General features: G+C 25.5%; 14 non-coding genes across 14 annotated transcripts; all 14 read right to left on the bottom strand.

Moving 5' to 3' along the window:
- Nucleotides 1–5,103: 5,103 nt before the first annotated feature.
- LOC123303522 lies at nucleotides 5,104–5,222 on the bottom strand. Its single transcript, XR_006535638.1, has one exon. It is a non-coding gene; the product is annotated as a 5S ribosomal RNA (ribosomal RNA).
- A 6,364-nt stretch (nucleotides 5,223–11,586) lies between these two features.
- Nucleotides 11,587–11,705, bottom strand: LOC123303521. Its single transcript, XR_006535637.1, has one exon. It is a non-coding gene; the product is annotated as a 5S ribosomal RNA (ribosomal RNA).
- Nucleotides 11,706–18,060: 6,355 nt separating this feature from the next.
- LOC123303519 lies at nucleotides 18,061–18,179 on the bottom strand. Its single transcript, XR_006535635.1, has one exon. It is a non-coding gene; the product is annotated as a 5S ribosomal RNA (ribosomal RNA).
- A 37,733-nt stretch (nucleotides 18,180–55,912) lies between these two features.
- On the bottom strand, nucleotides 55,913–56,031 carry LOC123303518. The gene has a single exon (XR_006535634.1). It is a non-coding gene; the product is annotated as a 5S ribosomal RNA (ribosomal RNA).
- Nucleotides 56,032–62,383: 6,352 nt separating this feature from the next.
- LOC123303517 lies at nucleotides 62,384–62,502 on the bottom strand. The gene has a single exon (XR_006535633.1). It is a non-coding gene; the product is annotated as a 5S ribosomal RNA (ribosomal RNA).
- Nucleotides 62,503–68,855: 6,353 nt separating this feature from the next.
- Nucleotides 68,856–68,974, bottom strand: LOC123303516. The gene has a single exon (XR_006535632.1). It is a non-coding gene; the product is annotated as a 5S ribosomal RNA (ribosomal RNA).
- Nucleotides 68,975–75,333: 6,359 nt separating this feature from the next.
- LOC123303528 lies at nucleotides 75,334–75,452 on the bottom strand. The gene has a single exon (XR_006535643.1). It is a non-coding gene; the product is annotated as a 5S ribosomal RNA (ribosomal RNA).
- Nucleotides 75,453–81,113: 5,661 nt separating this feature from the next.
- On the bottom strand, nucleotides 81,114–81,232 carry LOC123303515. Its single transcript, XR_006535631.1, has one exon. It is a non-coding gene; the product is annotated as a 5S ribosomal RNA (ribosomal RNA).
- A 6,355-nt stretch (nucleotides 81,233–87,587) lies between these two features.
- On the bottom strand, nucleotides 87,588–87,706 carry LOC123303527. The gene has a single exon (XR_006535642.1). It is a non-coding gene; the product is annotated as a 5S ribosomal RNA (ribosomal RNA).
- A 6,355-nt stretch (nucleotides 87,707–94,061) lies between these two features.
- LOC123303514 lies at nucleotides 94,062–94,180 on the bottom strand. Its single transcript, XR_006535630.1, has one exon. It is a non-coding gene; the product is annotated as a 5S ribosomal RNA (ribosomal RNA).
- Nucleotides 94,181–100,538: 6,358 nt separating this feature from the next.
- On the bottom strand, nucleotides 100,539–100,657 carry LOC123303513. The gene has a single exon (XR_006535629.1). It is a non-coding gene; the product is annotated as a 5S ribosomal RNA (ribosomal RNA).
- A 6,359-nt stretch (nucleotides 100,658–107,016) lies between these two features.
- On the bottom strand, nucleotides 107,017–107,135 carry LOC123303512. The gene has a single exon (XR_006535628.1). It is a non-coding gene; the product is annotated as a 5S ribosomal RNA (ribosomal RNA).
- Nucleotides 107,136–113,480: 6,345 nt separating this feature from the next.
- LOC123303511 lies at nucleotides 113,481–113,599 on the bottom strand. Its single transcript, XR_006535627.1, has one exon. It is a non-coding gene; the product is annotated as a 5S ribosomal RNA (ribosomal RNA).
- A 6,367-nt stretch (nucleotides 113,600–119,966) lies between these two features.
- LOC123303509 lies at nucleotides 119,967–120,085 on the bottom strand. Its single transcript, XR_006535626.1, has one exon. It is a non-coding gene; the product is annotated as a 5S ribosomal RNA (ribosomal RNA).
- Between the last annotated feature and the right edge of the window lie 24,094 nt (nucleotides 120,086–144,179).

Below are 144,179 nucleotides of genomic sequence, written 5' to 3'. Positions count from 1 at the left end.
TGATTTATTTTTTCAATTTCTATAATATATAAAATAATAAATTATAAATTTAATAATAATATTTATTTTATAAATTAAAATATATTTAATTTTTTTATTAACAATTATTAATAAACATAGTTTAATATTAATTATTTCAATCATACAAAACAATAATATTTTTAAGGTAAACTTAAAAAGTATATATTTTTATTTTTTATTTAATATCGATTTATTATAAATTATTAGTATATAAATAATTAAAAAATTTAATATATAAATATATATATTATAGTATAAGATTTCATTTTTAGAAAAACTTTTTTTGTCAATAATGAAAACGTATTATTATGAAATGTGTTAATCGAACATTGACAAAATATATTTCATTAGAAAATACTTTTATTTATGCATTAATATCAATAATTAACTATTAAATTAATTTTTTCATAATTATATAAAGAAATTTTATACTGATATAAGTATTTATATATTATAATATTTATTTTAAATATAAAAAAATTTATGACAAAATATATTATTAGAGTATTTGTTGAGATTAATATAAGATTATTTTAAATAAGAATTAATTTATATAATTATTAAAATATTATTAATTTTATGTTATGTAATTTTAATAAAAATAAATAATAATAATAATAAATATACAAATTTTTTAACAATTTAAATTTTATATGATCTAAATAATTTTGTTAAGTACGATATGAGAAATCATTGTAAGCTTCGTTAAGAAACTTTGTAATATAAAATAATAATAATAATATTAAATATATAAATAAATAAAATAAATTTGATATATATTTTTAGTTCATTCTGTGTATAAATCAAAGGATACCGAATAATTGGTAACGGATGCGATATATTATAGTATCGAGTATTAAAACATAATATATAAATTTATCTTGTTATTCAAATTTTTTGTTACTTAACTTATGTATTTAGAAAATTTATAATATTATTTATATAATTGACATAAAATCTTATAAATTGAAATTTTATTAATATGTATCAAAAGAAGAGAGTAACGTATTGATATAATATCAAAGGATACTGATTATTTAAATAACGAATACGTCATATATTGTTTGTGTAACGAAGTTCACTTGGCCATCTAGTTTAAAATAACATTTTCAATAGAAAGTTTATATGCTTTTTTTTTTTTTTTTCTTTAATTATTAAAAAAATAAATTGAAATTTAATTCAATCAAATTTTATAATAATTTTAAAAAAATTTTTCCTTTTAAAAAATATTTTGTGATATTGTGATAATATGTATTAATACAAGTGCATCCTGATACTTTTATCTCTAGTAAAGGTATGAGTATCATGAACAGTTTTGTTATCTAATGATATTATTTTGATAATATTTTGTGTATATTCTTATAATATTTTGTCTAAATATCATCATAATACAATATTATTTTGATAATATTTTATGAATATTCTTATAATATGTTACCTAAATGTCATCATAATATGATGAATTATTTCCATAATAACATATAAAAAAAGAAAAAAAAAAAAAGAATCATTAATTTATAATTATTTAAATTGATTCTTTAAAAAAATATTATAATATATTATTTATAAAAATAATTTTTACTCTTATTTTAAATAAATTTGTGGCCTTTTATTAAAAGGCCTATGATCGATGTATTATTATTATAAAAATTAATGCAATGTTTTTAATTTATGCTTTCTTTTCAGTTTTCTTTGGTAATAACACTGCTTGAATGTTTGGTAATACACCACCTTGAGCAATTGTTACACCAGATAATAATTTATTTAATTCTTCATCATTACGAATTGCCAATTGTAAATGACGTGGAATGATACGTGTTTTTTTGTTATCACGGGCAGCATTACCAGCTAACTCGAGAACTTCTGCAGCCAAATATTCCATAACAGCAGCCAAATATACTGGGGCACCAGCACCTACTCGTTCAGCATAATTTCCTTTTCGTAATAATCTGTGAATTCTTCCAACAGGAAATTGTAATCCTGCTCGGCTTGATCTTGACTTTGCCTTTCCCTTTACTTTACCACCTTTACCTCGTCCAGACATAGCGAATAAATTTATTTAATTAATATTTTTTTTTGTAAATATAATCACACAGATGTGTACGTTACGGGGATTGTAACATAAATGTTTAAAATGTTATTTGGGTATTTTAATTTATAATATTTATAAAATATAAAACTTTAAAAATAAACCAATCACCTTATAGTATTATTTTTAGCCAATCAGAGAGTAGTATTCATTTTTATTGTTATATCCATCTTCGCGTATATAATACGCTAGTTGTATACACGACACGCTCATACATATACTGACTGGTGTTCTGTAACTATCTGTGTATATTAATTGTTTGTAACAATGCCACCAAAAACAAGTGGAAAAGCAGCAAAAAAAGCTGGCAAAGCTCAAAAAAATATATCAAAGAGTGATAAGAAAAAGAAGAGGAAGCGCAAGGAATCATATGCAATTTACATTTACAAAGTATTAAAACAAGTGCATCCTGATACTGGTATCTCTAGTAATGCTATGAGTATCATGAACAGTTTTGTTAATGATATTTTTGAACGTATTGCTGCTGAAGCATCACGTTTAGCACATTATAATAAACGTTCAACAATCACAAGTCGGGAAATTCAAACCGCAGTTCGATTATTATTACCTGGTGAATTGGCAAAGCACGCTGTTAGTGAAGGTACTAAAGCTGTTACAAAATATACAAGTTCAAAATAAATAAATCGAAAATATTATTTAATTGATAACATAAAAATACATCAACATATAAAAACGGCTCTCTTTTTAAGAGAGCCATCAAATTTTTTAAATAAGAGTAAATTATTTTTATATATACAAAAAAATAAAATAAACAATTATTAGTATCATATTTAATATAAAATTTTATATATTAATAGCTTGAATATATCTATTATTAGTATATCAATATTATTAATTTTAAATATAATAAAGGATATCGCGGAATATATATCGTAAATCAGTGTAATGCAAATGCATTACATTACCTTTATTATTTTCATTTTACATTTACTACTTGTTTATGTACGCTTATAATTATTAGAAAAATATTTTTAATAATTTTAAAAAATAAATGAAATAATAAAAATTTAATAATAAATTATTTATTGAAAGTATAAAAAATGGTATAGCAAAATCTTTATTTTCTTTGATTAAGGCGAAATGTTTTATTAGTTATAAATTCGATAATCTCCTATCGATACTTGTTACTCTTAACTTGTATATATAAAAAATATAATAGTATATTAATTTATAATAAAATTTTTTCAAAAATTCAATAAGTTATTGTAAAATAAAATAGATAATATACAAATTATAATTTATTATTGCAGATATATTACAATAAAAAAAAAAAAATAAATAAAAATATTTGGTAATGTATGTTATAGACAAAATAATTTGTTGTAAACAAATTATATAATATGTTATATTTATTAACAAATTTATTTACTCTTATATAAATAAAATTAGTGGCTTCCCAAAAAGGAAAGCCTGTTTAAATTTATCGGATGTATTAAATATTCTTTAATAAATTTACTAAATATTTTAAGTAAATTATTATATTTTCTTAACCTCCAAAACCATACAAAGTACGACCTTGTCGTTTTAATGCATATACAACATCCATAGCTGTAACTGTTTTACGTTTTGCGTGTTCAGTATATGTAACAGCATCCCGAATAACATTTTCAAGGAATACTTTAAGTACACCACGTGTTTCTTCATAAATTAAACCAGAGATACGTTTTACTCCACCTCGTCGTGCTAACCGACGAATTGCAGGTTTTGTAATACCTTGGATATTATCACGCAAAACTTTTCTATGACGTTTTGCACCCCCTTTTCCAAGACCCTTTCCACCTTTTCCTCTGCCAGTCATTTTAATAAAAAATTATTTACAATATTTTAACGAACGGATAACACGTGTGTTAACCTCACAAGTATTGTAATGTATGTGAGCGCCGGTACAATTGTGCCTTTTTATATAAAGCATTAAAGATTTTTTAAGCCACGCCTATACAATTTGATTAGTCCATACTCTGATAGCTATCCAATAGGATATGACAACAAAAATTTTGAAATTTCATATAAATATAAATACAACACATTTATTTCGCATTTAAACATTTGACTTTGTAGTATCAAATTGTCGAATATAATTTTTAAAATTGTGTGTTTTTTTGTAAAAACATTATTATTTGAAAATGGCTAGAACCAAGCAAACTGCACGTAAATCAACTGGTGGTAAAGCACCAAGAAAACAATTAGCAACGAAAGCTGCACGTAAAAGTGCACCAGCAACTGGTGGAGTAAAAAAACCACACAGATATCGTCCTGGTACAGTAGCTTTACGAGAAATTCGTCGTTATCAAAAAAGTACTGAATTGTTAATTCGTAAATTACCATTCCAACGTTTAGTACGTGAAATTGCACAAGATTTTAAAACCGATTTACGTTTCCAAAGTTCAGCTGTTATGGCATTACAAGAAGCTAGTGAAGCCTATTTAGTAGGTTTATTTGAAGATACCAATTTATGCGCAATTCATGCAAAGCGTGTTACAATTATGCCTAAGGATATACAATTGGCAAGACGTATTCGTGGAGAACGTGCATAAGCGTTTTAAATGACAATTTAAAAAAAAAAAAAACAAATAAGAAATATTTTCGGTCCTATATATAGGACCAACATATATTATTAAATAAGAGTATATTATTTTTATTAAAAAATATATATATATATATATATATAAATTATTGAAATAAAATTAAACATTATTAAAATTTTGTTATAATTATAAGCGATTGCTATTTCTAAAAATAAATAAATTTCATAAAATTTATATTATTTTATATTCATTTGAAATATTAAAAAAACTTCTCGCTTTAAAGTAACCATGATATGAGTTATAAATGCAATAAAATTTTATACAAAAAATAATATTTATTTGTTGACGAATAATATAAAAGGTTTACATTTCTAAATAACATATATTTATATATGGTGTGTAAAAAAAAAGAAAAGAAGAAAAATAATTTATATTTTTAATATAAAAAGGCAACCGCACACAGTGTTCCCAAGCGGTCACCCATCCAAGTACTGACTGTGCCCAATGTTGCTTAACTTCGGTGATCGGACGAGAACCGGTGTTTTCAACGTGGTATGGCTGTTGCCAGTAATAAATGAAAATTTTTACAAATATATATTTTTCATAAATATCATTAATATTAAAGTATATTATTAAAATTTTCAATGAAGTAATCAATTTAAATATATACTTATTTATTATACCATATATTTTAAATAAAAATGCAACCGCACACAGTATTCTCAAGTGGCCACCCATCCGTGGTACTGACTGTGGCAAATGTTTCTTAACTATTATTTTATAAAATATTTATACAAAAAATAATTTACTCTTATCAAATATTAATTTGTGGCCTGTATTAAGGCCTATGTTATTTTCATTTTTTAGCAAAAATAATGAAATATTTCAATATATTATTAAAGTAACAGATCATTTCTTTTTTGGTGCTGCTTTTTTAATTTTTGTAGGAGATGATTTGGCAACAGAAGCTTTCTTAGCTTTTGGTGCTTTCGGTTTACGAGCAGGGCTACTTTTGGCAGCGGATTTTGTACTTTTTGCTGGTTTTGCTTTAACTGGTGCTTTTTTTGATGCCGCTGATGATTTTGCAGTAACTTTTTTAGCAGCAGTTGATGATGATGGAGTCGCTTTTTTTGCTTTAGGCTTTTTGGCTGCCAATGATGTAGTTGTGGCTTTCTTTTCTTTTGGTGCCCGTTTACTTTTAGCACTCTTTGCTGAACCTTTTGCTCCACTTTCTTTTTTGGATACTTTTGATTTAGCTGAAGAATTAGATGAAGCGGAAGCAGCCAATTTGAATGAACCAGATGCACCTTTACCTTTAGTTTGTACCAAGGCTCCCTCAGTTACAGCAGCTTTTAAATATTTTTTAATAAATGGTGAAATTTTATCAGAATCCACTTTATAATTTGCAGCTAAATATTTTTTAATTGCTTGTAATGATGAACCACCACGTTCTTTTAAATTTTTAATTGCGTTAACAACCATTTCTGATGTACGTGGATGTGTTGGTTTTGAATGTTGTTTTGTACGTTTAGCACCAGAAGCTGTTGCTTTTTTTGTTGGTGTTGTAGAAGCAGCAGTAACCGCAGTTGCTGCAACAGCTGTAGAATTTTCTTCGGCCATATTTTTTTACTTTATAAAAATAATGTATTTATTATAAATATTTAAATGATAAAATATAATAATTCTATCAAATAAAAAATAAAGGTTTTCAATTATATCATTATTCACAATAATATAAGTCCCTATGTAAGTCAAAGTACCATGTAGAAAACACATAAAAATTAAATAGTATTTCTAATTTACTGTCGTAGTAAACATGATTTATTTTTTCAATTTCTATAATATATAAAATAATAAATTATAAATTTAATAATAATATTTATTTTATAAATTAAAATATATTTAATTTTTTTATTAACAATTATTAATAAACATAGTTTAATATTAATTATTTCAATCATACAAAACAATAATATTTTTAAGGTAAACTTAAAAAGTATATATTTTTATTTTTTATTTAATATCGATTTATTATAAATTATTAGTATATAAATAATTAAAAAATTTAATATATAAATATATATATTATAGTATAAGATTTCATTTTTAGAAAAACTTTTTTTGTCAATAATGAAAACGTATTATTATGAAATGTGTTAATCGAACATTGACAAAATATATTTCATTAGAAAATACTTTTATTTATGCATTAATATCAATAATTAACTATTAAATTAATTTTTTCATAATTATATAAAGAAATTTTATACTGATATAAGTATTTATATATTATAATATTTATTTTAAATATAAAAAAATTTATGACAAAATATATTATTAGAGTATTTGTTGAGATTAATATAAGATTATTTTAAATAAGAATTAATTTATATAATTATTAAAATATTATTAATTTTATGTTATGTAATTTTAATAAAAATAAATAATAATAATAATAAATATACAAATTTTTTAACAATTTAAATTTTATATGATCTAAATAATTTTGTTAAGTACGATATGAGAAATCATTGTAAGCTTCGTTAAGAAACTTTGTAATATAAAATAATAATAATAATATTAAATATATAAATAAATAAAATAAATTTGATATATATTTTTAGTTCATTCTGTGTATAAATCAAAGGATACCGAATAATTGGTAACGGATGCGATATATTATAGTATCGAGTATTAAAACATAATATATAAATTTATCTTGTTATTCAAATTTTTTGTTACTTAACTTATGTATTTAGAAAATTTATAATATTATTTATATAATTGACATAAAATCTTATAAATTGAAATTTTATTAATATGTATCAAAAGAAGAGAGTAACGTATTGATATAATATCAAAGGATACTGATTATTTAAATAACGAATACGTCATATATTGTTTGTGTAACGAAGTTCACTTGGCCATCTAGTTTAAAATAACATTTTCAATAGAAAGTTTATATGCTTTTTTTTTTTTTTTTCTTTAATTATTAAAAAAATAAATTGAAATTTAATTCAATCAAATTTTATAATAATTTTAAAAAAATTTTTCCTTTTAAAAAATATTTTGTGATGTTGTGATAATATGTATTAATACAAGTGCATCCTGATACTTTTATCTCTAGTAAAGGTATGAGTATCATGAACAGTTTTGTTATCTAATGATATTATTTTGATAATATTTTGTGTATATTCTTATAATATTTTGTCTAAATATCATCATAATACAATATTATTTTGATAATATTTTATGAATATTCTTATAATATGTTACCTAAATGTCATCATAATATGATGAATTATTTCCATAATAACATATAAAAAAAGAAAAAAAAAAAAAGAATCATTAATTTATAATTATTTAAATTGATTCTTTAAAAAAATATTATAATATATTATTTATAAAAATAATTTTTACTCTTATTTTAAATAAATTTGTGGCCTTTTATTAAAAGGCCTATGATCGATGTATTATTATTATAAAAATTAATGCAATGTTTTTAATTTATGCTTTCTTTTCAGTTTTCTTTGGTAATAACACTGCTTGAATGTTTGGTAATACACCACCTTGAGCAATTGTTACACCAGATAATAATTTATTTAATTCTTCATCATTACGAATTGCCAATTGTAAATGACGTGGAATGATACGTGTTTTTTTGTTATCACGGGCAGCATTACCAGCTAACTCGAGAACTTCTGCAGCCAAATATTCCATAACAGCAGCCAAATATACTGGGGCACCAGCACCTACTCGTTCAGCATAATTTCCTTTTCGTAATAATCTGTGAATTCTTCCAACAGGAAATTGTAATCCTGCTCGGCTTGATCTTGACTTTGCCTTTCCCTTTACTTTACCACCTTTACCTCGTCCAGACATAGCGAATAAATTTATTTAATTAATATTTTTTTTTGTAAATATAATCACACAGATGTGTACGTTACGGGGATTGTAACATAAATGTTTAAAATGTTATTTGGGTATTTTAATTTATAATATTTATAAAATATAAAACTTTAAAAATAAACCAATCACCTTATAGTATTATTTTCAGCCAATCAGAGAGTAGTATTCATTTTTATTGTTATATCCATCTTCGCGTATATAATACGCTAGTTGTATACACGACACGCTCATACATATACTGACTGGTGTTCTGTAACTATCTGTGTATATTAATTGTTTGTAACAATGCCACCAAAAACAAGTGGAAAAGCAGCAAAAAAAGCTGGCAAAGCTCAAAAAAATATATCAAAGAGTGATAAGAAAAAGAAGAGGAAGCGCAAGGAATCATATGCAATTTACATTTACAAAGTATTAAAACAAGTGCATCCTGATACTGGTATCTCTAGTAAAGCTATGAGTATCATGAACAGTTTTGTTAATGATATTTTTGAACGTATTGCTGCTGAAGCATCACGTTTAGCACATTATAATAAACGTTCAACAATCACAAGTCGGGAAATTCAAACCGCAGTTCGATTATTATTACCTGGTGAATTGGCAAAGCACGCTGTTAGTGAAGGTACTAAAGCTGTTACAAAATATACAAGTTCAAAATAAATAAATCGAAAATATTATTTAATTGATAACATAAAAATACATCAACATATAAAAACGGCTCTCTTTTTAAGAGAGCCATCAAATTTTTTAAATAAGAGTAAATTATTATATACAAAAAATATATATACAAAAAAATAAAATAAACAATTATTAATATCATATTTAATATAAAATTTTATATATTAATAGCTTGAATATATCTATTATTAGTATATCAATATTATTAATTTTAAATATAATAAAGGATATCGCGGAATATATATCGTAAATCAGTGTAATGCAAATGCATTACATTACCTTTATTATTTTCATTTTACATTTACTACTTGTTTATGTACGCTTATAATTATTAGAAAAATATTTTTAATAATTTTAAAAAATAAATGAAATAATAAAAATTTAATAATAAATTATTTATTGAAAGTATAAAAAATGGTATAGCAAAATCTTTATTTTCTTTGATTAAGGCGAAATGTTTTATTAGTTATAAATTCGATAATCTCCTATCGATACTTGTTACTCTTAACTTGTATATATAAAAAATATAATAGTATATTAATTTATAATAAAATTTTTTCAAAAATTCAATAAGTTATTGTAAAATAAAATAGATAATATACAAATTATAATTTATTATTGCAGATATATTACAATAAAAAAAAAAAAAATAAATAAAAATATTTGGTAATGTATGTTATAAACAAAATAATTTGTTGTAAACAAATTATATAATATGTTATATTTATTAACAAATTTATTTACTCTTATATAAATAAAATTAGTGGCTTCCCAAAAAGGAAAGCCTGTTTAAATTTATCGGATGTATTAAATATTCTTTAATAAATTTACTAAATATTTTAAGTAAATTATTATATTTTCTTAACCTCCAAAACCATACAAAGTACGACCTTGTCGTTTTAATGCATATACAACATCCATAGCTGTAACTGTTTTACGTTTTGCGTGTTCAGTATATGTAACAGCATCCCGAATAACATTTTCAAGGAATACTTTAAGTACACCACGTGTTTCTTCATAAATTAAACCAGAGATACGTTTTACTCCACCTCGTCGTGCTAAACGACGAATTGCAGGTTTTGTAATACCTTGGATATTATCACGCAAAACTTTTCTATGACGTTTTGCACCCCCTTTTCCAAGACCCTTTCCACCTTTTCCTCTGCCAGTCATTTTAATAAAAAATTATTTACAATATTTTAACGAACGGATAACACGTGTGTTAACCTCACAAGTATTGTAATGTATGTGAGCGCCGGTACAATTGTGCCTTTTTATATAAAGCATTAAAGATTTTTTAAGCCACGCCTATACAATTTGATTAGTCCATACTCTGATAGCTATCCAATAGGATATGACAACAAAAATTTTGAAATTTCATATAAATATAAATACAACACATTTATTTCGCATTTAAACATTTGACTTTGTAGTATCAAATTGTCGAATATAATTTTTAAAATTGTGTGTTTTTTTGTAAAAACATTATTATTTGAAAATGGCTAGAACCAAGCAAACTGCACGTAAATCAACTGGTGGTAAAGCACCAAGAAAACAATTAGCAACGAAAGCTGCACGTAAAAGTGCACCAGCAACTGGTGGAGTAAAAAAACCACACAGATATCGTCCTGGTACAGTAGCTTTACGAGAAATTCGTCGTTATCAAAAAAGTACTGAATTGTTAATTCGTAAATTACCATTCCAACGTTTAGTACGTGAAATTGCACAAGATTTTAAAACCGATTTACGTTTCCAAAGTTCAGCTGTTATGGCATTACAAGAAGCTAGTGAAGCCTATTTAGTAGGTTTATTTGAAGATACCAATTTATGCGCAATTCATGCAAAGCGTGTTACAATTATGCCTAAGGATATACAATTGGCAAGACGTATTCGTGGAGAACGTGCATAAGCGTTTTAAATGACAATTTAAAAAAAAAAAAACAAATAAGAAATATTTTCGGTCCTATATATAGGACCAACATATATTATTAAATAAGAGTATATTATTTTTATTAAAAAATATATATATATATATATATATAAATTATTGAAATAAAATTAAACATTATTAAAATTTTGTTATAATTATAAGCGATTGCTATTTCTAAAAATAAATAAATTTCATAAAATTTATATTATTTTATATTCATTTGAAATATTAAAAAAACTTCTCGCTTTAAAGTAACCATGATATGAGTTATAAATGCAATAAAATTTTATACAAAAAATAATATTTATTTGTTGACGAATAATATAAAAGGTTTACATTTCTAAATAACATATATTTATATATGGTGTGTAAAAAAAAAGAAAAGAAGAAAAATAATTTATATTTTTAATATAAAAAGGCAACCGCACACAGTGTTCCCAAGCGGTCACCCATCCAAGTACTGACTGTGCCCAATGTTGCTTAACTTCGGTGATCGGACGAGAACCGGTGTTTTCAACGTGGTATGGCTGTTGCCAGTAATAAATGAAAATTTTTACAAATATATATTTTTCATAAATATCATTAATATTAAAGTATATTATTAAAATTTTCAATGAAGTAATCAATTTAAATATATACTTATTTATTATACCATATATTTTAAATAAAAATGCAACCGCACACAGTATTCTCAAGTGGCCACCCATCCGTGGTACTGACTGTGGCAAATGTTTCTTAACTATTATTTTATAAAATATTTATACAAAAAATAATTTACTCTTATCAAATATTAATTTGTGGCCTGTATTAAGGCCTATGTTATTTTCATTTTTTAGCAAAAATAATGAAATATTTCAATATATTATTAAAGTAACAGATCATTTCTTTTTTGGTGCTGCTTTTTTAATTTTTGTAGGAGATGATTTGGCAACAGAAGCTTTCTTAGCTTTTGGTGCTTTCGGTTTACGAGCAGGGCTACTTTTGGCAGCGGATTTTGTACTTTTTGCTGGTTTTGCTTTAACTGGTGCTTTTTTTGATGCCGCTGATGATTTTGCAGTAACTTTTTTAGCAGCAGTTGATGATGATGGAGTCGCTTTTTTTGCTTTAGGCTTTTTGGCTGCCAATGATGTAGTTGTGGCTTTCTTTTCTTTTGGTGCCCGTTTACTTTTAGCACTCTTTGCTGAACCTTTTGCTCCACTTTCTTTTTTGGATACTTTTGATTTAGCTGAAGAATTAGATGAAGCGGAAGCAGCCAATTTGAATGAACCAGATGCACCTTTACCTTTAGTTTATACCAAGGCTCCCTCAGTTACAGCAGCTTTTAAATATTTTTTAATAAATGGTGAAATTTTATCAGAATCCACTTTATAATTTGCAGCTAAATATTTTTTAATTGCTTGTAATGATGAACCACCACGTTCTTTTACATTTTTAATTGCGTTAACAACCATTTCTGATGTACGTGGATGTGTTGGTTTTGAATGTTGTTTTGTACGTTTAGCACCAGAAGCTGTTGCTTTTTTTGTTGGTGTTGTAGAAGCAGCAGTAACCGCAGTTGCTGCAACAGCTGTAGAATTTTCTTCGGCCATATTTTTTTACTTTATAAAAATAATGTATTTATTATAAATATTTAAATGATAAAATATAATAATTCTATCAAATAAAAAATAAAGGTTTTCAATTATATCATTATTCACAATAATATAAGTCCCTATGTAAGTCAAAGTACCATGTAGAAAACACATAAAAATTAAATAGTATTTCTAATTTACTGTCGTAGTAAACATGATTTATTTTTTCAATTTCTATAATATATAAAATAATAAATTATAAATTTAATAATAATATTTATTTTATAAATTAAAATATATTTAATTTTTTTATTAACAATTATTAATAAACATAGTTTAATATTAATTATTTCAATCATACAAAACAATAATATTTTTAAGGTAAACTTAAAAAGTATATATTTTTATTTTTTATTTAATATCGATTTATTATAAATTATTAGTATATAAATAATTAAAAAATTTAATATATAAATATATATATTATAGTATAAGATTTCATTTTTAGAAAAACTTTTTTTGTCAATAATGAAAACGTATTATTATGAAATGTGTTAATCGAACATTGACAAAATATATTTCATTAGAAAATACTTTTATTTATGCATTAATATCAATAATTAACTATTAAATTAATTTTTTCATAATTATATAAAGAAATTTTATACTGATATAAGTATTTATATATTATAATATTTATTTTAAATATAAAAAAATTTATGACAAAATATATTATTAGAGTATTTGTTGAGATTAATATAAGATTATTTTAAATAAGAATTAATTTATATAATTATTAAAATATTATTAATTTTATGTTATGTAATTTTAATAAAAATAAATAATAATAATAATAAATATACAAATTTTTTAACAATTTAAATTTTATATGATCTAAATAATTTTGTTAAGTACGATATGAGAAATCATTGTAAGCTTCGTTAAGAAACTTTGTAATATAAAATAATAATAATAATATTAAATATATAAATAAATAAAATAAATTTGATATATATTTTTAGTTCATTCTGTGTATAAATCAAAGGATACCGAATAATTGGTAACGGATGCGATATATTATAGTATCGAGTATTAAAACATAATATATAAATTTATCTTGTTATTCAAATTTTTTGTTACTTAACTTATGTATTTAGAAAATTTATAATATTATTTATATAATTGACATAAAATCTTATAAATTGAAATTTTATTAATATGTATCAAAAGAAGAGAGTAACGTATTGATATAATATCAAAGGATACTGATTATTTAAATAACGAATACGTCATATATTGTTTGTGTAACGAAGTTCACTTGGCCATCTAGTTTAAAATAACATTTTCAATAGAAAGTTTATATGCTTTTTTTTTTTTTTTTCTTTAATTATTAAAAAAATAAATTGAAATTTAATTCAATCAAATTTTATAATAATTTTAAAAAAATTTTTCCTTTTAAAAAATATTTTGTGATGTTGTGATAATATGTATTAATACAAGTGCATCCTGATACTTTTATCTCTAGTAAAGGTATGAGTATCATGAACAGTTTTGTTATCTAATGATATTATTTTGATAATATTTTGTGTATATTCTTATAATATTTTGTCTAAATATCATCATAATACAATATTATTTTGATAATATTTTATGAATATTCTTATAATATGTTACCTAAATGTCATCATAATATGATGAATTATTTCCATAATAACATATAAAAAAAGAAAAAAAAAAAAAGAATCATTAATTTATAATTATTTAAATTGATTCTTTAAAAAAATATTATAATATATTATTTATAAAAATAATTTTTACTCTTATTTTAAATAAATTTGTGGCCTTTTATTAAAAGGCCTATGATCGATGTATTATTATTATAAAAATTAATGCAATGTTTTTAATTTATGCTTTCTTTTCAGTTTTCTTTGGTAATAACACTGCTTGAATGTTTGGTAATACACCACCTTGAGCAATTGTTACACCAGATAATAATTTATTTAATTCTTCATCATTACGAATTGCCAATTGTAAATGACGTGGAATGATACGTGTTTTTTTGTTATCACGGGCAGCATTACCAGCTAACTCGAGAACTTCTGCAGCCAAATATTCCATAACAGCAGCCAAATATACTGGGGCACCAGCACCTACTCGTTCAGCATAATTTCCTTTTCGTAATAATCTGTGAATTCTTCCAACAGGAAATTGTAATCCTGCTCGGCTTGATCTTGACTTTGCCTTTCCCTTTACTTTACCACCTTTACCTCGTCCAGACATAGCGAATAAATTTATTTAATTAATATTTTTTTTTGTAAATATAATCACACAGATGTGTACGTTACGGGGATTGTAACATAAATGTTTAAAATGTTATTTGGGTATTTTAATTTATAATATTTATAAAATATAAAACTTTAAAAATAAACCAATCACCTTATAGTATTATTTTTAGCCAATCAGAGAGTAGTATTCATTTTTATTGTTATATCCATCTTCGCGTATATAATACGCTAGTTGTATACACGACACGCTCATACATATACTGACTGGTGTTCTGTAACTATCTGTGTATATTAATTGTTTGTAACAATGCCACCAAAAACAAGTGGAAAAGCAGCAAAAAAAGCTGGCAAAGCTCAAAAAAATATATCAAAGAGTGATAAGAAAAAGAAGAGGAAGCGCAAGGAATCATATGCAATTTACATTTACAAAGTATTAAAACAAGTGCATCCTGATACTGGTATCTCTAGTAAAGCTATGAGTATCATGAACAGTTTTGTTAATGATATTTTTGAACGTATTGCTGCTGAAGCATCACGTTTAGCACATTATAATAAACGTTCAACAATCACAAGTCGGGAAATTCAAACCGCAGTTCGATTATTATTACCTGGTGAATTGGCAAAGCACGCTGTTAGTGAAGGTACTAAAGCTGTTACAAAATATACAAGTTCAAAATAAATAAATCGAAAATATTATTTAATTGATAACATAAAAATACATCAACATATAAAAACGGCTCTCTTTTTAAGAGAGCCATCAAATTTTTTAAATAAGAGTAAATTATTTTTATATATACAAAAAAATAAAATAAACAATTATTAATATCATATTTAATATAAAATTTTATATATTAATAGCTTGAATATATCTATTATTAGTATATCAATATTATTAATTTTAAATATAATAAAGGATATCGCGGAATATATATCGTAAATCAGTGTAATGCAAATGCATTACATTACCTTTATTATTTTCATTTTACATTTACTACTTGTTTATGTACGCTTATAATTATTAGAAAAATATTTTTAATAATTTTAAAAAATAAATGAAATAATAAAAATTTAATAATAAATTATTTATTGAAAGTATAAAAAATGGTATAGCAAAATCTTTATTTTCTTTGATTAAGGCGAAATGTTTTATTAGTTATAAATTCGATAATCTCCTATCGATACTTGTTACTCTTAACTTGTATATATAAAAAATATAATAGTATATTAATTTATAATAAAATTTTTTCAAAAATTCAATAAGTTATTGTAAAATAAAATAGATAATATACAAATTATAATTTATTATTGCAGATATATTACAATAAAAAAAAAAAAAAAAATAAAAATATTTGGTAATGTATGTTATAAACAAAATAATTTGTTGTAAACAAATTATATAATATGTTATATTTATTAACAAATTTATTTACTCTTATATAAATAAAATTAGTGGCTTCCCAAAAAGGAAAGCCTGTTTAAATTTATCGGATGTATTAAATATTCTTTAATAAATTTACTAAATATTTTAAGTAAATTATTATATTTTCTTAACCTCCAAAACCATACAAAGTACGACCTTGTCGTTTTAATGCATATACAACATCCATAGCTGTAACTGTTTTACGTTTTGCGTGTTCAGTATATGTAACAGCATCCCGAATAACATTTTCAAGGAATACTTTAAGTACACCACGTGTTTCTTCATAAATTAAACCAGAGATACGTTTTACTCCACCTCGTCGTGCTAAACGACGAATTGCAGGTTTTGTAATACCTTGGATATTATCACGCAAAACTTTTCTATGACGTTTTGCACCCCCTTTTCCAAGACCCTTTCCACCTTTTCCTCTGCCAGTCATTTTAATAAAAAATTATTTACAATATTTTAACGAACGGATAACACGTGTGTTAACCTCACAAGTATTGTAATGTATGTGAGCGCCGGTACAATTGTGCCTTTTTATATAAAGCATTAAAGATTTTTTAAGCCACGCCTATACAATTTGATTAGTCCATACTCTGATAGCTATCCAATAGGATATGACAACAAAAATTTTGAAATTTCATATAAATATAAATACAACACATTTATTTCGCATTTAAACATTTGACTTTGTAGTATCAAATTGTCGAATATAATTTTTAAAATTGTGTGTTTTTTTGTAAAAACATTATTATTTGAAAATGGCTAGAACCAAGCAAACTGCACGTAAATCAACTGGTGGTAAAGCACCAAGAAAACAATTAGCAACGAAAGCTGCACGTAAAAGTGCACCAGCAACTGGTGGAGTAAAAAAACCACACAGATATCGTCCTGGTACAGTAGCTTTACGAGAAATTCGTCGTTATCAAAAAAGTACTGAATTGTTAATTCGTAAATTACCATTCCAACGTTTAGTACGTGAAATTGCACAAGATTTTAAAACCGATTTACGTTTCCAAAGTTCAGCTGTTATGGCATTACAAGAAGCTAGTGAAGCCTATTTAGTAGGTTTATTTGAAGATACCAATTTATGCGCAATTCATGCAAAGCGTGTTACAATTATGCCTAAGGATATACAATTGGCAAGACGTATTCGTGGAGAACGTGCATAAGCGTTTTAAATGACAATTTAAAAAAAAAAAAACAAATAAGAAATATTTTCGGTCCTATATATAGGACCAACATATATTATTAAATAAGAGTATATTATTTTTATTAAAAAATATATATATATATATATATATATAAATTATTGAAATAAAATTAAACATTATTAAAATTTTGTTATAATTATAAGCGATTGCTATTTCTAAAAATAAATAAATTTCATAAAATTTATATTATTTTATATTCATTTGAAATATTAAAAAAACTTCTCGCTTTAAAGTAACCATGATATGAGTTATAAATGCAATAAAATTTTATACAAAAAATAATATTTATTTGTTGACGAATAATATAAAAGGTTTACATTTCTAAATAACATATATTTATATATGGTGTGTAAAAAAAAAGAAAAGAAGAAAAATAATTTATATTTTTAATATAAAAAGGCAACCGCACACAGTGTTCCCAAGCGGTCACCCATCCAAGTACTGACTGTGCCCAATGTTGCTTAACTTCGGTGATCGGACGAGAACCGGTGTTTTCAACGTGGTATGGCTGTTGCCAGTAATAAATGAAAATTTTTACAAATATATATTTTTCATAAATATCATTAATATTAAAGTATATTATTAAAATTTTCAATGAAGTAATCAATTTAAATATATACTTATTTATTATACCATATATTTTAATTAAAAATGCAACCGCACACAGTATTCTCAAGTGGCCACCCATCCGTGGTACTGACTGTGGCAAATGTTTCTTAACTATTATTTTATAAAATATTTATACAAAAAATAATTTACTCTTATCAAATATTAATTTGTGGCCTGTATTAAGGCCTATGTTATTTTCATTTTTTAGCAAAAATAATGAAATATTTCAATATATTATTAAAGTAACAGATCATTTCTTTTTTGGTGCTGCTTTTTTAATTTTTGTAGGAGATGATTTGGCAACAGAAGCTTTCTTAGCTTTTGGTGCTTTCGGTTTACGAGCAGGGCTACTTTTGGCAGCGGATTTTGTACTTTTTGCTGGTTTTGCTTTAACTGGTGCTTTTTTTGATGCCGCTGATGATTTTGCAGTAACTTTTTTAGCAGCAGTTGATGATGATGGAGTCGCTTTTTTTGCTTTAGGCTTTTTGGCTGCCAATGATGTAGTTGTGGCTTTCTTTTCTTTTGGTGCCCGTTTACTTTTAGCACTCTTTGCTGAACCTTTTGCTCCACTTTCTTTTTTGGATACTTTTGATTTAGCTGAAGAATTAGATGAAGCGGAAGCAGCCAATTTGAATGAACCAGATGCACCTTTACCTTTAGTTTGTACCAAGGCTCCCTCAGTTACAGCAGCTTTTAAATATTTTTTAATAAATGGTGAAATTTTATCAGAATCCACTTTATAATTTGCAGCTAAATATTTTTTAATTGCTTGTAATGATGAACCACCACGTTCTTTTAAATTTTTAATTGCGTTAACAACCATTTCTGATGTACGTGGATGTGTTGGTTTTGAATGTTGTTTTGTACGTTTAGCACCAGAAGCTGTTGCTTTTTTTGTTGGTGTTGTAGAAGCAGCAGTAACCGCAGTTGCTGCAACAGCTGTAGAATTTTCTTCGGCCATATTTTTTTACTTTATAAAAATAATGTATTTATTATAAATATTTAAATGATAAAATATAATAATTCTATCAAATAAAAAATAAAGGTTTTCAATTATATCATTATTCACAATAATATAAGTCCCTATGTAAGTCAAAGTACCATGTAGAAAACACATAAAAATTAAATAGTATTTCTAATTTACTGTCGTAGTAAACATGATTTATTTTTTCAATTTCTATAATATATAAAATAATAAATTATAAATTTAATAATAATATTTATTTTATAAATTAAAATATATTTAATTTTTTTATTAACAATTATTAATAAACATAGTTTAATATTAATTATTTCAATCATACAAAACAATAATATTTTTAAGGTAAACTTAAAAAGTATATCCCACCAAAAACATAAATGTGTAAAAAGGCGTAGATGTCACAGAATTCCAATAAACTCAATTACGTCAGCCCAAAAAAGTTGTGAAATCCCGTAGAGAAAAAAATTCTTCGAAAAAAAATTATAAAAATGCCATAAATTTATTGAGTAACTTTTCCGTAAAGAAACATTAAAGTATTACATTAGCAACTTTTCGGTGACGTCATACCTACACGCACCTGTATAGGAGAACAAAAGAAAATCGTTAACCCCCTACTACCTCCCTCCTCCCATCTAATGTTATGACGTTATAATTTTTTCACAACTTTTTTTAAACATCAAAATTTAAATTTAAACAATCGAAAGTATTCTTCAGATAAAAGTCAAGCACTTACTTAACAAAAGCCTAATTTTTTTTTACTAAAGTACGAAAATTATTGGTTTAAATTTCTTGTGTAGGTTTCTCCTTAGTACGTATTTATTTTATATTTTACTTCGCAAGTTTTCGGAATATAAAAACGAATCTAAAAATAAAAAACTTGCGAAGTAAAATATAAAATAAATACGTACTAAGGAGAAACCTACACAAGAAATTTAAACCAATAATTTTCGTACTTTAGTAAAAAAAAATTAGGCTTTTGTTAAGTAAGTGCTTGACTTTTATCTGAAGAATACTTTCGATTGTTTAAATTTAAATTTTGATGTTTAAAAAAAGTTGTGAAAAAATTATAACGTCATAACATTAGATGGGAGGAGGGAGGTAGTAGGGGGTTAACGATTTTCTTTTGTTCTCCTATACAGGTGCGTGTAGGTATGACGTCACCGAAAAGTTGCTAATGTAATACTTTAATGTTTCTTTACGGAAAAGTTACTCAATAAATTTATGGCATTTTTATAATTTTTTTTCGAAGAATTTTTTTCTCTACGGGATTTCACAACTTTTTTGGGCTGACGTAATTGAGTTTATTGGAATTCTGTGACATCTACGCCTTTTTACACATTTATGTTTTTGGTGGGATATCACTTCTTTTTGCCAGGCAATAGTATTTAAGTTGAAAGTGTCTGTAATAATTTTAACTCACCATTATGCATACATTGAATTACTGTTGAATACTGAGCCTCGTACGTCAAGAAATATGCCGAACAAGATGTCATCAAAATAGTGTTATTTATAAATATTATAATGAAAATTTCATTTCCATATAACTGATATTGATTATTATATAATACATTCTATATAATTTACGCCTAATTTGCGTCCGCATGGGTAAACAGTCATGTTTTCAAAAAAATGTTTTATGCAAAAGTTTGTTATTTCTTTATAAGGAATATTTTTTACATTAAAATTTTTGTTATATCTCTAACGGTTTACAAGATGGGTTCCACAGACCCAGAAATCAATTGACGTATAATGATCATTTACGAACTTCACCTCACTTTTTACATCCTGAGTACGCTATAAAAATTTCATCTTAATATCTCTTTTCGTTTTTGAGTTATCGTGTTGGCAGACAGATGTGCATACGGACAGACAGATATTATGTAACTGCAAATATTTAGGCCTTATTTATGGGTAATACGCACAGCTTGATTTCATAAAATAGTTCTGCACATGGATTGATCCTGAATATAACAACGGCTCATACAGGGGCCTTATATTTTGTAAGTGCGCATATTTGGGTCTTATATATTGTTATTGCGCACACTTTGATCCCATATAATTGTTCTGCGCATGGGATAATCTGGAATATAACAACTGCGCACACATTGACCTTAAATTTTGTAAGTGTGCATATTTGGGTCTTATATATTGGAAGTACGTACATATTAATCACAAATTATAGTTCGGCCCATGCATTTATCCTAAATCTTACAACTACGCATACGCTGAATTTATATTTTGTTACTGCGCGTAAGTAGGCCTAATACATTGCTAGTGCACGCATGTGGATTACATGAAATATTACTGCGCATGGGTTGATTCTAAATATTACAACTGCGCAAACAGGGACCTTATATTTTGTAAATGGGCATATTTGGTCCTTAAATATTGAAAATGCGCATAAATTAATCTCAAATTATAGTTCTGCGCATGCATTTTACCTGAATCTTAGAACTGCGCATTAGCTTCATTAATATTTTGCTACTGCGCATATGTTGGCCTTATATATTGCTAGTGCGCACATGTGGATTACATGTAATAGTACTGCGCATGGGTTGATCCTGAATATTACAACTGCGCATACAGGGACTTTATATTTTGTTAGTGCGCATATTTGAGTATTATATCCGGCAAGTGCGCACAGATTAATCAATAATTATAGTTGTGCGTATGCATTTATCCTGAATCTTACAACTACGCATACGCTGAATTTATATTTTGTTACTGCGCGTATATAGGCCTTATATATTGCTAGTACACGCATGTGGATTACATGATGTAGTACTGCGCATGGGTTGATTCTAAATATTACAACTGCGCAAACGGGAACCCTATATTTTGTAAATGGGCATATTTGGTCCTTAAATATTGAAAATGCGCATAAATTAATCACAAATGATAGTTCTGCGCATGCATTTTACCTGAATCTTAGAACTGCGCATTAGCTTGGTTAATATTTTGCTACTGCGCATATGTAGGCCTTATATATTGCATGTGCGCACATGTGGATTACATGTAATAATACTGCGCATGGGTTGATCCTGAATATTACAACTGCACATACAGGGACTTTATATTTTGTTAGTGCGCATATTTGGGTATTATATCCGGGAAGTGCCCACAGATTAATCAATAATTATAGTTGTGCGCATGCATTTATCCTGAATCTTGCAACTGCGCATACGCTAAATTTATATTTTGTTACTGCGCACATGTAGGCCTTAAAAATTGCTTGTGCGCACACGAGGATTACATGTAATAGTACTGCGCATAGGTTCACCCTCAATTCAAGCAAGTCTCTGTCGAATGTCCAAAATCGCATCTTTCTATAATTTAGAAGTCCCTTAGAATCGATATAGCTGAATCATTTATAGATAAATCAATTATAGTGGAAGTGATGGAAAAATAATAACGCCACTAACCTTACCATGTTTTGTTATCAAATCTAAACGTGTATACAAAATTTCAACTCAATCGGTTGAAGATATCTGCTTTAAAATTGAGTAATAACATCCCTCCCCCCCATTTAACAAAATATGGCGGAAGCGAAGAGAAAATTTGATCAAGTCAACCATAAAAATTCAATGTCATTCAAAGTCAGAGTGCTTACAAAATTTCAACGTAATCGATTGAGGGTGTCGGCTTCAAAATTGGGTTGCAAGATTATTTATTGTTGAACATAACAATACCATTGTTTTAAAGAAAATAAAATTCGTTGTCATAGCAACCGTTAGTAGTGAACACTACAAGACAAACAAGCAAAATGGTTTAAAACTTCTTGTGAAATTATATTTATACTTTTTTTAAATTTAAGGACAAAAATAGTTGGATTTTGCATTAACGAAAAAAACAGGACTGGTTATTTACTTTCTCGAGGGAAAATGATTGTTTTTTCGAAAAAATTTTTCAAACGAAAGTTGTTTATTTTTATGTAAGGAACATTTTTTACATTTAAACTTTTGTTCTATCTCTTACCGTTTTTCCGAAAATTGCAATTTAATTTTTTACTTTATTTGCTTTTCACGGGAAAACAATTAACTTTACAGCAAAATTTTTCATACAGAATTGTTTAATTTTATGCAAGGAACATTTTTTGCATTTAAACTTTTGTTCTATCTCTTACAGTTTTCGCTAAAAAAGCAAATTAAAATTTTCCTAATTAATGTAACATAATAATTTTAATATGTTTTCTACATGGTACTTTGAATTTCATAGGGTCTTAGTAATAAGATATATTTTATTTAATTTTTATAATATTTTAAGTTGGAAATATTGAAATACACAATTAATTTTTGAATATTTATTTAATATTTATTCAAATTTAATCAATATTTAATTAAAATTATATAAATAACAAATTTTTAAGCGTATTTAAGTTTTACCATACAATTTGTATAGGAAAAAAAACTAGCCTTCTGATTGGTTCATATTTTACCATGTATTTTTAAATAGGGAAAAAATGCACCTTTAATTAGCGAAATTTCCCATTTCCCGTTAAAAATTTTGATATTTGGAAGTTTTTCTGGGGTATGATTTTTCTCTAATTTATTTTAATGAAAACCGCATCTTTATACCATTTCTCAGTTTTGCTGTGAATTTATGTCAGTGAGTGACAAAATTTCGGGGCGTGGCCGTTTTTTGACGCGTTATTGCTCGGAAACGATGAGAGCCGTGAACGTGAGCTTTGATTTACGGCGTCCCAGGGTAAATATCTACTTAAGTTGAAAGTTTCAACATTATAGCTCCAGTAGTTTCTGAGATATAAGGGTGTGAAAAAGGGCTATTTGACGTCCTGTATATATAGTCACAGCAAAAGCATATACACATTTCACATATACAGCATACATTACACTTTCAATTTTCGATTTTCCATTTTTTTTAAATTAATCTACGATTCGCACTGCTGTGCTATATGATATTTTTATTTTTTATTTAATATCGATTTATTATAAATTATTAGTATATAAATAATTAAAAAATTTAATATATAAATATATATATTATAGTATAAGATTTCATTTTTAGAAAAACTTTTTTTGTCAATAATGAAAACGTATTATTATGAAATGTGTTAATCGAACATTGACAAAATATATTTCATTAGAAAATACTTTTATTTATGCATTAATATCAATAATTAACTATTAAATTAATTTTTTCATAATTATATAAAGAAATTTTATACTGATATAAGTATTTATATATTATAATATTTATTTTAAATATAAAAAAATTTATGACAAAATATATTATTAGAGTATTTGTTGAGATTAATATAAGATTATTTTAAATAAGAATTAATTTATATAATTATTAAAATATTATTAATTGTATGTTATGTAATTTTAATAAAAATAAATAATAATAATAATAAATATACAAATTTTTTAACAATTTAAATTTTATATGATCTAAATAATTTTGTTAAGTACGATATGAGAAATCATTGTAAGCTTCGTTAAGAAACTTTGTAATATAAAATAATAATAATAATATTAAATATATAAATAAATAAAATAAATTTGATATATATTTTTAGTTCATTCTGTGTATAAATCAAAGGATACCGAATAATTGGTAACGGATGCGATATATTATAGTATCGAGTATTAAAACATAATATATAAATTTATCTTGTTATTCAAATTTTTTGTTACTTAACTTATGTATTTAGAAAATTTATAATATTATTTATATAATTGACATAAAATCTTATAAATTGAAATTTTATTAATATGTATCAAAAGAAGAGAGTAACGTATTGATATAATATCAAAGGATACTGATTATTTAAATAACGAATACGTCATATATTGTTTGTGTAACGAAGTTCACTTGGCCATCTAGTTTAAAATAACATTTTCAATAGAAAGTTTATATGCTTTTTTTTTTTTTTTCTTTAATTATTAAAAAAATAAATTGAAATTTAATTCAATCAAATTTTATAATAATTTTAAAAAAATTTTTCCTTTTAAAAAATATTTTGTGATGTTGTGATAATATGTATTAATACAAGTGCATCCTGATACTTTTATCTCTAGTAAAGGTATGAGTATCATGAACAGTTTTGTTATCTAATGATATTATTTTGATAATATTTTGTGTATATTCTTATAATATTTTGTCTAAATATCATCATAATACAATATTATTTTGATAATATTTTATGAATATTCTTATAATATGTTACCTAAATGTCATCATAATATGATGAATTATTTCCATAATAACATATAAAAAAAGAAAAAAAAAAAAGAATCATTAATTTATAATTATTTAAATTGATTCTTTAAAAAAATATTATAATATATTATTTATAAAAATAATTTTTACTCTTATTTTAAATAAATTTGTGGCCTTTTATTAAAAGGCCTATGATCGATGTATTATTATTATAAAAATTAATGCAATGTTTTTAATTTATGCTTTCTTTTCAGTTTTCTTTGGTAATAACACTGCTTGAATGTTTGGTAATACACCACCTTGAGCAATTGTTACACCAGATAATAATTTATTTAATTCTTCATCATTACGAATTGCCAATTGTAAATGACGTGGAATGATACGTGTTTTTTTGTTATCACGGGCAGCATTACCAGCTAACTCGAGAACTTCTGCAGCCAAATATTCCATAACAGCAGCCAAATATACTGGGGCACCAGCACCTACTCGTTCAGCATAATTTCCTTTTCGTAATAATCTGTGAATTCTTCCAACAGGAAATTGTAATCCTGCTCGGCTTGATCTTGACTTTGCCTTTCCCTTTACTTTACCACCTTTACCTCGTCCAGACATAGCGAATAAATTTATTTAATTAATATTTTTTTTTGTAAATATAATCACACAGATGTGTACGTTACGGGGATTGTAACATAAATGTTTAAAATGTTATTTGGGTATTTTAATTTATAATATTTATAAAATATAAAACTTTAAAAATAAACCAATCACCTTATAGTATTATTTTCAGCCAATCAGAGAGTAGTATTCATTTTTATTGTTATATCCATCTTCGCGTATATAATACGCTAGTTGTATACACGACACGCTCATACATATACTGACTGGTGTTCTGTAACTATCTGTGTATATTAATTGTTTGTAACAATGCCACCAAAAACAAGTGGAAAAGCAGCAAAAAAAGCTGGCAAAGCTCAAAAAAATATATCAAAGAGTGATAAGAAAAAGAAGAGGAAGCGCAAGGAATCATATGCAATTTACATTTACAAAGTATTAAAACAAGTGCATCCTGATACTGGTATCTCTAGTAAAGCTATGAGTATCATGAACAGTTTTGTTAATGATATTTTTGAACGTATTGCTGCTGAAGCATCACGTTTAGCACATTATAATAAACGTTCAACAATCACAAGTCGGGAAATTCAAACCGCAGTTCGATTATTATTACCTGGTGAATTGGCAAAGCACGCTGTTAGTGAAGGTACTAAAGCTGTTACAAAATATACAAGATCAAAATAAATAAATCGAAAATATTATTTAATTGATAACATAAAAATACATCAACATATAAAAACGGCTCTCTTTTTAAGAGAGCCATCAAATTTTTTAAATAAGAGTAAATTATTTTTATATATACAAAAAAATAAAATAAACAATTATTAATATCATATTTAATATAAAATTTTATATATTAATAGCTTGAATATATCTATTATTAGTATATCAATATTATTAATTTTAAATATAATAAAGGATATCGCGGAATATATATCGTAAATCAGTGTAATGCAAATGCATTACATTACCTTTATTATTTTCATTTTACATTTACTACTTGTTTATGTACGCTTATAATTATTAGAAAAATATTTTTAATAATTTTAAAAAATAAATGAAATAATAAAAATTTAATAATAAATTATTTATTGAAAGTATAAAAAATGGTATAGCAAAATCTTTATTTTCTTTGATTAAGGCGAAATGTTTTATTAGTTATAAATTCGATAATCTCCTATCGATACTTGTTACTCTTAACTTGTATATATAAAAAATATAATAGTATATTAATTTATAATAAAATTTTTTCAAAAATTCAATAAGTTATTGTAAAATAAAATAGATAATATACAAATTATAATTTATTATTGCAGATATATTACAATAAAAAAAAAAAAATAAATAAAAATATTTGGTAATGTATGTTATAAACAAAATAATTTGTTGTAAACAAATTATATAATATGTTATATTTATTAACAAATTTATTTACTCTTATATAAATAAAATTAGTGGCTTCCCAAAAAGGAAAGCCTGTTTAAATTTATCGGATGTATTAAATATTCTTTAATAAATTTACTAAATATTTTAAGTAAATTATTATATTTTCTTAACCTCCAAAACCATACAAAGTACGACCTTGTCGTTTTAATGCATATACAACATCCATAGCTGTAACTGTTTTACGTTTTGCGTGTTCAGTATATGTAACAGCATCCCGAATAACATTTTCAAGGAATACTTTAAGTACACCACGTGTTTCTTCATAAATTAAACCAGAGATCATATAGCACAACAGTGCGTTAGCGTAGATAAGTAAAATGGAAAATTGAAAGGGTAATGTATGATGATGTATGATGATGTATATGTGAAATGTGAATGTTTTTGTTGTGACTATATATACAGGACGTCAAATAGCCCCTTTTCACACCCTTATATCTCAGAAACTACTTGAGCTATAATGTTGCGCTTTTCAACTTAAGTAGATATATACCCTGGGACGCCGTAAATCAAAGCTCACGTTCACGGCTCTCATCGTTTCCGAGCAATAACGCGTCAAAAAACGGCCACGCCCCGAAATTTTGTCACTCACTGACATAAATTCACAGCAAAACTGAGAAATGGTATAAAGATGCGGTTTTCATTAAAATAAATTAGAGAAAAATCATACCCCAGAAAAACTTCCAAATATCAAAATTTTTAACGGGAAATGGGAAATTTCGCTAATTAAAAGTGCATTTTTAGCCCTATTAAAAATACATGGGAAAATATGAACCAATCAGAAGGCTAGTTTTTTTTCCTATACAATTTGTATGGGAAAACTAAAATACGCTTAAAAATTTGTTATTTATATAATTTTAATTAAATATTGATTAAATTTGAATAAATATTAAATAAATATTCAAAAATTAATTGTGTATTTCAATATTTCCAACTTAAAATATTATAAAAATTAAATAAAATATATCTTATTACTAAGACCCTATGAAATTCAAAGTACCATGTAGAAAACATATTAAAATTATTATGTTACATTAATTAGGAAAATTTTAATTTGCTTTTATAGCGAAAACTGTAAGAGATAGAACAAAAGTTTAAATGCAAAAAATGTTCCTTGCATAAAATTAAACAATTCTGTATGAAAAATTTTGTTGTAAAGGTAATTGTTTTCCCGTGAAAAGCAAATAAAGTAAAAAATTAAATTGCAATTTTCGGAAAAACGGTAAGAGATAGAACAAAAGTTTAAATGTAAAAAATGTTCCTTACATAAAAATAAACAACTTTTGTTTGAAACATTTTTTCGAAAAAACAATCATTTTCCCTCGAGAAAGTAAATAACCAGTCCTGTTTTTTTCGTTAATGCAAAATCCAACTTTTTTTGTCCTTAAATTTAAAAAAAGTATAAATATAATTTCACAAGAAGTTTTAAGCCATTTTGCTTGTATGTCTTGTAGTGTTCACTACTAACGGTTGCTATGACAACGAATTTTATTTTCTTTAAAACAATGGTATTGTTATGTTCAACAATAAATAATCTTGCAACCCAATTTTGAAGCCGACACCCTCAATCGATTACGTTGAAATTTTGTAAGCACGCTGACTTTGAATGACATTGAATTTTTATGGTTGACTTGATCAAATTTTCTCTTCGCTTCCGCCATATTTTGTTAAATGGGGGGGGGGGGATGTTATTACTCAATTTTAAAGCAGATATCTTCAACCGATTGAGTCGAAATTTTGTATACACGTTTAGATTTGATAACAAAACATGGTAAGGTTAGTGGCGTTATTATTTTTCCATCACTTCCACTATAATTGATTTATCTATAAATGATTCAGCTATACCGATTCTAAGGGACTTCTAAATTATAGAAAGATGCGATTTTGGACATTCGACAGAGACTTGCTTGAATTGAGGGTCAACCTATGCGCAGTACTATTACATGTAATCCTCGTGTGCGCACAAGCAATTTTTAAGGCCTACATGTGCGCAGTAACAAAATATAAATTTAGCGTATGCGCAGTTGCAAGATTCAGGATAAATGCATGCGCACAACTATAATTATTGATTAATCTGTGGGCACTTCCCGGATATAATACCCAAATATGCGCACTAACAAAATATAAAGTCCCTGTATGTGCAGTTGTAATATTCAGGATCAACCCATGCGCAGTATTATTACATGTAATCCACATGTGCGCACATGCAATATATAAGGCCTACATATGCGCAGTAGCAAAATATTAACCAAGCTAATGCGCAGTTCTAAGATTCAGGTAAAATGCATGCGCAGAACTATCATTTGTGATTAATTTATGCGCATTTTCAATATTTAAGGACCAAATATGCCCATTTACAAAATATAGGGTTCCCGTTTGCGCAGTTGTAATATTTAGAATCAACCCATGCGCAGTACTACATCATGTAATCCACATGCGTGTACTAGCAATATATAAGGCCTATATACGCGCAGTAACAAAATATAAATTCAGCGTATGCGTAGTTGTAAGATTCAGGATAAATGCATACGCACAACTATAATTATTGATTAATCTGTGCGCACTTGCCGGATATAATACTCAAATATGCGCACTAACAATATATAAAGTCCCTGTATGCGCAGTTGTAATATTCAGGATCAACCCATGCGCAGTACTATTACATGTAATCCACATGTGCGCACTAGCAATATATAAGGCCAACATATGCGCAGTAGCAAAATATTAATGAAGCTAATGCGCAGTTCTAAGATTCAGGTAAAATGCATGCGCAGAACTATAATTTGAGATTAATTTATGCGCATTTTCAATATTTAAGGACCAAATATGCCCATTTACAAAATATAAGGTCCCTGTTTGCGCAGTTGTAATATTTAGAATCAACCCATGCGCAGTAATATTTCATGTAATCCACATGCGTGCACTAGCAATGTATTAGGCCTACATACGCGCAGTAACAAAATATAAATTCAGCGTATGCGTAGTTGTAAGATTTAGGATAAATGCATGGGCCGAACTATAATTTGTGATTAATCTGTACGTACTTCCAATATATAAGACCCAAATATGCACACTTACAAAATTTAAGGTCAATGTGTGCGCAGTTGTTGTATTCCAGATTATCCCATGCGCAGAACAATTATATGGGATCAAAGTGTGCGCAATACCAATATATAAGACCCAAATATGCGCACTTACAAAATATAAGGCCCCTGTATGAGCCGTTGTAATATTCAGGATCAATCCATGTGCAGAACTATTTTATGAAATCAAGCTGTGCGTATTACCCATAAACAAGGCCTAAATATTTGCAGTTACATAATATCTGTCTGTCCATATGCACATCTGTCTGCCAACACGATAACTCAAAAACGAAAAGAGATATTAAGATGAAATTTTTATAGCGTACTCAGGACGTAAAAAGTGAGGTCAAGTTCGTAAATGATCATTATACGTCAATTGATTTCTGGGTCTGTGGAACCCATCTTGTAAACCGTTAGAGATATAACAAAAATTTTAATGTAAAAAATATTCCTTATAAAGAAATAACCAACTTTTGCATAAAACATTTTTTCGAAAACATGACTGTTTACCCATGCGGACGCAAATTAGGCGTAAATTATATAGAATGCATTATATAATAATCAATATCAGTTATATGAAAAGGAAATTTTCATTATAATATTTATAAATAACACTATTTTGATGACATCTTGTTCGGCATATTTCTTGACGTACGAGGCTCAGTATTCAACAGTAATTCAATGTATGCATAATGGTGAGTTAAAATTGTTACAAACACTTTCAACTTAAATACTATTGCCTGGCAAAAAGAAGTGATATCCCACCAAAAACATAAATGTGTAAAAAGGCGTAGATGAATTCCAATAAACTCAATTACGTCAGCCCAAAAAAGTTGTGAAATCCCGTAGAGAAAAAAATTATTCGAAAAAAAATTATAAAAATGGCATAAATTTATTGAGTAACTTTTCCGTAAAGAAACATTAAAGTATTACATTAGCAACTTTTCGGTGACTTCATACCTACACGCACCTGTATAGGAGAACAAAAGATAATCGTTAACCCCCTACTATCTCCCTCCTCCCCTCTAATGTTATGACGTTATAATTTTTTCACAACTTTTATTAAACATCAAAATTTAAATTTAAACAATCAAAGTATTCTTTAGATTAAAGTCAAGCACCTACTTAACAAAGGCCTAATTTTTTTACTAAAGTACGAAAATTGTTGGTTTAAATTTCTTGTGTAAGTTTCTCCTTAGTACGTATTTATTTAATATTTTACTTCGCAAGTTTTTTATTTTTAGATTCGTTTTTTGTATTCCGAAAACTTGCGAAGTAAAATATTAAAAAAATACGTACTAAGGAGAAACTTACACAAGAAATTTAAACCAACAATTTTCGTACTTTAGTAAAAAAATTAGGCCTTTGTTAAGTAGGTGCTTGACTTTAATCTAAAGAATACTTTGATTGTTTAAATTTAAATTTTGATGTTTAATAAAAGTTGTGAAAAAATTATAACGTCATAACATTAGAGGGGAGGAGGGAGATAGTAGGGGGTTAACGATTATCTTTTGTTCTCCTATACAGGTGCGTGTAGGTATGAAGTCACCGAAAAGTTGCTAATGTAATACTTTAATGTTTCTTTACGGAAAAGTTACTCAATAAATTTATGCCATTTTTATAATTTTTTTTCGAATAATTTTTTTCTCTACGGGATTTCACAACTTTTTTGGGCTGACGTAATTGAGTTTATTGGAATTCATCTACGCCTTTTTACACATTTATGTTTTTGGTGGGATACGTTTTACTCCACCTCGTCGTGCTAAACGACGAATTGCAGGTTTTGTAATACCTTGGATATTATCACGCAAAACTTTTCTATGACGTTTTGCACCCCCTTTTCCAAGACCCTTTCCACCTTTTCCTCTGCCAGTCATTTTAATAAAAAATTATTTACAATATTTTAACGAACGGATAACACGTGTGTTAACCTCACAAGTATTGTAATGTATGTGAGCGCCGGTACAATTGTGCCTTTTTATATAAAGCATTAAAGATTTTTTAAGCCACGCCTATACAATTTGATTAGTCCATACTCTGATAGCTATCCAATAGGATATGACAACAAAAATTTTGAAATTTCATATAAATATAAATACAACACATTTATTTCGCATTTAAACATTTGACTTTGTAGTATCAAATTGTCGAATATAATTTTTAAAATTGTGTGTTTTTTTGTAAAAACATTATTATTTGAAAATGGCTAGAACCAAGCAAACTGCACGTAAATCAACTGGTGGTAAAGCACCAAGAAAACAATTAGCAACGAAAGCTGCACGTAAAAGTGCACCAGCAACTGGTGGAGTAAAAAAACCACACAGATATCGTCCTGGTACAGTAGCTTTACGAGAAATTCGTCGTTATCAAAAAAGTACTGAATTGTTAATTCGTAAATTACCATTCCAACGTTTAGTACGTGAAATTGCACAAGATTTTAAAACCGATTTACGTTTCCAAAGTTCAGCTGTTATGGCATTACAAGAAGCTAGTGAAGCCTATTTAGTAGGTTTATTTGAAGATACCAATTTATGCGCAATTCATGCAAAGCGTGTTACAATTATGCCTAAGGATATACAATTGGCAAGACGTATTCGTGGAGAACGTGCATAAGCGTTTTAAATGACAATTTAAAAAAAAAAAAACAAATAAGAAATATTTTCGGTCCTATATATAGGACCAACATATATTATTAAATAAGAGTATATTATTTTTATTAAAAAATATATATATATATATATATATATATATAAATTATTGAAATAAAATTAAACATTATTAAAATTTTGTTATAATTATAAGCGATTGCTATTTCTAAAAATAAATAAATTTCATAAAATTTATATTATTTTATATTCATTTGAAATATTAAAAAAACTTCTCGCTTTAAAGTAACCATGATATGAGTTATAAATGCAATAAAATTTTATACAAAAAATAATATTTATTTGTTGACGAATAATATAAAAGGTTTACATTTCTAAATAACATATATTTATATATGGTGTGTAAAAAAAAAGAAAAGAAGAAAAATAATTTATATTTTTAATATAAAAAGGCAACCGCACACAGTGTTCCCAAGCGGTCACCCATCCAAGTACTGACTGTGCCCAATGTTGCTTAACTTCGGTGATCGGACGAGAACCAATTCAAATTCAAAAACAGTTTATTAATCAACATTTAAAAATACAATACATTACATACATAACATATATTACAAAACTTTTATTTACTATTATAGGTTATTAGCCTTAAAAGGCTTTCATCCTAACTTATTTTTCTTTCATGCAGATTGCTGTGTCGCAATTATGCTTATGATATTTAATTTATTTGTTTGAGCAGGTATATGTTAAGTTAATTTTTGTTGATATGCTCTTTACAGGAAAATTTTTAAAAACCTGTTTTATGTTTTAGGCAATAGCTGTGGCAAACTTATATTGCCCATTGCCTATGTGTTTTTGCATGTAAAATTAGATTTAAAAAGAAAAGAAAAAAAGAAAAAATTTAATGCCTTGCGTGGGACTTGAACGCCTGCTTTCGGAGTGCCAGTCGGGAACGCTGGCACGACGCCACAGGCTCTTGTAAGGAATGGGTATTTTATCTTTATTATTTACTGTAAAATATTTTGTTATACATTATTTAAATATTTTGTATATATTTGTTTGTGTTTTTTGGTTAGTGAGTTTGACTTCACCATATTTTTGGTTAAGTAGCTGTTTTTAATCAACTTAGTGTAGAAAGAATGCGTTACATGTTTGGTATAGTCTTTGATTGTCGGTATGTCTGTCTCTCTATGTATGTCTTGTATTCTAGCGTATCTATCTTTGTTTAGTGTAAGTCGGAGGCATTTGTTCTGTATACGTTGCAGTCTTAGATATGTCGTGTCTGAAACGCTGTTCCACACAGGGGCTCCGTAGGTTATAGTTGGTCTTATTATTGCAGTGTATATCATTTTTTTATTTTTGGTGCTGAGTTTGCTGTATTTGTTCAGGAGTGGGTATAGTTGTCGTATGCACCCATTTCCCCTACTGATCAGGTGGTTGATATGTGGGACAAACGATAATGTCCTATCGAGGTACACACCTAGGTACTTTACTTTGTGCTTGGCAGGGACTATGGCTACGCCGTCTACCTTAAGTGGATCGTAGATTTTGACATTTGTAAATTTTTTGCTAAAAATTATATGTTCAGTTTTGCTGTTATTTATTTTGATTTTCCAGTCCCTGGCAAACTTAAGTATCATATCCAGGTGTATTTGTAGTTGTTTTGTTGCCACCTGAGCACTAAAGGAGTGGGCGTACACGGCAGTGTCATCCGCGTATATCGCAGTTTTTGTTTTGGCAAATTTTGGGATATCATTAATAAAGTAGGTGAACAATATGGGCCCAAGTACCGATCCTTGTGGCACACCTGCTTTTGGGTGTCGGAGTTCCGATGTGCTGTTGTTTATTTTTACATAGAATCCCCTTCCTCTGAGGTAACTGTCCAGTAGTGCTATTAGCCATCTTGGGAAGTCATAATTTATTAGTTTGTAAATCAGTCCATCAATATATACCGTGTCAAAGGCTTTCTCAATATCCAGAAGGGCCATGGCCGTGACGTTACTTTTGTTAAAATTTTGTATTATGTCACTTGCTATTCTGGCAACTTGCATGCAAGTGCCATGACCACTTCTGAATCCGAATTGTTCGTGTATTATTATATTTTTGGACTGACTTATCTTGTTTATTCTTTCCAAAATGACTTTTTCCGCTATCTTGGACAGCGGGCTCAGGAGGCTTATTGGTCTGTAATTTTTGGGATTACTATGATCCTTGTTAGGTTTCGGTACTGGGATCACTATTGCCGTTCTCCAGGACTCAGGGAAGTATCCTATCCTCAGGATTGCATTTATTATGTACTGAAGTTGTACTATAGCTTTGGTGGTAAAGTTTTTGATTATTTTGGTGTCTATCCCGTCTTGTCCTGGGGCTTTGTTATTTGGGAGGGTTTTAATTATGTTTTTAATTTCTTGGGGGGTTGTGAGCTTTATTTTGGTGTTGTTTTGTGGTGTTTGTGTGGTATGAAAGAATTCATGTATTCTTCGTTTTATGTCCTCTTCTAGTGGAGTATTCTGTTCGTTAGTCTGGATCTCCTCTAAAGTTTCACTTATTATGTCAGCTTTGTCTTTGTCCGTCATGTAATTATTATCGTTCGTGGTGATTGTGGGGATTTGTTGTCTCGGTTTTTTAAACGTCTTCGTTATTCGCCACATTGTTCTGTCACCGGGTCGTAAGTCCGTTAGTGTTTTTTCCCACTGTTCATTGATCTTGTTTTTAATGTTCCTCCTGATCATTTTCGTGATTTTGTTTATATCTGCTTTGAGGCCTGGTATAAATCTTTTTTGGTACAGTTTCCTCATCGCATTTTTATATTTGATTAAGTTTTTTGTGTTATCATCAGGGAGATACCTGTTATCAACTATCACGACCCGTCGGCTGTGAGCTTTTTGGACTTGTTGCACCCCTTTTGTGAAGTTATCTATTTCCTGATCAACTTCTTGGGCATTGTTTATTTTATTATTGATTTTTATTGTTGAATTTAATTTTTTTCTAAACTCTGCCCAATCGGTTGATTTATAGGAAGTGACAATGTGTTTGGTGTTGTCTTTATTTAAGTTTGTAATATTAAATATTACCGGGTTGTGGTCTGATGATAACTCTGGTATTGAGGTTGGGTGCGTGATGTTGTTAACATTTTTATTAATCACAAGATCAATGAAGGTGGGTGTCATTCCGTTAGTTGGAAAATGTGTGGGGTTGTCTGTGTGTTGGATGACGATGTTATTGTCGTTAGTGAATTTATGTAATGTTCGTCCGTTTGTGTTTGATACATGATTCTTCCATGCCGTATGGCGAGCATTAAGATCACCTATTACTAATATTTTGTTACCCATCCTGAACAATTTTGCTAGATCCTCCATGGGGAACTTGTTAGCGGGAGTGTTATACACTGCAATAATTTTTATATTATTTAATAGTTCGATTCCGACGCATTCTATGGATACGGAACCATTGATTTCAAATGTGCGAAACGGAATGCTATTTTTTATTATTATTGCTACACCTCCGCCTTGTGTTGTTCTATCTTTCCTAATTATATTAAAATTTCTAATTTTTATTTTATGTTCTCCTGATAATTTGGTTTCATTTATCATCATAATGTCCACCTTTTGTTCTCTGATGAACGATCTAAGTTCACCAAGGTTTTGGCGTAGCCCATTAGCATTCCATGTCGCACATTTTACGGCGGACATTGGCTAAAATTTTTTGTGCAAAAGTTGTTGAAAACCATGAATTTCTCTAATTCGTTTTTGCATTTCATAAGGTCATGGTTTAGGTCTTTTACATATTTTAGCATTCTTTCTACATCTATTAATTTGTTTAATGTGTCAAACTCACTTACCAAATTGTTTATGTTAGTAGTAGTAGATATGGATGTTGTTTGTGTTGGTGCTTGGCTGTGTACATGTGCGTACACTTGGGTGGGTCTATCATTTTGAGTGAATGGGTTTGCCATTGCCCAGACATTTGTTGGAGGTAGTGGTGCTGGCACGAATTTTTGTTGATTTCTTACAGGGACCGTGTTTGTTTTTCTTCTCCTTTCTATCTGCTCGATTTTGTTGATATAAATTCGGCATTCTGTAGAGTTTGCCGGGTGGTTATTTTCACAGTTTGCACATTTTAAAAGTTTTTTATTTTCTTCCGTGTTTTCTTTTATTGTACAGTCACGGCTCCAGTGAGGTCCTGCGCATTTTAGGCACTTTGGGTTCATTCTACAGTTCGTAGTGGCATGTGACCAGGCCTGACATCTGTGACACTGGATAATTAGTTTGGCGTTCCTGTGCCTTTCCCAGGTAATTTTTACGTTGTACACATATTTAACTTCTTGGGTTAGTTGTTTTAGGGACGTGCTTTGTCCGGTGATCACAAGATATAGAGATCTGTAGGAGGATCTCATTGGATATACTTTAATAATGTTTGTTTTGAGGCATTTCTCTATGTCTTGCTTAATTTCCTCTTCGTCGATTCCTCTTGGTAGCCCGACCAATACGAAGGCGTGGTGTTTTTCTGTCCTTTCCGTGTATGTATGGAACTCCATGTTTTCGTTGTCTAGCATTTTGACGTAGTTTTTATATTCATTTGAGTCATGGATGAATAGATTCGTTTTTTTGAACGTGTATTTCACATGGAATCCCTTTTTCACATGTTCCTTTATTTGCTCCATGAACTCCTTATGGTTATTTGGAGTGCTGTGTATAACAATTGGAGGTGGTTTATTCTTACCTCCTTGTGTCCTTTCTGTGTTTTTGTCATTTTCATTAATTTCTTTTGGGTCTGTGTCTTTTTGTTCCACATCTTCCTCTATTTGACCTTCTTCAGTGGTTAGGGGATTAAATCTGTTTTTTGTGGGCACTTGCACTTGCACTTCTGTTTGTTTTTTGAAAATGTTTTGTATATTGTTTTTGTTTTGGTTTTCCATTCTTGGAGGCACTGCACTTGTGTTCTCGCTATTTTCACTAACTATTTTTTCTATTTTGTTGGCTTCTTCTTCGGTGCTTTGTTGTATTCCGACGTCATCGGGTTGCACTTTTAAAATTTTAGTGATAGCAGGGGAGCGACTAGGTCGCCCCCTTTTTTTTGTTTGGCTACGCCCGTCACTTATTTTATAGTTTGTTTTTATACTTTTTTATATTTGATTTAACTTGTTCTGTAGGTGTGTGTATGAAATTGTTTTCGCTTTGAATGTAATTATACAATAATTTGCTTCAACAATTCACTGTACTGTACGGTATGAACGCTGTACAGATAATGGACGAGAACCGGTGTTTTCAACGTGGTATGGCTGTTGCCAGTAATAAATGAAAATTTTTACAAATATATATTTTTCATAAATATCATTAATATTAAAGTATATTATTAAAATTTTCAATGAAGTAATCAATTTAAATATATACTTATTTATTATACCATATATTTTAAATAAAAATGCAACCGCACACAGTATTCTCAAGTGGCCACCCATCCGTGGTACTGACTGTGGCAAATGTTTCTTAACTATTATTTTATAAAATATTTATACAAAAAATAATTTACTCTTATCAAATATTAATTTGTGGCCTGTATTAAGGCCTATGTTATTTTCATTTTTTAGCAAAAATAATGAAATATTTCAATATATTATTAAAGTAACAGATCATTTCTTTTTTGGTGCTGCTTTTTTAATTTTTGTAGGAGATGATTTGGCAACAGAAGCTTTCTTAGCTTTTGGTGCTTTCGGTTTACGAGCAGGGCTACTTTTGGCAGCGGATTTTGTACTTTTTGCTGGTTTTGCTTTAACTGGTGCTTTTTTTGATGCCGCTGATGATTTTGCAGTAACTTTTTTAGCAGCAGTTGATGATGGTGGAGTCGCTTTTTTTGCTTTAGGCTTTTTGGCTGCCAATGATGTAGTTGTGGCTTTCTTTTCTTTTGGTGCCCGTTTACTTTTAGCACTCTTTGCTGAACCTTTTGCTCCACTTTCTTTTTTGGATACTTTTGATTTAGCTGAAGAATTAGATGAAGCGGAAGCAGCCAATTTGAATGAACCAGATGCACCTTTACCTTTAGTTTGTACCAAGGCTCCCTCAGTTACAGCAGCTTTTAAATATTTTTTAATAAATGGTGAAATTTTATCAGAATCCACTTTATAATTTGCAGCTAAATATTTTTTAATTGCTTGTAATGATGAACCACCACGTTCTTTTAAATTTTTAATTGCGTTAACAACCATTTCTGATGTACGTGGATGTGTTGGTTTTGAATGTTGTTTTGTACGTTTAGCACCAGAAGCTGTTGCTTTTTTTGTTGGTGTTGTAGAAGCAGCAGTAACCGCAGTTGCTGCAACAGCTGTAGAATTTTCTTCGGCCATATTTTTTTACTTTATAAAAATAATGTATTTATTATAAATATTTAAATGATAAAATATAATAATTCTATCAAATAAAAAATAAAGGTTTTCAATTATATCATTATTCACAATAATATAAGTCCCTATGTAAGTCAAAGTACCATGTAGAAAACACATAAAAATTAAATAGTATTTCTAATTTACTGTCGTAGTAAACATGATTTATTTTTTCAATTTCTATAATATATAAAATAATAAATTATAAATTTAATAATAATATTTATTTTATAAATTAAAATATATTTAATTTTTTTATTAACAATTATTAATAAACATAGTTTAATATTAATTATTTCAATCATACAAAACAATAATATTTTTAAGGTAAACTTAAAAAGTATATATTTTTATTTTTTATTTAATATCGATTTATTATAAATTATTAGTATATAAATAATTAAAAAATTTAATATATAAATATATATATTATAGTATAAGATTTCATTTTTAGAAAAACTTTTTTTGTCAATAATGAAAACGTATTATTATGAAATGTGTTAATCGAACATTGACAAAATATATTTCATTAGAAAATACTTTTATTTATGCATTAATATCAATAATTAACTATTAAATTAATTTTTTCATAATTATATAAAGAAATTTTATACTGATATAAGTATTTATATATTATAATATTTATTTTAAATATAAAAAAATTTATGACAAAATATATTATTAGAGTATTTGTTGAGATTAATATAAGATTATTTTAAATAAGAATTAATTTATATAATTATTAAAATATTATTAATTTTATGTTATGTAATTTTAATAAAAATAAATAATAATAATAATAAATATACAAATTTTTTAACAATTTAAATTTTATATGATCTAAATAATTTTGTTAAGTACGATATGAGAAATCATTGTAAGCTTCGTTAAGAAACTTTGTAATATAAAATAATAATAATAATATTAAATATATAAATAAATAAAATAAATTTGATATATATTTTTAGTTCATTCTGTGTATAAATCAAAGGATACCGAATAATTGGTAACGGATGCGATATATTATAGTATCGAGTATTAAAACATAATATATAAATTTATCTTGTTATTCAAATTTTTTGTTACTTAACTTATGTATTTAGAAAATTTATAATATTATTTATATAATTGACATAAAATCTTATAAATTGAAATTTTATTAATATGTATCAAAAGAAGAGAGTAACGTATTGATATAATATCAAAGGATACTGATTATTTAAATAACGAATACGTCATATATTGTTTGTGTAACGAAGTTCACTTGGCCATCTAGTTTAAAATAACATTTTCAATAGAAAGTTTATATGCTTTTTTTTTTTTTTTTCTTTAATTATTAAAAAAATAAATTGAAATTTAATTCAATCAAATTTTATAATAATTTTAAAAAAATTTTTCCTTTTAAAAAATATTTTGTGATGTTGTGATAATATGTATTAATACAAGTGCATCCTGATACTTTTATCTCTAGTAAAGGTATGAGTATCATGAACAGTTTTGTTATCTAATGATATTATTTTGATAATATTTTGTGTATATTCTTATAATATTTTGTCTAAATATCATCATAATACAATATTATTTTGATAATATTTTATGAATATTCTTATAATATGTTACCTAAATGTCATCATAATATGATGAATTATTTCCATAATAACATATAAAAAAAGAAAAAAAAAAAAAGAATCATTAATTTATAATTATTTAAATTGATTCTTTAAAAAAATATTATAATATATTATTTATAAAAATAATTTTTACTCTTATTTTAAATAAATTTGTGGCCTTTTATTAAAAGGCCTATGATCGATGTATTATTATTATAAAAATTAATGCAATGTTTTTAATTTATGCTTTCTTTTCAGTTTTCTTTGGTAATAACACTGCTTGAATGTTTGGTAATACACCACCTTGAGCAATTGTTACACCAGATAATAATTTATTTAATTCTTCATCATTACGAATTGCCAATTGTAAATGACGTGGAATGATACGTGTTTTTTTGTTATCACGGGCAGCATTACCAGCTAACTCGAGAACTTCTGCAGCCAAATATTCCATAACAGCAGCCAAATATACTGGGGCACCAGCACCTACTCGTTCAGCATAATTTCCTTTTCGTAATAATCTGTGAATTCTTCCAACAGGAAATTGTAATCCTGCTCGGCTTGATCTTGACTTTGCCTTTCCCTTTACTTTACCACCTTTACCTCGTCCAGACATAGCGCATAAATTTATTTAATTAATATTTTTTTTTGTAAATATAATCACACAGATGTGTACGTTACGGGGATTGTAACATAAATGTTTAAAATGTTATTTGGGTATTTTAATTTATAATATTTATAAAATATAAAACTTTAAAAATAAACCAATCACCTTATAGTATTATTTTCAGCCAATCAGAGAGTAGTATTCATTTTTATTGTTATATCCATCTTCGCGTATATAATACGCTAGTTGTATACACGACACGCTCATACATATACTGACTGGTGTTCTGTAACTATCTGTGTATATTAATTGTTTGTAACAATGCCACCAAAAACAAGTGGAAAAGCAGCAAAAAAAGCTGGCAAAGCTCAAAAAAATATATCAAAGAGTGATAAGAAAAAGAAGAGGAAGCGCAAGGAATCATATGCAATTTACATTTACAAAGTATTAAAACAAGTGCATCCTGATACTGGTATCTCTAGTAAAGCTATGAGTATCATGAACACAAGTCGGGAAATTCAAACCGCAGTTCGATTATTATTACCTGGTGAATTGGCAAAGCACGCTGTTAGTGAAGGTACTAAAGCTGTTACAAAATATACAAGTTCAAAATAAATAAATCGAAAATATTATTTAATTGATAACATAAAAATACATCAACATATAAAAACGGCTCTCTTTTTAAGAGAGCCATCAAATTTTTTAAATAAGAGTAAATTATTTTTATATATACAAAAAAATAAAATAAACAATTATTAATATCATATTTAATATAAAATTTTATATATTAATAGCTTGAATATATCTATTATTAGTATATCAATATTATTAATTTTAAATATAATAAAGGATATCGCGGAATATATATCGTAAATCAGTGTAATGCAAATGCATTACATTACCTTTATTATTTTCATTTTACATTTACTACTTGTTTATGTACGCTTATAATTATTAGAAAAATATTTTTAATAATTTTAAAAAATAAATGAAATAATAAAAATTTAATAATAAATTATTTATTGAAAGTATAAAAAATGGTATAGCAAAATCTTTATTTTCTTTGATTAAGGCGAAATGTTTTATTAGTTATAAATTCGATAATCTCCTATCGATACTTGTTACTCTTAACTTGTATATATAAAAAATATAATAGTATATTAATTTATAATAAAATTTTTTCAAAAATTCAATAAGTTATTGTAAAATAAAATAGATAATATACAAATTATAATTTATTATTGCAGATATATTACAATAAAAAAAAAAAAATAAATAAAAATATTTGGTAATGTATGTTATAAACAAAATAATTTGTTGTAAACAAATTATATAATATGTTATATTTATTAACAAATTTATTTACTCTTATATAAATAAAATTAGTGGCTTCCCAAAAAGGAAAGCCTGTTTAAATTTATCGGATGTATTAAATATTCTTTAATAAATTTACTAAATATTTTAAGTAAATTATTATATTTTCTTAACCTCCAAAACCATACAAAGTACGACCTTGTCGTTTTAATGCATATACAACATCCATAGCTGTAACTGTTTTACGTTTTGCGTGTTCAGTATATGTAACAGCATCCCGAATAACATTTTCAAGGAATACTTTAAGTACACCACGTGTTTCTTCATAAATTAAACCAGAGATACGTTTTACTCCACCTCGTCGTGCTAAACGACGAATTGCAGGTTTTGTAATACCTTGGATATTATCACGCAAAACTTTTCTATGACGTTTTGCACCCCCTTTTCCAAGACCCTTTCCACCTTTTCCTCTGCCAGTCATTTTAATAAAAAATTATTTACAATATTTTAACGAACGGATAACACGTGTGTTAACCTCACAAGTATTGTAATGTATGTGAGCGCCGGTACAATTGTGCCTTTTTATATAAAGCATTAAAGATTTTTTAAGCCACGCCTATACAATTTGATTAGTCCATACTCTGATAGCTATCCACTAGGATATGACAACAAAAATTTTGAAATTTCATATAAATATAAATACAACACATTTATTTCGCATTTAAACATTTGACTTTGTAGTATCAAATTGTCGAATATAATTTTTAAAATTGTGTGTTTTTTTGTAAAAACATTATTATTTGAAAATGGCTAGAACCAAGCAAACTGCACGTAAATCAACTGGTGGTAAAGCACCAAGAAAACAATTAGCAACGAAAGCTGCACGTAAAAGTGCACCAGCAACTGGTGGAGTAAAAAAACCACACAGATATCGTCCTGGTACAGTAGCTTTACGAGAAATTCGTCGTTATCAAAAAAGTACTGAATTGTTAATTCGTAAATTACCATTCCAACGTTTAGTACGTGAAATTGCACAAGATTTTAAAACCGATTTACGTTTCCAAAGTTCAGCTGTTATGGCATTACAAGAAGCTAGTGAAGCCTATTTAGTAGGTTTATTTGAAGATACCAATTTATGCGCAATTCATGCAAAGCGTGTTACAATTATGCCTAAGGATATACAATTGGCAAGACGTATTCGTGGAGAACGTGCATAAGCGTTTTAAATGACAATTTAAAAAAAAAAAAACAAATAAGAAATATTTTCGGTCCTATATATAGGACCAACATATATTATTAAATAAGAGTATATTATTTTTATTAAAAAATATATATATATATATATATATATAAATTATTGAAATAAAATTAAACATTATTAAAATTTTGTTATAATTATAAGCGATTGCTATTTCTAAAAATAAATAAATTTCATAAAATTTATATTATTTTATATTCATTTGAAATATTAAAAAAACTTCTCGCTTTAAAGTAACCATGATATGAGTTATAAATGCAATAAAATTTTATACAAAAAATAATATTTATTTGTTGACGAATAATATAAAAGGTTTACATTTCTAAATAACATATATTTATATATGGTGTGTAAAAAAAAAGAAAAGAAGAAAAATAATTTATATTTTTAATATAAAAAGGCAACCGCACACAGTGTTCCCAAGCGGTCACCCATCCAAGTACTGACTGTGCCCAATGTTGCTTAACTTCGGTGATCGGACGAGAACCTTTAAACTTTAAAATAAATCTTTATTGTCACAAAATTAACAAACGTTATACAATTAATATACAATGCAAAATTATATATAATGTACATTTTAAATATTTTATTTTGTTTTCTAGGTTATTAGCTTGCGCTTTCATCCTAAATTTGTTTTTGGATTTGCATGGCTTTTATTAGTTTGGAGGATTTGGGGGTGGTTAGGTTTTGAGTTACTTTATTTTTATTTATTGTTTGTTTGCTACAGAAAAAGTTGGTAAAAAAACTGTTTATATATTAAACTGACTTGTCAGTATAGGCTGTTGTTGTAATTTATTGCTATGTTGTGGTAGGTCGTGTTGTTTTTATTTTATTTTTATATTTTATTGCAGTCCGGGTTCCAGCGTGTGATATATTAATTTATGTTTTGCTGGTGCTGGCAGGTCTATTATCATATTTTTTGTCAGATTGCTTTTGTGTATTTGATGTTTGTAAAATTTTTCTGACATAGTTTTGATTACTTCTTTTATTGTTTTTGCGTCGGTTGTGCTGTGTAATTTTTTGATTGTGATGAGTCTGTCTGCGTTTGCTACTAGTCTAAGGCATTTATTTTGAATTCGTTGTAGTTTAATAAATTGCGTTTTGGATGCACTGCACCAGACCGGTGCTGCGTTTGTTATAACTGGTTTTATTATTGCATCGTACAACAACTTTTTTGTTTTTAGCGTTAGTGCACTGTACCTGTTAAGCAATGGATACAGTGTACGCACTACCCCGTGACCCTTGGCCACCAGGTGGTTTATTTGAGGCACAAACGACATGCCCTTATCCAGATATACACCCAGATATTTCACCTTGTTGCTGGTTGAGATACTCATCCCGTTCACCTTAAGGGGGCTTGTGATTTTGATGTTAGTGAATTTTTTGGTGAACAGGATGTGTTCGGTTTTTGAGTCGTTTATTTTAATTTTCCAGTCATTGGCGAATTTTAGGATCATATCCAGGTGTATCTGGACTTGTTTTGTCGCCACCTGGGCGTTAAATGAGTGCGCGTATATGGCGGTGTCGTCCGCATATACGGCCAGGTTTGTTTTGGCGAATTTGGGCATGTCGTTTATGTAGATATTGAAGATGATTGGTCCCAAAACTGATCCCTGTGGGACTCCTGCCCTTATTTCCCTTACAGTTGATTTTTTGGTTTTTATTTTCAGCCGAAAGTTTCGATTTTGGAGATAGCAGGCCATCAGCCTGCTGAGTTGGGTTGGAATACCAGTTTTGTAGATTTTGTGAATAGCCCCTTCTATCCAGACCGTGTCGAATGCTTTTTCGACATCCAGGAGGACCATGGAAGTGACGTTTCCTTTGTTGAAGTTTTTAGTTATTGAATCCGCGATTCTTGCCACTTGCATGGTGGTTCCGTGACCCTCCCGGAAGCCGAATTGCTCGTCGATTAGTATATTTTTTTGTGTAATGACTTTGTTCAGTCTAGATAGAATGAGCTTTTCGACCACTTTGGATAGTGAGCTCAGCAGACTAATTGGCCTGTAGCTTGCTGGGTCTGTTGGGTTTTTGTTGGGCTTCAGTATTGGGACCACCAACGCTGTTTTCCAGGCCTCGGGATAGTACCCCAATGTAAACATTGCGTTAACAATGTATGTAAGTTGCACTAACGCTTTTGTTGAGAGGTTTTTGACGTCTTTGTTTTGTATATTGTCTTGTCCGGGGGCTTTGTTGTTAGGTAATTTTCTGATTGTTTGTTTTATTTCCTGTGGTGACGTCAGTTTGATTCGTTTCTTTGGGCGATCGTTTTTGTTTTGTAGTTCTATTACGGACTGACGGACTGTGTTGTCAAGGGGTGATATGTTGTTGTTTTGTTGTACGGCTTCAATTGAGTCAGCAATGAGATCCGCCTTTTGTTTGTCACTCATGTAGTTAGTGTTGTCTTTTATCAATGTGGGAATATTTTCCTTTTTGTGCCTAAATGATTTCGTTATTCTCCACAATGATTTGTCCCCTGGCTTGAGGGATTTAAGGGTGTCTTCCCATTGCTGATTCAACTGTTGCCTTATTTTTTGTCTTATCACCTTGTTTAGTTTGTTGATGTCGGGTTTGATTGTTTGTATTACTCGTCTGTGGTCCAGTCTACGTAGAGCGTTACGCGCTTTAATAAGGTTTTTAATTTCTTGACTAAGGTCAAGTTTAGAAAAATTTATTTTAATTTGCTTTGTGTGTTTGTTTTTGGTGTTTATTAATGCACTTGTTAATTCGGCTAGCGCCATGTCAACATCACTGTTTGTTTTTATTTTTTTATTTATGTTTATGTTATTGTTTAGTGTTTTTCTAAACTTGACCCAGTCAGTTGTTTTATATGATGTACACTTTGTTGTTGTGTTGTCTGTGTGTTGATCGTTTAATGTAAACATGATTGGGTTATGGTCTGATGTCAGTTCTGTGTGTGTTGTGAGTTTAGTTATTTTGTTTACGTTTTTGTTTATGACGATGTCAATGTACGTTGGTGTTGCGTTGTTGTGTGGGAAGTGTGTAGGCTCTTCTGTGTGTAGTACGATCATGTTTTTGTCTGTTATGTGTTTGTATAAAGTACGTCCGTTTGTGTTTGTTATGTGGTTTTTCCAGGTGTGATGTCGAGCGTTCAAGTCTCCTATTATCAATGTTTTTGTTCCTATGTCGGTCAGTGTCTTTAGGTCAAGGTCCGTGAATATGTTGCGTGGGTTGTTGTACGCTGCAACAATAAAAATGTTATTAATTAGCTTGATGGCAAGATGTTCAATAGATGTTCTATTTTGAACGTCAACTGTTATGTACGGGATGTTGTTTTTTATTAGAATAGCCACACCACCTCCGTGTGCAGTGCGATCCCTTCTCAAAATGCTAAAATTTTTTATTTTTATTTTTATGTCCGGTGTCAGTTTTGTCTCGTTTATTGTCATTATATGTATATTGTGTTTTTCAACGTAATGTCTAAGTTCTTGGACGTTATGCCTTAGACCGCACGCGTTCCATGATCCAATGTTTATGGACATTGGGCAAACTTAGCACGAAGAAAATTATTGAAAGTGATGAACTTTTCCAGTTCGCTCTTGCAGTTTCTTAGGGCTGAGTTTAGTTGCCTTACGAGTTCCAGCATTTGTTCTATGTTTATCAAGTTATTGAGGTTTTGTATTTCCGCTGTTAATTCATTTAGGTTGCCCATAGGGCCTTGTAAGTTTTGACGCGGTTGTTGTGGTTGAATGCTTTGTTGTACCGGTGGAGCTTGTGCCGGTTGTGTTGGTTGGAGGTGTATGTTTCTGTTCCAGGGATTTGTTGTTGGGGGAGGAGCTGGGACGTATTTTACTTTTTTCAATTCCAGTTTTTTGATGAATACTGGGCATTCTTTGTGGAATGCTAGGTGTTTACCCTGGCAGTTAACACATTTGATGTTTTTGGCGGTTGTCGGGTCCTCTTTGCGCACTTTGTCGCATTCTCTGGTCCAATGTCCTTCTGCGCATTTGAGGCAGTGTGGAGCCGCGCGGCAGTGGGTAGTACTATGGCCCCAGGACTGGCACCGCCTACATTGAATGATTTCGGGCGTGTTGTGCCGCATTTCCCAGGATATTTTTGTCCTGTTCACGTATTGTATGTTTTTGTTGAGATATTTAAGGTTTATTGTGCTATCACAGATTACCAGAAAGAGTCCTTTTTTGGTATTTTTCAGTTTGAATACCTTTTCGACGTTTAATTTATATTTTTCTTCTAGGTCTTCTATGATTTCTTCGGTGTCAGTGCTGTTGTCTAGCCCTCTTAGGATAAAGGCGTGTTTTCTTTCCGCTTTTGGGGTGTATGTGTGGTATTCCACTTTGCCTTCATTTAGAATTTCTTTGTACTTTTTGTATTCTTCATGATCATAAATGTACAAGTTTGTGTTGTTTGCGGTGTATTTAATGTGGAATCCTTTGTTTATTTCGTTCTCGAGTGATTTTACATATGTTTTGTGGTCGGTAGTTTTGGCGTGTATAACAAGTGGTGGTGGCTTTTTTGGTTTGTTATGACCCAGTTCAATTGAGTCGTTGTCGTCGTCTTCTTCATTTTCATCGTTTTCTAAAGGCGCAAATCGGTTTTTTAGCGGTATTGTTGGGGGTTTTGGTGTGGTCTTGCCGGTTCCCCTTGAGGTCGATGGCTTGACGAACATTGAGCTTAAATCCATATTTTTGGTTGTGTTGTCATCAACGATCATATCGGTTGTCGTTGTTGTGTTATTGTTTTCAACGTTCACTTGATTTAGTTTAATGTTTACTGTACCTTTATTATTTGTGTCTATTTCACTGTCGTTAATTTTCGTTTCACACTTTTTTGCGTTCAGTTCACTATTTGTTGTGTCTTTTTCACTATTTAATATGTTCACTTCACTATTTTTTGTGTCCGTATCACTGTTTAATGTGTCTTTTCTCACTATTTTTCCTACATTTTCCTGGTTTATTTCACTGGCATCTTGTATATTGAGTACAAGCACTTTATTTTTTATTTCGGATGGGCTTTGCCCATCTTTATTGAGGCGTTTTAAGCCACGAGGCTTAGGCTTCATGCACTGACTTGATATTGTTTTTTTGTTTGTTAAAAATTTGCATATAACAAAAAAATAAAATTGTGTTATGTAAGTCTGTAATTAAGTTGTAGTCACAACGATGTGTTCACTACAGCTGTTGTACAGAGAATGGACGAGAACCGGTGTTTTCAACGTGGTATGGCTGTTGCCAGTAATAAATGAAAATTTTTACAAATATATATTTTTCATAAATATCATTAATATTAAAGTATATTATTAAAATTTTCAATGAAGTAATCAATTTAAATATATACTTATTTATTATACCATATATTTTAAATAAAAATGCAACCGCACACAGTATTCTCAAGTGGCCACCCATCCGTGGTACTGACTGTGGCAAATGTTTCTTAACTATTATTTTATAAAATATTTATACAAAAAATAATTTACTCTTATCAAATATTAATTTGTGGCCTGTATTAAGGCCTATGTTATTTTCATTTTTTAGCAAAAATAATGAAATATTTCAATATATTATTAAAGTAACAGATCATTTCTTTTTTGGTGCTGCTTTTTTAATTTTTGTAGGAGATGATTTGGCAACAGAAGCTTTCTTAGCTTTTGGTGCTTTCGGTTTACGAGCAGGGCTACTTTTGGCAGCGGATTTTGTACTTTTTGCTGGTTTTGCTTTAACTGGTGCTTTTTTTGATGCCGCTGATGATTTTGCAGTAACTTTTTTAGCAGCAGTTGATGATGATGGAGTCGCTTTTTTTGCTTTAGGCTTTTTGGCTGCCAATGATGTAGTTGTGGCTTTCTTTTCTTTTGGTGCCCGTTTACTTTTAGCACTCTTTGCTGAACCTTTTGCTCCACTTTCTTTTTTGGATACTTTTGATTTAGCTGAAGAATTAGATGAAGCGGAAGCAGCCAATTTGAATGAACCAGATGCACCTTTACCTTTAGTTTGTACCAAGGCTCCCTCAGTTACAGCAGCTTTTAAATATTTTTTAATAAATGGTGAAATTTTATCAGAATCCACTTTATAATTTGCAGCTAAATATTTTTTAATTGCTTGTAATGATGAACCACCACGTTCTTTTAAATTTTTAATTGCGTTAACAACCATTTCTGATGTACGTGGATGTGTTGGTTTTGAATGTTGTTTTGTACGTTTAGCACCAGAAGCTGTTGCTTTTTTTGTTGGTGTTGTAGAAGCAGCAGTAACCGCAGTTGCTGCAACAGCTGTAGAATTTTCTTCGGCCATATTTTTTTACTTTATAAAAATAATGTATTTATTATAAATATTTAAATGATAAAATATAATAATTCTATCAAATAAAAAATAAAGGTTTTCAATTATATCATTATTCACAATAATATAAGTCCCTATGTAAGTCAAAGTACCATGTAGAAAACACATAAAAATTAAATAGTATTTCTAATTTACTGTCGTAGTAAACATGATTTATTTTTTCAATTTCTATAATATATAAAATAATAAATTATAAATTTAATAATAATATTTATTTTATAAATTAAAATATATTTAATTTTTTTATTAACAATTATTAATAAACATAGTTTAATATTAATTATTTCAATCATACAAAACAATAATATTTTTAAGGTAAACTTAAAAAGTATATATTTTTATTTTTTATTTAATATCGATTTATTATAAATTATTAGTATATAAATAATTAAAAAATTTAATATATAAATATAATATATATTATAGTATAAGATTTCATTTTTAGAAAAACTTTTTTTGTCAATAATGAAAACGTATTATTATGAAATGTGTTAATCGAACATTGACAAAATATATTTCATTAGAAAATACTTTTATTTATGCATTAATATCAATAATTAACTATTAAATTAATTTTTTCATAATTATATAAAGAAATTTTATACTGATATAAGTATTTATATATTATAATATTTATTTTAAATATAAAAAAATTTATGACAAAATATATTATTAGAGTATTTGTTGAGATTAATATAAGATTATTTTAAATAAGAATTAATTTATATAATTATTAAAATATTATTAATTTTATGTTATGTAATTTTAATAAAAATAAATAATAATAATAATAAATATACAAATTTTTTAACAATTTAAATTTTATATGATCTAAATAATTTTGTTAAGTACGATATGAGAAATCATTGTAAGCTTCGTTAAGAAACTTTGTAATATAAAATAATAATAATAATATTAAATATATAAATAAATAAAATAAATTTGATATATATTTTTAGTTCATTCTGTGTATAAATCAAAGGATACCGAATAATTGGTAACGGATGCGATATATTATAGTATCGAGTATTAAAACATAATATATAAATTTATCTTGTTATTCAAATTTTTTGTTACTTAACTTATGTATTTAGAAAATTTATAATATTATTTATATAATTGACATAAAATCTTATAAATTGAAATTTTATTAATATGTATCAAAAGAAGAGAGTAACGTATTGATATAATATCAAAGGATACTGATTATTTAAATAACGAATACGTCATATATTGTTTGTGTAACGAAGTTCACTTGGCCATCTAGTTTAAAATAACATTTTCAATAGAAAGTTTATATGCTTTTTTTTTTTTTTTTCTTTAATTATTAAAAAAATAAATTGAAATTTAATTCAATCAAATTTTATAATAATTTTAAAAAAATTTTTCCTTTTAAAAAATATTTTGTGATGTTGTGATAATATGTATTAATACAAGTGCATCCTGATACTTTTATCTCTAGTAAAGGTATGAGTATCATGAACAGTTTTGTTATCTAATGATATTATTTTGATAATATTTTGTGTATATTCTTATAATATTTTGTCTAAATATCATCATAATACAATATTATTTTGATAATATTTTATGAATATTCTTATAATATGTTACCTAAATGTCATCATAATATGATGAATTATTTCCATAATAACATATAAAAAAAGAAAAAAAAAAAAAGAATCATTAATTTATAATTATTTAAATTGATTCTTTAAAAAAATATTATAATATATTATTTATAAAAATAATTTTTACTCTTATTTTAAATAAATTTGTGGCCTTTTATTAAAAGGCCTATGATCGATGTATTATTATTATAAAAATTAATGCAATGTTTTTAATTTATGCTTTCTTTTCAGTTTTCTTTGGTAATAACACTGCTTGAATGTTTGGTAATACACCACCTTGAGCAATTGTTACACCAGATAATAATTTATTTAATTCTTCATCATTACGAATTGCCAATTGTAAATGACGTGGAATGATACGTGTTTTTTTGTTATCACGGGCAGCATTACCAGCTAACTCGAGAACTTCTGCAGCCAAATATTCCATAACAGCAGCCAAATATACTGGGGCACCAGCACCTACTCGTTCAGCATAATTTCCTTTTCGTAATAATCTGTGAATTCTTCCAACAGGAAATTGTAATCCTGCTCGGCTTGATCTTGACTTTGCCTTTCCCTTTACTTTACCACCTTTACCTCGTCCAGACATAGCGAATAAATTTATTTAATTAATATTTTTTTTTGTAAATATAATCACACAGATGTGTACGTTACGGGGATTGTAACATAAATGTTTAAAATGTTATTTGGGTATTTTAATTTATAATATTTATAAAATATAAAACTTTAAAAATAAACCAATCACCTTATAGTATTATTTTTAGCCAATCAGAGAGTAGTATTCATTTTTATTGTTATATCCATCTTCGCGTATATAATACGCTAGTTGTATACACGACACGCTCATACATATACTGACTGGTGTTCTGTAACTATCTGTGTATATTAATTGTTTGTAACAATGCCACCAAAAACAAGTGGAAAAGCAGCAAAAAAAGCTGGCAAAGCTCAAAAAAATATATCAAAGAGTGATAAGAAAAAGAAGAGGAAGCGCAAGGAATCATATGCAATTTACATTTACAAAGTATTAAAACAAGTGCATCCTGATACTGGTATCTCTAGTAAAGCTATGAGTATCATGAACAGTTTTGTTAATGATATTTTTGAACGTATTGCTGCTGAAGCATCACGTTTAGCACATTATAATAAACGTTCAACAATCACAAGTCGGGAAATTCAAACCGCAGTTCGATTATTATTACCTGGTGAATTGGCAAAGCACGCTGTTAGTGAAGGTACTAAAGCTGTTACAAAATATACAAGTTCAAAATAAATAAATCGAAAATATTATTTAATTGATAACATAAAAATACATCAACATATAAAAACGGCTCTCTTTTTAAGAGAGCCATCAAATTTTTTAAATAAGAGTAAATTATTTTTATATATACAAAAAAATAAAATAAACAATTATTAATATCATATTTAATATAAAATTTTATATATTAATAGCTTGAATATATCTATTATTAGTATATCAATATTATTAATTTTAAATATAATAAAGGATATCGCGGAATATATATCGTAAATCAGTGTAATGCAAATGCATTACATTACCTTTATTATTTTCATTTTACATTTACTACTTGTTTATGTACGCTTATAATTATTAGAAAAATATTTTTAATAATTTTAAAAAATAAATGAAATAATAAAAATTTAATAATAAATTATTTATTGAAAGTATAAAAAATGGTATAGCAAAATCTTTATTTTCTTTGATTAAGGCGAAATGTTTTATTAGTTATAAATTCGATAATCTCCTATCGATACTTGTTACTCTTAACTTGTATATATAAAAAATATAATAGTATATTAATTTATAATAAAATTTTTTCAAAAATTCAATAAGTTATTGTAAAATAAAATAGATAATATACAAATTATAATTTATTATTGCAGATATATTACAATAAAAAAAAAAAAAATAAATAAAAATATTTGGTAATGTATGTTATAAACAAAATAATTTGTTGTAAACAAATTATATAATATGTTATATTTATTAACAAATTTATTTACTCTTATATAAATAAAATTAGTGGCTTCCCAAAAAGGAAAGCCTGTTTAAATTTATCGGATGTATTAAATATTCTTTAATAAATTTACTAAATATTTTAAGTAAATTATTATATTTTCTTAACCTCCAAAACCATACAAAGTACGACCTTGTCGTTTTAATGCATATACAACATCCATAGCTGTAACTGTTTTACGTTTTGCGTGTTCAGTATATGTAACAGCATCCCGAATAACATTTTCAAGGAATACTTTAAGTACACCACGTGTTTCTTCATAAATTAAACCAGAGATACGTTTTACTCCACCTCGTCGTGCTAAACGACGAATTGCAGGTTTTGTAATACCTTGGATATTATCACGCAAAACTTTTCTATGACGTTTTGCACCCCCTTTTCCAAGACCCTTTCCACCTTTTCCTCTGCCAGTCATTTTAATAAAAAATTATTTACAATATTTTAACGAACGGATAACACGTGTGTTAACCTCACAAGTATTGTAATGTATGTGAGCGCCGGTACAATTGTGCCTTTTTATATAAAGCATTAAAGATTTTTTAAGCCACGCCTATACAATTTGATTAGTCCATACTCTGATAGCTATCCAATAGGATATGACAACAAAAATTTTGAAATTTCATATAAATATAAATACAACACATTTATTTCGCATTTAAACATTTGACTTTGTAGTATCAAATTGTCGAATATAATTTTTAAAATTGTGTGTTTTTTTGTAAAAACATTATTATTTGAAAATGGCTAGAACCAAGCAAACTGCACGTAAATCAACTGGTGGTAAAGCACCAAGAAAACAATTAGCAACGAAAGCTGCACGTAAAAGTGCACCAGCAACTGGTGGAGTAAAAAAACCACACAGATATCGTCCTGGTACAGTAGCTTTACGAGAAATTCGTCGTTATCAAAAAAGTACTGAATTGTTAATTCGTAAATTACCATTCCAACGTTTAGTACGTGAAATTGCACAAGATTTTAAAACCGATTTACGTTTCCAAAGTTCAGCTGTTATGGCATTACAAGAAGCTAGTGAAGCCTATTTAGTAGGTTTATTTGAAGATACCAATTTATGCGCAATTCATGCAAAGCGTGTTACAATTATGCCTAAGGATATACAATTGGCAAGACGTATTCGTGGAGAACGTGCATAAGCGTTTTAAATGACAATTTAAAAAAAAAAAAACAAATAAGAAATATTTTCGGTCCTATATATAGGACCAACATATATTATTAAATAAGAGTATATTATTTTTATTAAAAAATATATATATATATATATATATAAATTATTGAAATAAAATTAAACATTATTAAAATTTTGTTATAATTATAAGCGATTGCTATTTCTAAAAATAAATAAATTTCATAAAATTTATATTATTTTATATTCATTTGAAATATTAAAAAAACTTCTCGCTTTAAAGTAACCATGATATGAGTTATAAATGCAATAAAATTTTATACAAAAAATAATATTTATTTGTTGACGAATAATATAAAAGGTTTACATTTCTAAATAACATATATTTATATATGGTGTGTAAAAAAAAAGAAAAGAAGAAAAATAATTTATATTTTTAATATAAAAAGGCAACCGCACACAGTGTTCCCAAGCGGTCACCCATCCAAGTACTGACTGTGCCCAATGTTGCTTAACTTCGGTGATCGGACGAGAACCGGTGTTTTCAACGTGGTATGGCTGTTGCCAGTAATAAATGAAAATTTTTACAAATATATATTTTTCATAAATATCATTAATATTAAAGTATATTATTAAAATTTTCAATGAAGTAATCAATTTAAATATATACTTATTTATTATACCATATATTTTAAATAAAAATGCAACCGCACACAGTATTCTCAAGTGGCCACCCATCCGTGGTACTGACTGTGGCAAATGTTTCTTAACTATTATTTTATAAAATATTTATACAAAAAATAATTTACTCTTATCAAATATTAATTTGTGGCCTGTATTAAGGCCTATGTTATTTTCATTTTTTAGCAAAAATAATGAAATATTTCAATATATTATTAAAGTAACAGATCATTTCTTTTTTGGTGCTGCTTTTTTAATTTTTGTAGGAGATGATTTGGCAACAGAAGCTTTCTTAGCTTTTGGTGCTTTCGGTTTACGAGCAGGGCTACTTTTGGCAGCGGATTTTGTACTTTTTGCTGGTTTTGCTTTAACTGGTGCTTTTTTTGATGCCGCTGATGATTTTGCAGTAACTTTTTTAGCAGCAGTTGATGATGATGGAGTCGCTTTTTTTGCTTTAGGCTTTTTGGCTGCCAATGATGTAGTTGTGGCTTTCTTTTCTTTTGGTGCCCGTTTACTTTTAGCACTCTTTGCTGAACCTTTTGCTCCACTTTCTTTTTTGGATACTTTTGATTTAGCTGAAGAATTAGATGAAGCGGAAGCAGCCAATTTGAATGAACCAGATGCACCTTTACCTTTAGTTTGTACCAAGGCTCCCTCAGTTACAGCAGCTTTTAAATATTTTTTAATAAATGGTGAAATTTTATCAGAATCCACTTTATAATTTGCAGCTAAATATTTTTTAATTGCTTGTAATGATGAACCACCACGTTCTTTTAAATTTTTAATTGCGTTAACAACCATTTCTGATGTACGTGGATGTGTTGGTTTTGAATGTTGTTTTGTACGTTTAGCACCAGAAGCTGTTGCTTTTTTTGTTGGTGTTGTAGAAGCAGCAGTAACCGCAGTTGCTGCAACAGCTGTAGAATTTTCTTCGGCCATATTTTTTTACTTTATAAAAATAATGTATTTATTATAAATATTTAAATGATAAAATATAATAATTCTATCAAATAAAAAATAAAGGTTTTCAATTATATCATTATTCACAATAATATAAGTCCCTATGTAAGTCAAAGTACCATGTAGAAAACACATAAAAATTAAATAGTATTTCTAATTTACTGTCGTAGTAAACATGATTTATTTTTTCAATTTCTATAATATATAAAATAATAAATTATAAATTTAATAATAATATTTATTTTATAAATTAAAATATATTTAATTTTTTTATTAACAATTATTAATAAACATAGTTTAATATTAATTATTTCAATCATACAAAACAATAATATTTTTAAGGTAAACTTAAAAAGTATATATTTTTATTTTTTATTTAATATCGATTTATTATAAATTATTAGTATATAAATAATTAAAAAATTTAATATATAAATATATATATTATAGTATAAGATTTCATTTTTAGAAAAACTTTTTTTGTCAATAATGAAAACGTATTATTATGAAATGTGTTAATCGAACATTGACAAAATATATTTCATTAGAAAATACTTTTATTTATGCATTAATATCAATAATTAACTATTAAATTAATTTTTTCATAATTATATAAAGAAATTTTATACTGATATAAGTATTTATATATTATAATATTTATTTTAAATATAAAAAAATTTATGACAAAATATATTATTAGAGTATTTGTTGAGATTAATATAAGATTATTTTAAATAAGAATTAATTTATATAATTATTAAAATATTATTAATTTTATGTTATGTAATTTTAATAAAAATAAATAATAATAATAATAAATATACAAATTTTTTAACAATTTAAATTTTATATGATCTAAATAATTTTGTTAAGTACGATATGAGAAATCATTGTAAGCTTCGTTAAGAAACTTTGTAATATAAAATAATAATAATAATATTAAATATATAAATAAATAAAATAAATTTGATATATATTTTTAGTTCATTCTGTGTATAAATCAAAGGATACCGAATAATTGGTAACGGATGCGATATATTATAGTATCGAGTATTAAAACATAATATATAAATTTATCTTGTTATTCAAATTTTTTGTTACTTAACTTATGTATTTAGAAAATTTATAATATTATTTATATAATTGACATAAAATCTTATAAATTGAAATTTTATTAATATGTATCAAAAGAAGAGAGTAACGTATTGATATAATATCAAAGGATACTGATTATTTAAATAACGAATACGTCATATATTGTTTGTGTAACGAAGTTCACTTGGCCATCTAGTTTAAAATAACATTTTCAATAGAAAGTTTATATGCTTTTTTTTTTTTTTTCTTTAATTATTAAAAAAATAAATTGAAATTTAATTCAATCAAATTTTATAATAATTTTAAAAAAATTTTTCCTTTTAAAAAATATTTTGTGATGTTGTGATAATATGTATTAATACAAGTGCATCCTGATACTTTTATCTCTAGTAAAGGTATGAGTATCATGAACAGTTTTGTTATCTAATGATATTATTTTGATAATATTTTGTGTATATTCTTATAATATTTTGTCTAAATATCATCATAATACAATATTATTTTGATAATATTTTATGAATATTCTTATAATATGTTACCTAAATGTCATCATAATATGATGAATTATTTCCATAATAACATATAAAAAAAGAAAAAAAAAAAAAGAATCATTAATTTATAATTATTTAAATTGATTCTTTAAAAAAATATTATAATATATTATTTATAAAAATAATTTTTACTCTTATTTTAAATAAATTTGTGGCCTTTTATTAAAAGGCCTATGATCGATGTATTATTATTATAAAAATTAATGCAATGTTTTTAATTTATGCTTTCTTTTCAGTTTTCTTTGGTAATAACACTGCTTGAATGTTTGGTAATACACCACCTTGAGCAATTGTTACACCAGATAATAATTTATTTAATTCTTCATCATTACGAATTGCCAATTGTAAATGACGTGGAATGATACGTGTTTTTTTGTTATCACGGGCAGCATTACCAGCTAACTCGAGAACTTCTGCAGCCAAATATTCCATAACAGCAGCCAAATATACTGGGGCACCAGCACCTACTCGTTCAGCATAATTTCCTTTTCGTAATAATCTGTGAATTCTTCCAACAGGAAATTGTAATCCTGCTCGGCTTGATCTTGACTTTGCCTTTCCCTTTACTTTACCACCTTTACCTCGTCCAGACATAGCGAATAAATTTATTTAATTAATATTCTTTTTTGTAAATATAATCACACAGATGTGTACGTTACGGGGATTGTAACATAAATGTTTAAAATGTTATTTGGGTATTTTAATTTATAATATTTATAAAATATAAAACTTTAAAAATAAACCAATCACCTTATAGTATTATTTTCAGCCAATCAGAGAGTAGTATTCATTTTTATTGTTATATCCATCTTCGCGTATATAATACGCTAGTTGTATACACGACACGCTCATACATATACTGACTGGTGTTCTGTAACTATCTGTGTATATTAATTGTTTGTAACAATGCCACCAAAAACAAGTGGAAAAGCAGCAAAAAAAGCTGGCAAAGCTCAAAAAAATATATCAAAGAGTGATAAGAAAAAGAAGAGGAAGCGCAAGGAATCATATGCAATTTACATTTACAAAGTATTAAAACAAGTGCATCCTGATACTGGTATCTCTAGTAAAGCTATGAGTATCATGAACAGTTTTGTTAATGATATTTTTGAACGTATTGCTGCTGAAGCATCACGTTTAGCACATTATAATAAACGTTCAACAATCACAAGTCGGGAAATTCAAACCGCAGTTCGATTATTATTACCTGGTGAATTGGCAAAGCACGCTGTTAGTGAAGGTACTAAAGCTGTTACAAAATATACAAGTTCAAAATAAATAAATCGAAAATATTATTTAATTGATAACATAAAAATACATCAACATATAAAAACGGCTCTCTTTTTAAGAGAGCCATCAAATTTTTTAAATAAGAGTAAATTATTTTTATATATACAAAAAAATAAAATAAACAATTATTAATATCATATTTAATATAAAATTTTATATATTAATAGCTTGAATATATCTATTATTAGTATATCAATATTATTAATTTTAAATATAATAAAGGATATCGCGGAATATATATCGTAAATCAGTGTAATGCAAATGCATTACATTACCTTTATTATTTTCATTTTACATTTACTACTTGTTAATGTACGCTTATAATTATTAGAAAAATATTTTTAATAATTTTAAAAAATAAATGAAATAATAAAAATTTAATAATAAATTATTTATTGAAAGTATAAAAAATGGTATAGCAAAATCTTTATTTTCTTTGATTAAGGCGAAATGTTTTATTAGTTATAAATTCGATAATCTCCTATCGATACTTGTTACTCTTAACTTGTATATATAAAAAATATAATAGTATATTAATTTATAATAAAATTTTTTCAAAAATTCAATAAGTTATTGTAAAATAAAATAGATAATATACAAATTATAATTTATTATTGCAGATATATTACAATAAAAAAAAAAAAATAAATAAAAATATTTGGTAATGTATGTTATAAACAAAATAATTTGTTGTAAACAAATTATATAATATGTTATATTTATTAACAAATTTATTTACTCTTATATAAATAAAATTAGTGGCTTCCCAAAAAGGAAAGCCTGTTTAAATTTATCGGATGTATTAAATATTCTTTAATAAATTTACTAAATATTTTAAGTAAATTATTATATTTTCTTAACCTCCAAAACCATACAAAGTACGACCTTGTCGTTTTAATGCATATACAACATCCATAGCTGTAACTGTTTTACGTTTTGCGTGTTCAGTATATGTAACAGCATCCCGAATAACATTTTCAAGGAATACTTTAAGTACACCACGTGTTTCTTCATAAATTAAACCAGAGATACGTTTTACTCCACCTCGTCGTGCTAAACGACGAATTGCAGGTTTTGTAATACCTTGGATATTATCACGCAAAACTTTTCTATGACGTTTTGCACCCCCTTTTCCAAGACCCTTTCCACCTTTTCCTCTGCCAGTCATTTTAATAAAAAATTATTTACAATATTTTAACGAACGGATAACACGTGTGTTAACCTCACAAGTATTGTAAGGTATGTGAGCGCCGGTACAATTGTGCCTTTTTATATAAAGCATTAAAGATTTTTTAAGCCACGCCTATACAATTTGATTAGTCCATACTCTGATAGCTATCCAATAGGATATGACAACAAAAATTTTGAAATTTCATATAAATATAAATACAACACATTTATTTCGCATTTAAACATTTGACTTTGTAGTATCAAATTGTCGAATATAATTTTTAAAATTGTGTGTTTTTTTGTAAAAACATTATTATTTGAAAATGGCTAGAACCAAGCAAACTGCACGTAAATCAACTGGTGGTAAAGCACCAAGAAAACAATTAGCAACGAAAGCTGCACGTAAAAGTGCACCAGCAACTGGTGGAGTAAAAAAACCACACAGATATCGTCCTGGTACAGTAGCTTTACGAGAAATTCGTCGTTATCAAAAAAGTACTGAATTGTTAATTCGTAAATTACCATTCCAACGTTTAGTACGTGAAATTGCACAAGATTTTAAAACCGATTTACGTTTCCAAAGTTCAGCTGTTATGGCATTACAAGAAGCTAGTGAAGCCTATTTAGTAGGTTTATTTGAAGATACCAATTTATGCGCAATTCATGCAAAGCGTGTTACAATTATGCCTAAGGATATACAATTGGCAAGACGTATTCGTGGAGAACGTGCATAAGCGTTTTAAATGACAATTTAAAAAAAAAAAAACAAATAAGAAATATTTTCGGTCCTATATATAGGACCAACATATATTATTAAATAAGAGTATATTATTTTTATTAAAAAATATATATATATATATATATATAAATTATTGAAATAAAATTAAACATTATTAAAATTTTGTTATAATTATAAGCGATTGCTATTTCTAAAAATAAATAAATTTCATAAAATTTATATTATTTTATATTCATTTGAAATATTAAAAAAACTTCTCGCTTTAAAGTAACCATGATATGAGTTATAAATGCAATAAAATTTTATACAAAAAATAATATTTATTTGTTGACGAATAATATAAAAGGTTTACATTTCTAAATAACATATATTTATATATGGTGTGTAAAAAAAAAGAAAAGAAGAAAAATAATTTATATTTTTAATATAAAAAGGCAACCGCACACAGTGTTCCCAAGCGGTCACCCATCCAAGTACTGACTGTGCCCAATGTTGCTTAACTTCGGTGATCGGACGAGAACCGGTGTTTTCAACGTGGTATGGCTGTTGCCAGTAATAAATGAAAATTTTTACAAATATATATTTTTCATAAATATCATTAATATTAAAGTATATTATTAAAATTTTCAATGAAGTAATCAATTTAAATATATACTTATTTATTATACCATATATTTTAAATAAAAATGCAACCGCACACAGTATTCTCAAGTGGCCACCAATCCGTGGTACTGACTGTGGCAAATGTTTCTTAACTATTATTTTATAAAATATTTATACAAAAAATAATTTACTCTTATCAAATATTAATTTGTGGCCTGTATTAAGGCCTATGTTATTTTCATTTTTTAGCAAAAATAATGAAATATTTCAATATATTATTAAAGTAACAGATCATTTCTTTTTTGGTGCTGCTTTTTTAATTTTTGTAGGAGATGATTTGGCAACAGAAGCTTTCTTAGCTTTTGGTGCTTTCGGTTTACGAGCAGGGCTACTTTTGGCAGCGGATTTTGTACTTTTTGCTGGTTTTGCTTTAACTGGTGCTTTTTTTGATGCCGCTGATGATTTTGCAGTAACTTTTTTAGCAGCAGTTGATGATGATGGAGTCGCTTTTTTTGCTTTAGGCTTTTTGGCTGCCAATGATGTAGTTGTGGCTTTCTTTTCTTTTGGTGCCCGTTTACTTTTAGCACTCTTTGCTGAACCTTTTGCTCCACTTTCTTTTTTGGATACTTTTGATTTAGCTGAAGAATTAGATGAAGCGGAAGCAGCCAATTTGAATGAACCAGATGCACCTTTACCTTTAGTTTGTACCAAGGCTCCCTCAGTTACAGCAGCTTTTAAATATTTTTTAATAAATGGTGAAATTTTATCAGAATCCACTTTATAATTTGCAGCTAAATATTTTTTAATTGCTTGTAATGATGAACCACCACGTTCTTTTAAATTTTTAATTGCGTTAACAACCATTTCTGATGTACGTGGATGTGTTGGTTTTGAATGTTGTTTTGTACGTTTAGCACCAGAAGCTGTTGCTTTTTTTGTTGGTGTTGTAGAAGCAGCAGTAACCGCAGTTGCTGCAACAGCTGTAGAATTTTCTTCGGCCATATTTTTTTACTTTATAAAAATAATGTATTTATTATAAATATTTAAATGATAAAATATAATAATTCTATCAAATAAAAAATAAAGGTTTTCAATTATATCATTATTCACAATAATATAAGTCCCTATGTAAGTCAAAGTACCATGTAGAAAACACATAAAAATTTAATAGTATTTCTAATTTACTGTCGTAGTAAACATGATTTATTTTTTCAATTTCTATAATATATAAAATAATAAATTATAAATTTAATAATAATATTTATTTTATAAATTAAAATATATTTAATTTTTTTATTAACAATTATTAATAAACATAGTTTAATATTAATTATTTCAATCATACAAAACAATAATATTTTTAAGGTAAACTTAAAAAGTATATATTTTTATTTTTTATTTAATATCGATTTATTATAAATTATTAGTATATAAATAATTAAAAAATTTAATATATAAATATATATATTATAGTATAAGATTTCATTTTTAGAAAAACTTTTTTTGTCAATAATGAAAACGTATTATTATGAAATGTGTTAATCGAACATTGACAAAATATATTTCATTAGAAAATACTTTTATTTATGCATTAATATCAATAATTAACTATTAAATTAATTTTTTCATAATTATATAAAGAAATTTTATACTGATATAAGTATTTATATATTATAATATTTATTTTAAATATAAAAAAATTTATGACAAAATATATTATTAGAGTATTTGTTGAGATTAATATAAGATTATTTTAAATAAGAATTAATTTATATAATTATTAAAATATTATTAATTTTATGTTATGTAATTTTAATAAAAATAAATAATAATAATAATAAATATACAAATTTTTTAACAATTTAAATTTTATATGATCTAAATAATTTTGTTAAGTACGATATGAGAAATCATTGTAAGCTTCGTTAAGAAACTTTGTAATATAAAATAATAATAATAATATTAAATATATAAATAAATAAAATAAATTTGATATATATTTTTAGTTCATTCTGTGTATAAATCAAAGGATACCGAATAATTGGTAACGGATGCGATATATTATAGTATCGAGTATTAAAACATAATATATAAATTTATCTTGTTATTCAAATTTTTTGTTACTTAACTTATGTATTTAGAAAATTTATAATATTATTTATATAATTGACATAAAATCTTATAAATTGAAATTTTATTAATATGTATCAAAAGAAGAGAGTAACGTATTGATATAATATCAAAGGATACTGATTATTTAAATAACGAATACGTCATATATTGTTTGTGTAACGAAGTTCACTTGGCCATCTAGTTTAAAATAACATTTTCAATAGAAAGTTTATATGCTTTTTTTTTTTTTTTTCTTTAATTATTAAAAAAATAAATTGAAATTTAATTCAATCAAATTTTATAATAATTTTAAAAAAATTTTTCCTTTTAAAAAATATTTTGTGATGTTGTGATAATATGTATTAATACAAGTGCATCCTGATACTTTTATCTCTAGTAAAGGTATGAGTATCATGAACAGTTTTGTTATCTAATGATATTATTTTGATAATATTTTGTGTATATTCTTATAATATTTTGTCTAAATATCATCATAATACAATATTATTTTGATAATATTTTATGAATATTCTTATAATATGTTACCTAAATGTCATCATAATATGATGAATTATTTCCATAATAACATATAAAAAAAGAAAAAAAAAAAAAGAATCATTAATTTATAATTATTTAAATTGATTCTTTAAAAAAATATTATAATATATTATTTATAAAAATAATTTTTACTCTTATTTTAAATAAATTTGTGGCCTTTTATTAAAAGGCCTATGATCGATGTATTATTATTATAAAAATTAATGCAATGTTTTTAATTTATGCTTTCTTTTCAGTTTTCTTTGGTAATAACACTGCTTGAATGTTTGGTAATACACCACCTTGAGCAATTGTTACACCAGATAATAATTTATTTAATTCTTCATCATTACGAATTGCCAATTGTAAATGACGTGGAATGATACGTGTTTTTTTGTTATCACGGGCAGCATTACCAGCTAACTCGAGAACTTCTGCAGCCAAATATTCCATAACAGCAGCCAAATATACTGGGGCACCAGCACCTACTCGTTCAGCATAATTTCCTTTTCGTAATAATCTGTGAATTCTTCCAACAGGAAATTGTAATCCTGCTCGGCTTGATCTTGACTTTGCCTTTCCCTTTACTTTACCACCTTTACCTCGTCCAGACATAGCGAATAAATTTATTTAATTAATATTTTTTTTTGTAAATATAATCACACAGATGTGTACGTTACGGGGATTGTAACATAAATGTTTAAAATGTTATTTGGGTATTTTAATTTATAATATTTATAAAATATAAAACTTTAAAAATAAACCAATCACCTTATAGTATTATTTTTAGCCAATCAGAGAGTAGTATTCATTTTTATTGTTATATCCATCTTCGCGTATATAATACGCTAGTTGTATACACGACACGCTCATACATATACTGACTGGTGTTCTGTAACTATCTGTGTATATTAATTGTTTGTAACAATGCCACCAAAAACAAGTGGAAAAGCAGCAAAAAAAGCTGGCAAAGCTCAAAAAAATATATCAAAGAGTGATAAGAAAAAGAAGAGGAAGCGCAAGGAATCATATGCAATTTACATTTACAAAGTATTAAAACAAGTGCATCCTGATACTGGTATCTCTAGTAAAGCTATGAGTATCATGAACAGTTTTGTTAATGATATTTTTGAACGTATTGCTGCTGAAGCATCACGTTTAGCACATTATAATAAACGTTCAACAATCACAAGTCGGGAAATTCAAACCGCAGTTCGATTATTATTACCTGGTGAATTGGCAAAGCACGCTGTTAGTGAAGGTACTAAAGCTGTTACAAAATATACAAGTTCAAAATAAATAAATCGAAAATATTATTTAATTGATAACATAAAAATACATCAACATATAAAAACGGCTCTCTTTTTAAGAGAGCCATCAAATTTTTTAAATAAGAGTAAATTATTTTTATATATACAAAAAAATAAAATAAACAATTATTAATATCATATTTAATATAAAATTTTATATATTAATAGCTTGAATATATCTATTATTAGTATATCAATATTATTAATTTTAAATATAATAAAGGATATCGCGGAATATATATCGTAAATCAGTGTAATGCAAATGCATTACATTACCTTTATTATTTTCATTTTACATTTACTACTTGTTTATGTACGCTTATAATTATTAGAAAAATATTTTTAATAATTTTAAAAAATAAATGAAATAATAAAAATTTAATAATAAATTATTTATTGAAAGTATAAAAAATGGTATAGCAAAATCTTTATTTTCTTTGATTAAGGCGAAATGTTTTATTAGTTATAAATTCGATAATCTCCTATCGATACTTGTTACTCTTAACTTGTATATATAAAAAATATAATAGTATATTAATTTATAATAAAATTTTTTCAAAAATTCAATAAGTTATTGTAAAATAAAAAAGATAATATACAAATTATAATTTATTATTGCAGATATATTACAATAAAAAAAAAAAAATAAATAAAAATATTTGGTAATGTATGTTATAAACAAAATAATTTGTTGTAAACAAATTATATAATATGTTATATTTATTAACAAATTTATTTACTCTTATATAAATAAAATTAGTGGCTTCCCAAAAAGGAAAGCCTGTTTAAATTTATCGGATGTATTAAATATTCTTTAATAAATTTACTAAATATTTTAAGTAAATTATTATATTTTCTTAACCTCCAAAACCATACAAAGTACGACCTTGTCGTTTTAATGCATATACAACATCCATAGCTGTAACTGTTTTACGTTTTGCGTGTTCAGTATATGTAACAGCATCCCGAATAACATTTTCAAGGAATACTTTAAGTACACCACGTGTTTCTTCATAAATTAAACCAGAGATACGTTTTACTCCACCTCGTCGTGCTAAACGACGAATTGCAGGTTTTGTAATACCTTGGATATTATCACGCAAAACTTTTCTATGACGTTTTGCACCCCCTTTTCCAAGACCCTTTCCACCTTTTCCTCTGCCAGTCATTTTAATAAAAAATTATTTACAATATTTTAACGAACGGATAACACGTGTGTTAACCTCACAAGTATTGTAATGTATGTGAGCGCCGGTACAATTGTGCCTTTTTATATAAAGCATTAAAGATTTTTTAAGCCACGCCTATACAATTTGATTAGTCCATACTCTGATAGCTATCCAATAGGATATGACAACAAAAATTTTGAAATTTCATATAAATATAAATACAACACATTTATTTCGCATTTAAACATTTGACTTTGTAGTATCAAATTGTCGAATATAATTTTTAAAATTGTGTGTTTTTTTGTAAAAACATTATTATTTGAAAATGGCTAGAACCAAGCAAACTGCACGTAAATCAACTGGTGGTAAAGCACCAAGAAAACAATTAGCAACGAAAGCTGCACGTAAAAGTGCACCAGCAACTGGTGGAGTAAAAAAACCACACAGATATCGTCCTGGTACAGTAGCTTTACGAGAAATTCGTCGTTATCAAAAAAGTACTGAATTGTTAATTCGTAAATTACCATTCCAACGTTTAGTACGTGAAATTGCACAAGATTTTAAAACCGATTTACGTTTCCAAAGTTCAGCTGTTATGGCATTACAAGAAGCTAGTGAAGCCTATTTAGTAGGTTTATTTGAAGATACCAATTTATGCGCAATTCATGCAAAGCGTGTTACAATTATGCCTAAGGATATACAATTGGCAAGACGTATTCGTGGAGAACGTGCATAAGCGTTTTAAATGACAATTTAAAAAAAAAAAAACAAATAAGAAATATTTTCGGTCCTATATATAGGACCAACATATATTATTAAATAAGAGTATATTATTTTTATTAAAAAATATATATATATATATATATATAAATTATTGAAATAAAATTAAACATTATTAAAATTTTGTTATAATTATAAGCGATTGCTATTTCTAAAAATAAATAAATTTCATAAAATTTATATTATTTTATATTCATTTGAAATATTAAAAAAACTTCTCGCTTTAAAGTAACCATGATATGAGTTATAAATGCAATAAAATTTTATACAAAAAATAATATTTATTTGTTGACGAATAATATAAAAGGTTTACATTTCTAAATAACATATATTTATATATGGTGTGTAAAAAAAAAGAAAAGAAGAAAAATAATTTATATTTTTAATATAAAAAGGCAACCGCACACAGTGTTCCCAAGCGGTCACCCATCCAAGTACTGACTGTGCCCAATGTTGCTTAACTTCGGTGATCGGACGAGAACCGGTGTTTTCAACGTGGTATGGCTGTTGCCAGTAATAAATGAAAATTTTTACAAATATATATTTTTCATAAATATCATTAATATTAAAGTATATTATTAAAATTTTCAATGAAGTAATCAATTTAAATATATACTTATTTATTATACCATATATTTTAAATAAAAATGCAACCGCACACAGTATTCTCAAGTGGCCACCCATCCGTGGTACTGACTGTGGCAAATGTTTCTTAACTATTATTTTATAAAATATTTATACAAAAAATAATTTACTCTTATCAAATATTAATTTGTGGCCTGTATTAAGGCCTATGTTATTTTCATTTTTTAGCAAAAATAATGAAATATTTCAATATATTATTAAAGTAACAGATCATTTCTTTTTTGGTGCTGCTTTTTTAATTTTTGTAGGAGATGATTTGGCAACAGAAGCTTTCTTAGCTTTTGGTGCTTTCGGTTTACGAGCAGGGCTACTTTTGGCAGCGGATTTTGTACTTTTTGCTGGTTTTGCTTTAACTGGTGCTTTTTTTGATGCCGCTGATGATTTTGCAGTAACTTTTTTAGCAGCAGTTGATGATGATGGAGTCGCTTTTTTTGCTTTAGGCTTTTTGGCTGCCAATGATGTAGTTGTGGCTTTCTTTTCTTTTGGTGCCCGTTTACTTTTAGCACTCTTTGCTGAACCTTTTGCTCCACTTTCTTTTTTGGATACTTTTGATTTAGCTGAAGAATTAGATGAAGCGGAAGCAGCCAATTTGAATGAACCAGATGCACCTTTACCTTTAGTTTGTACCAAGGCTCCCTCAGTTACAGCAGCTTTTAAATATTTTTTAATAAATGGTGAAATTTTATCAGAATCCACTTTATAATTTGCAGCTAAATATTTTTTAATTGCTTGTAATGATGAACCACCACGTTCTTTTAAATTTTTAATTGCGTTAACAACCATTTCTGATGTACGTGGATGTGTTGGTTTTGAATGTTGTTTTGTACGTTTAGCACCAGAAGCTGTTGCTTTTTTTGTTGGTGTTGTAGAAGCAGCAGTAACCGCAGTTGCTGCAACAGCTGTAGAATTTTCTTCGGCCATATTTTTTTACTTTATAAAAATAATGTATTTATTATAAATATTTAAATGATAAAATATAATAATTCTATCAAATAAAAAATAAAGGTTTTCAATTATATCATTATTCACAATAATATAAGTCCCTATGTAAGTCAAAGTACCATGTAGAAAACACATAAAAATTAAATAGTATTTCTAATTTACTGTCGTAGTAAACATGATTTATTTTTTCAATTTCTATAATATATAAAATAATAAATTATAAATTTAATAATAATATTTATTTTATAAATTAAAATATATTTAATTTTTTTATTAACAATTATTAATAAACATAGTTTAATATTAATTATTTCAATCATACAAAACAATAATATTTTTAAGGTAAACTTAAAAAGTATATATTTTTATTTTTTATTTAATATCGATTTATTATAAATTATTAGTATATAAATAATTAAAAAATTTAATATATATATTTATATATTATAGTATAAGATTTCATTTTTAGAAAAACTTTTTTTGTCAATAATGAAAACGTATTATTATGAAATGTGTTAATCGAACATTGACAAAATATATTTCATTAGAAAATACTTTTATTTATGCATTAATATCAATAATTAACTATTAAATTAATTTTTTCATAATTATATAAAGAAATTTTATACTGATATAAGTATTTATATATTATAATATTTATTTTAAATATAAAAAAATTTATGACAAAATATATTATTAGAGTATTTGTTGAGATTAATATAAGATTATTTTAAATAAGAATTAATTTATATAATTATTAAAATATTATTAATTTTATGTTATGTAATTTTAATAAAAATAAATAATAATAATAATAAATATACAAATTTTTTAACAATTTAAATTTTATATGATCTAAATAATTTTGTTAAGTACGATATGAGAAATCATTGTAAGCTTCGTTAAGAAACTTTGTAATATAAAATAATAATAATAATATTAAATATATAAATAAATAAAATAAATTTGATATATATTTTTAGTTCATTCTGTGTATAAATCAAAGGATACCGAATAATTGGTAACGGATGCGATATATTATAGTATCGAGTATTAAAACATAATATATAAATTTATCTTGTTATTCAAATTTTTTGTTACTTAACTTATGTATTTAGAAAATTTATAATATTATTTATATAATTGACATAAAATCTTATAAATTGAAATTTTATTAATATGTATCAAAAGAAGAGAGTAACGTATTGATATAATATCAAAGGATACTGATTATTTAAATAACGAATACGTCATATATTGTTTGTGTAACGAAGTTCACTTGGCCATCTAGTTTAAAATAACATTTTCAATAGAAAGTTTATATGCTTTTTTTTTTTTTTTTCTTTAATTATTAAAAAAATAAATTGAAATTTAATTCAATCAAATTTTATAATAATTTTAAAAAAATTTTTCCTTTTAAAAAATATTTTGTGATGTTGTGATAATATGTATTAATACAAGTGCATCCTGATACTTTTATCTCTAGTAAAGGTATGAGTATCATGAACAGTTTTGTTATCTAATGATATTATTTTGATAATATTTTGTGTATATTCTTATAATATTTTGTCTAAATATCATCATAATACAATATTATTTTGATAATATTTTATGAATATTCTTATAATATGTTACCTAAATGTCATCATAATATGATGAATTATTTCCATAATAACATATAAAAAAAGAAAAAAAAAAAAAGAATCATTAATTTATAATTATTTAAATTGATTCTTTAAAAAAATATTATAATATATTATTTATAAAAATAATTTTTGCTCTTATTTTAAATAAATTTGTGGCCTTTTATTAAAAGGCCTATGATCGATGTATTATTATTATAAAAATTAATGCAATGTTTTTAATTTATGCTTTCTTTTCAGTTTTCTTTGGTAATAACACTGCTTGAATGTTTGGTAATACACCACCTTGAGCAATTGTTACACCAGATAATAATTTATTTAATTCTTCATCATTACGAATTGCCAATTGTAAATGACGTGGAATGATACGTGTTTTTTTGTTATCACGGGCAGCATTACCAGCTAACTCGAGAACTTCTGCAGCCAAATATTCCATAACAGCAGCCAAATATACTGGGGCACCAGCACCTACTCGTTCAGCATAATTTCCTTTTCGTAATAATCTGTGAATTCTTCCAACAGGAAATTGTAATCCTGCTCGGCTTGATCTTGACTTTGCCTTTCCCTTTACTTTACCACCTTTACCTCGTCCAGACATAGCGAATAAATTTATTTAATTAATATTTTTTTTTGTAAATATAATCACACAGATGTGTACGTTACGGGGATTGTAACATAAATGTTTAAAATGTTATTTGGGTATTTTAATTTATAATATTTATAAAATATAAAACTTTAAAAATAAACCAATCACCTTATAGTATTATTTTCAGCCAATCAGAGAGTAGTATTCATTTTTATTGTTATATCCATCTTCGCGTATATAATACGCTAGTTGTATACACGACACGCTCATACATATACTGACTGGTGTTCTGTAACTATCTGTGTATATTAATTGTTTGTAACAATGCCACCAAAAACAAGTGGAAAAGCAGCAAAAAAAGCTGGCAAAGCTCAAAAAAATATATCAAAGAGTGATAAGAAAAAGAAGAGGAAGCGCAAGGAATCATATGCAATTTACATTTACAAAGTATTAAAACAAGTGCATCCTGATACTGGTATCTCTAGTACAGCTATGAGTATCATGAACAGTTTTGTTAATGATATTTTTGAACGTATTGCTGCTGAAGCATCACGTTTAGCACATTATAATAAACGTTCAACAATCACAAGTCGGGAAATTCAAACCGCAGTTCGATTATTATTACCTGGTGAATTGGCAAAGCACGCTGTTAGTGAAGGTACTAAAGCTGTTACAAAATATACAAGTTCAAAATAAATAAATCGAAAATATTATTTAATTGATAACATAAAAATACATCAACATATAAAAACGGCTCTCTTTTTAAGAGAGCCATCAAATTTTTTAAATAAGAGTAAATTATTTTTATATATACAAAAAAATAAAATAAACAATTATTAATATCATATTTAATATAAAATTTTATATATTAATAGCTTGAATATATCTATTATTAGTATATCAATATTATTAATTTTAAATATAATAAAGGATATCGCGGAATATATATCGTAAATCAGTGTAATGCAAATGCATTACATTACCTTTATTATTTTCATTTTACATTTACTACTTGTTTATGTACGCTTATAATTATTAGAAAAATATTTTTAATAATTTTAAAAAATAAATGAAATAATAAAAATTTAATAATAAATTATTTATTGAAAGTATAAAAAATGGTATAGCAAAATCTTTATTTTCTTTGATTAAGGCGAAATGTTTTATTAGTTATAAATTCGATAATCTCCTATCGATACTTGTTACTCTTAACTTGTATATATAAAAAATATAATAGTATATTAATTTATAATAAAATTTTTTCAAAAATTCAATAAGTTATTGTAAAATAAAATAGATAATATACAAATTATAATTTATTATTGCAGATATATTACAATAAAAAAAAAAAAATAAATAAAAATATTTGGTAATGTATGTTATAAACAAAATAATTTGTTGTAAACAAATTATATAATATGTTATATTTATTAACAAATTTATTTACTCTTATATAAATAAAATTAGTGGCTTCCCAAAAAGGAAAGCCTGTTTAAATTTATCGGATGTATTAAATATTCTTTAATAAATTTACTAAATATTTTAAGTAAATTATTATATTTTCTTAACCTCCAAAACCATACAAAGTACGACCTTGTCGTTTTAATGCATATACAACATCCATAGCTGTAACTGTTTTACGTTTTGCGTGTTCAGTATATGTAACAGCATCCCGAATAACATTTTCAAGGAATACTTTAAGTACACCACGTGTTTCTTCATAAATTAAACCAGAGATACGTTTTACTCCACCTCGTCGTGCTAAACGACGAATTGCAGGTTTTGTAATACCTTGGATATTATCACGCAAAACTTTTCTATGACGTTTTGCACCCCCTTTTCCAAGACCCTTTCCACCTTTTCCTCTGCCAGTCATTTTAATAAAAAATTATTTACAATATTTTAACGAACGGATAACACGTGTGTTAACCTCACAAGTATTGTAATGTATGTGAGCGCCGGTACAATTGTGCCTTTTTATATAAAGCATTAAAGATTTTTTAAGCCACGCCTATACAATTTGATTAGTCCATACTCTGATAGCTATCCAATAGGATATGACAACAAAAATTTTGAAATTTCATATAAATATAAATACAACACATTTATTTCGCATTTAAACATTTGACTTTGTAGTATCAAATTGTCGAATATAATTTTTAAAATTGTGTGTTTTTTTGTAAAAACATTATTATTTGAAAATGGCTAGAACCAAGCAAACTGCACGTAAATCAACTGGTGGTAAAGCACCAAGAAAACAATTAGCAACGAAAGCTGCACGTAAAAGTGCACCAGCAACTGGTGGAGTAAAAAAACCACACAGATATCGTCCTGGTACAGTAGCTTTACGAGAAATTCGTCGTTATCAAAAAAGTACTGAATTGTTAATTCGTAAATTACCATTCCAACGTTTAGTACGTGAAATTGCACAAGATTTTAAAACCGATTTACGTTTCCAAAGTTCAGCTGTTATGGCATTACAAGAAGCTAGTGAAGCCTATTTAGTAGGTTTATTTGAAGATACCAATTTATGCGCAATTCATGCAAAGCGTGTTACAATTATGCCTAAGGATATACAATTGGCAAGACGTATTCGTGGAGAACGTGCATAAGCGTTTTAAATGACAATTTAAAAAAAAAAAAAAAAATAAGAAATATTTTCGGTCCTATATATAGGACCAACATATATTATTAAATAAGAGTATATTATTTTTATTAAAAAATATATATATATATATATATATATATATAAATTATTGAAATAAAATTAAACATTATTAAAATTTTGTTATAATTATAAGCGATTGCTATTTCTAAAAATAAATAAATTTCATAAAATTTATATTATTTTATATTCATTTGAAATATTAAAAAAACTTCTCGCTTTAAAGTAACCATGATATGAGTTATAAATGCAATAAAATTTTATACAAAAAATAATATTTATTTGTTGACGAATAATATAAAAGGTTTACATTTCTAAATAACATATATTTATATATGGTGTGTAAAAAAAAAGAAAAGAAGAAAAATAATTTATATTTTTAATATAAAAAGGCAACCGCACACAGTGTTCCCAAGCGGTCACCCATCCAAGTACTGACTGTGCCCAATGTTGCTTAACTTCGGTGATCGGACGAGAACCGGTGTTTTCAACGTGGTATTGCTGTTGCCAGTAATAAATGAAAATTTTTACAAATATATATTTTTCATAAATATCATTAATATTAAAGTATATTATTAAAATTTTCAATGAAGTAATCAATTTAAATATATACTTATTTATTATACCATATATTTTAAATAAAAATGCAACCGCACACAGTATTCTCAAGTGGCCACCCATCCGTGGTACTGACTGTGGCAAATGTTTCTTAACTATTATTTTATAAAATATTTATACAAAAAATAATTTACTCTTATCAAATATTAATTTGTGGCCTGTATTAAGGCCTATGTTATTTTCATTTTTTAGCAAAAATAATGAAATATTTCAATATATTATTAAAGTAACAGATCATTTCTTTTTTGGTGCTGCTTTTTTAATTTTTGTAGGAGATGATTTGGCAACAGAAGCTTTCTTAGCTTTTGGTGCTTTCGGTTTACGAGCAGGGCTACTTTTGGCAGCGGATTTTGTACTTTTTGCTGGTTTTGCTTTAACTGGTGCTTTTTTTGATGCCGCTGATGATTTTGCAGTAACTTTTTTAGCAGCAGTTGATGATGATGGAGTCGCTTTTTTTGCTTTAGGCTTTTTGGCTGCCAATGATGTAGTTGTGGCTTTCTTTTCTTTTGGTGCCCGTTTACTTTTAGCACTCTTTGCTGAACCTTTTGCTCCACTTTCTTTTTTGGATACTTTTGATTTAGCTGAAGAATTAGATGAAGCGGAAGCAGCCAATTTGAATGAACCAGATGCACCTTTACCTTTAGTTTGTACCAAGGCTCCCTCAGTTACAGCAGCTTTTAAATATTTTTTAATAAATGGTGAAATTTTATCAGAATCCACTTTATAATTTGCAGCTAAATATTTTTTAATTGCTTGTAATGATGAACCACCACGTTCTTTTAAATTTTTAATTGCGTTAACAACCATTTCTGATGTACGTGGATGTGTTGGTTTTGAATGTTGTTTTGTACGTTTAGCACCAGAAGCTGTTGCTTTTTTTGTTGGTGTTGTAGAAGCAGCAGTAACCGCAGTTGCTGCAACAGCTGTAGAATTTTCTTCGGCCATATTTTTTTACTTTATAAAAATAATGTATTTATTATAAATATTTAAATGATAAAATATAATAATTCTATCAAATAAAAAATAAAGGTTTTCAATTATATCATTATTCACAATAATATAAGTCCCTATGTAAGTCAAAGTACCATGTAGAAAACACATAAAAATTAAATAGTATTTCTAATTTACTGTCGTAGTAAACATGATTTATTTTTTCAATTTCTATAATATATAAAATAATAAATTATAAATTTAATAATAATATTTATTTTATAAATTAAAATATATTTAATTTTTTTATTAACAATTATTAATAAACATAGTTTAATATTAATTATTTCAATCATACAAAACAATAATATTTTTAAGGTAAACTTAAAAAGTATATATTTTTATTTTTTATTTAATATCGATTTATTATAAATTATTAGTATATAAATAATTAAAAAATTTAATATATAAATATATATATATTATAGTATAAGATTTCATTTTTAGAAAAACTTTTTTTGTCAATAATGAAAACGTATTATTATGAAATGTGTTAATCGAACATTGACAAAATATATTTCATTAGAAAATACTTTTATTTATGCATTAATATCAATAATTAACTATTAAATTAATTTTTTCATAATTATATAAAGAAATTTTATACTGATATAAGTATTTATATATTATAATATTTATTTTAAATATAAAAAAATTTATGACAAAATATATTATTAGAGTATTTGTTGAGATTAATATAAGATTATTTTAAATAAGAATTAATTTATATAATTATTAAAATATTATTAATTTTATGTTATGTAATTTTAATAAAAATAAATAATAATAATAATAAATATACAAATTTTTTAACAATTTAAATTTTATATGATCTAAATAATTTTGTTAAGTACGATATGAGAAATCATTGTAAGCTTCGTTAAGAAACTTTGTAATATAAAATAATAATAATAATATTAAATATATAAATAAATAAAATAAATTTGATATATATTTTTAGTTCATTCTGTGTATAAATCAAAGGATACCGAATAATTGGTAACGGATGCGATATATTATAGTATCGAGTATTAAAACATAATATATAAATTTATCTTGTTATTCAAATTTTTTGTTACTTAACTTATGTATTTAGAAAATTTATAATATTATTTATATAATTGACATAAAATCTTATAAATTGAAATTTTATTAATATGTATCAAAAGAAGAGAGTAACGTATTGATATAATATCAAAGGATACTGATTATTTAAATAACGAATACGTCATATATTGTTTGTGTAACGAAGTTCACTTGGCCATCTAGTTTAAAATAACATTTTCAATAGAAAGTTTATATGCTTTTTTTTTTTTTTTTCTTTAATTATTAAAAAAATAAATTGAAATTTAATTCAATCAAATTTTATAATAATTTTAAAAAAATTTTTCCTTTTAAAAAATATTTTGTGATGTTGTGATAATATGTATTAATACAAGTGCATCCTGATACTTTTATCTCTAGTAAAGGTATGAGTATCATGAACAGTTTTGTTATCTAATGATATTATTTTGATAATATTTTGTGTATATTCTTATAATATTTTGTCTAAATATCATCATAATACAATATTATTTTGATAATATTTTATGAATATTCTTATAATATGTTACCTAAATGTCATCATAATATGATGAATTATTTCCATAAAAACATATAAAAAAAGAAAAAAAAAAAAAGAATCATTAATTTATAATTATTTAAATTGATTCTTTAAAAAAATATTATAATATATTATTTATAAAAATAATTTTTACTCTTATTTTAAATAAATTTGTGGCCTTTTATTAAAAGGCCTATGATCGATGTATTATTATTATAAAAATTAATGCAATGTTTTTAATTTATGCTTTCTTTTCAGTTTTCTTTGGTAATAACACTGCTTGAATGTTTGGTAATACACCACCTTGAGCAATTGTTACACCAGATAATAATTTATTTAATTCTTCATCATTACGAATTGCCAATTGTAAATGACGTGGAATGATACGTGTTTTTTTGTTATCACGGGCAGCATTACCAGCTAACTCGAGAACTTCTGCAGCCAAATATTCCATAACAGCAGCCAAATATACTGGGGCACCAGCACCTACTCGTTCAGCATAATTTCCTTTTCGTAATAATCTGTGAATTCTTCCAACAGGAAATTGTAATCCTGCTCGGCTTGATCTTGACTTTGCCTTTCCCTTTACTTTACCACCTTTACCTCGTCCAGACATAGCGAATAAATTTATTTAATTAATATTTTTTTTTGTAAATATAATCACACAGATGTGTACGTTACGGGGATTGTAACATAAATGTTTAAAATGTTATTTGGGTATTTTAATTTATAATATTTATAAAATATAAAACTTTAAAAATAAACCAATCACCTTATAGTATTATTTTTAGCCAATCAGAGAGTAGTATTCATTTTTATTGTTATATCCATCTTCGCGTATATAATACGCTAGTTGTATACACGACACGCTCATACATATACTGACTGGTGTTCTGTAACTATCTGTGTATATTAATTGTTTGTAACAATGCCACCAAAAACAAGTGGAAAAGCAGCAAAAAAAGCTGGCAAAGCTCAAAAAAATATATCAAAGAGTGATAAGAAAAAGAAGAGGAAGCGCAAGGAATCATATGCAATTTACATTTACAAAGTATTAAAACAAGTGCATCCTGATACTGGTATCTCTAGTAAAGCTATGAGTATCATGAACAGTTTTGTTAATGATATTTTTGAACGTATTGCTGCTGAAGCATCACGTTTAGCACATTATAATAAACGTTCAACAATCACAAGTCGGGAAATTCAAACCGCAGTTCGATTATTATTACCTGGTGAATTGGCAAAGCACGCTGTTAGTGAAGGTACTAAAGCTGTTACAAAATATACAAGTTCAAAATAAATAAATCGAAAATATTATTTAATTGATAACATAAAAATACATCAACATATAAAAACGGCTCTCTTTTTAAGAGAGCCATCAAATTTTTTAAATAAGAGTAAATTATTTTTATATATACAAAAAAATAAAATAAACAATTATTAATATCTCCCTCAGTTAAATTATTATATTTTCTTAACCTCCAAAACCATACAAAGTACGACCTTGTCGTTTTAATGCATATACAACATCCATAGCTGTAACTGTTTTACGTTTTGCGTGTTCAGTATATGTAACAGCATCCCGAATAACATTTTCAAGGAATACTTTAAGTACACCACGTGTTTCTTCATAAATTAAACCAGAGATACGTTTTACTCCACCTCGTCGTGCTAAACGACGAATTGCAGGTTTTGTAATACCTTGGATATTATCACGCAAAACTTTTCTATGACGTTTTGCACCCCCTTTTCCAAGACCCTTTCCACCTTTTCCTCTGCCAGTCATTTTAATAAAAAATTATTTACAATATTTTAACGAACGGATAACACGTGTGTTAACCTCACAAGTATTGTAATGTATGTGAGCGCCGGTACAATTGTGCCTTTTTATATAAAGCATTAAAGATTTTTTAAGCCACGCCTATACAATTTGATTAGTCCATACTCTGATAGCTATCCAATAGGATATGACAACAAAAATTTTGAAATTTCATATAAATATAAATACAACACATTTATTTCGCATTTAAACATTTGACTTTGTAGTATCAAATTGTCGAATATAATTTTTAAAATTGTGTGTTTTTTTGTAAAAACATTATTATTTGAAAATGGCTAGAACCAAGCAAACTGCACGTAAATCAACTGGTGGTAAAGCACCAAGAAAACAATTAGCAACGAAAGCTGCACGTAAAAGTGCACCAGCAACTGGTGGAGTAAAAAAACCACACAGATATCGTCCTGGTACAGTAGCTTTACGAGAAATTCGTCGTTATCAAAAAAGTACTGAATTGTTAATTCGTAAATTACCATTCCAACGTTTAGTACGTGAAATTGCACAAGATTTTAAAACCGATTTACGTTTCCAAAGTTCAGCTGTTATGGCATTACAAGAAGCTAGTGAAGCCTATTTAGTAGGTTTATTTGAAGATACCAATTTATGCGCAATTCATGCAAAGCGTGTTACAATTATGCCTAAGGATATACAATTGGCAAGACGTATTCGTGGAGAACGTGCATAAGCGTTTTAAATGACAATTTAAAAAAAAAAAAACAAATAAGAAATATTTTTGGTCCTATATATAGGACCGACATATATTATTAAATAAGAGTATATTATTTTTATTAAAAAATATATATATATATATATATATAAATTATTGAAATAAAATTAAACATTATTAAAATTTTGTTATAATTATAAGCGATTGCTATTTCTAAAAATAAATAAATTTCATAAAATTTATATTATTTTATATTCATTTGAAATATTAAAAAAACTTCTCGCTTTAAAGTAACCATGATATGAGTTATAAATGCAATAAAATTTTATACAAAAAATAATATTTATTTGTTGACGAATAATATAAAAGGTTTACATTTCTAAATAACATATATTTATATATGGTGTGTAAAAAAAAAGAAAAGAAGAAAAATAATTTATATTTTTAATATAAAAAGGCAACCGCACACAGTGTTCCCAAGCGGTCACCCATCCAAGTACTGACTGTGCCCAATGTTGCTTAACTTCGGTGATCGGACGAGAACCGGTGTTTTCAACGTGGTATGGCTGTTGCCAGTAATAAATGAAAATTTTTACAAATATATATTTTTCATAAATATCATTAATATTAAAGTATATTATTAAAATTTTCAATGAAGTAATCAATTTAAATATATACTTATTTATTATACCATATATTTTAAATAAAAATGCAACCGCACACAGTATTCTCAAGTGGCCACCCATCCGTGGTACTGACTGTGGCAAATGTTTCTTAACTATTATTTTATAAAATATTTATACAAAAAATAATTTACTCTTATCAAATATTAATTTGTGGCCTGTATTAAGGCCTATGTTATTTTCATTTTTTAGCAAAAATAATGAAATATTTCAATATATTATTAAAGTAACAGATCATTTCTTTTTTGGTGCTGCTTTTTTAATTTTTGTAGGAGATGATTTGGCAACAGAAGCTTTCTTAGCTTTTGGTGCTTTCGGTTTACGAGCAGGGCTACTTTTGGCAGCGGATTTTGTACTTTTTGCTGGTTTTGCTTTAACTGGTGCTTTTTTTGATGCCGCTGATGATTTTGCAGTAACTTTTTTAGCAGCAGTTGATGATGATGGAGTCGCTTTTTTTGCTTTAGGCTTTTTGGCTGCCAATGATGTAGTTGTGGCTTTCTTTTCTTTTGGTGCCCGTTTACTTTTAGCACTCTTTGCTGAACCTTTTGCTCCACTTTCTTTTTTGGATACTTTTGATTTAGCTGAAGAATTAGATGAAGCGGAAGCAGCCAATTTGAATGAACCAGATGCACCTTTACCTTTAGTTTGTACCAAGGCTCCCTCAGTTACAGCAGCTTTTAAATATTTTTTAATAAATGGTGAAATTTTATCAGAATCCACTTTATAATTTGCAGCTAAATATTTTTTAATTGCTTGTAATGATGAACCACCACGTTCTTTTAAATTTTTAATTGCGTTAACAACCATTTCTGATGTACGTGGATGTGTTGGTTTTGAATGTTGTTTTGTACGTTTAGCACCAGAAGCTGTTGCTTTTTTTGTTGGTGTTGTAGAAGCAGCAGTAACCGCAGTTGCTGCAACAGCTGTAGAATTTTCTTCGGCCATATTTTTTTACTTTATAAAAATAATGTATTTATTATAAATATTTAAATGATAAAATATAATAATTCTATCAAATAAAAAATAAAGGTTTTCAATTATATCATTATTCACAATAATATAAGTCCCTATGTAAGTCAAAGTACCATGTAGAAAACACATAAAAATTAAATAGTATTTCTAATTTACTGTCGTAGTAAACATGATTTATTTTTTCAATTTCTATAATATATAAAATAATAAATTATAAATTTAATAATAATATTTATTTTATAAATTAAAATATATTTAATTTTTTTATTAACAATTATTAATAAACATAGTTTAATATTAATTATTTCAATCATACAAAACAATAATATTTTTAAGGTAAACTTAAAAAGTATATATTTTTATTTTTTATTTAATATCGATTTATTATAAATTATTAGTATATAAATAATTAAAAAATTTAATATATAAATATATATATTATAGTATAAGATTTCATTTTTAGAAAAACTTTTTTTGTCAATAATGAAAACGTATTATTATGAAATGTGTTAATCGAACATTGACAAAATATATTTCATTAGAAAATACTTTTATTTATGCATTAATATCAATAATTAACTATTAAATTAATTTTTTCATAATTATATAAAGAAATTTTATACTGATATAAGTATTTATATATTATAATATTTATTTTAAATATAAAAAAATTTATGACAAAATATATTATTAGAGTATTTGTTGAGATTAATATAAGATTATTTTAAATAAGAATTAATTTATATAATTATTAAAATATTATTAATTTTATGTTATGTAATTTTAATAAAAATAAATAATAATAATAATAAATATACAAATTTTTTAACAATTTAAATTTTATATGATCTAAATAATTTTGTTAAGTACGATATGAGAAATCATTGTAAGCTTCGTTAAGAAACTTTGTAATATAAAATAATAATAATAATATTAAATATATAAATAAATAAAATAAATTTGATATATATTTTTAGTTCATTCTGTGTATAAATCAAAGGATACCGAATAATTGGTAACGGATGCGATATATTATAGTATCGAGTATTAAAACATAATATATAAATTTATCTTGTTATTCAAATTTTTTGTTACTTAACTTATGTATTTAGAAAATTTATAATATTATTTATATAATTGACATAAAATCTTATAAATTGAAATTTTATTAATATGTATCAAAAGAAGAGAGTAACGTATTGATATAATATCAAAGGATACTGATTATTTAAATAACGAATACGTCATATATTGTTTGTGTAACGAAGTTCACTTGGCCATCTAGTTTAAAATAACATTTTCAATAGAAAGTTTATATGCTTTTTTTTTTTTTTTTCTTTAATTATTAAAAAAATAAATTGAAATTTAATTCAATCAAATTTTATAATAATTTTAAAAAAATTTTTCCTTTTAAAAAATATTTTGTGATGTTGTGATAATATGTATTAATACAAGTGCATCCTGATACTTTTATCTCTAGTAAAGGTATGAGTATCATGAACAGTTTTGTTATCTAATGATATTATTTTGATAATATTTTGTGTATATTCTTATAATATTTTGTCTAAATATCATCATAATACAATATTATTTTGATAATATTTTATGAATATTCTTATAATATGTTACCTAAATGTCATCATAATATGATGAATTATTTCCATAATAACATATAAAAAAAAAAAAAAAAAAAAAGAATCATTAATTTATAATTATTTAAATTGATTCTTTAAAAAAATATTATAATATATTATTTATAAAAATAATTTTTACTCTTATTTTAAATAAATTTGTGGCCTTTTATTAAAAGGCCTATGATCGATGTATTATTATTATAAAAATTAATGCAATGTTTTTAATTTATGCTTTCTTTTCAGTTTTCTTTGGTAATAACACTGCTTGAATGTTTGGTAATACACCACCTTGAGCAATTGTTACACCAGATAATAATTTATTTAATTCTTCATCATTACGAATTGCCAATTGTAAATGACGTGGAATGATACGTGTTTTTTTGTTATCACGGGCAGCATTACCAGCTAACTCGAGAACTTCTGCAGCCAAATATTCCATAACAGCAGCCAAATATACTGGGGCACCAGCACCTACTCGTTCAGCATAATTTCCTTTTCGTAATAATCTGTGAATTCTTCCAACAGGAAATTGTAATCCTGCTCGGCTTGATCTTGACTTTGCCTTTCCCTTTACTTTACCACCTTTACCTCGTCCAGACATAGCGAATAAATTTATTTAATTAATATTTTTTTTTGTAAATATAATCACACAGATGTGTACGTTACGGGGATTGTAACATAAATGTTTAAAATGTTATTTGGGTATTTTAATTTATAATATTTATAAAATATAAAACTTTAAAAATAAACCAATCACCTTATAGTATTATTTTCAGCCAATCAGAGAGTAGTATTCATTTTTATTGTTATATCCATCTTCGCGTATATAATACGCTAGTTGTATACACGACACGCTCATACATATACTGACTGGTGTTCTGTAACTATCTGTGTATATTAATTGTTTGTAACAATGCCACCAAAAACAAGTGGAAAAGCAGCAAAAAAAGCTGGCAAAGCTCAAAAAAATATATCAAAGAGTGATAAGAAAAAGAAGAGGAAGCGCAAGGAATCATATGCAATTTACATTTACAAAGTATTAAAACAAGTGCATCCTGATACTGGTATCTCTAGTACAGCTATGAGTATCATGAACAGTTTTGTTAATGATATTTTTGAACGTATTGCTGCTGAAGCATCACGTTTAGCACATTATAATAAACGTTCAACAATCACAAGTCGGGAAATTCAAACCGCAGTTCGATTATTATTACCTGGTGAATTGGCAAAGCACGCTGTTAGTGAAGGTACTAAAGCTGTTACAAAATATACAAGTTCAAAATAAATAAATCGAAAATATTATTTAATTGATAACATAAAAATACATCAACATATAAAAACGGCTCTCTTTTTAAGAGAGCCATCAAATTTTTTAAATAAGAGTAAATTATTTTTATATATACAAAAAAATAAAATAAACAATTATTAATATCATATTTAATATAAAATTTTATATATTAATAGCTTGAATATATCTATTATTAGTATATCAATATTATTAATTTTAAATATAATAAAGGATATCGCGGAATATATATCGTAAATCAGTGTAATGCAAATGCATTACATTACCTTTATTATTTTCATTTTACATTTACTACTTGTTTATGTACGCTTATAATTATTAGAAAAATATTTTTAATAATTTTAAAAAATAAATGAAATAATAAAAATTTAATAATAAATTATTTATTGAAAGTATAAAAAATGGTATAGCAAAATCTTTATTTTCTTTGATTAAGGCGAAATGTTTTATTAGTTATAAATTCGATAATCTCCTATCGATACTTGTTACTCTTAACTTGTATATATAAAAAATATAATAGTATATTAATTTATAATAAAATTTTTTCAAAAATTCAATAAGTTATTGTAAAATAAAATAGATAATATACAAATTATAATTTATTATTGCAGATATATTACAATAAAAAAAAAAAAATAAATAAAAATATTTGGTAATGTATGTTATAAACAAAATAATTTGTTGTAAACAAATTATATAATATGTTATATTTATTAACAAATTTATTTACTCTTATATAAATAAAATTAGTGGCTTCCCAAAAAGGAAAGCCTGTTTAAATTTATCGGATGTATTAAATATTCTTTAATAAATTTACTAAATATTTTAAGTAAATTATTATATTTTCTTAACCTCCAAAACCATACAAAGTACGACCTTGTCGTTTTAATGCATATACAACATCCATAGCTGTAACTGTTTTACGTTTTGCGTGTTCAGTATATGTAACAGCATCCCGAATAACATTTTCAAGGAATACTTTAAGTACACCACGTGTTTCTTCATAAATTAAACCAGAGATACGTTTTACTCCACCTCGTCGTGCTAAACGACGAATTGCAGGTTTTGTAATACCTTGGATATTATCACGCAAAACTTTTCTATGACGTTTTGCACCCCCTTTTCCAAGACCCTTTCCACCTTTTCCTCTGCCAGTCATTTTAATAAAAAATTATTTACAATATTTTAACGAACGGATAACACGTGTGTTAACCTCACAAGTATTGTAATGTATGTGAGCGCCGGTACAATTGTGCCTTTTTATATAAAGCATTAAAGATTTTTTAAGCCACGCCTATACAATTTGATTAGTCCATACTCTGATAGCTATCCAATAGGATATGACAACAAAAATTTTGAAATTTCATATAAATATAAATACAACACATTTATTTCGCATTTAAACATTTGACTTTGTAGTATCAAATTGTCGAATATAATTTTTAAAATTGTGTGTTTTTTTGTAAAAACATTATTATTTGAAAATGGCTAGAACCAAGCAAACTGCACGTAAATCAACTGGTGGTAAAGCACCAAGAAAACAATTAGCAACGAAAGCTGCACGTAAAAGTGCACCAGCAACTGGTGGAGTAAAAAAACCACACAGATATCGTCCTGGTACAGTAGCTTTACGAGAAATTCGTCGTTATCAAAAAAGTACTGAATTGTTAATTCGTAAATTACCATTCCAACGTTTAGTACGTGAAATTGCACAAGATTTTAAAACCGATTTACGTTTCCAAAGTTCAGCTGTTATGGCATTACAAGAAGCTAGTGAAGCCTATTTAGTAGGTTTATTTGAAGATACCAATTTATGCGCAATTCATGCAAAGCGTGTTACAATTATGCCTAAGGATATACAATTGGCAAGACGTATTCGTGGAGAACGTGCATAAGCGTTTTAAATGACAATTTAAAAAAAAAAAAACAAATAAGAAATATTTTCGGTCCTATATATAGGACCAACATATATTATTAAATAAGAGTATATTATTTTTATTAAAAAATATATATATATATATATATATATAAATTATTGAAATAAAATTAAACATTATTAAAATTTTGTTATAATTATAAGCGATTGCTATTTCTAAAAATAAATAAATTTCATAAAATTTATATTATTTTATATTCATTTGAAATATTAAAAAAACTTCTCGCTTTAAAGTAACCATGATATGAGTTATAAATGCAATAAAATTTTATAAAAAAAATAATATTTATTTGTTGACGAATAATATAAAAGGTTTACATTTCTAAATAACATATATTTATATATGGTGTGTAAAAAAAAAGAAAAGAAGAAAAATAATTTATATTTTTAATATAAAAAGGCAACCGCACACAGTGTTCCCAAGCGGTCACCCATCCAAGTACTGACTGTGCCCAATGTTGCTTAACTTCGGTGATCGGACGAGAACCGGTGTTTTCAACGTGGTATTGCTGTTGCCAGTAATAAATGAAAATTTTTACAAATATATATTTTTCATAAATATCATTAATATTAAAGTATATTATTAAAATTTTCAATGAAGTAATCAATTTAAATATATACTTATTTATTATACCATATATTTTAAATAAAAATGCAACCGCACACAGTATTCTCAAGTGGCCACCCATCCGTGGTACTGACTGTGGCAAATGTTTCTTAACTATTATTTTATAAAATATTTATACAAAAAATAATTTACTCTTATCAAATATTAATTTGTGGCCTGTATTAAGGCCTATGTTATTTTCATTTTTTAGCAAAAATAATGAAATATTTCAATATATTATTAAAGTAACAGATCATTTCTTTTTTGGTGCTGCTTTTTTAATTTTTGTAGGAGATGATTTGGCAACAGAAGCTTTCTTAGCTTTTGGTGCTTTCGGTTTACGAGCAGGGCTACTTTTGGCAGCGGATTTTGTACTTTTTGCTGGTTTTGCTTTAACTGGTGCTTTTTTTGATGCCGCTGATGATTTTGCAGTAACTTTTTTAGCAGCAGTTGATGATGATGGAGTCGCTTTTTTTGCTTTAGGCTTTTTGGCTGCCAATGATGTAGTTGTGGCTTTCTTTTCTTTTGGTGCCCGTTTACTTTTAGCACTCTTTGCTGAACCTTTTGCTCCACTTTCTTTTTTGGATACTTTTGATTTAGCTGAAGAATTAGATGAAGCGGAAGCAGCCAATTTGAATGAACCAGATGCACCTTTACCTTTAGTTTGTACCAAGGCTCCCTCAGTTACAGCAGCTTTTAAATATTTTTTAATAAATGGTGAAATTTTATCAGAATCCACTTTATAATTTGCAGCTAAATATTTTTTAATTGCTTGTAATGATGAACCACCACGTTCTTTTAAATTTTTAATTGCGTTAACAACCATTTCTGATGTACGTGGATGTGTTGGTTTTGAATGTTGTTTTGTACGTTTAGCACCAGAAGCTGTTGCTTTTTTTGTTGGTGTTGTAGAAGCAGCAGTAACCGCAGTTGCTGCAACAGCTGTAGAATTTTCTTCGGCCATATTTTTTTACTTTATAAAAATAATGTATTTATTATAAATATTTAAATGATAAAATATAATAATTCTATCAAATAAAAAATAAAGGTTTTCAATTATATCATTATTCACAATAATATAAGTCCCTATGTAAGTCAAAGTACCATGTAGAAAACACATAAAAATTAAATAGTATTTCTAATTTACTGTCGTAGTAAACATGATTTATTTTTTCAATTTCTATAATATATAAAATAATAAATTATAAATTTAATAATAATATTTATTTTATAAATTAAAATATATTTAATTTTTTTATTAACAATTATTAATAAACATAGTTTAATATTAATTATTTCAATCATACAAAACAATAATATTTTTAAGGTAAACTTAAAAAGTATATATTTTTATTTTTTATTTAATATCGATTTATTATAAATTATTAGTATATAAATAATTAAAAAATTTAATATATAAATATATATATATTATAGTATAAGATTTCATTTTTAGAAAAACTTTTTTTGTCAATAATGAAAACGTATTATTATGAAATGTGTTAATCGAACATTGACAAAATATATTTCATTAGAAAATACTTTTATTTATGCATTAATATCAATAATTAACTATTAAATTAATTTTTTCATAATTATATAAAGAAATTTTATACTGATATAAGTATTTATATATTATAATATTTATTTTAAATATAAAAAAATTTATGACAAAATATATTATTAGAGTATTTGTTGAGATTAATATAAGATTATTTTAAATAAGAATTAATTTATATAATTATTAAAATATTATTAATTTTATGTTATGTAATTTTAATAAAAATAAATAATAATAATAATAAATATACAAATTTTTTAACAATTTAAATTTTATATGATCTAAATAATTTTGTTAAGTACGATATGAGAAATCATTGTAAGCTTCGTTAAGAAACTTTGTAATATAAAATAATAATAATAATATTAAATATATAAATAAATAAAATAAATTTGATATATATTTTTAGTTCATTCTGTGTATAAATCAAAGGATACCGAATAATTGGTAACGGATGCGATATATTATAGTATCGAGTATTAAAACATAATATATAAATTTATCTTGTTATTCAAATTTTTTGTTACTTAACTTATGTATTTAGAAAATTTATAATATTATTTATATAATTGACATAAAATCTTATAAATTGAAATTTTATTAATATGTATCAAAAGAAGAGAGTAACGTATTGATATAATATCAAAGGATACTGATTATTTAAATAACGAATACGTCATATATTGTTTGTGTAACGAAGTTCACTTGGCCATCTAGTTTAAAATAACATTTTCAATAGAAAGTTTATATGCTTTTTTTTTTTTTTTTCTTTAATTATTAAAAAAATAAATTGAAATTTAATTCAATCAAATTTTATAATAATTTTAAAAAAATTTTTCCTTTTAAAAAATATTTTGTGATGTTGTGATAATATGTATTAATACAAGTGCATCCTGATACTTTTATCTCTAGTAAAGGTATGAGTATCATGAACAGTTTTGTTATCTAATGATATTATTTTGATAATATTTTGTGTATATTCTTATAATATTTTGTCTAAATATCATCATAATACAATATTATTTTGATAATATTTTATGAATATTCTTATAATATGTTACCTAAATGTCATCATAATATGATGAATTATTTCCATAATAACATATAAAAAAAGAAAAAAAAAAAAAGAATCATTAATTTATAATTATTTAAATTGATTCTTTAAAAAAATATTATAATATATTATTTATAAAAATAATTTTTACTCTTATTTTAAATAAATTTGTGGCCTTTTATTAAAAGGCCTATGATCGATGTATTATTATTATAAAAATTAATGCAATGTTTTTAATTTATGCTTTCTTTTCAGTTTTCTTTGGTAATAACACTGCTTGAATGTTTGGTAATACACCACCTTGAGCAATTGTTACACCAGATAATAATTTATTTAATTCTTCATCATTACGAATTGCCAATTGTAAATGACGTGGAATGATACGTGTTTTTTTGTTATCACGGGCAGCATTACCAGCTAACTCGAGAACTTCTGCAGCCAAATATTCCATAACAGCAGCCAAATATACTGGGGCACCAGCACCTACTCGTTCAGCATAATTTCCTTTTCGTAATAATCTGTGAATTCTTCCAACAGGAAATTGTAATCCTGCTCGGCTTGATCTTGACTTTGCCTTTCCCTTTACTTTACCACCTTTACCTCGTCCAGACATAGCGAATAAATTTATTTAATTAATATTTTTTTTTGTAAATATAATCACACAGATGTGTACGTTACGGGGATTGTAACATAAATGTTTAAAATGTTATTTGGGTATTTTAATTTATAATATTTATAAAATATAAAACTTTAAAAATAAACCAATCACCTTATAGTATTATTTTCAGCCAATCAGAGAGTAGTATTCATTTTTATTGTTATATCCATCTTCGCGTATATAATACGCTAGTTGTATACACGACACGCTCATACATATACTGACTGGTGTTCTGTAACTATCTGTGTATATTAATTGTTTGTAACAATGCCACCAAAAACAAGTGGAAAAGCAGCAAAAAAAGCTGGCAAAGCTCAAAAAAATATATCAAAGAGTGATAAGAAAAAGAAGAGGAAGCGCAAGGAATCATATGCAATTTACATTTACAAAGTATTAAAACAAGTGCATCCTGATACTGGTATCTCTAGTAAAGCTATGAGTATCATGAACAGTTTTGTTAATGATATTTTTGAACGTATTGCTGCTGAAGCATCACGTTTAGCACATTATAATAAACGTTCAACAATCACAAGTCGGGAAATTCAAACCGCAGTTCGATTATTATTACCTGGTGAATTGGCAAAGCACGCTGTTAGTGAAGGTACTAAAGCTGTTACAAAATATACAAGTTCAAAATAAATAAATCGAAAATATTATTTAATTGATAACATAAAAATACATCAACATATAAAAATGGCTCTCTTTTTAAGAGAGCCATCAAATTTTTTAAATAAGAGTAAATTATTTTTATATATACAAAAAAATAAAATAAACAATTATTAATATCATATTTAATATAAAATTTTATATATTAATAGCTTGAATATATCTATTATTAGTATATCAATATTATTAATTTTAAATATAATAAAGGATATCGCGGAATATATATCGTAAATCAGTGTAATGCAAATGCATTACATTACCTTTATTATTTTCATTTTACATTTACTACTTGTTTATGTACGCTTATAATTATTAGAAAAATATTTTTAATAATTTTAAAAAATAAATGAAATAATAAAAATTTAATAATAAATTATTTATTGAAAGTATAAAAAATGGTATAGCAAAATCTTTATTTTCTTTGATTAAGGCGAAATGTTTTATTAGTTATAAATTCGATAATCTCCTATCGATACTTGTTACTCTTAACTTGTATATATAAAAAATATAATAGTATATTAATTTATAATAAAATTTTTTCAAAAATTCAATAAGTTAGTGTAAAATAAAATAGATAATATACAAATTATAATTTATTATTGCAGATATATTACAATAAAAAAAAAAAAATAAATAAAAATATTTGGTAATGTATGTTATAAACAAAATAATTTGTTGTAAACAAATTATATAATATGTTATATTTATTAACAAATTTATTTACTCTTATATAAATAAAATTAGTGGCTTCCCAAAAAGGAAAGCCTGTTTAAATTTATCGGATGTATTAAATATTCTTTAATAAATTTACTAAATATTTTAAGTAAATTATTATATTTTCTTAACCTCCAAAACCATACAAAGTACGACCTTGTCGTTTTAATGCATATACAACATCCATAGCTGTAACTGTTTTACGTTTTGCGTGTTCAGTATATGTAACAGCATCCCGAATAACATTTTCAAGGAATACTTTAAGTACACCACGTGTTTCTTCATAAATTAAACCAGAGATACGTTTTACTCCACCTCGTCGTGCTAAACGACGAATTGCAGGTTTTGTAATACCTTGGATATTATCACGCAAAACTTTTCTATGACGTTTTGCACCCCCTTTTCCAAGACCCTTTCCACCTTTTCCTCTGCCAGTCATTTTAATAAAAAATTATTTACAATATTTTAACGAACGGATAACACGTGTGTTAACCTCACAAGTATTGTAATGTATGTGAGCGCCGGTACAATTGTGCCTTTTTATATAAAGCATTAAAGATTTTTTAAGCCACGCCTATACAATTTGATTAGTCCATACTCTGATAGCTATCCAATAGGATATGACAACAAAAATTTTGAAATTTCATATAAATATAAATACAACACATTTATTTCGCATTTAAACATTTGACTTTGTAGTATCAAATTGTCGAATATAATTTTTAAAATTGTGTGTTTTTTTGTAAAAACATTATTATTTGAAAATGGCTAGAACCAAGCAAACTGCACGTAAATCAACTGGTGGTAAAGCACCAAGAAAACAATTAGCAACGAAAGCTGCACGTAAAAGTGCACCAGCAACTGGTGGAGTAAAAAAACCACACAGATATCGTCCTGGTACAGTAGCTTTACGAGAAATTCGTCGTTATCAAAAAAGTACTGAATTGTTAATTCGTAAATTACCATTCCAACGTTTAGTACGTGAAATTGCACAAGATTTTAAAACCGATTTACGTTTCCAAAGTTCAGCTGTTATGGCATTACAAGAAGCTAGTGAAGCCTATTTAGTAGGTTTATTTGAAGATACCAATTTATGCGCAATTCATGCAAAGCGTGTTACAATTATGCCTAAGGATATACAATTGGCAAGACGTATTCGTGGAGAACGTGCATAAGCGTTTTAAATGACAATTTAAAAAAAAAAAAACAAAGAAGAAATATTTTCGGTCCTATATATAGGACCAACATATATTATTAAATAAGAGTATATTATTTTTATTAAAAAATATATATATATATATATATATAAATTATTGAAATAAAATTAAACATTATTAAAATTTTGTTATAATTATAAGCGATTGCTATTTCTAAAAATAAATAAATTTCATAAAATTTATATTATTTTATATTCATTTGAAATATTAAAAAAACTTCTCGCTTTAAAGTAACCATGATATGAGTTATAAATGCAATAAAATTTTATACAAAAAATAATATTTATTTGTTGACGAATAATATAAAAGGTTTACATTTCTAAATAACATATATTTATATATGGTGTGTAAAAAAAAAGAAAAGAAGAAAAATAATTTATATTTTTAATATAAAAAGGCAACCGCACACAGTGTTCCCAAGCGGTCACCCATCCAAGTACTGACTGTGCCCAATGTTGCTTAACTTCGGTGATCGGACGAGAACCGGTGTTTTCAACGTGGTATGGCTGTTGCCAGTAATAAATGAAAATTTTTACAAATATATATTTTTCATAAATATCATTAATATTAAAGTATATTATTAAAATTTTCAATGAAGTAATCAATTTAAATATATACTTATTTATTATACCATATATTTTAAATAAAAATGCAACCGCACACAGTATTCTCAAGTGGCCACCCATCCGTGGTACTGACTGTGGCAAATGTTTCTTAACTATTATTTTATAAAATATTTATACAAAAAATAATTTACTCTTATCAAATATTAATTTGTGGCCTGTATTAAGGCCTATGTTATTTTCATTTTTTAGCAAAAATAATGAAATATTTCAATATATTATTAAAGTAACAGATCATTTCTTTTTTGGTGCTGCTTTTTTAATTTTTGTAGGAGATGATTTGGCAACAGAAGCTTTCTTAGCTTTTGGTGCTTTCGGTTTACGAGCAGGGCTACTTTTGGCAGCGGATTTTGTACTTTTTGCTGGTTTTGCTTTAACTGGTGCTTTTTTTGATGCCGCTGATGATTTTGCAGTAACTTTTTTAGCAGCAGTTGATGATGATGGAGTCGCTTTTTTTGCTTTAGGCTTTTTGGCTGCCAATGATGTAGTTGTGGCTTTCTTTTCTTTTGGTGCCCGTTTACTTTTAGCACTCTTTGCTGAACCTTTTGCTCCACTTTCTTTTTTGGATACTTTTGATTTAGCTGAAGAATTAGATGAAGCGGAAGCAGCCAATTTGAATGAACCAGATGCACCTTTACCTTTAGTTTGTACCAAGGCTCCCTCAGTTACAGCAGCTTTTAAATATTTTTTAATAAATGGTGAAATTTTATCAGAATCCACTTTATAATTTGCAGCTAAATATTTTTTAATTGCTTGTAATGATGAACCACCACGTTCTTTTAAATTTTTAATTGCGTTAACAACCATTTCTGATGTACGTGGATGTGTTGGTTTTGAATGTTGTTTTGTACGTTTAGCACCAGAAGCTGTTGCTTTTTTTGTTGGTGTTGTAGAAGCAGCAGTAACCGCAGTTGCTGCAACAGCTGTAGAATTTTCTTCGGCCATTTTTTTTTACTTTATAAAAATAATGTATTTATTATAAATATTTAAATGATAAAATATAATAATTCTATCAAATAAAAAATAAAGGTTTTCAATTATATCATTATTCACAATAATATAAGTCCCTATGTAAGTCAAAGTACCATGTAGAAAACACATAAAAATTAAATAGTATTTCTAATTTACTGTCGTAGTAAACATGATTTATTTTTTCAATTTCTATAATATATAAAATAATAAATTATAAATTTAATAATAATATTTATTTTATAAATTAAAATATATTTAATTTTTTTATTAACAATTATTAATAAACATAGTTTAATATTAATTATTTCAATCATACAAAACAATAATATTTTTAAGGTAAACTTAAAAAGTATATATTTTTATTTTTTATTTAATATCGATTTATTATAAATTATTAGTATATAAATAATTAAAAAATTTAATATATAAATATATATATTATAGTATAAGATTTCATTTTTAGAAAAACTTTTTTTGTCAATAATGAAAACGTATTATTATGAAATGTGTTAATCGAACATTGACAAAATATATTTCATTAGAAAATACTTTTATTTATGCATTAATATCAATAATTAACTATTAAATTAATTTTTTCATAATTATATAAAGAAATTTTATACTGATATAAGTATTTATATATTATAATATTTATTTTAAATATAAAAAAATTTATGACAAAATATATTATTAGAGTATTTGTTGAGATTAATATAAGATTATTTTAAATAAGAATTAATTTATATAATTATTAAAATATTATTAATTTTATGTTATGTAATTTTAATAAAAATAAATAATAATAATAATAAATATACAAATTTTTTAACAATTTAAATTTTATATGATCTAAATAATTTTGTTAAGTACGATATGAGAAATCATTGTAAGCTTCGTTAAGAAACTTTGTAATATAAAATAATAATAATAATATTAAATATATAAATAAATAAAATAAATTTGATATATATTTTTAGTTCATTCTGTGTATAAATCAAAGGATACCGAATAATTGGTAACGGATGCGATATATTATAGTATCGAGTATTAAAACATAATATATAAATTTATCTTGTTATTCAAATTTTTTGTTACTTAACTTATGTATTTAGAAAATTTATAATATTATTTATATAATTGACATAAAATCTTATAAATTGAAATTTTATTAATATGTATCAAAAGAAGAGAGTAACGTATTGATATAATATCAAAGGATACTGATTATTTAAATAACGAATACGTCATATATTGTTTGTGTAACGAAGTTCACTTGGCCATCTAGTTTAAAATAACATTTTCAATAGAAAGTTTATATGCTTTTTTTTTTTTTTTTCTTTAATTATTAAAAAAATAAATTGAAATTTAATTCAATCAAATTTTATAATAATTTTAAAAAAATTTTTCCTTTTAAAAAATATTTTGTGATGTTGTGATAATATGTATTAATACAAGTGCATCCTGATACTTTTATCTCTAGTAAAGGTATGAGTATCATGAACAGTTTTGTTATCTAATGATATTATTTTGATAATATTTTGTGTATATTCTTATAATATTTTGTCTAAATATCATCATAATACAATATTATTTTGATAATATTTTATGAATATTCTTATAATATGTTACCTAAATGTCATCATAATATGATGAATTATTTCCATAATAACATATAAAAAAAGAAAAAAAAAAAAAGAATCATTAATTTATAATTATTTAAATTGATTCTTTAAAAAAATATTATAATATATTATTTATAAAAATAATTTTTACTCTTATTTTAAATAAATTTGTGGCCTTTTATTAAAAGGCCTATGATCGATGTATTATTATTATAAAAATTAATGCAATGTTTTTAATTTATGCTTTCTTTTCAGTTTTCTTTGGTAATAACACTGCTTGAATGTTTGGTAATACACCACCTTGAGCAATTGTTACACCAGATAATAATTTATTTAATTCTTCATCATTACGAATTGCCAATTGTAAATGACGTGGAATGATACGTGTTTTTTTGTTATCACGGGCAGCATTACCAGCTAACTCGAGAACTTCTGCAGCCAAATATTCCATAACAGCAGCCAAATATACTGGGGCACCAGCACCTACTCGTTCAGCATAATTTCCTTTTCGTAATAATCTGTGAATTCTTCCAACAGGAAATTGTAATCCTGCTCGGCTTGATCTTGACTTTGCCTTTCCCTTTACTTTACCACCTTTACCTCGTCCAGACATAGCGAATAAATTTATTTAATTAATATTTTTTTTTGTAAATATAATCACACAGATGTGTACGTTACGGGGATTGTAACATAAATGTTTAAAATGTTATTTGGGTATTTTAATTTATAATATTTATAAAATATAAAACTTTAAAAATAAACCAATCACCTTATAGTATTATTTTTAGCCAATCAGAGAGTAGTATTCATTTTTATTGTTATATCCATCTTCGCGTATATAATACGCTAGTTGTATACACGACACGCTCATACATATACTGACTGGTGTTCTGTAACTATCTGTGTATATTAATTGTTTGTAACAATGCCACCAAAAACAAGTGGAAAAGCAGCAAAAAAAGCTGGCAAAGCTCAAAAAAATATATCAAAGAGTGATAAGAAAAAGAAGAGGAAGCGCAAGGAATCATATGCAATTTACATTTACAAAGTATTAAAACAAGTGCATCCTGATACTGGTATCTCTAGTAAAGCTATGAGTATCATGAACAGTTTTGTTAATGATATTTTTGAACGTATTGCTGCTGAAGCATCACGTTTAGCACATTATAATAAACGTTCAACAATCACAAGTCGGGAAATTCAAACCGCAGTTCGATTATTATTACCTGGTGAATTGGCAAAGCACGCTGTTAGTGAAGGTACTAAAGCTGTTACAAAATATACAAGTTCAAAATAAATAAATCGAAAATATTATTTAATTGATAACATAAAAATACATCAACATATAAAAACGGCTCTCTTTTTAAGAGAGCCATCAAATTTTTTAAATAAGAGTAAATTATTTTTATATATACAAAAAAATAAAATAAACAATTATTAATATCATATTTAATATAAAATTTTATATATTAATAGCTTGAATATATCTATTATTAGTATATCAATATTATTAATTTTAAATATAATAAAGGATATCGCGGAATATATATCGTAAATCAGTGTAATGCAAATGCATTACATTACCTTTATTATTTTCATTTTACATTTACTACTTGTTTATGTACGCTTATAATTATTAGAAAAATATTTTTAATAATTTTAAAAAATAAATGAAATAATAAAAATTTAATAATAAATTATTTATTGAAAGTATAAAAAATGGTATAGCAAAATCTTTATTTTCTTTGATTAAGGCGAAATGTTTTATTAGTTATAAATTCGATAATCTCCTATCGATACTTGTTACTCTTAACTTGTATATATAAAAAATATAATAGTATATTAATTTATAATAAAATTTTTTCAAAAATTCAATAAGTTATTGTAAAATAAAATAGATAATATACAAATTATAATTTATTATTGCAGATATATTACAATAAAAAAAAAAAAATAAATAAAAATATTTGGTAATGTATGTTATAAACAAAATAATTTGTTGTAAACAAATTATATAATATGTTATATTTATTAACAAATTTATTTACTCTTATATAAATAAAATTAGTGGCTTCCCAAAAAGGAAAGCCTGTTTAAATTTATCGGATGTATTAAATATTCTTTAATAAATTTACTAAATATTTTAAGTAAATTATTATATTTTCTTAACCTCCAAAACCATACAAAGTACGACCTTGTCGTTTTAATGCATATACAACATCCATAGCTGTAACTGTTTTACGTTTTGCGTGTTCAGTATATGTAACAGCATCCCGAATAACATTTTCAAGGAATACTTTAAGTACACCACGTGTTTCTTCATAAATTAAACCAGAGATACGTTTTACTCCACCTCGTCGTGCTAAACGACGAATTGCAGGTTTTGTAATACCTTGGATATTATCACGCAAAACTTTTCTATGACGTTTTGCACCCCCTTTTCCAAGACCCTTTCCACCTTTTCCTCTGCCAGTCATTTTAATAAAAAATTATTTACAATATTTTAACGAACGGATAACACGTGTGTTAACCTCACAAGTATTGTAATGTATGTGAGCGCCGGTACAATTGTGCCTTTTTATATAAAGCATTAAAGATTTTTTAAGCCACGCCTATACAATTTGATTAGTCCATACTCTGATAGCTATCCAATAGGATATGACAACAAAAATTTTGAAATTTCATATAAATATAAATACAACACATTTATTTCGCATTTAAACATTTGACTTTGTAGTATCAAATTGTCGAATATAATTTTTAAAATTGTGTGTTTTTTTGTAAAAACATTATTATTTGAAAATGGCTAGAACCAAGCAAACTGCACGTAAATCAACTGGTGGTAAAGCACCAAGAAAACAATTAGCAACGAAAGCTGCACGTAAAAGTGCACCAGCAACTGGTGGAGTAAAAAAACCACACAGATATCGTCCTGGTACAGTAGCTTTACGAGAAATTCGTCGTTATCAAAAAAGTACTGAATTGTTAATTCGTAAATTACCATTCCAACGTTTAGTACGTGAAATTGCACAAGATTTTAAAACCGATTTACGTTTCCAAAGTTCAGCTGTTATGGCATTACAAGAAGCTAGTGAAGCCTATTTAGTAGGTTTATTTGAAGATACCAATTTATGCGCAATTCATGCAAAGCGTGTTACAATTATGCCTAAGGATATACAATTGGCAAGACGTATTCGTGGAGAACGTGCATAAGCGTTTTAAATGACAATTTAAAAAAAAAAAAAACAAATAAGAAATATTTTCGGTCCTATATATAGGACCAACATATATTATTAAATAAGAGTATATTATTTTTATTAAAAAATATATATATATATATATATATATAAATTATTGAAATAAAATTAAACATTATTAAAATTTTGTTATAATTATAAGCGATTGCTATTTCTAAAAATAAATAAATTTCATAAAATTTATATTATTTTATATTCATTTGAAATATTAAAAAAACTTCTCGCTTTAAAGTAACCATGATATGAGTTATAAATGCAATAAAATTTTATACAAAAAATAATATTTATTTGTTGACGAATAATATATAAAAGGTTTACATTTCTAAATAACATATATTTATATATGGTGTGTAAAAAAAAAGAAAAGAAGAAAAATAATTTATATTTTTAATATAAAAAGGCAACCGCACACAGTGTTCCCAAGCGGTCACCCATCCAAGTACTGACTGTGCCCAATGTTGCTTAACTTCGGTGATCGGACGAGAACCGGTGTTTTCAACGTGGTATGGCTGTTGCCAGTAATAAATGAAAATTTTTACAAATATATATTTTTCATAAATATCATTAATATTAAAGTATATTATTAAAATTTTCAATGAAGTAATCAATTTAAATATATACTTATTTATTATACCATATATTTTAAATAAAAATGCAACCGCACACAGTATTCTCAAGTGGCCACCCATCCGTGGTACTGACTGTGGCAAATGTTTCTTAACTATTATTTTATAAAATATTTATACAAAAAATAATTTACTCTTATCAAATATTAATTTGTGGCCTGTATTAAGGCCTATGTTATTTTCATTTTTTAGCAAAAATAATGAAATATTTCAATATATTATTAAAGTAACAGATCATTTCTTTTTTGGTGCTGCTTTTTTAATTTTTGTAGGAGATGATTTGGCAACAGAAGCTTTCTTAGCTTTTGGTGCTTTCGGTTTACGAGCAGGGCTACTTTTGGCAGCGGATTTTGTACTTTTTGCTGGTTTTGCTTTAACTGGTGCTTTTTTTGATGCCGCTGATGATTTTGCAGTAACTTTTTTAGCAGCAGTTGATGATGATGGAGTCGCTTTTTTTGCTTTAGGCTTTTTGGCTGCCAATGATGTAGTTGTGGCTTTCTTTTCTTTTGGTGCCCGTTTACTTTTAGCACTCTTTGCTGAACCTTTTGCTCCACTTTCTTTTTTGGATACTTTTGATTTAGCTGAAGAATTAGATGAAGCGGAAGCAGCCAATTTGAATGAACCAGATGCACCTTTACCTTTAGTTTGTACCAAGGCTCCCTCAGTTACAGCAGCTTTTAAATATTTTTTAATAAATGGTGAAATTTTATCAGAATCCACTTTATAATTTGCAGCTAAATATTTTTTAATTGCTTGTAATGATGAACCACCACGTTCTTTTAAATTTTTAATTGCGTTAACAACCATTTCTGATGTACGTGGATGTGTTGGTTTTGAATGTTGTTTTGTACGTTTAGCACCAGAAGCTGTTGCTTTTTTTGTTGGTGTTGTAGAAGCAGCAGTAACCGCAGTTGCTGCAACAGCTGTAGAATTTTCTTCGGCCATATTTTTTTACTTTATAAAAATAATGTATTTATTATAAATATTTAAATGATAAAATATAATAATTCTATCAAATAAAAAATAAAGGTTTTCAATTATATCATTATTCACAATAATATAAGTCCCTATGTAAGTCAAAGTACCATGTAGAAAACACATAAAAATTAAATAGTATTTCTAATTTACTGTCGTAGTAAACATGATTTATTTTTTCAATTTCTATAATATATAAAATAATAAATTATAAATTTAATAATAATATTTATTTTATAAATTAAAATATATTTAATTTTTTTATTAACAATTATTAATAAACATAGTTTAATATTAATTATTTCAATCATACAAAACAATAATATTTTTAAGGTAAACTTAAAAAGTATATATTTTTATTTTTTATTTAATATCGATTTATTATAAATTATTAGTATATAAATAATTAAAAAATTTAATATATAAATATATATATTATAGTATAAGATTTCATTTTTAGAAAAACTTTTTTTGTCAATAATGAAAACGTATTATTATGAAATGTGTTAATCGAACATTGACAAAATATATTTCATTAGAAAATACTTTTATTTATGCATTAATATCAATAATTAACTATTAAATTAATTTTTTCATAATTATATAAAGAAATTTTATACTGATATAAGTATTTATATATTATAATATTTATTTTAAATATAAAAAAATTTATGACAAAATATATTATTAGAGTATTTGTTGAGATTAATATAAGATTATTTTAAATAAGAATTAATTTATATAATTATTAAAATATTATTAATTTTATGTTATGTAATTTTAATAAAAATAAATAATAATAATAATAAATATACAAATTTTTTAACAATTTAAATTTTATATGATCTAAATAATTTTGTTAAGTACGATATGAGAAATCATTGTAAGCTTCGTTAAGAAACTTTGTAATATAAAATAATAATAATAATATTAAATATATAAATAAATAAAATAAATTTGATATATATTTTTAGTTCATTCTGTGTATAAATCAAAGGATACCGAATAATTGGTAACGGATGCGATATATTATAGTATCGAGTATTAAAACATAATATATAAATTTATCTTGTTATTCAAATTTTTTGTTACTTAACTTATGTATTTAGAAAATTTATAATATTATTTATATAATTGACATAAAATCTTATAAATTGAAATTTTATTAATATGTATCAAAAGAAGAGAGTAACGTATTGATATAATATCAAAGGATACTGATTATTTAAATAACGAATACGTCATATATTGTTTGTGTAACGAAGTTCACTTGGCCATCTAGTTTAAAATAACATTTTCAATAGAAAGTTTATATGCTTTGTTTTTTTTTTTTCTTTAATTATTAAAAAAATAAATTGAAATTTAATTCAATCAAATTTTATAATAATTTTAAAAAAATTTTTCCTTTTAAAAAATATTTTGTGATGTTGTGATAATATGTATTAATACAAGTGCATCCTGATACTTTTATCTCTAGTAAAGGTATGAGTATCATGAACAGTTTTGTTATCTAATGATATTATTTTGATAATATTTTGTGTATATTCTTATAATATTTTGTCTAAATATCATCATAATACAATATTATTTTGATAATATTTTATGAATATTCTTATAATATGTTACCTAAATGTCATCATAATATGATGAATTATTTCCATAATAACATATAAAAAAAGAAAAAAAAAAAAAGAATCATTAATTTATAATTATTTAAATTGATTCTTTAAAAAAATATTATAATATATTATTTATAAAAATAATTTTTACTCTTATTTTAAATAAATTTGTGGCCTTTTATTAAAAGGCCTATGATCGATGTATTATTATTATAAAAATTAATGCAATGTTTTTAATTTATGCTTTCTTTTCAGTTTTCTTTGGTAATAACACTGCTTGAATGTTTGGTAATACACCACCTTGAGCAATTGTTACACCAGATAATAATTTATTTAATTCTTCATCATTACGAATTGCCAATTGTAAATGACGTGGAATGATACGTGTTTTTTTGTTATCACGGGCAGCATTACCAGCTAACTCGAGAACTTCTGCAGCCAAATATTCCATAACAGCAGCCAAATATACTGGGGCACCAGCACCTACTCGTTCAGCATAATTTCCTTTTCGTAATAATCTGTGAATTCTTCCAACAGGAAATTGTAATCCTGCTCGGCTTGATCTTGACTTTGCCTTTCCCTTTACTTTACCACCTTTACCTCGTCCAGACATAGCGAATAAATTTATTTAATTAATATTTTTTTTTGTAAATATAATCACACAGATGTGTACGTTACGGGGATTGTAACATAAATGTTTAAAATGTTATTTGGGTATTTTAATTTATAATATTTATAAAATATAAAACTTTAAAAATAAACCAATCACCTTATAGTATTATTTTTAGCCAATCAGAGAGTAGTATTCATTTTTATTGTTATATCCATCTTCGCGTATATAATACGCTAGTTGTATACACGACACGCTCATACATATACTGACTGGTGTTCTGTAACTATCTGTGTATATTAATTGTTTGTAACAATGCCACCAAAAACAAGTGGAAAAGCAGCAAAAAAAGCTGGCAAAGCTCAAAAAAATATATCAAAGAGTGATAAGAAAAAGAAGAGGAAGCGCAAGGAATCATATGCAATTTACATTTACAAAGTATTAAAACAAGTGCATCCTGATACTGGTATCTCTAGTAAAGCTATGAGTATCATGAACAGTTTTGTTAATGATATTTTTGAACGTATTGCTGCTGAAGCATCACGTTTAGCACATTATAATAAACGTTCAACAATCACAAGTCGGGAAATTCAAACCGCAGTTCGATTATTATTACCTGGTGAATTGGCAAAGCACGCTGTTAGTGAAGGTACTAAAGCTGTTACAAAATATACAAGTTCAAAATAAATAAATCGAAAATATTATTTAATTGATAACATAAAAATACATCAACATATAAAAACGGCTCTCTTTTTAAGAGAGCCATCAAATTTTTTAAATAAGAGTAAATTATTTTTATATATACAAAAAAATAAAATAAACAATTATTAATATCATATTTAATATAAAATTTTATATATTAATAGCTTGAATATATCTATTATTAGTATATCAATATTATTAATTTTAAATATAATAAAGGATATCGCGGAATATATATCGTAAATCAGTGTAATGCAAATGCATTACATTACCTTTATTATTTTCATTTTACATTTACTACTTGTTTATGTACGCTTATAATTATTAGAAAAATATTTTTAATAATTTTAAAAAATAAATGAAATAATAAAAATTTAATAATAAATTATTTATTGAAAGTATAAAAAATGGTATAGCAAAATCTTTATTTTCTTTGATTAAGGCGAAATGTTTTATTAGTTATAAATTCGATAATCTCCTATCGATACTTGTTACTCTTAACTTGTATATATAAAAAATATAATAGTATATTAATTTATAATAAAATTTTTTCAAAAATTCAATAAGTTATTGTAAAATAAAATAGATAATATACAAATTATAATTTATTATTGCAGATATATTACAATAAAAAAAAAAAAAATAAATAAAAATATTTGGTAATGTATGTTATAAACAAAATAATTTGTTGTAAACAAATTATATAATATGTTATATTTATTAACAAATTTATTTACTCTTATATAAATAAAATTAGTGGCTTCCCAAAAAGGAAAGCCTGTTTAAATTTATCGGATGTATTAAATATTCTTTAATAAATTTACTAAATATTTTAAGTAAATTATTATATTTTCTTAACCTCCAAAACCATACAAAGTACGACCTTGTCGTTTTAATGCATATACAACATCCATAGCTGTAACTGTTTTACGTTTTGCGTGTTCAGTATATGTAACAGCATCCCGAATAACATTTTCAAGGAATACTTTAAGTACACCACGTGTTTCTTCATAAATTAAACCAGAGATACGTTTTACTCCACCTCGTCGTGCTAAACGACGAATTGCAGGTTTTGTAATACCTTGGATATTATCACGCAAAACTTTTCTATGACGTTTTGCACCCCCTTTTCCAAGACCCTTTCCACCTTTTCCTCTGCCAGTCATTTTAATAAAAAATTATTTACAATATTTTAACGAACGGATAACACGTGTGTTAACCTCACAAGTATTGTAATGTATGTGAGCGCCGGTACAATTGTGCCTTTTTATATAAAGCATTAAAGATTTTTTAAGCCACGCCTATACAATTTGATTAGTCCATACTCTGATAGCTATCCAATAGGATATGACAACAAAAATTTTGAAATTTCATATAAATATAAATACAACACATTTATTTCGCATTTAAACATTTGACTTTGTAGTATCAAATTGTCGAATATAATTTTTAAAATTGTGTGTTTTTTTGTAAAAACATTATTATTTGAAAATGGCTAGAACCAAGCAAACTGCACGTAAATCAACTGGTGGTAAAGCACCAAGAAAACAATTAGCAACGAAAGCTGCACGTAAAAGTGCACCAGCAACTGGTGGAGTAAAAAAACCACACAGATATCGTCCTGGTACAGTAGCTTTACGAGAAATTCGTCGTTATCAAAAAAGTACTGAATTGTTAATTCGTAAATTACCATTCCAACGTTTAGTACGTGAAATTGCACAAGATTTTAAAACCGATTTACGTTTCCAAAGTTCAGCTGTTATGGCATTACAAGAAGCTAGTGAAGCCTATTTAGTAGGTTTATTTGAAGATACCAATTTATGCGCAATTCATGCAAAGCGTGTTACAATTATGCCTAAGGATATACAATTGGCAAGACGTATTCGTGGAGAACGTGCATAAGCGTTTTAAATGACAATTTAAAAAAAAAAAAAACAAATAAGAAATATTTTCGGTCCTATATATAGGACCAACATATATTATTAAATAAGAGTATATTATTTTTATTAAAAAATATATATATATATATATATATATATAAATTATTGAAATAAAATTAAACATTATTAAAATTTTGTTATAATTATAAGCGATTGCTATTTCTAAAAATAAATAAATTTCATAAAATTTATATTATTTTATATTCATTTGAAATATTAAAAAAACTTCTCGCTTTAAAGTAACCATGATATGAGTTATAAATGCAATAAAATTTTATACAAAAAATAATATTTATTTGTTGACGAATAATATAAAAGGTTTACATTTCTAAATAACATATATTTATATATGGTGTGTAAAAAAAAAGAAAAGAAGAAAAATAATTTATATTTTTAATATAAAAAGGCAACCGCACACAGTGTTCCCAAGCGGTCACCCATCCAAGTACTGACTGTGCCCAATGTTGCTTAACTTCGGTGATCGGACGAGAACCGGTGTTTTCAACGTGGTATGGCTGTTGCCAGTAATAAATGAAAATTTTTACAAATATATATTTTTCATAAATATCATTAATATTAAAGTATATTATTAAAATTTTCAATGAAGTAATCAATTTAAATATATACTTATTTATTATACCATATATTTTAAATAAAAATGCAACCGCACACAGTATTCTCAAGTGGCCACCCATCCGTGGTACTGACTGTGGCAAATGTTTCTTAACTATTATTTTATAAAATATTTATACAAAAAATAATTTACTCTTATCAAATATTAATTTGTGGCCTGTATTAAGGCCTATGTTATTTTCATTTTTTAGCAAAAATAATGAAATATTTCAATATATTATTAAAGTAACAGATCATTTCTTTTTTGGTGCTGCTTTTTTAATTTTTGTAGGAGATGATTTGGCAACAGAAGCTTTCTTAGCTTTTGGTGCTTTCGGTTTACGAGCAGGGCTACTTTTGGCAGCGGATTTTGTACTTTTTGCTGGTTTTGCTTTAACTGGTGCTTTTTTTGATGCCGCTGATGATTTTGCAGTAACTTTTTTAGCAGCAGTTGATGATGATGGAGTCGCTTTTTTTGCTTTAGGCTTTTTGGCTGCCAATGATGTAGTTGTGGCTTTCTTTTCTTTTGGTGCCCGTTTACTTTTAGCACTCTTTGCTGAACCTTTTGCTCCACTTTCTTTTTTGGATACTTTTGATTTAGCTGAAGAATTAGATGAAGCGGAAGCAGCCAATTTGAATGAACCAGATGCACCTTTACCTTTAGTTTGTACCAAGGCTCCCTCAGTTACAGCAGCTTTTAAATATTTTTTAATAAATGGTGAAATTTTATCAGAATCCACTTTATAATTTGCAGCTAAATATTTTTTAATTGCTTGTAATGATGAACCACCACGTTCTTTTAAATTTTTAATTGCGTTAACAACCATTTCTGATGTACGTGGATGTGTTGGTTTTGAATGTTGTTTTGTACGTTTAGCACCAGAAGCTGTTGCTTTTTTTGTTGGTGTTGTAGAAGCAGCAGTAACCGCAGTTGCTGCAACAGCTGTAGAATTTTCTTCGGCCATATTTTTTTACTTTATAAAAATAATGTATTTATTATAAATATTTAAATGATAAAATATAATAATTCTATCAAATAAAAAATAAAGGTTTTCAATTATATCATTATTCACAATAATATAAGTCCCTATGTAAGTCAAAGTACCATGTAGAAAACACATAAAAATTAAATAGTATTTCTAATTTACTGTCGTAGTAAACATGATTTATTTTTTCAATTTCTATAATATATAAAATAATAAATTATAAATTTAATAATAATATTTATTTTATAAATTAAAATATATTTAATTTTTTTATTAACAATTATTAATAAACATAGTTTAATATTAATTATTTCAATCATACAAAACAATAATATTTTTAAGGTAAACTTAAAAAGTATATATTTTTATTTTTTATTTAATATCGATTTATTATAAATTATTAGTATATAAATAATTAAAAAATTTAATATATAAATATATATATTATAGTATAAGATTTCATTTTTAGAAAAACTTTTTTTGTCAATAATGAAAACGTATTATTATGAAATGTGTTAATCGAACATTGACAAAATATATTTCATTAGAAAATACTTTTATTTATGCATTAATATCAATAATTAACTATTAAATTAATTTTTTCATAATTATATAAAGAAATTTTATACTGATATAAGTATTTATATATTATAATATTTATTTTAAATATAAAAAAATTTATGACAAAATATATTATTAGAGTATTTGTTGAGATTAATATAAGATTATTTTAAATAAGAATTAATTTATATAATTATTAAAATATTATTAATTTTATGTTATGTAATTTTAATAAAAATAAATAATAATAATAATAAATATACAAATTTTTTAACAATTTAAATTTTATATGATCTAAATAATTTTGTTAAGTACGATATGAGAAATCATTGTAAGCTTCGTTAAGAAACTTTGTAATATAAAATAATAATAATAATATTAAATATATAAATAAATAAAATAAATTTGATATATATTTTTAGTTCATTCTGTGTATAAATCAAAGGATACCGAATAATTGGTAACGGATGCGATATATTATAGTATCGAGTATTAAAACATAATATATAAATTTATCTTGTTATTCAAATTTTTTGTTACTTAACTTATGTATTTAGAAAATTTATAATATTATTTATATAATTGACATAAAATCTTATAAATTGAAATTTTATTAATATGTATCAAAAGAAGAGAGTAACGTATTGATATAATATCAAAGGATACTGATTATTTAAATAACGAATACGTCATATATTGTTTGTGTAACGAAGTTCACTTGGCCATCTAGTTTAAAATAACATTTTCAATAGAAAGTTTATATGCTTTGTTTTTTTTTTTTCTTTAATTATTAAAAAAATAAATTGAAATTTAATTCAATCAAATTTTATAATAATTTTAAAAAAATTTTTCCTTTTAAAAAATATTTTGTGATGTTGTGATAATATGTATTAATACAAGTGCATCCTGATACTTTTATCTCTAGTAAAGGTATGAGTATCATGAACAGTTTTGTTATCTAATGATATTATTTTGATAATATTTTGTGTATATTCTTATAATATTTTGTCTAAATATCATCATAATACAATATTATTTTGATAATATTTTATGAATATTCTTATAATATGTTACCTAAATGTCATCATAATATGATGAATTATTTCCATAATAACATATAAAAAAAGAAAAAAAAAAAAAGAATCATTAATTTATAATTATTTAAATTGATTCTTTAAAAAAATATTATAATATATTATTTATAAAAATAATTTTTACTCTTATTTTAAATAAATTTGTGGCCTTTTATTAAAAGGCCTATGATCGATGTATTATTATTATAAAAATTAATGCAATGTTTTTAATTTATGCTTTCTTTTCAGTTTTCTTTGGTAATAACACTGCTTGAATGTTTGGTAATACACCACCTTGAGCAATTGTTACACCAGATAATAATTTATTTAATTCTTCATCATTACGAATTGCCAATTGTAAATGACGTGGAATGATACGTGTTTTTTTGTTATCACGGGCAGCATTACCAGCTAACTCGAGAACTTCTGCAGCCAAATATTCCATAACAGCAGCCAAATATACTGGGGCACCAGCACCTACTCGTTCAGCATAATTTCCTTTTCGTAATAATCTGTGAATTCTTCCAACAGGAAATTGTAATCCTGCTCGGCTTGATCTTGACTTTGCCTTTCCCTTTACTTTACCACCTTTACCTCGTCCAGACATAGCGAATAAATTTATTTAATTAATATTTTTTTTTGTAAATATAATCACACAGATGTGTACGTTACGGGGATTGTAACATAAATGTTTAAAATGTTATTTGGGTATTTTAATTTATAATATTTATAAAATATAAAACTTTAAAAATAAACCAATCACCTTATAGTATTATTTTTAGCCAATCAGAGAGTAGTATTCATTTTTATTGTTATATCCATCTTCGCGTATATAATACGCTAGTTGTATACACGACACGCTCATACATATACTGACTGGTGTTCTGTAACTATCTGTGTATATTAATTGTTTGTAACAATGCCACCAAAAACAAGTGGAAAAGCAGCAAAAAAAGCTGGCAAAGCTCAAAAAAATATATCAAAGAGTGATAAGAAAAAGAACAAGGAATCATATGCAATTTACATTTACAAAGTATTAAAACAAGTGCATCCTGATACTGGTATCTCTAGTAAAGCTATGAGTATCATGAACAGTTTTGTTAATGATATTTTTGAACGTATTGCTGCTGAAGCATCACGTTTAGCACATTATAATAAACGTTCAACAATCACAAGTCGGGAAATTCAAACCGCAGTTCGATTATTATTACCTGGTGAATTGGCAAAGCACGCTGTTAGTGAAGGTACTAAAGCTGTTACAAAATATACAAGTTCAAAATAAATAAATCGAAAATATTATTTAATTGATAACATAAAAATACATCAACATATAAAAACGGCTCTCTTTTTTAAGAGAGCCATCAAATTTTTTAAATAAGAGTAAATTATTTTTATATATACAAAAAAATAAAATAAACAATTATTAATATCATATTTAATATAAAATTTTATATATTAATAGCTTGAATATATCTATTATTAGTATATCAATATTATTAATTTTAAATATAATAAAGGATATCGCGGAATATATATCGTAAATCAGTGTAATGCAAATGCATTACATTACCTTTATTATTTTCATTTTACATTTACTACTTGTTTATGTACGCTTATAATTATTAGAAAAATATTTTTAATAATTTTAAAAAATAATGAAATAATAAAAATTTAATAATAAATTATTTATTGAAAGTATAAAAAATGGTATAGCAAAATCTTTATTTTCTTTGATTAAGGCGAAATGTTTTATTAGTTATAAATTCGATAATCTCCTATCGATACTTGTTACTCTTAACTTGTATATATAAAAAATATAATAGTATATTAATTTATAATAAAATTTTTTTCAAAAATTCAATAAGTTATTGTAAAATAAAATAGATAATATACAAATTATAATTTATTATTGCAGATATATTACAATAAAAAAAAAAAAAATAAATAAAAATATTTGGTAATGTATGTTATAAACAAAATAATTTGTTGTAAACAAATTATATAATATGTTATATTTATTAACAAATTTATTTACTCTTATATAAATAAAATTAGTGGCTTCCCAAAAAGGAAAGCCTGTTTAAATTTATCGGATGTATTAAATATTCTTTAATAAATTTACTAAATATTTTAAGTAAATTATTATATTTTCTTAACCTCCAAAACCATACAAAGTACGACCTTGTCGTTTTAATGCATATACAACATCCATAGCTGTAACTGTTTTACGTTTTGCGTGTTCAGTATATGTAACAGCATCCCGAATAACATTTTCAAGAATACTTTAAGTACACCACGTGTTTCTTCATAAATTAAACCAGAGATACGTTTTACTCCACCTCGTCGTGCTAAACGACGAATTGCAGGTTTGTAATACCTTGGATATTATCACGCAAAACTTTTCTATGACGTTTTGCACCCCCTTTTCCAAGACCCTTTCCACCTTTTCCTCTGCCAGTCATTTTAATAAAAAATTAATTACAATATTTTAACGAACGGATAACACGTGTGTTAACCTCACAAGTATTGTAATGTATGTGAGCGCCGGTACAATTGTGCCTTTTTATATAAAGCATTAAAGATTTTTTAAGCCACGCCTATACAATTTGATTAGTCCATACTCTGATAGCTATCCAATAGGATATGACAACAAAAATTTTGAAATTTCATATAAATATAAATACAACACATTTATTTCGCATTTAAACATTTGACTTTGTAGTATCAAATTGTCGAATATAATTTTTAAAATTGTGGTGTTTTTTTGTAAAAACATTATTATTTGAAAATGGCTAGAACCAAGCAAACTGCACGTAAATCAACTGGTGGTAAAGCACCAAGAAAACAATTAGCAACGAAAGCTGCACGTAAAAGTGCACCAGCAACTGGTGGAGTAAAAAAACCACACAGATATCGTCCTGGTACAGTAGCTTTACGAGAAATTCGTCGTTATCAAAAAAGTACTGAATTGTTAATTCGTAAATTACCATTCCAACGTTTAGTACGTGAAATTGCACAAGATTTTAAAACCGATTTACGTTTCCAAAGTTCAGCTGTTATGGCATTACAAGAAGCTAGTGAAGCCTATTTAGTAGGTTTATTTGAAGATACCAATTTATGCGCAATTCATGCAAAGCGTGTTACAATTATGCCTAAGGATATACAATTGGCAAGACGTATTCGTGGAGAACGTGCATAAGCGTTTTAAATGACAATTTAAAAAAAAAAAAAACAAATAAGAAATATTTTCGGTCCTATATATAGGACCAACATATATTATTAAATAAGAGTATATTATTTTATTAAAAAATATATATATATATATATATATAAATTATTGAAATAAAATTAAACATTATTAAAATTTTGTTATAATTATAAGCGATTGCTATTTCTAAAATAAATAAATTTCATAAAATTTATATTATTTTATATTCATTTGAAATATTAAAAAAACTTCTCGCTTTAAAGTAACCATGATATGAGTTATAAATGCAATAAAAATTTTATACAAAAAATAATATTTATTTGTTGACGAATAATATAAAAGGTTTACATTTCTAAATAACATATATTTATATATGGTGTGTAAAAAAAAAGAAAAGAAGAAAAATAATTTATATTTTTAATATAAAAAGGCAACCGCACACAGTGTTCCCAAGCGGTCACCCATCCAAGTACTGACTGTGCCCAATGTTGCTTAACTTCGGTGATCGGACGAGAACCGGTGTTTTCAACGTGGTATGGCTGTTGCCAGTAATAAATGAAAATTTTTACAAATATATATTTTTCATAAATATCATTAATATTAAAGTATATTATTAAAATTTTCAATGAAGTAATCAATTTAAATATATACTTATTTATTATACCATATATTTTAAATAAAAATGCAACCGCACACAGTATTCTCAAGTGGCCACCCATCCGTGGTACTGACTGTGGCAATGTTTCTTAACTATTATTTTATAAAATATTTATACAAAAAATAATTTACTCTTATCAAATATTAATTTGTGGCCTGTATTAAGGCCTATGTTATTTTCATTTTTTAGCAAAAATAATGAAATATTTCAATATATTATTAAAGTAACAGATCATTTCTTTTTTGGTGCTGCTTTTTTAATTTTTGTAGGAGATGATTTGGCAACAGAAGCTTTCTTAGCTTTTGGTGCTTTCGGTTTACGAGCAGGGCTACTTTTGGCAGCGGATTTTGTACTTTTGCTGGTTTTGCTTTAACTGGTGCTTTTTTTGATGCCGCTGATGATTTTGCAGTAACTTTTTTAGCAGCAGTTGATGATGATGGAGTCGCTTTTTTTGCTTTAGGCTTTTTGGCTGCCAATGATGTAGTTGTGGCTTTCTTTCTTTTGGTGCCCGTTTACTTTTAGCACTCTTTGCTGAACCTTTTGCTCCACTTTCTTTTTTGGATACTTTTGATTTAGCTGAAGAATTAGATGAAGCGGAAGCAGCCAATTTGAATGAACCAGATGCACCTTTACCTTTAGTTTGTACCAAGGCTCCCTCAGTTACAGCAGCTTTTAAATATTTTTTAATAATGGTGAAATTTTATCAGAATCCACTTTATAATTTGCAGCTAAATATTTTTTAATTGCTTGTAATGATGAACCACCACGTTCTTTTAAATTTTTAATTGCGTTAACAACCATTTCTGATGTACGTGGATGTGTTGGTTTTGAATGTTGTTTTGTACGTTTAGCACCAGAAGCTGTTGCTTTTTTTGTTGGTGTTTGTAGAAGTGTTGTAGAAGCAGCAGTAACCGCAGTTGCTGCAACAGCTGTAGAATTTTCTTCGGCCATATTTTTTTACTTTATAAAAATAATGTATTTATTATAAATATTTAAATGATAAAATATAATAATTCTATCAAATAAAAAATAAAGGTTTTCAATTATATCATTATTCACAATAATATAAGTCCCTATGTAAGTCAAAGTACCATGTAGAAAACACATAAAAATTAAATAGTATTTCTAATTTACTGTCGTAGTAAACATGATTTATTTTTTCAATTTCTATAATATATAAAATAATAAATTATAAATTTAATAATAATATTTATTTTATAAATTAAAATATATTTAATTTTTTTATTAACAATTATTAATAAACATAGTTTAATATTAATTATTTCAATCATACAAAACAATAATATTTTTAAGGTAAACTTAAAAAGTATATATTTTTATTTTTTATTTAATATCGATTTATTATAAATTATTAGTATATAAATAATTAAAAAATTTAATATATAAATATATATATTATAGTATAAGATTTCATTTTTAGAAAAACTTTTTTTGTCAATAATGAAAACGTATTATTATGAAATGTGTTAATCGAACATTGACAAAATATATTTCATTAGAAAATACTTTTATTTATGCATTAATATCAATAATTAACTATTAAATTAATTTTTTCATAATTATATAAAGAAATTTTATACTGATATAAGTATTTATATATTATAATATTTATTTTAAATATAAAAAAATTTATGACAAAATATATTATTAGAGTATTTGTTGAGATTAATATAAGATTATTTTAAATAAGAATTAATTTATATAATTATTAAAATATTATTAATTTTATGTTATGTAATTTTAATAAAAATAAATAATAATAATAATAAATATACAAATTTTTTAACAATTTAAATTTTATATGATCTAAATAATTTTGTTAAGTACGATATGAGAAATCATTGTAAGCTTCGTTAAGAAACTTTGTAATATAAAATAATAATAATAATATTAAATATATAAATAAATAAAATAAATTTGATATATATTTTTAGTTCATTCTGTGTATAAATCAAAGGATACCGAATAATTGGTAACGGATGCGATATATTATAGTATCGAGTATTAAAACATAATATATAAATTTATCTTGTTATTCAAATTTTTTGTTACTTAACTTATGTATTTAGAAAATTTATAATATTATTTATATAATTGACATAAAATCTTATAAATTGAAATTTTATTAATATGTATCAAAAGAAGAGAGTAACGTATTGATATAATATCAAAGGATACTGATTATTTAAATAACGAATACGTCATATATTGTTTGTGTAACGAAGTTCACTTGGCCATCTAGTTTAAAATAACATTTTCAATAGAAAGTTTATATGCTTTGTTTTTTTTTTTTCTTTAATTATTAAAAAAATAAATTGAAATTTAATTCAATCAAATTTTATAATAATTTTAAAAAAATTTTTCCTTTTAAAAAATATTTTGTGATGTTGTGATAATATGTATTAATACAAGTGCATCCTGATACTTTTATCTCTAGTAAAGGTATGAGTATCATGAACAGTTTTGTTATCTAATGATATTATTTTGATAATATTTTGTGTATATTCTTATAATATTTTGTCTAAATATCATCATAATACAATATTATTTTGATAATATTTTATGAATATTCTTATAATATGTTACCTAAATGTCATCATAATATGATGAATTATTTCCATAATAACATATAAAAAAAAAAAAAAAAAAAAAGAATCATTAATTTATAATTATTTAAATTGATTCTTTAAAAAAATATTATAATATATTATTTATAAAAATAATTTTTACTCTTATTTTAAATAAATTTGTGGCCTTTTATTAAAAGGCCTATGATCGATGTATTATTATTATAAAAATTAATGCAATGTTTTTAATTTATGCTTTCTTTTCAGTTTTCTTTGGTAATAACACTGCTTGAATGTTTGGTAATACACCACCTTGAGCAATTGTTACACCAGATAATAATTTATTTAATTCTTCATCATTACGAATTGCCAATTGTAAATGACGTGGAATGATACGTGTTTTTTTGTTATCACGGGCAGCATTACCAGCTAACTCGAGAACTTCTGCAGCCAAATATTCCATAACAGCAGCCAAATATACTGGGGCACCAGCACCTACTCGTTCAGCATAATTTCCTTTTCGTAATAATCTGTGAATTCTTCCAACAGGAAATTGTAATCCTGCTCGGCTTGATCTTGACTTTGCCTTTCCCTTTACTTTACCACCTTTACCTCGTCCAGACATAGCGAATAAATTTATTTAATTAATATTTTTTTTTGTAAATATAATCACACAGATGTGTACGTTACGGGGATTGTAACATAAATGTTTAAAATGTTATTTGGGTATTTTAATTTATAATATTTATAAAATATAAAACTTTAAAAATAAACCAATCACCTTATAGTATTATTTTTAGCCAATCAGAGAGTAGTATTCATTTTTATTGTTATATCCATCTTCGCGTATATAATACGCTAGTTGTATACACGACACGCTCATACATATACTGACTGGTGTTCTGTAACTATCTGTGTATATTAATTGTTTGTAACAATGCCACCAAAAACAAGTGGAAAAGCAGCAAAAAAAGCTGGCAAAGCTCAAAAAAATATATCAAAGAGTGATAAGAAAAAGAAGAGGAAGCGCAAGGAATCATATGCAATTTACATTTACAAAGTATTAAAACAAGTGCATCCTGATACTGGTATCTCTAGTAAAGCTATGAGTATCATGAACAGTTTTGTTAATGATATTTTTGAACGTATTGCTGCTGAAGCATCACGTTTAGCACATTATAATAAACGTTCAACAATCACAAGTCGGGAAATTCAAACCGCAGTTCGATTATTATTACCTGGTGAATTGGCAAAGCACGCTGTTAGTGAAGGTACTAAAGCTGTTACAAAATATACAAGTTCAAAATAAATAAATCGAAAATATTATTTAATTGATAACATAAAAATACATCAACATATAAAAACGGCTCTCTTTTTAAGAGAGCCATCAAATTTTTTAAATAAGAGTAAATTATTTTTATATATACAAAAAAATAAAATAAACAATTATTAATATCATATTTAATATAAAATTTTATATATTAATAGCTTGAATATATCTATTATTAGTATATCAATATTATTAATTTTAAATATAATAAAGGATATCGCGGAATATATATCGTAAATCAGTGTAATGCAAATGCATTACATTACCTTTATTATTTTCATTTTACATTTACTACTTGTTTATGTACGCTTATAATTATTAGAAAAATATTTTTAATAATTTTAAAAAATAAATGAAATAATAAAAATTTAATAATAAATTATTTATTGAAAGTATAAAAAATGGTATAGCAAAATCTTTATTTTCTTTGATTAAGGCGAAATGTTTTATTAGTTATAAATTCGATAATCTCCTATCGATACTTGTTACTCTTAACTTGTATATATAAAAAATATAATAGTATATTAATTTATAATAAAATTTTTTCAAAAATTCAATAAGTTATTGTAAAATAAAATAGATAATATACAAATTATAATTTATTATTGCAGATATATTACAATAAAAAAAAAAAAAATAAATAAAAATATTTGGTAATGTATGTTATAAACAAAATAATTTGTTGTAAACAAATTATATAATATGTTATATTTATTAACAAATTTATTTACTCTTATATAAATAAAATTAGTGGCTTCCCAAAAAGGAAAGCCTGTTTAAATTTATCGGATGTATTAAATATTCTTTAATAAATTTACTAAATATTTTAAGTAAATTATTATATTTTCTTAACCTCCAAAACCATACAAAGTACGACCTTGTCGTTTTAATGCATATACAACATCCATAGCTGTAACTGTTTTACGTTTTGCGTGTTCAGTATATGTAACAGCATCCCGAATAACATTTTCAAGGAATACTTTAAGTACACCACGTGTTTCTTCATAAATTAAACCAGAGATACGTTTTACTCCACCTCGTCGTGCTAAACGACGAATTGCAGGTTTTGTAATACCTTGGATATTATCACGCAAAACTTTTCTATGACGTTTTGCACCCCCTTTTCCAAGACCCTTTCCACCTTTTCCTCTGCCAGTCATTTTAATAAAAAATTATTTACAATATTTTAACGAACGGATAACACGTGTGTTAACCTCACAAGTATTGTAATGTATGTGAGCGCCGGTACAATTGTGCCTTTTTATATAAAGCATTAAAGATTTTTTAAGCCACGCCTATACAATTTGATTAGTCCATACTCTGATAGCTATCCAATAGGATATGACAACAAAAATTTTGAAATTTCATATAAATATAAATACAACACATTTATTTCGCATTTAAACATTTGACTTTGTAGTATCAAATTGTCGAATATAATTTTTAAAATTGTGTGTTTTTTTGTAAAAACATTATTATTTGAAAATGGCTAGAACCAAGCAAACTGCACGTAAATCAACTGGTGGTAAAGCACCAAGAAAACAATTAGCAACGAAAGCTGCACGTAAAAGTGCACCAGCAACTGGTGGAGTAAAAAAACCACACAGATATCGTCCTGGTACAGTAGCTTTACGAGAAATTCGTCGTTATCAAAAAAGTACTGAATTGTTAATTCGTAAATTACCATTCCAACGTTTAGTACGTGAAATTGCACAAGATTTTAAAACCGATTTACGTTTCCAAAGTTCAGCTGTTATGGCATTACAAGAAGCTAGTGAAGCCTATTTAGTAGGTTTATTTGAAGATACCAATTTATGCGCAATTCATGCAAAGCGTGTTACAATTATGCCTAAGGATATACAATTGGCAAGACGTATTCGTGGAGAACGTGCATAAGCGTTTTAAATGACAATTTAAAAAAAAAAAAAACAAATAAGAAATATTTTCGGTCCTATATATAGGACCAACATATATTATTAAATAAGAGTATATTATTTTTATTAAAAAATATATATATATATATATATATATATAAATTATTGAAATAAAATTAAACATTATTAAAATTTTGTTATAATTATAAGCGATTGCTATTTCTAAAAATAAATAAATTTCATAAAATTTATATTATTTTATATTCATTTGAAATATTAAAAAAACTTCTCGCTTTAAAGTAACCATGATATGAGTTATAAATGCAATAAAATTTTATACAAAAAATAATATTTATTTGTTGACGAATAATATAAAAGGTTTACATTTCTAAATAACATATATTTATATATGGTGTGTAAAAAAAAAGAAAAGAAGAAAAATAATTTATATTTTTAATATAAAAAGGCAACCGCACACAGTGTTCCCAAGCGGTCACCCATCCAAGTACTGACTGTGCCCAATGTTGCTTAACTTCGGTGATCGGACGAGAACCGGTGTTTTCAACGTGGTATGGCTGTTGCCAGTAATAAATGAAAATTTTTACAAATATATATTTTTCATAAATATCATTAATATTAAAGTATATTATTAAAATTTTCAATGAAGTAATCAATTTAAATATATACTTATTTATTATACCATATATTTTAAATAAAAATGCAACCGCACACAGTATTCTCAAGTGGCCACCCATCCGTGGTACTGACTGTGGCAAATGTTTCTTAACTATTATTTTATAAAATATTTATACAAAAAATAATTTACTCTTATCAAATATTAATTTGTGGCCTGTATTAAGGCCTATGTTATTTTCATTTTTTAGCAAAAATAATGAAATATTTCAATATATTATTAAAGTAACAGATCATTTCTTTTTTGGTGCTGCTTTTTTAATTTTTGTAGGAGATGATTTGGCAACAGAAGCTTTCTTAGCTTTTGGTGCTTTCGGTTTACGAGCAGGGCTACTTTTGGCAGCGGATTTTGTACTTTTTGCTGGTTTTGCTTTAACTGGTGCTTTTTTTGATGCCGCTGATGATTTTGCAGTAACTTTTTTAGCAGCAGTTGATGATGATGGAGTCGCTTTTTTTGCTTTAGGCTTTTTGGCTGCCAATGATGTAGTTGTGGCTTTCTTTTCTTTTGGTGCCCGTTTACTTTTAGCACTCTTTGCTGAACCTTTTGCTCCACTTTCTTTTTTGGATACTTTTGATTTAGCTGAAGAATTAGATGAAGCGGAAGCAGCCAATTTGAATGAACCAGATGCACCTTTACCTTTAGTTTGTACCAAGGCTCCCTCAGTTACAGCAGCTTTTAAATATTTTTTAATAAATGGTGAAATTTTATCAGAATCCACTTTATAATTTGCAGCTAAATATTTTTTAATTGCTTGTAATGATGAACCACCACGTTCTTTTAAATTTTTAATTGCGTTAACAACCATTTCTGATGTACGTGGATGTGTTGGTTTTGAATGTTGTTTTGTACGTTTAGCACCAGAAGCTGTTGCTTTTTTTGTTGGTGTTGTAGAAGCAGCAGTAACCGCAGTTGCTGCAACAGCTGTAGAATTTTCTTCGGCCATATTTTTTTACTTTATAAAAATAATGTATTTATTATAAATATTTAAATGATAAAATATAATAATTCTATCAAATAAAAAATAAAGGTTTTCAATTATATCATTATTCACAATAATATAAGTCCCTATGTAAGTCAAAGTACCATGTAGAAAACACATAAAAATTAAATAGTATTTCTAATTTACTGTCGTAGTAAACATGATTTATTTTTTCAATTTCTATAATATATAAAATAATAAATTATAAATTTAATAATAATATTTATTTTATAAATTAAAATATATTTAATTTTTTTATTAACAATTATTAATAAACATAGTTTAATATTAATTATTTCAATCATACAAAACAATAATATTTTTAAGGTAAACTTAAAAAGTATATATTTTTATTTTTTATTTAATATCGATTTATTATAAATTATTAGTATATAAATAATTAAAAAATTTAATATATAAATATATATATTATAGTATAAGATTTCATTTTTAGAAAAACTTTTTTTGTCAATAATGAAAACGTATTATTATGAAATGTGTTAATCGAACATTGACAAAATATATTTCATTAGAAAATACTTTTATTTATGCATTAATATCAATAATTAACTATTAAATTAATTTTTTCATAATTATATAAAGAAATTTTATACTGATATAAGTATTTATATATTATAATATTTATTTTAAATATAAAAAAATTTATGACAAAATATATTATTAGAGTATTTGTTGAGATTAATATAAGATTATTTTAAATAAGAATTAATTTATATAATTATTAAAATATTATTAATTTTATGTTATGTAATTTTAATAAAAATAAATAATAATAATAATAAATATACAAATTTTTTAACAATTTAAATTTTATATGATCTAAATAATTTTGTTAAGTACGATATGAGAAATCATTGTAAGCTTCGTTAAGAAACTTTGTAATATAAAATAATAATAATAATATTAAATATATAAATAAATAAAATAAATTTGATATATATTTTTAGTTCATTCTGTGTATAAATCAAAGGATACCGAATAATTGGTAACGGATGCGATATATTATAGTATCGAGTATTAAAACATAATATATAAATTTATCTTGTTATTCAAATTTTTTGTTACTTAACTTATGTATTTAGAAAATTTATAATATTATTTATATAATTGACATAAAATCTTATAAATTGAAATTTTATTAATATGTATCAAAAGAAGAGAGTAACGTATTGATATAATATCAAAGGATACTGATTATTTAAATAACGAATACGTCATATATTGTTTGTGTAACGAAGTTCACTTGGCCATCTAGTTTAAAATAACATTTTCAATAGAAAGTTTATATGCTTTGTTTTTTTTTTTTCTTTAATTATTAAAAAAATAAATTGAAATTTAATTCAATCAAATTTTATAATAATTTTAAAAAAATTTTTCCTTTTAAAAAATATTTTGTGATGTTGTGATAATATGTATTAATACAAGTGCATCCTGATACTTTTATCTCTAGTAAAGGTATGAGTATCATGAACAGTTTTGTTATCTAATGATATTATTTTGATAATATTTTGTGTATATTCTTATAATATTTTGTCTAAATATCATCATAATACAATATTATTTTGATAATATTTTATGAATATTCTTATAATATGTTACCTAAATGTCATCATAATATGATGAATTATTTCCATAATAACATATAAAAAAAGAAAAAAAAAAAAAGAATCATTAATTTATAATTATTTAAATTGATTCTTTAAAAAAATATTATAATATATTATTTATAAAAATAATTTTTACTCTTATTTTAAATAAATTTGTGGCCTTTTATTAAAAGGCCTATGATCGATGTATTATTATTATAAAAATTAATGCAATGTTTTTAATTTATGCTTTCTTTTCAGTTTTCTTTGGTAATAACACTGCTTGAATGTTTGGTAATACACCACCTTGAGCAATTGTTACACCAGATAATAATTTATTTAATTCTTCATCATTACGAATTGCCAATTGTAAATGACGTGGAATGATACGTGTTTTTTTGTTATCACGGGCAGCATTACCAGCTAACTCGAGAACTTCTGCAGCCAAATATTCCATAACAGCAGCCAAATATACTGGGGCACCAGCACCTACTCGTTCAGCATAATTTCCTTTTCGTAATAATCTGTGAATTCTTCCAACAGGAAATTGTAATCCTGCTCGGCTTGATCTTGACTTTGCCTTTCCCTTTACTTTACCACCTTTACCTCGTCCAGACATAGCGAATAAATTTATTTAATTAATATTTTTTTTTGTAAATATAATCACACAGATGTGTACGTTACGGGGATTGTAACATAAATGTTTAAAATGTTATTTGGGTATTTTAATTTATAATATTTATAAAATATAAAACTTTAAAAATAAACCAATCACCTTATAGTATTATTTTTAGCCAATCAGAGAGTAGTATTCATTTTTATTGTTATATCCATCTTCGCGTATATAATACGCTAGTTGTATACACGACACGCTCATACATATACTGACTGGTGTTCTGTAACTATCTGTGTATATTAATTGTTTGTAACAATGCCACCAAAAACAAGTGGAAAAGCAGCAAAAAAAGCTGGCAAAGCTCAAAAAAATATATCAAAGAGTGATAAGAAAAAGAAGAGGAAGCGCAAGGAATCATATGCAATTTACATTTACAAAGTATTAAAACAAGTGCATCCTGATACTGGTATCTCTAGTAAAGCTATGAGTATCATGAACAGTTTTGTTAATGATATTTTTGAACGTATTGCTGCTGAAGCATCACGTTTAGCACATTATAATAAACGTTCAACAATCACAAGTCGGGAAATTCAAACCGCAGTTCGATTATTATTACCTGGTGAATTGGCAAAGCACGCTGTTAGTGAAGGTACTAAAGCTGTTACAAAATATACAAGTTCAAAATAAATAAATCGAAAATATTATTTAATTGATAACATAAAAATACATCAACATATAAAAACGGCTCTCTTTTTAAGAGAGCCATCAAATTTTTTAAATAAGAGTAAATTATTTTTATATATACAAAAAAATAAAATAAACAATTATTAATATCATATTTAATATAAAATTTTATATATTAATAGCTTGAATATATCTATTATTAGTATATCAATATTATTAATTTTAAATATAATAAAGGATATCGCGGAATATATATCGTAAATCAGTGTAATGCAAATGCATTACATTACCTTTATTATCATATAGCACAGCAGTGCGAATCGTAGATTAGTTTAAAATGGAAAATCGAAAATTGAAAGTGTTATGTATGATGATGTATATGTGAATGTATATGTGAAATGTGTATGCTTTTGCTGTGACTATATATACAGGACATAAAATAGCCCTTTTTCACACCCTTATATCTCAGAAACTACTTGAGCTATAATGTTGCGCTTTTCAACTTAAGTAGATATATACCCTGGGACGCCGTAAATCAAAGCTCACGTTCACGGCTCTCATCGTTTCCGAGCAATAACGCGTCAAAAAACGGCCACGCCCCGAAATTTTGTTACTGACTGACATAAATTCACAGCAAAACTGAGAAATGGTAGAAAGATGCGGTTTTCATTAAAATAAATTAGAGAAAAATCATACCCCAGAAAAAATACCAAATATCAAAATTTTTAACGGGAAATGGGAAATTTCGCTAATTAAAAGTGCATTTTTAGCCCTATTAAAATAACATGGTAAAATATGAACCAATCAGAAGGCTAGTTTTTTTTCCTATACAATTTGTATGGTAAAACTTAAATACGCTTAAAAATTTGTTATTTATATAATTTTAATTAAATATTGATTAAATTTGAATAAATATTAAATAAATAATCAAAAATTATCTGTGTATTTCAATATTTCCAACTCAAAATATTATAAAAATTAGATTAAATATTTCGTATACACTAGGACCCTATGAAATTCAAAGTACCATGTAGAAAACACATAAAAATTAAATAGTATTTCTAATTTACTGTTGTAGTAAACATGATTTATTTTTTCAATTTCTATAATATATAAAATAATAAATTATAAATTTAATAATAATATTTATTTTATAAATTAAAATATATTTAATTTTTTTATTAACAATTATTAATAAACATAGTTTAATATTAATTATTTCAACCATACAAAACAATAATATTTTCAAGGTAAACTTAAAAAGTAAATGTTTTTAGTTTTTAGTATTTATTTAATATTGATTTATTATAAATTATTAGTATATAAATAATTAAAAAATTTAATATATATAAATATATATATTATAGTATAAGATTTCATTATTAGAAAAACTTTTTTTGTCAATAATGAAAACGTATTATTATGAAATGTGTTAATCGAACATTGACAAAATATATTTCATTAGAAAATACTTTTATTTATGCATTAATATCAATAATTAACTATTAAATTAATTTTTTCATAATTATATAAAGAAATTTTATACTGATATAAGTATTTATATATTATAATATTTATTTTAAATATAAAAAAAATTTATGACAAAATATAGTATTAGAGTATTTGTTGAGAGTAATATCATTTATAAATTTATCTTGTTAATCAAATTTTTTGTTACTTAACTTATGTATTGAGAAAATATATAATATTATTTATATAATTGAAATATAATTGACATAAAATCTTACAAATGAAATTTTATTAATATGTATCAAATGAAGAGAGTAACGTATTGATATAATATCAAAGGATACTGATTATTTAAAAAAAGAATACGTCATATATTGTTTGTGTAACGAAGTCCACTTGGTCATCTAGTTTAAAATGACATTTTCAATAGAAAGTTTATATGCTTTTTTTTTTCTTTTATCATTAAACAAATGAATTGAAATTTAATTCAATCAAATTTGATAATAATTTTATTAAAATTTTTCCTTTTAAAAAATATTTTGTGATGTTGTGATAATATGTATTAAAACAAGTGCATCCTGATACTTTTATCTCTAGTAAAGCTATGAGTATTATGAACAGTTTTGTTATCTAATGATATTATTTTGATAATATTTTGTGAATATTCTTATAATATTTTGTCTAAATATCATCATAATATGACATAAATATCATTATAATATGTTACCTAAATGTCATCATAATATGATGAATTATTTTCATAATAACATATAAAAAAAAAGAATCATTAATTTATAATTATTTAAAATTGATTCTTTAAAAAAATATTATAATATATTATTTATAAAAATAATTTTTACTCTTATTTTAAATAAATTTGTGGCCTTTTATTAAAAGGCCTATGATCGATGTATTATTATTATAAAAATTAATGTAATGTTTTTAATTTATGCTTTCTTTTCAGTTTTCTTTGGTAATAACACTGCTTGAATGTTTGGTAATACACCACCTTGAGCAATTGTTACACCAGATAAAAATTTATTTAATTCTTCATCATTACGAATTGCCAATTGTAAATGACGTAGAATGATACGTGTTTTTTGTTATCACGGGCAGCATTACCAGCTAACTCGAGAACTTCTGCAGCCAAATATTCCATAACAGCAGCCAAATATACTGGGGCACCAGCACCTACTCGTTCAGCATAATTTCCTTTTCGTAATAATCTGTAAATTCTTCCAACAGGAAATTGTAATCCTGCTCGGCTTGATCTTGACTTTGCCTTTCCCTTAACTTTACCACCTTTACCTCGTCCAGACATAGCGAATAAATTTATTTAATTAATATTTTTTTTGTAAATATAATCACACAGATATGTACGTTACGGGGATTGTAACATAAATGTTTAAAATGTTATTTGGGTATTTTAATTTATAATATTTATAAAATATAAAACTTTAAAAATGAACCAATCACCTTATAGTATTATTTTCAGCCAATCAGAGAGTAGTATTCATTTTTATTGTAATATCTATCTTCGCGTATATAATACGGTAGTTGTATACACGACACGCTCATACATATACTGACTGTTGTTCTGTAACTATCTGTGTATATTATTAATTGTTTGTAACAATACCACCAAAAACAAGTGGCAAAGCAGCAAAAAAAGCTGGCAAAGCTCAAAAAAATATATCAAAGAGTGATAAGAAGAAGAAAAGGAAGCGCAAGGAATCATATGCAATTTACATTTACAAAGTATTAAAACAAGTGCATCCTGATACTGGTATCTCTAGTAAAGCTATGAGTATCATGAACAGTTTTGTTAATGATACAAGTTCAAAATAAATAAATCGAAAATATTATTTAATTGATAACATAAAAATACATCAACATATAAAAACGGCTCTCTTTTTAAGAGAGCCATCAAATTTTTTAAATAAGAGTAAATTATTTTTATATATACAAAAAAATAAAATAAACAATTAATATCATATTTAATATAAAATTTTATATATTAGTAGCTTGAATATATCTATTATTAGTATATCAATATTATTAATTTTTAATATAATAAAGGATATCGGAATATATATCGTAAATAAGTGTGATGCAAATGTATTACATTACCTTTTTTATTTTCTTTTTACATTACTACTTGTTTATGTACGCTTATAATTATTAGAGAAATATTTTTAATAATTTTAAAAAATAAATGAAATAATAAAAATTTAATATTTTAAAATTTAATAATAAATTATTTATTGAAAGTATAACAACAAATGGTATAGCAAAATCTTTATTTTCTTTGATTAAGGCGAAATGTTTTATTAGTTATAAATTCGATAATCTCCTATCGATACTTGTTACACTTAACTTATATATATAAAAAATATAGTAGTATATTTATTTATAATAAAATTTATCAAAAATTCAATAAAAAAAAATATATATATTTGGTAATGTATGTTATAAACAAAATAATTTGTTGTAAACAAATTATATAATATGTTATATTTATTAACAAATTTATTTACTCTTATATAAATAAAATTAGTGGCTTCCCAAAAAGGAAAGCCTGTTGAAATTTATCGGATGTATTAAATATTTTTTAATGAATTTAATATATTTAAATTTTCTATGACGTTTTGCACCCCCCCCTTTTTTCCTCTGCTAGTCATTTTAATAAAATTTTATTTAACATATTTTAACGAACGGATAACACGTGTGTTAACCTCAAAAGTATTGTAATGTATGTGAGCGCCGAAAATTCAAATTCAAATTTATTAAACGATAATAAGTACAATAATTATTACATTGTTGCTTTAGTGACATAATATGAAATGTTAGCGTCGACACAAATGTGCCTTTTTATATAAAACATTGATTTTTTAAGCCACGCCTATACAATTTGATTAGTCCATACTCTGATAGCTGTCCAATAGTATATGACAACATTTTGAAATTTCTTATAAATATAAGTACAACACAATTATTTCGCATTTAAACGTTTGACTTTGTAAGATCAAATTGTCAAATATAATTTTTAAAATTGTTTCAACAATGGAAGGCGAAAATCAAAATATTGAAAATGATAATTCTGAACGCTCTGTTCAGGTTTCTGTTGATCAACCTTGTGATCAACAGACTGCTGAACGTCCTGTTCAACAGTCTGTTGATCAAGGGAATGATCGAACGACTGTTGAACAGGACGTTCAGGATAGTAATAATATTCGAAGAATAATGCAGGAGCCTTGTGTACAGGCGTTCATCCGTGCAATGAACCAACGTAAGTAAAATTTTTAAAATGTTTTATTAAATGGTGTTAATTAATAAATATGTTTCAACAGAGATGTTACAATCCGATCAAACAGTTCAGCGTGGGCGTGGAAGAGGGGGGCCACGTGGCCGACGAGGAGGTCCAAGAGGAAGAGGTGGGGTAATCCGGGGCCGTCGGGGTCGAAATTTCCACTTCCGGGGTAGGGGGGGATCGAAATATACAATATATTTTAATTAAAATATATTGTATATTTCGATCGAAATAAGGCCTTTTAATAAAGGCCGCAAATTAATTTTTAATAAGAGTAAATTATTTTTTTAAATAAATATTGAATGATTTTCTTGTATGTATCTTTGTGAATGGTTTTCACACTTTTAAGAGATATGCTTAATAAGGTTTTTTTTATGTTAAAAAATGAATACAAACAACTTGTATTGAAAAAAAAAAATTCTTTTAAAAATAAGGCATAAAAATAATTTTTTCTTAACTAAAATTTATATTAGATAAAATTGAATTCAATAGTTAATTTTATTTTCTAAAAATAATATATAAAAAATGTTTTATGGCATTACAAGAAGCTGGTGAAGCCTATTTAGTAGGTTTATTTGAAGATACAAATTTATCAATTCATGCAAAGCGTGTTACAATTATGCCTAAAGATATACAATTGGCAAGACGTATTCGTGGAGAACGTGCATAAGCGTTTTAAATGACAATTTAAAAAAAAAAAAACAAATAAGAAATATTTTCGGTCCTATATATAGGACCCACTTATATTATTAAATAAGAGTATATTATTTTATTAAAAAATATTATATATATGTATACATATAAATATAAATTATTGATGTAAAATTAAATATTATTAAAATTCTGTTATAATTAGAAGCGATTGCTATTTCTAAAAATAAATAAGTTTCATAAAATTTATATTATTTTATATTCATTTGAAATAATAAAAAAACTTCTCGTTTTAAAGTAACTATGATATGAGTTATAAATGCAATAAAATTTTATACCAAAAATTAATATTTATTTGTTGACGAATAATATCATATAGCACAACAGTGCGTGGAAAATTGAAAGGGTAATGTATGATGATGATGGTGATGTATATGTGAAATGTCAATGTTTTTGTTGTGACTATATATACAGGACATACAGGACATAAAATAGCCCTTTTTCACACCCTTATATCTCAGAAACTACTTGAGCTATAATTTAATTTTTTTTAATTAATATGACATAAATGTCATCATAATACAATATTATTTTGATAATATTTTATGAATATTCTTATAATATGTTACCTAAATGTCATCATAATATGATGAATTATTTTCATAATAACATATAAAAAAAAGAATCATTAATTTATAATTATTTAAAATTGATTCTTTAAAAAAATATTATAATATATTATTTATAAAAATAATTTTTACTCTTATTTTAAATAAATTTGTGGCCTTTTATTAAAAGGCCTATGATCGATGTATTATTATTATTATAAAAATTAATGCAATGTTTTTAATTTATGCCTTCTTTTCAGTTTTCTTTGGTAATAACACTGCTTGAATGTTTGGTAATACACCACCTTGAGCAATTGTTACACCAGATAATAATTTATTTAATTCTTCATCATTACGAATTGCCAATTGTAAATGACGTGGAATGATACGTGTTTTTTTGTTATCACGGGCAGCATTACCAGCTAACTCGAGAACTTCTGCAGCCAAATATTCCATAACAGCAGCCAAATATACTGGGGAACCAGCACCTATTCGTTCAGCATAATTTCCTTTTCGTAATAATCTGTGAATTCTTCCAACAGAAAATTGTAATCCTGCTCGGCTTGATCTTGACTTTGCCTTTCCCTTAACTTTACCACCTTTACCTCGTCCAGACATAGCGAATAAATTTATTTAATTAATATTTTTTTTTGTAAATATAATCACACAGATGTGTACGTTACGGGGATTGTAACATAATATTTTTTGGGTATTTTAATTTAAAATATTTATAAAATATAAAACTTTAAAGATGAACCAATCACCTTATAGTATTATTTTCAGCCAATCAGAGAGTAGTATTCATTTTTATTGTAATATCTATCTTCGCGTATATAATACGGTAGTTGTATACACGACACGCTCATACATATACTGACTGTTGTTCTGTAACTATCTATTTTTCTATATTTCATTAGAAAATACTTTTATTTATGCATTAATATCAATAATTAACTATTAAATTAATTTTTTCATAATTATATAAAGAAATTTTATACTGATATAAGTATTTATATATTATAATATTTATTTTAAATATAAAAAAAATTTATGACAAAATATATTATTAGAGTATTTGTTGAGAGTAATATCATATATAAATTTATATCTTGTTATTCAAATTTTTTGTTACTTAACTTATGTATTTAGAAAATATATAATATTATTCATATAATTGAAATATAATTGATATAAAATCTTACAAATTGAAATTTTATTAATATGTATCAAAAGAAGAGAGTAACGTATTGATATAATATCAAAGGATACTGATTATTTAAATAACGAATACGTCATATATTGTTTGTGTAACGAAGTTCACTTGGTCATCTAGTTTAAAATAACATTTTCAATAGAAAGTTTATATGCTTTTCTTTTTCTTTTATCATTAAACAAATGAATTGAAATTTAATTCAATCAAATTTGATAATAATTTTTTTAATATTTTTCCTTTTAAAAAATATTTTGTGTTGTTGTGATAATATGTATTAAAACAAGTGCATCCTGATACTTTTATCTCTAGTAAAGCTATGAGTATCATGCACAGTTTTGTTATCTAATGATATTATTTTGATAATATTTTGTGAATATTCTTATAATATTTTGTCTAAATATCATCATAATATGACATAAATTTCATCATAATATGATGAATTATTTCCATGATAACATATAAAAAAAGAAAAAAAAAATCATTAATTTATAATAATTTAAATTGATTCTTTAAAAAATATTATAATATATTATTTATAAAAATAATTTTTACTCTTATTTTAAATAAATTTGTGTCCTTTTATTAAAAGGTCTATGATCGATGTATTATTATTATAAAAATTAATGCAATGTTTTTAATTTATGCTTTCTTTTCAGTTTTCTTTGGTAATAACACTGCTTGAATGTTTGGTAATACACCACCTTGAGCAATTGTTACACCAGATAAATTTAACCACACAGATGTGTACGTTACGGATATTGTAACATAAATGTTTAAAATGTTATTTGGGTATTTTAATTTATAATATTTATAAAATATAAAACTTTAAAAATGAACCAATCACCTTATAGTATTATTTTCAACCAATCAGAGAGTATTACTAATTTTTATTATTATATCTATCTTCGGGTATATAATACGTTAGTTGTATACACTACACGCTCATATATATACTGACTGGTGTTCTGTAACTATCTGTGTACATTAATTGTTTGTATGTCGAACCGCAGTGAAGGTACTAAAGCTGTTATAAAATATACAAGTTCAAAATAAATAAATCGAAAATATTATTTAATTGATAATATAAAAATACATCAACATATAAAAGCGGCTCTCTTTTTAAGAGAGCCATCAAATTTTTTTAAATAAGAGTAAATTATTTTTATAAATACAAAAAAATAAAATAAATAATTAATATAATATTTATTATAAAATATTATATATTGGCTTGAATATATATTTATTAGTATCTCAATATTAAGTAATTAATTTTAAATAAATGTTTATTTAAATAATATGAATTTTATATATAATAAAAGATATTGGAATATATATCGTAAATCAGTGTGATGCACATGAATTATCATTAAAAAATTAGAAGGCTAGTTTTTTTTCCTATACAATTTGTATGGTAAAACTTAAATACGCTTAAAAATTTGTTATTTATATAATTTTAATTAAATATTGATTAAATTTGAATAAATATTAAATAAATAATCAAAAATTAATTGTGTATTTCAATATTTCCAACTCAAATATATAAGTCCCTATGTAAGTCAAAGTACCATGTAGAAAACATATAAAAATTAAATGTTGCCTTTTTATATAAAGCATTAAAGATTTGTTAATCCACGCCTATACAATTTGATTAGTCCATACTCTATCCAATAGGATAGGACAACAAATGTTTTGATTTCATATAAAAATAAATACAACACATTTATTTCGCATTTTTTTGTTATACAGCGCTGTTTCATTGAAAAATAAGATATTTATTTATTATTAAAAATATTTAATTGTTATTTTATTTTTAATAAAATAATAATTATCTTATTAAATAATAAATAATTTATATATTTTTCAATAAATATTTTTCAGTGACTTTAGTTTTTTATTGAAAAAAAAAAATTAATATTAAATTGAAAATTTTGTATAACAATTAAAATTTTAAAATTTGTGTGTGTTTGTGACTGTTCTAAAGAAAAGTTGAATAACCAGTGACTTAAGTTTTTTATTGAAAAAAAAATTAATATTAAATTGAAAATTTTGTATAACAATTAAAATTTTAAATTTTGTGTGGTTTTGTGACTTTTCTGAAGAAAATTTGAATTACAGTGAGTAATTGTTAAGATATTATTATATTTATTTTATTCGTTTATATTTTTTTATTATCGATATTGACTTTTATATTCTAGTTTCAAAATTTATTATAATGTGCTCAGCTCAATTTTTTTATAATATAAAAGAATATTTTGGTTGTTGTAATCAACTGCATTGTTGTAAAGATATTATTATATTTATTTAATTTGTTTATGACGTAGCTTTTAATTAAAAATGATTCAATTTCAACATTTAAGTTATTAGTTTTTTAATTATTTTTTTTTTAAATAACATGCTTGAAATGAATTTAGTTAATATTTGTTTTAGTTGGTTCAAACTCCTATAAAGTATGAAAGAAACCTTTTTTTGAAACAAAATTTCACAGCAACTGTTAACATACGAAAAATCACGTAATTTGAAACCGCAAAGTCGTTTGATAGCTTGTATATACTAGTTTCGAAATTTATTGTTATTTGCCTAAATCATTTGATTTACTAATTAAATATTTAATTTTTTTTATGCATGTCGATAATTTTCGTTTAATTTTTTTTTTTATTACCACTTTGTTATGTCGTACCAAATTTTCAAATCTCTTGGTTACTACTTGTTTTCTGTATCTGATACAATTAATTTATATTGATAGTATTAAATTGATTTAAAGAAAAAATATAATCAAGTTTATTGTTTGAATTTTTAGCTACGTTATTTCACAATGACATATTATAGAAAAAATCACAATGGCATGTTATTATAATATTTTCTAAATATTCTAAGAAATATTTTGTTCAAATATGCCTGAAATACGAGAAAAAATTAAGCATCGAATTGAGTTTAAATATTTAAAAAAAATTTTATTAACGACGTACATATATGCAAAAATAAAAACGTTTAAGTTCTTAAAGTTGCCTATATTTGTTTTAATATATAAAATTAAACGCGTTTTTGACTGTTTAAAAAAGTTTAAAATTTAATTTAAGTTTTTGGCAAGAAAGCGTGTGTATTTTTCCGAAATAAATTTTTGGTGTTTTTTTATTAGCAAAATCAACATTTTGAAGTACTTTTTCAAAAATAGTGGAATACCCTATTTAAAAAATTGCACTTCTTTACTTTTAATAGTGCACAGATGTTTCAAAAATTATACCATAAATCATAAATATACTTCTTAATGCGTGTCGAGTAGTGGATTGGAAGTAAAGAATCATTAAAAATGTAATTTGTTGTCTGGCTGTTTTGTAGTCAACTAGGCAATTTGTATGATGTAAATGTAAAAAATTCCTGTAAAAATATCGTAAACTAGGCAATTTGTTTGACGTAAATATTATGACATATTGTGTTTGAAAAATTTTTTTGTAGGCATCATTGTTTACCCGCGATATCGAAAATTAGGCGCAAATTATACCTAGTGTTCAGTTTACATTAAGGTATAGACATACTAAAATTATGTTATATAATTATTATTCTAATTGGTGTAACTTTATAATAAATATTTGGGGCATCAGTTTATGTATGTGTGATGTGACACGTGTGTATGTATAATGTGATAGAGTAATTAACACTGCCTTTGCATGGTATTTCAACAAGTAACTCAGTCAGTTGTTTTTTTTCACTTGTTAGTTTTAAATTTTAAATTTAAATAATAAATATCTTTTTAAGGAGGACAAGATATTATTTGAAAATATATTTTCTGAGTAACTCATACATGGCTACTCATAAAAAGAAAACTTTCAACAAAAGGAAAACCGACTTCAAAAGAAAATATTATCCAAAATTAATTAATATGCATTAAGAAGTGAAAAAATAACGATATTAAAATGCAGTTAAAATTATTGTTATTTTTGGAGTCGGTGTCAGCCAAGCTAATGTAGCACACTGTTCTGTCAGAGCTGTTTCCTTGGCTGATACCGACTCCAAAAATAACAATAATTTTAAATGTATTATAATATCGTTATTGTTTTACTTTTTAGTGAATATTAATTACTTTTGGAAAAAATTTCTTTTGAAGTCGGTTTCCTTTTTGTTTACAGTTTTTTTTATTTCGTGGTTATTAGTGAATCTGAAGTACACAAACTAATCTTTAACTAAAAAATAATCATCTAAATCGGTTTACCCAGTCAAAAGTTGTGAGGTAACAAACAAACAAAAAATGCAGTCGAATTGAGAACCTCCTTTTTTTTGGTTTGAAGTCGGTAAAAAATTTGAGGTACTTCAAATCATTGCCAAAGAAAATGAATTCAATTTTTTTTTGTAATGCTGATGCAATTGTCAAAATGAATCGATTTTAATTTTCTTGGTTTCGTTTGAAATGTAAATTAAACGGAGAGTGTTTTCGGTTATGTTTCAAGTAAGATTTTAGGTTTCTATATCCGAAACAAAAAAACAAAAATATGAAATGCTTTAAGGCAAACATAATTTTTTGTATATGTTTCAAGGCGAGGCTAGGGTTCCGTATCCGAAAAATTATTCAGCGGATGAAACAATTTGGATTGTTTTGATTGATATGTCTGAAAGATATTTATTATAATTTGTTTTATCTTTGTTGCATGTAAGAGTTAGGTTTTTTTGCCCAAAACAATTAAAAAATAGGCGATAATCATTTAAATAAGTTTAGTTAGGACAAGACTATAAGGGTAATTGAGTAGAAAATGTTCTTATATAGTTTTCAAATTTTAGTTTAGTGTTACGTATTTGAAAAATTTATCGAAGTTTATTTAAATTTTGCAAATTTCACTTGTTTTTACTTCTCAATTAAAAAAAAAAGATGTTATAAATTTGACCGTTATGTATTTGTGTGTGTCTGTCTGTGTTTGTGGCATTGAAGCGAATAAACGAATAAATCCATTTTGATATCTCTTGTTTCATTTGAAAGACAATTTAATGAGGAGTGCTTTTAAATATGTTTCAACCACGATTTCAGCGTTTCATATCCGAACTTGTAATGAAAATTTGATACTCATAAACTTGACAGTTATTGTGTGTCTTTCAATAAATATCTGTTTCTAAACTAATTAAATTCTACATATTCGAATTTGATTATTTCATCTTAATTCACCGTTTTCGAAATACTAACGTTTAAAATAGTTCAAAGTGAAATTTGTTGACAATAAACCAAGATATTTGTATTGTATTGTAAGAACCAAAAAAAATATATTAGTTTTTTATATTCACCGATAGATGAGTCTATGACCATAATATTATACCATGTATATATGAAATATACATAGTATATTAAGTTTCGTCTCAAGTTTGTAACGCTTAAAAATATTGATGCTACGAAAAAAATTTTGGTATAGGTGGTCATAGAATAACCTAATTAATCCATTTCCGGCTGTCCGTCCGTGTGTGGACACGATAACTCAAAAACGAAAAAAGATATCGAGCTGAAATTTTTACAGCGTACTCAGGACGTAAAAAGTGAGGTCAAGTTCGTAAATGAGCATCATAGGTCAATTGGGTCTTGGGTCCGTAGGACCCATCTTGTAAACCGTTAGAGATAGAACAAAAGTTTAAAATAAAAAATGTTCCTTATAAAAAAATAAAAAACTTTTGTTTGAAACATTTTTTTGTAAACATCACTGTTTACCCATGAGGGCGTTAAATAGGTGCAAATTTTATAGTATGTATTAATATAGGAATATCAGTTGTGTGTGTGTTGTGTATTTAAAAGTAAATATCTTTTGTTATTTACATGACGTCAAAAAAACAAACGATTGCGCATCAACACTGTCTAAACATGGTATTTCAACAATTAACTCAGTCAATTGTTTCTTTTCACTTGTTTTTATTTTTAATTTGTCTCATCATAGTGCTTTTAATTATTTAGTTTTTATACCATGTATATATGAAATATACATAGTATATTAAGTTTCGTCCCAAGTTTGTAACGCTTAAAAATATTGATGCTAGGAAAAAAATTTTGGTATAGGTGTTCATAGAATCACCTAATTAATCTATTTCCGACTGTCCGTCCGTCCGTCTGTGGACACGATAATTCAAAAACGAAAAAAGATTTATTAACGACGTACATATATGCAAAAATAAAAACGTTTAAGTTCTTAAAGTTGCCTATATTTGTTTTAATACATAAAATTAAACGCGTTTTTGACTGTTTAAAAAAGTTTAAAATTTAATTTAAGTTTTTGGCAAGAAAGCGTGTGTATTTTTCCGAAATAAATTTTTATTTCGGTGTTTTTTTATTAGCAAAATCAACATTTTGAAGTACTTTTTCAAAAATAGTGGAATACCCTATTTAAAAAATTGCACTTAATAGTGCACAGATGTTTCAAAAATTATACCATAAATCATAAATATACTTCTTAACGCGTGTCGAGTAGTGGATTGGAAGTAAAGAATCATGAATAATAACAGTAGATTATAGCAAAAACCAAAAAACACGTTTTATTACATTAAAAATGTAATTTGTTGTCTGGCTGTTTTGTAGTCAACTAGGCAATTTGTATGACGTAAATGTAAAAAATATTATGACATATTGTGTTTGAAAAATTTTTTTGTAGACATCATTGTTTACCCGTGATATCGAAAATTAGGGGCAAGTTTACATCAAGGTATAGACATACTAACATTATGTTATATAATTATTATTCTAATTGGTGTAACTTTATAATAAATATAAGTAAATTTTTATGGCATTGTTGATAAAAAATAATTTTTATCGCTTTTTGTTCGTAAATGAGCAATATAGGTCAATTAAGTCTTGACCTATGATGATCATTTAGGTCTTGATTTATCCAACCGACCCATCAGTTGTAAACCGTTAAAGATAGAACAAATGTTTAAATGTAAAAAATCTCTCTTATAAAAAAATAAACCACTTTTGTTTGCAACATTTTTTCCTAAGCATCACTATTTACCCGTGAGGGCGCAAATTATTCGTAAATTGTGTAGTATGTATTATTTGGGGCATCAGTTTATGTATGTGTGACGTGACACGTGTGTATGTATAATGTGATAGAGTAATTAACACTGTCTTTGCATGGTATTTCAACAAGTAACTCAGTCAATTGTTTTTTTTCACTTGTTAGTTTTAAATTTTAAATTTAAATAATAAATATCTTTTTAAGGAGGACAAGATATTATTTGAAAATATATTTGCTGAGTAACTCATACATGGCTACTCATAAAAAGAAAACTTTCAACAAAAGGAAAACCGACTTCAAAAGAAAATATTATCCAAAATTAATTAATATGCATTAAAAAGTGAAAAAATAACGATATTAAAATGCAGTTAAAATTATTGTTATTTTTGGAGTCGGTGTCAGCCAAGCTAATGTAGCACACTGTTCTGTCAGAGCTGTTTCCTTGGCTGATACCGACTCCAAAAATAACAATAATTTATAATTGTATTATAATATCGTTATTGTTTTACTTTTTAGTGAATATTAATTAGTTTTGGAAAAAAATTTCTTTTGAAGTCGGTTTCCTTTTTGTTAAAAGTTTTTTTTTATTTCGTGGTTTTTAGTGAATCTGAAGTACACAAACTAATCTTTCACTAAAAAAGAATCATCGAAATCGGTTCACCCAATCAAAAATTCTGACGTAACAAACAAAAAAAAAAAAAATGCAGTCGAATTGAGAATATCCTTTTTTTGGTTTGAAGTCGGTTAAAAATTTGAGGTACTTCAAATCATTGCCAAAGAAAATGAATTCAATTTTTTTTTGTACTGCTGATGCAATTGTTGTCAAAATGAATCGATTTTAATTTTCTTGGTTTCGTTTGAAATGTAAATTAAACGGAGAGTGTTTTCGGTTATGTTTCAAGTAAGATTTTAGGTTTCTATATCCGAAACAAAAAAACAAAAATATGTGATGCTTTAAGGCAAACATAATTTTTTGTATATGTTTCAAGGCGAGGCTAGGGTTCCGTATCCGAAAAATTATTAAGCGGATGAAACAATTTGGATTGTTTTGATTGATATGTCTGAAAGATATTTATTATAATTTGTTTTATCTTTGTTGCATGTAAGAGTTAGGTTTTTTTGCCCAAAACAATTAAAAAATAGGCGATAATCATTTAAATAAGTTTAGTTAGGACAAGACTATAAGGGTAATTGAGTAGAAAATGTTCTTATATAGTTTTCAAATTTTAGTTTAGTGTTACGTATTTGAAAAATTTATCGAAGTTTATTTAAATTTTGCAAATTTCACTTGTTTTTACTTCTCAATTAAAAAAAAAGATGTTATAAATTTGACCGTTATGTATTTGTGTGTGTCTGTCTGTGTTTGTGGCATTGAAGCGAATAAACGAATAAATCCATTTTGATATCTCTTGTTTCATTTGAAAGACAATTTAATGAGGAATGCTTTTAAATATGTTTCAACCACGATTTCAGCGTTTCATATCCGAACTTGTAATGAAAATTTGATACTCATAAACTTGACAGTTATTGTGTGTCTTTCAATAAATATCTGTTTCTAAACTAATTAAATTCTACATATTCGAATTTGATTATTTCATCTTAATTCACCGTTTTCGAAATACTAACGTTTAAAATAGTTCAAAGTGAAATTTGTTGACAATAAACCAAGATATTTGTATTGTATTGTAAGAACCAAAAAAAATATATTAGTTTTTTATATTCACCGATAGATGAGTCTATGACCATAATATTATACCATGTATATATGAAATATACATAGTATATTAAGTTTCGTCTCAAGTTTGTAACGCTTAAAAATATTGATGCTACGAAAAAAATTTTGGTATCGGTGGTCATAGAATAACCTAATTAATCCATTTCCGGCTGTCCGTCCGTCTGTGGACACGATAACTCAAAAACGAAAAAAGATATCGAGCTGAAATTTTTACAGCGTACTCAGGACGTAAAAAGTGAGGTCAAGTTCGTAAATGAGCATCATAGGTCAATTGGGTCTTGGGTCCGTAGGACCCATCTTGTAAACCGTTAGAGATAGAACAAAAGTTTAAAAGTAAAAAATGTTCCTTATAAAAAATAAAAAACTTTTGTTTGAAACATTTTTTTGTAAACATCACTGTTTACCCATGAGGGCGTTAAATAGGTGCAAATTTTATAGTATGTATTAATATAGGAATATCAGTTGTGTGTGTGTTGTGTATTTAAAAGTAAATATCTTTTGTTATTTACATGACGTCAAAAAAACAAATGATTGCGCATCAACACTGTCTATACGATTGTGCATCAACACTGTCTAAACATGGTATTTCAACAATTAACTCAGTCAATTGTTTGTTTTCACTTGTTTTTATTTTTAATTTGTCTCATCATAGTGCTTTTAATTATTTAGTTTTTATACCATGTATATATGAAATATACATAGTATATTAAGTTTCGTCCCAAGTTTGTAACGCTTAAAAATATTGATGCTAGGAAAAAAATTTTGGTATAGGTGTTCATAGAATCACCTAATTAATCTATTTCCGGCTGTCCGTCCGTCCGTCTGTGGACACGATAATTCAAAAACGAAAAAAGATATCGAGCTGAAATTTTTACAGCGTACTCAGGACGTAAAAAGTGAGGTCAAGCTCTCAAATGAGCATCATAGGTCAATTGGGTCTTGGGTCCGTAGGACCCATCTTGTAAACCGTTAGAGATAGAACAAAAGTTTAAAAGTAAAAAATGTTCCTTATAAAAAATAAAAAACTTTTGTTTGAAACATTTTTTTGTAAGCATCACTGTTTACCCATGAGGGCGTTAAATAGGTGCAAATTTTATAGTATGTATTAATATAGGAATATCAGTTGTGTGTGTGTTGTGTATTTAAAAGTAAATATCTTTTGTTATTTACATGACGTCAAAAAAACAAATGATTGCGCATCAACACTGTCTATACGATTGCGCATCAACACTGTCTAAGCATGGTATTTCAACAATTAACTCAGTCAATTGTTTGTTTTCACTTGTTTTTATTTTTAATTTGTCTCATCATAGTGCTTTTAATTATTTAGTTTTTATACCATGTATATATGAAATATACATAGTATATTAAGTTTCGTCCCAAGTTTGTAACGCATAAAAATATTGATGCTAGGAAAAAAATTTTGGTATAGGTGTTCATAGAATCACCTAATTAATCTATTTCCGGCTGTCCGTCCGTTCGTCTGTGGACACGATAATTCAAAAACGAAAAAAGAAATCGAGCTGAAATTTTTACAGCGTACTCAGGACGTAAAAAGTGAGGTCAAGCTCTCAAATGAGCATCATAGGTCAATTGGGTCTTGGGTCCGTAGGACCCATCTTGTAAACCGTTAGAGATAGAACAAAAAATTAAATGTAAAAAATGTTCCTTATAAAAAACTAAAAAACTTTTGTTTGAAAAATTTTTTCGTAAACATTACTGTTTACCCACGAGGGCGTTAATTAGGTGCAAATTTTATAGTATGTATTAATATAGGAATATCAGTTGTGTGTGTGTCTATTTAAAAGTGAATATCTTTTATTATTTACGCGACGTCAAAAAAACAAACGATTGCGCATCAACACTATCTATACATGGTATTTCAACAATTAACTCAGTCAATTGTTTGTTTTCACTTGTTTTCTATAATATGTATGTCATTGTGAAATAACGTACCTAAAAATTCAAGCAATAAACTTGAAAATATTTTTTCTTTAAATCAATTTGGTACTATCGCCTCTGTAAAAGTTAACCTTAAACTTTATAATATTATTGAAACTAAAAAATAATGAATGCAAAATGTGAATGATCTGAAAATAGATCTATCGGTGAATATAAAAAACCAATATATTTTTTTTTGGTTTTTAATATGAGGAAAAGTTCAAAATATCAAATGGTGAGTTCAAATATATGTATAGAATTGGGCTTCTATATGTATCTATAATCTTTGATAATTATTTAAAAAAATTTTATATGTTCCTCAACTTTATAATAAATATAGGTGTATCATTTTTAATCTTTTAGATTTCAAATAAATAAATTGCCAGTTTTCAAACAAGCTCTTGGGCTTTCAAATTAAAGAATTTTTTGTTAAAATACAGTTCTTAAAACTTTGTTAAAAATTTCTTTTCACACTTTAGTTGTATATATTTCATGTTTTGTAATTGTTGTCTATTAAAATATTATTTAGAAAAAATGAAGATTTAAAAAAATGAAGAAGTATTTTAAAAATTTATTGCATACATAACAAATTATTATTTTATCGAAGTTTTAAATTTGTAGCTAGCCGGACTTTTTTATTGTTTGAACCTGTAACCGTTATTCAGTATATAAAGAACTGTTTTTGTTTAGAGTTTCAATTATTTGATAATGATCGTACTAGTTAAAAATATTTTTTTAAATTTTATAAAATTCGAATCAATTTTAAATTAATATTTGATGTTTATACCTTATATATTACAAATATTTTATTAAAATTTTGATTTTCAATTTGAAAGTCCCTCGGATATCAAAATCGTTTTAAGAAAACCATATGCTTTGAAATTTTCATTATATTTAATTAATTTTATTTCAGATTTTAGTGCAATAAAAGATATTCTTTTATTATAATTTATTTTAAACTTAATATCACATTTATAATGATCTTAAAGTTTTATAAAATCATTTTCAATTGTAATACGTGATTCTTTTCTCGTGATTTCTAGCTGTGAAAACGAATAGGCCTTCCTCAATTTAATTATTATAATGGAAATTAAATATCTAGTCCCTAACACTGTACCAATTCCGCATGTCATAATTTCAATACCAGATACAAGTGAAAATTTATTTTATAACCTAGCCTACGCGCTATATAGTAAAAAGTACAAAAACTGGAAAAAATTTGCTCTACATATTCGACGAGAAGTAGTAAATTTTATTGGCCAAAAGTGGGATATAATTAAATTTTTTATTCGTAACCGTAATGGAAACATGTATAAATCGCGTGAAGATTATATGCTTGAAATGAGCAAAAAAAATACATATGGTACCGCTTGTGAAATTCGGGCTGCAGTAAGAATATATAAATGTCAAGTAGAATTATATAGAAGTGAAAACGCACATCCGTATGAAATATATGGAAATAATCCCGACTTAGTAATACGTTTGTTTAGTACGGTAAAGTTGAATGGCCCACATTATGATGTCTGTGAACCGGTATATAACAAGGAATTCACTGGAAACCTGAACAAACAGATTTTGAAAAAATATATTCAAATTATAAAATATATAAAGGAAGATACTCAACAAACAGACACAGATGAAGATGAACTTGAGGAAGGTTTTAATAACCTACAAAAAGAAACTAAAAATACGAATTCACAAGCTAACAGCAATTCCCTAAGCTTCACAATACAAAGTGGGAATTCTGAAAATGATGATAATTGTGAATCACTTTATGAATATGAAGATAATTTATCTTTTGTATCTATGGAAGTGCATCCAGAAGAGAATAGGCGCATTGAAAATATTGCAATTTTAAACGAAAATACAAAAGAACTAAATACAAATTTATACTATCAACAGAAAAAGAGCAACAAGAGCCAATCCAAATTTTCCAATAATATCATAAATTTAAAAGTGGAAGATAGATATATTCCACATATCAAGATTAATATACCTCGAGATGGAAGCTGCTTGTTTCATTCGATTTCGTATGGTATTTATGGAGAAAGAGAATATTTAAATTATACCCAAATTGTACGTAAAGAAGTTGTACGATATATTGCAGGTAAGTGGGATAAATATCAAAACTTTACGTGTAATCAATTTGGTGATCCTTATTCAACCAAACAAGAATATGTTCAAGAAATGTTAAA

Source organism: Chrysoperla carnea (genome assembly GCF_905475395.1).
Source record: "Chrysoperla carnea chromosome X unlocalized genomic scaffold, inChrCarn1.1 SUPER_X_unloc_1, whole genome shotgun sequence".
Lineage (NCBI taxonomy): Eukaryota > Metazoa > Arthropoda > Insecta > Neuroptera > Chrysopidae > Chrysoperla > Chrysoperla carnea.
Note: the sequence above shows the minus strand (reverse complement) of the source record. Positions and strands in the feature narration are given on the sequence as shown.